This window comes from Lepus europaeus, chromosome 12 (genome assembly GCF_033115175.1).
Source record: "Lepus europaeus isolate LE1 chromosome 12, mLepTim1.pri, whole genome shotgun sequence".
Classification (NCBI taxonomy): Eukaryota; Metazoa; Chordata; class Mammalia; order Lagomorpha; family Leporidae; genus Lepus; species Lepus europaeus.
Window position 1 is genome coordinate 97,183,015 of NC_084838.1, and position 144,179 is coordinate 97,327,193.

General features: G+C 46.2%; 2 protein-coding genes across 2 annotated transcripts; one reads left to right on the forward strand and one right to left on the reverse strand.

Annotated features, from left to right (window-relative positions):
* Nucleotides 1-1,751: 1,751 nt before the first annotated feature.
* On the forward strand, nt 1,752-67,842 carry LOC133771077 (A disintegrin and metalloproteinase with thrombospondin motifs 16-like; the record flags this gene model as incomplete). Its single annotated transcript, XM_062206800.1, has 9 exons — nt 1,752-1,850; nt 2,736-2,832; nt 10,493-10,818; nt 42,680-42,763; nt 44,800-44,959; nt 46,519-46,624; nt 54,318-54,455; nt 65,925-66,078; nt 67,307-67,842. Coding segments are annotated over 9 exons (1,275 nt in total), but the record flags the coding sequence as incomplete, so codon positions are not given.
* A 13,851-nt stretch (nt 67,843-81,693) lies between these two features.
* LOC133771078 (spermatogenesis-associated protein 31E1-like) lies at nt 81,694-114,275 on the reverse strand. The gene is made up of 4 exons (XM_062206802.1): nt 114,176-114,275; nt 86,702-86,759; nt 82,516-85,806; nt 81,694-81,850 (listed from the first exon to the last, which is right to left on the reverse strand). Exons 1-4 carry the CDS (start codon nt 114,273-114,275, stop codon nt 81,694-81,696), a joined length of 3,606 nt encoding a protein of 1,201 aa, XP_062062786.1.
* Between the last annotated feature and the right edge of the window lie 29,904 nt (nt 114,276-144,179).

Consider the following 144,179-nt stretch of genomic DNA (forward strand, 5'->3'; position numbering starts at 1 on the left):
CATGCTTGTGCTGCCACTCAAGTGAAACTATTCCCAAGAACAACCTGCCGGGGGCAGCAGGACCCCAGCATCTTCTCTGCTCATCACCCAGGTCCTGAGCCAGAGCCACCTGCTCTGATCTGTCCCCTCGGCTCCACTTGCCTCAGCATCTTGGGGAATTGGGCCAGCAGCTTCCTCAAATCCCCAAGTCCAGGCTTCACCCCATAACCACGACCTGAGGGTTTTACGCTCTCTCGAACATCAGGATTTTACAGCTGCTGGAGAACTCCAGGACAGCCAGTGGGAGGATCAGAGCTCAAGAAGCCTCCCTGTGCAGGGGTCCCCTGGACCCTGCACGGAGGTGCCGCTAGTGGGGGAGGCCCTGTGGCAGCCAAGCAGCAGGCTCATGTTCTATCAGTGAGGGGGGAGGAGACTTCCCCTGGGGATGGCCTAAAACCGCGTGCCACTGGGCTCATAGTGGGCACAGGCCAGTGCGTGGATGGACCCCATACCTGCCCTTCCTGAAGGGCCCACGGGGTGGGTGGGAGGCCTCCAAGCTCCGCCAAGAGCCGGATTTGGTCGGTGTTGAGCCTTGGGGGACTGGGCCCCCCTTCCTGGTGGATGGAAGCCTTTCACCTCCACCGTCGCACGGGTCTGGAGGCTGCCATCCAGGGTCCAGGTGTGGGCAAGGCTGCTTCCCCCTGAGATGGGAGGCAGCCCTGGGGGTGTGCTCAAGCCTGCGTCACCACAAATCTCTGCCTCTGACTTCATCTGGACTTGCGTGTGTGTGTCTGCACCCAAGGTGCTGCTTTAATAAGAACGCTGACCTTGAACCTGATGGCCTCCATGAAGACCACTCTCCAAACGAGGCCAACTTTCTGAGGTGCTGGGAGTTAGGACTGCTACAAGGAATCCGGGCTGTGGCAGTTCAGCCTAAAACACGGATGGGCCACATCTCCAGGGAGCCGCACCCTTCTTAGCCACCCCAGCAGAGCACGTGTGGGGGTGGGCCGGAAGCCCCTGCAAGGGGAGCCCACCGCGTGCCTCGGTGCTCAGCCCAGCCCTGCCCTCGGAGCAGAGCGTCCGGACGGTGTAGCAGTGGCAAGCGCGGCCCCGGCTCCACGTCTCGGGCCTGGGTACCATGAGCAGCACCACCACGCTCCCCAAACAAAAACGTGCAGGACAAGAGGTGTGAAGCCCGGACCGAAGGCACGCACAGGCCTGTCTGTCCACCTGGGCCGCTTCTCCTGCGTCCGGGCTGCCCGCGGAACCGCTCGGCCAGCAGACCGGCGGGGGCGGCGGCGGCCACTGGTCCAGGGCTCTCTGCGCACTGTTCTCCTGTGCAGGGGGACCACAGCCGGCCGGCAGGAGGACGAGCGGCCACAGCTAACGGCCGGGGCAGCCCACGGGCCAGGAGCCGGAGAACCTGGCCCCTGGCCCCTGTGGGCTGCACACCCCCGGGGAGCCGGCCAGCAGGCGGGCCCACAGGCCGGAAGCCATGGCGCCCGCTGGAAGGCGCCGCGGTTGCTCACGTGAAGAAAAGCGGTTTACCTGGGCCTGGATCTTCGAGGCCGAAGGCAGGGTAGGCCAAAGTGAGCACGGGCAACATGGCGGCAGCAGAGCCAGGTGAACACGTGACCCCGACGCCAGGCCAGCCAGGAGCGGCGCCCGGAAGCCGCTTTATAAGCAGCCCGCTCTTCTCGCGAGATCTGCCTCCCGGGACACGCCCCCAGGCGCCCGAGCACCGCCCCCAGGCGCCATGATGGGTCACAGTTCCCGCCTCCTCGCGCGCCTCCCTCAGGGCTTTGGGGCTGAGGGTCCTGGGGAGGGGGAGCCGGGTCCTAGCCCCCTCGGCGCTGCGGGGACCGTGGGTGAGTGCGGAGCTGCGGTCCCCTAGGCGTCCGCGAGCAGCGGGGGGCCTCGCGGGGGGCAAGGCCATATGACAGGGCCCTGGGCGCTGCCCGGGGCGGTCAGTGCAGAGCGTGGACGAGGACAGCGCCAGAGACGGCGCTGAGGGAGGGCGGCCCCGCCCCGGCACCCGCCCCCGCCCCGCACCGCGCCCACCCCAGCCCACCCGCACCCTCCCCAGCCCCGCATCCGCCCCCCGCACCGCACCCGCCCCTCCCCCCGCGCCGCCCTGAGCCCGCCCTCGCCCCGCACCGCACCCACCCCGCGCCCGCCCCGCACCGCCCCGGCCCGGTACCCACGCCCGCACCCGCCCCGCCCCGAGCCCGCCCCGCACCCGGCCCCGCACCTGACCCGCACCTGACTCCGCACCTGACTCCGCGCCCGCACCCGCCCCACCCCGCCCCAGCCCGCACCCGCCCCCGCCCCGCTCCCGGGCTGCCCCCCCCAGCCCAGCATCCGCACCCGCCCCCGCCTCGCTCCCGGGCCGCCCCCCCCCTCCCCGCACCCGCACTCGCCCCGCCCCGCCTTGCACCCGCACCCGCTGCCTGCTCCTGCTCTTCACGCAGAGTCCACGTTGCAGACGCCCAGTGTCCTCGCCTCGCGTCCTCCGACGCCGTGGCTCGGTGCTCTCTGGGCTGTGGCCAGTGCAGGGCGGGGTGGAAGGAGGCCCGGCGCGGGTCGGCTCTGCCCCCGGAGTGCGGCCTTCTGCCCGGGGACTGCCCGCAGGGACAAGGCGAGGCCGCTGGACGCCAGGGTCTCCCTGGCCCTGGCTGGTGCTGTCGTGATTCGGTGCGGGGATGAGCAGCAGCGGCCCTCACCTTTCTCCCGCTGATTGCGTTCACCCACAGCGCCCCAGGACTGGGCCGCGAGGCAGGGAGGAGCTGCGGGCGGCGCGGACACGCCCGGTTCCCCGTCACCCGTGGGCGTGGAGCCCCAACACACGAGGTAAGGTGCCTGTTACACAGCAGCTGAGGATCCTCCTCTAACCATTTGGTTTCTGTTTTCAAAAGTTAACTTTATTCTAGAGACAGACACAGAGAGAGAGAGAAGCCCCAGCCTCTGGCTCGTTACCCCGGTGCCTGCAGTGACCAGAGCCAGGCGCCAGGAGCTCAGCCTAGGTCTCTGCGTGGCTGCGGGAACCATCACTGCTGCCTCCCAGGGGCTGGGTCAGCTGGAAGCTGGGGTCGCACCCAGGCACTGCAGGCCAGACCCTCAGCCCCAGACTGCCTGCCTGAGTAATGAGAACTGCCCGCAGGAGAGAGACAAGTGTGAGCTCCGGGTCAGCCAAGCCTCCCCTTAAAGGGCCAGAGGTAAAGAGGGGCTCTGCGGGCCACAGTCTCTGGTCCAAAGGCTCAGTTTCACCATGGTGATCGCTGTCATAGAGATTGTGTAAATAAAAGGGCCGTGTTCCAATAAAACTTTATTTACAAAAGTAGGCAGCAGCCCAGATTGGACCCAGGCTGTAGTTTCTGATTCCAGCTCTCAGCAATTTTGATAAAGTTACTCTCCTGTACTTTTATCTCCAAGTTTAGAGTGATGACTCCTCAAAAACCTTTAGATTTATGGACTTTGGTGCTGGCTGCTTGTTTTGAACTTTGCAGTATTTATCCTCAGTTATTTTGGTGAGACATTTTCTTTTTCTTTTTAAAAGATTTATATTTATCTGAGTGGGGGGGGAGGGAGGGAGGGAGGGAGGGAGGGACAAGAGAGAAAGGGAGGGAGGAATATCTTCCATCTGCTGGTTCATTCCCTAAATGGCCACAATACCCAGGGCTGGACCAGCCTGGAGCCAGGAGCCTGGAACCCCATCCAGGTCTCCCACATGGGTGCAGGGGCCCAAGCACTTGGCCATCTTCCACTGCTTCCCCAGCTGCATTAGCAGGGAGCTGGATTGGAAAAGTGGAGGAACCAGGACTTGAATCAGCGCTGCTCCATGGGGTGCTGGCATCACAGGCATCGGCTTAACCCACTGTATCACACCATCAACCCTGCAGTTTTCAATGGAAAGAATCCCACATACAAATCTGGATTTCCACCTGCTCCTTAAAAATCAGACGGATCTAGGCCTTGTTACTGTGCAGCAAAACCCCCGAGCAAGTGCCGGCCCCAGGTTGCCCCAGTCCCCGCTCCTCCCTGTGGCAACTCTGCTGAGACAGGGCGGCAGAGGTGAGCTACAGGGCTGTGTCCTGTGGCCTTCCTCACGCTCGGTCTCCCCACAGGCTGGAGTTTGTCCTTGCTCTGCCTATCTGGGGGTGCTCAGGGTGAGCCCCAAAGCTCCTGCAAACCTGAAGGGACCGCGGAGCGCTCAGCGTTGTAAGGGATATGGTCTGTCTGCATAGTGCAGCGGGAATCACCAGGCTTGACACTTTAAACAGAATCCTAAGAGTGAATTCTTTTACATCAGCCATTCCTTCATCCCATCTGTCTGAACCCAAAAAATCAGAGCGCCCTGCGTCTCTCTGTGTGATGGTGAGACTTGGGAAATCTGACTCCTCCTCATGGCGCGCTGGACACAGGCACAGGCAATCAGGCACAGGCTGCACCCTGGACACAGTCACAGGCGGTCAGGCACAGTTTGTACCCTGGACACAGGCACAGGTGATCAGGTGCAGGCTGTGTCCTGGACATAGTCACAGGCGATCAGGCACAGTCTGTACTCTGGGCACAGTCACAGGCGATGAGGCACAATCTGTACCCTCGATACAGTCACAGGCAATCAGGCACAGGCTGCACCCTGGACACAGGCACAGGCAGTCAGGCACAGGCTGTATCTGGACACAGGCACAGGCAGTCAGGCACAGGCTGTATCTGGACACGGTCACAGGCAGTCAGGTACAGGCTGCACCCTGGACACGGTCACAGGCAGTCAGGTACAGGCTGCACCCTGGACACGGTCACAGGCAGTCAGGCACAGGCTGTATCTGGACACAGGCACAGGCAGTCAGGCACAGGCTGTATCTGGACACGGTCACAGGCAGTCAGGCACAGGCTGTATCTGGACACAGGCACAGGCACTCAGGCACAGGCTGTATCTGGACACGGTCACAGGCAGTCAGGCACAGGCTGTGCTGCCTGGCAGAGGACAGAGAAGTCTGCTTGACACCTCCGGCCTGGCCCAGTCCCAGCCTCAGCCTCACCTCTCCCAGGTGAGTGCAGCCCAGGCAGAGCTTCGCCAGCCACGGGGGAGGCAGCATCACGGGTGTTTTAAGGCCACCCCCCAAAGTAGACGTTTCATAAAGATGGACATGCATGTGCACATGTGTGTGTGCCCGTGTGTGTTACGGACAGCGAATCTGCTGGTCCTGCCCAGGACTTGAGGCTTCCCTGTGATGAGGGCAGGAGGCCTTGCTGAGCTCCTGGGGCCACCTACAGGCTCAAGGCTGCTGGGCCAAACGAGGCCAGAGACCCCTGATGCCTTGCGTGCGTTGTAGCCGGCCTGAACCAGGCAAAACAGGCCAGGTCAGGCTGCAGTGAGCAGGGACAGAGGCAGGAGACCAGGCGGCCCCAGGCCACAGAAGAGAGTGGCCTGGCTGTGGAGAGCAGCAGGCTGTGCAGGGCACCATGGATGCACTCACACAGGAAGCGCACACGTGTGTATTCCCGCACACACCACGGGGCACGGATGCGGACCTCCCACGCAAAGACACGCAGTGATTAACTCACAGCACGAGCAGGACAGGTGGCCGTACAGGCCCGGGCTGTCACTTCGGCCCCTGGCTTCCAGCCAACAGCCAGACCCTAGCACTGGCGTCCAGGTCAGCAGAGGGCGGCCTGGACCGGGGCAGCGGAGAGGCAGGGCTGGAGGCCATGGCATCTGTTCCTTCACAGCCAGCTCTCTGTGAACCGCGGGGCCCTGGCGGCCTTTCACCAGACCCGCGCTTCTGCCCCAGGTGCGGGGACCGACCGCGGTGCGGTGCAAGCAGGGCGCCTGGACAGCAGTCCCCGCGCACCACCTTCTCAGGGTCCCGTGCCTTGGCTGTGCAGGTGCGGTTAGTGCGGTGTGCAGCTAGTGGCCGAGTCCCGCAGCCGAGGACAGGTCGCGGGTCAGGCGCTCCGCTCCCCCTCCCGGTCACTGGATCAGCGCGGGCTCCCCGGGTGGCCCGCGAGGCGCGGACTGCGGTCTCCCCAGCCCTCGCCCGCCCACCCTCTTTCTCCCGCCTCCTCCCCGCACTGCAGACTCCTCCTGGTCCTCCTGTCCATTTCCCCGCTCTCCTGCCCTCTCCGTCCTCTTGCCCCCTCCTGCGCACTCCCCTCTCCCCGCGCTGCTCTCCCAGGGCTCGGGCGGGTGCTGGGTCGCCGCCCCCGCCTCGGCTGCCACTCCGCCCCCCGCGCCGCGCGGAGCCGCGGTAATAAGCCGGGCGCGGGCGGCGGAGCCACTGCGGGGACGCCTGCGCTCCAGACTGGGTCCGGTGCCGCCCGCCCACCCGCACACTGCCCGACCGGGGACCGTCCCGGGGTCCCTGGGTCCTTCTGAGCGTCCCTGGATGAAACTCTGCCTGCCCCGCTCCGGGGCGCAACGCGGGCAGCCGGTGCGGGGCGCACAGGGCAGCTGGGCCATGCGGAGCCGGGGCTGTGCTGCGCTCTGGGTGCTGCTGCTGGCGCAGGTGGGTGTGCAGGTGAGTCCCGTGCGTCCTGTCCCTTCCCGTGGCTCCTCGCATTCTCACCGAAGTGTCGCCGCTGTTTTTCGGCAGGCACCTGCGTGCGCCCTGGGACCCGCAGCAGCAGCGCCTGGGAACCCGAGCGTCCCGCACCCTCCTCCTCCCTCGGAGCCCCGGGGCTGGGCGGAAGAGGGCGGTAAGTCCTTGCAGGTCAGCGGCCGGTAGACTTCCGCAGCCGCTGTGCGGGAGTCACCCGTGTGACCGCGCGGTCCCGGCCCTAGAGCCAGCACCTCCGGGCGCGATTCCCCAGGCGCTACCTGGACCTGTGCGAAGGGCTACAGAACATATTGTTGCTAGTATCACCTTGAAGGAGCTTGGGAGGGGTCAGACCACTCTAGGGAGCTTGTGACCCCTTCTCGGCTGCCCCCTGCCCCTGCTCCGTCCACCCTTGCCCGTCGCAGCCTGGGACAAAGGGTAGAGTTTCTCCTTCGTGACTGTCATCTTAGTATCAAAGATGAAGCTCTTTGAGAACTGGGAGACAGCGGAAAAGCCGTCCTGCCGAATGGCTGCCCGCGTGTTGTGGTGTCAGCGTGGCGGCACCTGCGGCCCGGCGCGCCTGGAAACCCGGCGGTGTCCCGCAGCGGCTCAGGTCAGCGAGCAAGCAGGTGCGCAGCTGCTGCGTGTCTTCAGTTAGTCGCAATCCGGTGGCCAAGTAGTTGCGTCATTTCAGCAATAAACTGCCACCTCAAATTTTAAGTGTCTACTTTTGGAGAAATCACTAGGTTTGACTGTCTCAACGCATGTTCAAAAAATCTAGAAAGAATTAATAACTTAAAATTCCTCAATGAAGTTTCATGCTGGTGAAATAGCGCAGAACTAGTGTTCCTCCCGGGTCCGCGTCCGTTAGGGAGCACTGTGCAGGGATCCGTGCTCAGCTGCGGGACCTGCCGGAAGACCACCAGAGGGCGCTAGGTGCAAGTGGTAGCAGACGTTGGCCGTGTTTTCCCCTTGTTAGGAGAAAGCGGATTTAAAGCTCCCTGCTTGGGGCTGTTGCCAATGTTCCCCGGTGCATCCTGCAGTGCAGTGCTTCATAGTGGAAGTTCATTGTCTCCCATTTAAAAAAAAAAAAATTTTTAATCCTGCTTCCATGAAATCAGGAAAATTCCAGAGGAACTTAGGCAATTATCAGAGTATGTTGTAACATTTAGGAAGTTTTATTCGAGATAAACATTACGTACAGGAAACCAGTCGGAAGAAACGCCGTGGTGTGCCGCCTCAGAATGCTTCCCTCCTGGACCATGGCTGGCTTCTAACTCCTATGAGCAAGCTGCTGAATCCCAGGTGCAGCGTTTCCATGACAACCAGGTGGGACCCATGGTCAGTGAAGTTCTAGCTTGGCCACACCTCCATCCCTCACCTGCCAGGTGTGTCAGCTCCTTCATCACAGAAGGGTGAAGGAGACAGGTGGCATCCATGGGAGGCCTTCCTCCCGGCCCCACAAAGCCCGTGTTCTCTGCAGAATGGCCTGTTTGGGTCTGAAATAGGACGGCAGCACACTTTGTGTGGCCCTGAGATCAGCTTACCGTTGGGTGTTCAGGTGTCCAGGAGACAGGTTGATTTGGAAATAACTATTTTGACCATAATTCTTGTTTAAAGTAACATATGGGTCAAGATGTGGGCTCACATTTTGCTGGGTGTCAGAAGCAATAGGAGAGAGAATTCTGTGCACTCCGAGGCAGTACCTCAGTGGAGACAAGTTCTACTTCAGACATGAAGGAAACTGGTCTTACTTTGGTCAGCACCGCTCCTCCTTCCTCTGTCGTGGGAGACTCGGGTGCTTCACCTACACATTCACCCGTGCAGAAGAGACTGTCTGCTGTGTGGACACTCACACCTCGGACCAGGAAATGGAGCTCTCAGTGTGATGGCACTGAGCGCAGCGCTGGGAAGCCATGTGCAGAGCCAGCTCCCTGAAGCTGGCTGGGGCCGCCCAGCACGTGCACAGCCGGGTCTACATTTCATGCCATCACTTCCACATCAGGCTTCTTCCCGGCCTTTGTGAAAACCCCCTGAGGTCAAGTAGCTCGGGGTAATGGCTTGAGCAGCCAGCTGAGTTTCTTCTCCTGAAAAAAAAAAAAAAATCCACATAGGACCAAGGTCTTATTGAAACATGTCTCAAAGATGGAGAACCACACTTTAAAAAAAACATAAGGCAATGGTTTGGGGAATCCTAGTCTTAGAACATTAGCTTGAAGTTAGCTTAACATTTTCAGCTCATGGCAGTTTTACTTGGACTTCTCTCCAAATGGTAGGTGTGTGGTGAGATGCTACGCGTATTTTGCTCATTCTTTGAATTCTTTAGTTAGGACTTTTTTTCACACCCATTTACACATAACTGCAAGTGCCTTTCTGATTCTCAGGACTGCTTTCCGGACTAAGTGAGCATTTTCCCACCTGGACAGCCCTGGCACTTTGGTTTGGGGGCCTCCTGTGCATTGCAGGAGGTTTACAGCAGCCGTGGGTTCCGCCCTCTGGCTTCCAGAAGCGCCAATCTCCTCTTCCTTTTCTGAGACCTACAATGTCTGCAGACATCGCCAGGAGAAGTTCACGGGCAGGACAGTGACACGGGAGGAGGGAGTTCTGAAGTCCCTCAGCACAGCGGGGAGACGGAGTTCACAGCCACTTATCTGTTTTATAAAGCACTGGGAGAGAGTTTGAACCTTTCCAACACAAAGAAACCATAAATAATTAAGGAGCTAGAACTACTGATTATGCTGATTCCATCATTACACAGTGTATGTCTGTCAAGTTACACCAGCTGTTGTGGGCATTTGCAGAGTTAACTGGGGATGGGAAATGGGGTCTCTCTCTCTCTGTCTCTCAAATCAATAAATATAAATTAAAATAAGCATACAGATAACTGTGGGTTAAGAACGTGGCAACGTAGCAAGCCAGTCTTCCTGTTCAAAGTCTGCGCTGCACACTGACGAACAACTCCTATGGAAATCTGGACAGCAGAGATGACGTTGTTAATGGTGAGGAGAGAGTGAGTGTCGGTTATGACTATGCAAATCAGTTACAGTTATCCGAAGCAGAGGAAGCCACCAAGGTGCACGGCAGAGAGAGCCATGACTCGGGATGAAGTGCTGCAGGCTGCCTGTGGTCACAGCCGGTGGACTTGAATGTGTCCCGAGAAGTCCAGTAGATCTGGGGGTTTTCTTCTATAAAAAAATAAAGCCAAGAATTAAAACACGGGTTAAGGCAATACACTTTAGACCAGCAGACTTTAAATTACAGTGGGAAGAAGAGCAGAACACATGTCTTTGAAAGGCTTTGGAGTGTGAACCTGATCCTGTCCCAGCAGCCGAGGCCGAGAGGAGAGTGGGGCCAGGCCCAGAGGGCGGGCAGGGGTGGCTGTGAGGGGGGCATCCTCAGTTAATGTCTCTGAAGCCGGGACTGTGAGCACAGTCAGCGTTTCTGCTGTATTTGCAGTTCCATGATTTAAACAGGCATCAAAGAATGCCCGTTGCATTTTTCTTTTTACCTGTCTCCTGAAAATGTACCGTATTTTAAAGCTCAACTTTCTTATCAATTCAGTGAAGATGTTTGTGGAAATCAGTATGACTACAGGCATGTTTGGGAACTATAAGCACAATTGCATGTGGTACTTACACTTTCAGTAACATTGTGCACTGTAATCCCCAAAGTCTGTTTTTGGTTTTATTTTGTCTGTCTTCCCCCCTACATTTCCCGACACAGAATTTGCTGAGTTGGTAGTAACGCATTACAGAAGCAGCAATGGCTTAGCTAAAGGCCACTTCCAGGTGTTTCCCTCTGTCCTCAGATGTTGTGTGTCACAGAGTGTGCATTTGAGAACGGCAGGTGTTGACTTTTCCTGCACCGTCACAGGTGACGATGCCATCCGGTAAGACAGGCTCACGCTATCAGATGTCCCGACTGTTGTCAGAACCCGAAATGACTCAGCCACCCTCTCCTCTTCATTCCAGAGTATGACCTGGTGTCTGCCTATGAGGTGGACCACACGGGAGACTACGTGTCTCATGAGGTCACACACGGCCAGCGGCGGCGGAGGGCGGTGCCTCCGGGAGGTGGCGACTCTCTGCACCTTCGGCTGAAAGGCTTTGGGCACGATTTCCACTTGGACTTGAGGGCGTCCAGCAATCTGGTGGCTCCTGGATTTATCGTGCAGACGTTCGGGAAGGGAGGCACCAAGTCAGTGCAGAGCTTCTCACCTGAAGACTTCTGCTTCTATCAAGGCTCCTTACGCTCCCACAGGAATTCCTCCGTGGCCCTGTCCACCTGCCATGGTTTGGTGAGTACAGCGCGCGGCGCTGTAGTGAGCTCGGTGGGCGATGTGTGAAGAGGGAGGTACGGGCAGGATTTCCCTGCAGACATCGCCGCGTGTCCTTCTGTTATAGCACAGGTTTCCTTGGTCCGTAAAAGCAGAAGGCAGGTTGCTACGGACACTTCCTAAAGTGTGCTGTGCGCCTTGCGTGTCGGCAGTGGTGTGTGTGCACGCTTTTCTCGCTGTTCTGGACTGACTGCGGAGAGTGCTTGGGTTTGGAACATGCCTGTGCATAACGATGGAGCCTGGACAGATGGCTTCATTTTGAATCGAGTGACGTACTCCATGGATTGGCTGTGTTGGCTATTTGATCGGATGTTTGCAAGACTTTAAGTACTTCACGTCTATCTTTCTGGTGATGGTAATGGGATTAGGGAGCTGGGTACCCATCCTCAGCGGGGCAGTGCTGGCCTCGTGAGACTCACGAATCCGTGGGTGCATGTGCCGTGTTTGGAGTACCATAACTGCACATTGCACATGGCTTGGTGGCTCCCTGTGCTCTGCTTTGCAGGGACTTTCAGTGAGGAGCACCTGGCCAACTTGGCAATCTACCTGCACCTCTCACGTTCACCAGGCTGCAACCTCCATGGCTTCTCTTTTTTTCTTAAAAGACCTCCATATTTAGGAAGAAGTGTTTAGGAGATGCATAGAGTCCTGGGCACAGATTCGTCACTCAGACACAGAGGAGTGGGAGGTGACTTGGTAATGTGTGGTTACAACCCTTTGAGGTCTTGACCAAGCTAAAGGCTTGGCAAGCAGGCTCTGGACATTTGTGCCTCAAGACAATGATTTCAGTCGTCTTAAACACCCTTCTCTCTTTGAAGAGAGCGAATTCAGTCCTGTCTTACAAGATTTTTCTGTATTTGTGTGCAAGAGTATTTATTGGATGCTGAAAAGGCACTCCTAACCAATGACCTAAAATACAAAATATATGCGAATGTGAAGTGTCATAAAATATTTTCTAAATATTGGAAGTTCTGCTTTTGGAGGGAATTTGATACGAACTGATCTCATCTCTCCTTTCATTTAGAAAAGCTCTGGTTTGAGAATGGATGTAGCAAGGCGTTGCTAGGGAGAGGGTGGTGGTGGTTTGGCATGCTTGTTAAGCATGAAGACAATGTGGCTGATTTCTTCACAGTCTCTCAAGAAAAATAGGTCTTTCTTAATTAATGGACAAGAACTCTTAATGTAATACACAAAACAAGGTATTTCTTCCTTGACTTCCTTCCACGAGGGCTTACCCAGGGAGGGAAGCCATCTATGTGGTGGGTGTGTCATGGCATGCCAAGCCCTGCAACCTTGGGTTTGTTTCCAGGATTGGATGGGGTGCTCCTGTTCACCCAGCAGGAGCACAGGCTAACTGATGACCCATTGGTCTGTGTGACCCAGGCTCTCCCAGGTTAGCTGAGTTCGGTCCTGTTGTTTGTCCCATGGATCAAGTTGACTATAGAAGGTTGGAATGTGTGGCTGTCTTTGAACTTGATGGAGTTATCAGTGAAAGTTTTAAGAGTACAATTATGTGAAAGATAAAGATAGAGAAAAGAACAGGAAGAAAGGCCCCTCTGGATAATAAATACTGGAATCTGATCCCAGAGTCGGTGGAATAGAAATGTGCATGCTTTCACCATTTATCTTCCAAATGCACACATTCCAGCTTCACTGATGTTTTATCTATCTGCTCATACAAAGTGACATCAGTTAGACTTCAGAATGTGAGGTGTAGGGACATTGGTCATAAGATAGGACAAATGAAGAGAGGAAAAAGGAACAGCAACAAAGTCTTCTGTCTTCAGCCAGATGAACAAAATGCTGAGTGGGATCCTCAAGGAGCTGCCGAGTCAGCTTCACTTCCTTCCTGACGATTACCCATGATGCATCCTTCAAAGTCTGTTCTTACACGCGGAGAAATAGTGTGTCTTCTACCTTAGATGGTGGGTCCCTGTCGCTGTTGTCCTTCTCTGGCTCTCCTAGATTCTGACTGAAGTCTCAGATAGCTGTCAGGAGTTCTCACAGGGTTTCCCCCTGAAGCTGATTGACCCAGCCCTCTGCTGGGAATGGAGTCAGTGGGATCCTTCGTCTGCCTGTTCTCAGCATACAGTTCTGCAGAGCCCAGGCGGACACCTGGGACACAGGACCCCTTCAGGTGGGAAATGCACCACGTCCTGTTCTCCCTGGCCAGTCTCATACAGCCAAGAGCTGTATGTCTGTGTTCACACATATATGCTTAATGAAGAGGAAGTGGTTTGCTGCCATGAGACAGTGCAGGTTCCAGCGTGGTCTACAGTGTTTTCTTGTGTTCCTCAGACTGCGTTTGGGGAGATTTTGCCAAAGTACTCTAAGAATCAGTTTGAGAAATCCTGTAAAAATTAATAGTTGGTGGTGTCCTAGCTATAATATGTGTTCTTGAAGAAGAAGGTTGAACGTGTAACAAGATGTTGTCTTAGAGCTAGTGCTCAAAATAAAAATGTGAATAATGATCACTAGGATTGTCTGTTTCTGGAGCCAGCAGGTTAGGGTTAAGGAGTTTATTAACAAATGAGAGAAGCAGGGAGCAGGCGGTGTCTACTGGGTGATGGAACAAGGACACCCAGAGATGGGATCCGGCTTCCTTGAGGGGAGCGGAGGGACATCAGGCTAGATTTCCTGAAGAAGTTCAGAACCCAAGTCTATGCCCAGTCTTCCTAACACTGTGGGAATGGAGGCCATAAATGGAAGAGTCACAAGCAGACACAGAGAGGTTGCTAATATCCAGCAAGTTCATGAAATTTGCAGTAAAACCTCAGATGGATATTATCAGAAGAATATTTGTATCTTAAACCCAAGCATAGTACACTAAATAGAATCATAAAAGTATTTCTATATTAGCCTGGCATTTCCACCAAATATCTTCACCCAATGTATTTCTTTAGTTAGAGGAGAATAGCTTTTGGGAAAACAGTATCTGTTATATCTGTACTAAACTGACCTACCAGATCCGTTGTGGTCACCAACCACAAGCACATAAATGTGTGTCATTCAGTAGGTGCTTTCTGATGTTTGGATGAATAATGGAAGGGTCTACTGGGCGAATTTTAATAGTGCAGAGACAGTGTTGATGATGATGATGATGCCAGGAGGAAAAACTCATCAAAAGTTATGTGCCGGCCAGCGCCGCGGCTCACTAGGCTAATCCTCCGCCTTGCGGCGCCGGCACACCGGGTTCTAGTCCCGGTCGGGGCACCGATCCTGTCCCGGTTGCCCCTCTTCCAGGCCAGCTCTCTGCTGTGGCCAGGGAGTGCAGTGGAGGATGGCCCAAGTGCTTGGGCCCTGCACCCCATGGGAGACCAGGAGAAGCACCTGGCTCCTGCCATCGGATCAGCGCGGTGCGCCGGCCGCAGCGCGCCTACCGCGGCGGCCATTGGAGGGTGAACCAACGGCAAAGGAAGACCTTTCTCTCTGTCTCTCTCTCTCTCACTGTCCACTCTGCCTGTCAAAAAACAAAAAACAAAAAACAAACAACAAAAAAAAGTTATGTGCCAAATACTTAACTAACAGCTTCATGTTTGTTATGTAACTTAGCTTCATGCTAAATCTGAAAGATGCCATTTCAGAAACTTTACTGAGATGTAATTCATGTCACAGAGTTTCTCCACTGTAAATGCATGTAGACTCACAGAGCTGTGCAGATATCCCCAGCATCTAGCCAGAGACACTGAACCAGTCTCAAACAGCAACTCCTTACAGCTGGTCCTCTTAGCCCTCAGCTCTCCCCACTCCTCGGCGTCCACCAAGGCACTTAGATCTGCTTTCTCTGTCCATTTATTGTAAGTAGAGGCATATAGTATGTAGTGCTCTGTAGCTAGCTTGTTTCAGTTAACATAATTTATTTAAGCCCCATCCATGTTGGAGCATATATGAGTCTTTTTTTTAAAAGATTTATTTATTTACTTGAAAATCAGAGTTACACAGAGAGAGAAGGAGAGGCAGCGGGGTGGGGAGGAGTGGTCTTCCATCTGCTGCTTCACTCCCCAGATGGCCGCAATGGCTGGAACTGTACCAGTCCAGAGCCAGGAGCCAGGTGCTTCTTCCAGGTCTCCCACGTGGATGCAGGGGCCCAAGGACTTGGGCCATCTTCTACTGCTTTCCCAGGCCATAGCAGAGAGCTGGATGGGGAGTGGAACAGCCGGATCTCAAACCAATGCCCATATAGGGTGATGGCACTTCAGGCCAGGGCATTAACCCGCTGCACCACAGCACCGGCCCCAGCATATATTAGTCTTTATTCCATTTTATTGCCGAAGGAAGTTCAGTTTATCTTTATATTACATGTTTTTGTTTCTCAACTTAGCAGTTAATGGAAGGTATTTGGACTTTTTGGCTATTGTGAATAATGCTACTATGAACATTTGTGCACACGTTTCTAGTAGACATGTGTTTTCAGTTCTTTTGGATATATACACGACAGTATAATTATCAGATCATATGAAGACTATACTTAATAATTTGTAGAACTGTAAACTTTTTCCAAAGTAACTGCATCATAGTATATCCCCCCAGCACTGCATGATGGTTCTTGTTTCTCCACATTTTTGCTGACACTTATTATTATCCATTTCTTTATTATACTGACCCTAGTGAGTATGAAGGGGCATCTCATTGTGATTTTGATTTGCTGGATGTAGATTATTGATTTATGATATAGATCATTGTGCATTGATGGCCAACTTATCTGAGAACATTCCTCACACACAGTTACATGAAATAACTTTATTACATACAGATAGGCAGAAAACTATATACTCACAGAAATACATGTTTTTTAAATAAGTTGCTTAATTATTAGAGTTTTCTAAAAAGCCGTTTTTAGAAATTCCTTTAGACACTGCTTTTAAATAAGTTGTGTTTAGAAATGTTTTCGCTTGCATATGAAACCAACAGTTTTTCTTAGAGGACGGCATGTAAGTTCTGTATTTGGGTTAACACTTTCAGTCAAAAGGAAAAAGAATATCACCTGACAGCTGTCTTTGTCATAAAGTCTGCATGAGCTATAGTTCATCTTGCATAAATTGTGATGTTTGTTAAGGCTTTAATGCATAGGGTTGTTATTGCTTCTTCTAAAATCTAATTATTATTCTGTTTTCAAAAATGGTGGAAAACCTTTAAATGCTACAATTCTCAGTTTTATTTAGGAATTCTCTCACTTGGTAGAGACTCACTCAGGGCCCTGGTTTGATTTGTACTGGGTTTTATTTCCAGCCACAAACTTCAGGGATCCCCTGGAAACTCTAGTCACTGAGAGATTTTTCTAAAGCACCCAATAAATCCTAGGAAGCATCTGAACTACTGCCAGATTTCCAATTGACTTTGAAAAAATGAACAATGTTCTTGCACAGGAAAATAAAATGGAAGGAAGAAAAAAAACACAGAGTCAACAAGGAGGTTGGCCAGAAGAGACAATGGGAATTTTTTTTTTTTTATTGCTGTGTGTTTGTGTATGAATGTGTAGGAGTTTGGATGTGTGTTTGTGTGTACATTTTTTTTATATTTTTATTAAACTTTTATTTAATGAATATAAATTTCCAAAGTATAGCTTATGGGTTACAATGGCTTCCCCCCTCCCATAACTTCCCTCCCGCCCGCAACCCTCCCCTCTCCCGCTCCCTCTCCCCTTCCAATCATGTAAAGATTCATTTTCAATTCTCTTTATATACAGAAGATCAGTTTAGTATATACTAGGTAAAGATTTCAACATTTTGCCCATATAGCAACATAAAGTGATAAAACTACCATTGGATTACTAATTATAGCATTAAATAGCAATGTACAGCACATTAAAGACAGAGATCCCACATAATTTTTTTTTCAAATTAATTAATTTTCTATGCCATTTCCATTTTAACACCAGGTTGTTTTTTTTCATTTCCAATTCTCTTTATATACAGAAGATCACTTCAGTATATAATTAGTAAAGACCTCATCAGTTTGTGCCCACACAGAAACACAAAGTATAAAAATACTGTTTCAGTACTAGTTATAGCATCACTTCGCTTTAGACGACATATTAGGGACAGATCCCACATGGGGTGTAAGTACACAGTGACTCCTGTTGCTGATTTAACAATTTGACACTCCTGTTCATGGCATCAGTAATCTCCCTAGGCTCTAGTCATGAGTTGCCAGGGCTATGGAAGCCTTTAGAGTTCGCTGAGTTTGATCTTATTCCGATAGGGTCATAGTCAAAGTGGAAGTTCTCTCCTCCCTTCGGAGAAGGGTACCTCCTTCTTTGATGGCCCCGTTCTTTCCACTGGGATCTCACTCACAGAGATCATTCATTTAGGTCTTTTTTTTTTTTCCATGATATCTTGGCTTTCCATGCCTGCTATACTCTCCTGGGCTCTTCCGCCAGATCCGAATGCCTTGAGGGCTGATTCTGAGGCCAGAGTGTTGTTTAGGACATCTGACAATGGGAATTTTGAAAGAAAAGTGTCACTCTCTGAGAAAAACGGTGTGGTCTACACAGATGAAAAGGTCAGTCTCGGGAGACATGAGAGAAAGCTGTAGTGAAAGTCAGGTCTTTGCATAGAGAATGCCTACATTGGTGATGATCAGGAAATGTAAAAGGTGGCTGTGGAGAACGAACTGAAAGTATTGTAGAATTTCACAAATGCCTACTATTTACTTTAGGGTAAATATAATAGTGAACTTCGACATCAATAGAAATGTATATACTTCATCAGCGGCAACATCAAAATAATGTTTTGTAAGATGATCTTTTTTATTTGAAATTGGTACAGATTTTTTTTTATTAGTTTCCATTAGCTGTAAATGAAAAATAGACTAGAAAAGCTTAGCTATAAACTATGAATTTGTCAGCTTCTCTCCATTTAGATGTCATGAAACTAAGCTCCACAGGGGCAGAGTGACTTGATCAGCGTCGCAGAGCTCGGCATTTGGACAGGTTCAGACTGCTTATCTTCAGACTTTGTCCAGCGACGTCCAGTGAAATGTACTGGATGATGACACTTTTTCATTTTAAGGAAGAACCAACGGAAGGAGTTTAAATGTTGGAATATGCACAGAGATTTAAAAAGTAATCCAGACTTGTCCTTGGTCTGGAGAGTGAGGCCAGGTGCCATGGGGAGTTCAGAGTGACAGGCTGTGTTGTCATCGCCTGTTCCTCCTGACAGTCCTTTCTCGGGAGGCACTGACTTCCACCGTCATCACCAAGGACAGGCTTCATTGGGGCTGTTGACATGGTCAGGCTCAGCTGAGCTATCAGGGTCATTTGGATGGCACTCATATCCAAAGCCAGTGTATAGAGGGTATCCTAATGGCAAAAATCAACCCTGAAAGAGCCAAGGGACTCCTGGGAGGTGCAGAATAAACTCCTTATGGTTATTGCCTCCGATGGATGACCCATGTCTGGGATGGCTGAAGGACAAGAGTGTCTAAAACCTCCTTTTGTAGAGAGTGGCTATTCAAGCAAAAATCCAGCCCAAAGAGATTAAAAGAGGCCAAATGAACCAGAATCCTACCTTGCCCAAGACTGAATCTGCTAGACCCCTAAATTACTATTTTGTCTAAATGCCAGCTTCACCGTGAGGGCTTCTCTGTACCAACCACCTAAATGCCCAGGGCACACATTCACATGTACTTCTCCTATTTAACATTTATTATGAACTGTATCAGAGTACGGTCAGGAGATAGAAGCTCACAAATTTTCTAAAAAGAGAGAATTAATATAGTGCTTTAAGTTGACAGTAAAGAACTGGACATGGAGAAGCAAATACTGAGGCACCACTGAACAGCAATGGCAAGAAGCAGCCACTGCCCCAGGGCTGAGGAACTGAGGAGAAAGGTTAAGATTCTTACAGTTGTAAAGCTGGGGGCTGGGCCTCAAACGTGTACGCAGGAGAAGCTGGCCAGCTGGTGCCGGGACTGTGAAGGCGGCATGCTGCAGCTGGTCCCTCAAGTAAACTGCAAACCAGAATCAGCTGCTGCCACTGTGACAAACTAAGGAATGGGAAGCACACATGATGTCCACAGGGATAGATAAGGAGTCCAAAGAAGATGGACGGAAGTGCACAGTAGACAGATAGTCCACAGGGGGAAGAAAGGAAGTAAGAGGGTAGGTAGAAAGTAAGGGGCAGCCGGCCCCGTGGCTCACTTGGCTAATCCTCCGCCTGCGGCGCTGGCATCCAGGTTCTAGTCCCGGTTGGGGCGCCGATTCTGTCCCGGTTGCTCCTCTTCCAGTCCAGTTCTCTGCTGTGGCCCAGGAAGGCAGTGGAGGATGGCCCAAGTGCTTGGGCCCTGCACCCGCATGGGAGACCAGGAGGAGGCACCTGGCTCCTGGCTTCGGATCAGTGCAGTGCACCGGCCGCAACGCACTGGCCGTGGCGACGACTTGGCGGGGTGAACCAACGGAAAAAGGAAGACCTTTCTCTCTGTCTCTCTCTCTCTCATAAAATAAATAAAAATAAATAAAAAATAAAAAAAGTAAGGGGCACATAGGAAGTCCACCAGGGGTAGAAAGGAAGACTACAAGGGGAAGACAGGAAGTGGAGGGAAAGACAGAAATCCAAAGGAGGAAGATAGGGAGTCAGAGATTTGATTGGAAGTGAGGGGGGAACACTGGTAGCCCCCTGACAGGAAGTCCACAGGGGAGAAACAGGAAATCTAGAAGAAATAGATAGTAAAAAGAGGAAGATGTGAAGTTAAGAAAAACAGGAAGTACAGAGGGGGATAGATAGGAAGTCACAGGGGTAAGACAAGAAATGAGGTGGTAGACAGGTAATCCAAAGGAGGAAGACATTAAGTGAGAGGGTAGTCAGGAAGTGAGATAGCCAACAGGAAGTCCACAGTGTGAATACAGAAATTAAGAGCATTGACAGGAAGTGAAGGGATACACAGGAAGTCCACAGGAGATAGGAAATTCAGAAGAGATATACATTAAGTCTACAGGAAGAATATGGACAGTAAAGGGAAAGACAAGATGTCCATAGAGGTTATATAGGAAGTCCACAGTGGAAGACAGGAAATGAGAGAAGGCAGACAGGAAGTGAGAGCAGACAGGGGAAGCCCACAGGATAAAGACAGAAATTCCAGAGGAGACAGGAAGTCCAAGGGAGGAAGACATTAAGTGAGAGAGTAGTCAGGAAGTGAGGTGATAGACAGGAAGTCCACAGGAAACAGGAAGTCAACTGTGGGAACACAGGAAGTGAGAGCACAGGAAACGAGGGGACACACAGGCAGACAAGGAGGTCAGTAGGAGACAGGAATTCCAGAGGAGACAGACAGGAAGCCCATGGGGGAGGACAGGAAATGAGAAAGGAAGTGAGAGGGCCGGCAGGATGTTCACGAGAGACAGGAATTCCAAAGCTGTTAAGACAGGAAGTCCACAGTGGAAAGACAGGAAGTGAAAAGGTAGACAAGAAACACAAGGGCACGTAGGAAGTGCACAGTGGACAGACAGGAAGTCCGTAGGAGATGAACAAGAAGTGAGGGGGCAGACAAGTCCACAGAGAATGGACATAAAGAAACAATTTCTTCTATCCTCCTATATCTTTGCTGCCCCCACTGTGTGTGCCAGTGGCAGAGGAGAGTAGGGATCAAGTGACAAAGCAGAAATGGGATTTGTAGAGTTCCAACCTAAACCTCACAAATCCAGGTGTAGAAGGGGAGTTTGGAGCTAGGGGATAATTTAATAATAATCAACCTACCTACCATGCTCAATATTGATTGGCAGGGATGTTTGTCTGACTTTTTCTTTTTTGACAGGCAGAGTGGATAGTGAGAGAGAGAGACAGAGAGAAAGGTTTTCCTTTTTGCCGCCTCCAATGGCCGCTGCGGCCAGCACATCTCGCTGATCCGAAGCCAGAAGCCAGATGCCTCCTCCTGGTCTCCCATGTGGGTGCAGGGCCCAAGGACTTGGGCCATCCTCCACTGCCTTCCCGGGCCATAGCAGAGAGCTGGCCTGGAAGAGGGGCAACCAGGATAGAATCCGGCGCCCCAACCGGAACTAGAACCCGGTGTGCCGGCGCCGCAAGGTGGAGGATTAGCCTATTAAGTCACGGTGCCAGCCAACTTTTTCTTTCTTTATCAGCTCTTAAAAGAGTACCTGATATATAGTAAAAGCCCTATGTAAAACTTCCTTAAGTGAATGACGGATTTTTGATAGAGACATAAGAATTCTGTTGCTTTACAAAAATTGTTTGCCCAGCCACTGGTTTGGAGGCCAGGAAGGAAGCTCCAGAAATAAAGGATGTTCTAGCTCTATCTAGGGAAAGGGGCCACCTCTCTCCAGGACTAGGTAGATGTCAGTAGGCTTGGTGACAGGCCCCCTGTGTAGCTTCTTGGGAAGGAGCAGAAGCAAAGTGTTTCCTCAGAAGGCTTGGAACTTGTAGTTCATGATGAATATAGGAGTACCTAGGCACTCAGGGGCTTGTGCTTGCTTGAGTGAGTTTGGCTACTCTAAGTTACTCCTGAAGTAGGTAGTGGGCTGTCTACAGACCAGTCGCTGTATCAGATTTACACTCTCAGGAGTCCTGTCCTTCCTCATTGTGGACAGTGAGCTATGCTCAGTAACCTCTCCTGACAACTCTCGAGTGCCCCGAGACTCAAAATGGAGCTGGAAGCGGTCCATTGCATTTGCTCTTCTGTTACTTCTCTGGTCTCCAGGTATCCAAGGCCTGTGTCTCTGTTACAGACTGATTCCTTTGTGTAATAGCAGCATCCATCCTTAGTTCATGCATGTCTTTTTCACTACTCAAGAGCTTATTTTAATTTAATTTAATTTAATTTGGGGTGGGGAGAAAGAACAGCATATATCCTAAAAGCATTAAGTCAGGTAAAGGCTTGCATTTTAAGTCAGCATCAAAATCAGGGCTAATTTTATATTCTCTTTATAGAAATTATAATAAAACTAAATAAAAATATCTGGTTTGAGAAACATGGCAATGTCAAGAAATGTAGACTTGATTCTTACTTTTCACCTTTTATTACTTGACTATAAGTGGATATAACCAGCAAGACATGTACTGTCATCATATAAAATCTTTAAGGTTTTATTTATTTATTTATTTGAGAGGTAAAGTTACAGAGAGAAGGTCTTCCATCCCCTGGTTTACGCCCCAGTGGTTACAACAGCTGGAGCTGAGCCAATATGAAGCCAGGAGCCAGGAGCTTCTTCTGGGTCTCCTATGTGGGTGCAGGGACCCAAGCACTCAGGCCATCTTCTACTGCTTTCCCAGGCCATAAGCAGAGAGCTGGATTGGAAGAGGAGCAGCCGGGACATGAACTGGCACCCATATGGGATGCCCAAACCGCAGGCTGAGGCTTAACCTGCTAAGCCACAGTGCTGGCCCCATCATATAAAATCTTAACAGTGTTGAACAAAAATCAATCTAAACTATGAAAATGCTATAAAAATTAACATGTGTATCACTCATCAGCTGTATGTAGATATTAAGATGTTTAGTTGCCTTCAGTTTTAAAATTATGTTAACTTGAAGCATAATAGTATGATATGAATGATTATCCTCATTTTTTATCACTGACAAAATGTATATCCATCCTTTAGGACATTAGAGATTTGGAACAAATAATACAAAGAAAAATGATGTTTAAGCAATTTATAAATACTTCCCATATGCAAAATCTGAAAGGAAAATATTTGCTCCAATAACCTTGGAGCCATTCATTTAACCATGCTTTAAAATTTCATGTGAGTATTTTTTTTCTGCTGAGACAAAAAAAAAAAAAAGCAATTCTTAGTCTTGGTCTGGTTTGTCTTCACAAAGTAAGTTTGAGTTGGGCCTCCTAGAACTGCAGAAACCTGTCCATTTTCTATCACCTAACACGTCTCTTCCCTTTCCACCCTAGCTCCCCTCACTTCAGCATAACAGCCAAACCCGCCCTCTGATGGTTTCTTTCAAGAGTAATTTCATTTCTTTTTTTTTTTTTTTTACAGGCAGAGTTAGTGAGAGAGAGAGACAGAGAGAAAGGTCTTCCTTCCGTTGGTTCACCCCCCAAATGGCTGCTATGGCCGGCACACTGTGCTGAAGCCAGGAGCCAGGTGCTTCCTCCTGGTCTCCCATGTGGGTGCAGGGCCCAAGCACTTGGGCCATCTCCACTGCCCTCCCGGGTCACAGCAGAGAGCTGGACTGGAAGAGGAGCAACTGGGACAGAATCTAGCACCCCAACTGGGACTAGAACCGGGGTGCCAGCAATGCAGGCAGAGGATTAGCCAAGTGAGCCATGGCACCAGCCAAGAATAATTTCATTCCTTTAGTAGTACTAGTTTTGGGTTGTTATAAAGGTAAAATTGGTCAAAGCTAAGGTGACCAGGAATCATCTGATGCAGTTTTTTTTCCTCTCTGAATTGGTTCGCTTTCTATTTATTATAGAATATACAAAGATTTGGCAGGACTTTAGCCCACAGAAATAAGAGACAAACAGAAGGCTGTTTGAGGGCTGTGCTACGCAAGCTGGTAGCCACCAGAAGTTGGGAAGGGGAGGTTTGGGTCCGAGCTCTGACAGGTGAAGCAGCTTGTCTGCATGCTATCCCTCTGTGCCTTCCCTCCAGGGAGCAGCCGCGGTGCTCTCCTGAGCTCATCACGTCCCTGTTCAGCACGTCTCATTGCTCGCTGGGTGGAAGCCACGTGCTCTGTATGGCCTATGATTCCCCAGGGCTTGACCTTGCCCGCGTCTCCAGCCCCTTGCTGGAGAACTCTCTGGGCTTGGGCCACACCAATCTTTTGTAAGCTTTAAAATAACACGGAGTTCTTCACACTCTCAGAACCGTAGCAGACACCATCCCCATCCAGCCCTCTGACTCACTGTCACTTTATTCTTTCTCAGCTTGAAAGCTGCTTGGTTTTGGTTTCTTTTTTTTTTTTTTTTTTTTTTTTTTTTGACAGGCAGAGTGGACAGTGAGAGAGAGAGAGAAAGGTCTTCCTTTGCCGTTGGTTCACCCTCCAATGGCCGCCACTGCTGGCCTGCTGCGGCCGGCGCACCGCGCTGATCCAAAGGCAGGAGCCAGGCACTTCTCCTGGTCTCCCATGGGGTGCAGGGCCCAAGCACTTGAGCCATCCTCCACTGCACTCCCGGGCCATAGCAGAGAGCTGGCCTGGAAGAGGGGCAACCAGGACAGAATTCGGCGCCCCGACTGGGACTAGAACCCGGTGTGCTGGCGCCACAGGCGGAGGATTAGCCTATAAAGCTGCTTGTTTTAACAATACTCCTCTTATGCCCATGCTACGACAAATTTTCTTCTAATTCTTCTAATTCTTTCTTCATAGCTCACCTTATTTTTTATTGTTAATAAACTTACCTGAAACATTTGCACATGTTTGTCTCCAGATGTGAAATACCTCAGGGAGAACAAAGCAATTTAAAAGTAAGAATATCTTGAGACCCTTTCCTTAACAATTACATTATTTAATTACAGCCCTCGGTTATGCACATCTAGTTTAATATATATATAAAATTATATATAGAATGTACACATAGCATTGTCTATGTAGCAATGTATCTCTACTGTTCTAAGATCAGGAGGGAGCATCCGTTCAACCCAGCTTTCCTAAGCGGGCCAAGCGTATTGATTATGCTTTGACATTGTATCCCTTTCCATGGTAGAATGTGCAAGTTAATCCTCTTACGTGGCTGTTATTCACAGCTTAGAGCTCGCCTTCATCTCATGTACTCTAAAATGGATTAGGCTTGGAGACTTCCAAGAGGTCAGTTTTGTTTGATCTTGGTTTCCCATTCAACCCCAACCAATTTCTCCTTTGCTTGGCTTTAGACTTTCATCTGCCCTTTGTCAAAGGCACAGCGCTTGCTGGACTCGGTCATGGGATAGAGTGGTCACAGCTGTGTTGATGCAGTCCATGTGTGTGAAAAAGTAAAGTCAATTCAATGGTGTAATGCATGATTTTTCACTTCATTTGACAAAATGTGGGTAGAGACGCATGTAGCAGAAGAGTCTGTGGATATTCCCGTAAGGCATAGTTGGATGGATTTACAAATTCCCAAAATGTTTCAGTTCACCTGCTATTCTCTTCTTCCCACAATAATGTTTTGCAATTCATGTTTCTAGTCCTACCCCAGGATCGTCTCAGATGCACACGATACATTTTCTCTGTCACAGAAGCAGACACTTTCTTGGACTCTGACCAGCTTCAGTTCTGACATTTCTTCAGGAGTAATCTCCTGCTCCCTGTGACCACATAGGGGGAGAACTGTGAAGATTTGATGCCAAGGGCATTTATATCATGTCCCTTCTCTTTCAACCTACCCATCCTTTTTCTCCAATTCCCAAGCCAGAGCATTGGGGGAACTTAAATGCACATGTCTTGTTATGCTCAGTGTGCCCAGGTACCAATGCGCCATCACTTTGAAAAGGCCAACTTGCAATATAATTCGCATGTTTGGTTGTTATGGCACCAATCTATGATGAATTCAGCTTCATTACCATAGGAGTGTACATGTTAAAGAACATCAGTAATATGGTTTGAAGAGTTGCAAATACATGAAAGTAGAGAAGAGAACAGATACTGAAACAGGCACCAGGGGCTGGCACTGTGGTGTAGTGGGTAAAGCCACTGTCTGCAGGGCCAGCATCCCATATGGGTGCCAGTTTGAGACCCAGCTGCTCTGCTTCTGATCCAGCTCTCTGCTATGGCCTGGGAAAGCTGTAGAATATGGCCCAAGTCCTTGGGCTCCCATGTCGGAGGGCCAGAAGAAGCTCCTGGCTCCTGGCATCAGATCGGCACAGCTCTGGCCACTGGGGCCAATTGGGGAGTGAACCAGCGAATGGAAGACCTCTCTTTCTGCCTCTCTTTTCTGTGTAACTCTGACTCTCAAGTAAAACATATAAATCTTAAAAACAAAACAAAAAAAAAAAGAAAGAAACAAGCACTGACTGCATGCCAGACATTTTTCTAGGCAGATTCACTTCATGAACTACTATTGCATCTACTTATATTAGCATTACAAGAAAAGTTCTTATTCCATCTCTGTATGAGTGGAATATGCATGTCAGGGAGATTATCTCCTCTGCCCAGAGCTGGCATCTAATGAAGGAGAGAACCTGGACTCCCAGCCGTGTCCCTGGGATCACAGAACACGCAATGGGCTTTCTACCTGCACCTTGTCCTCCCAGGGATGTTCTTCAGCAGTATTTTTGGAGATTGGTTGATTGGTTGAACAACACTGGATCTTATTAGGAAAAAAAAAATCTTTAAATATTCAAAACATGTGCTTTTAATCATTCTGGTGCATATGTGGGGACAATTCTGCATAACCATGCTCAAAACCAAGATTACTGGAGAGAATCCTAGAAGGGTCTGTGTGAGTTACAGCTCTGGTAGTTAAGAAACTCCATGATTATATGATTTAGCTGTACAGACAATCATTTTTTTAAAAATTCAAAAAGAATCAAGAAAGCTAGAGAAATTTCCAATTGTAAATAGTAGAAAGTCTCCTTAATTCCTGATTCACAGTGGGCTGGAACTTAACCTTCCTTACGGACTTGACCCCAGTGTTTCTAACAGCACTGTTTCCTTTTAAGATGGCTGAGCCAAAAATGCACACAGAAAATTGGCAGGAAGGCCACTTCTAGTAGCATCATGACTGCCACGGCTGGTTGTCCAAGAGAAATGAGTGCCTCACCTGAAAATGGCTGAGAGAGCTGGTCTTGGGGACTTTCTGTTTGCTCTGTGAAGAAAAATGTCTATATATAACTTATCAGGAATCATGACATGGCACATTTCAAACAGCTTTCCTTCCAGAAATTCCACATTATGTAGATTATTGGTTGAGTGATGGTGACATAAGCATGAATGGCTTCATTGGCCTAAGCATTGCCCTGTAAATACCAGCTCAAAGATTTGGCCCAGGACTGGAGCTCTTGTCTGCTGATCATCCACTGTGTTTTATCCTCTTGCTTATATGTTAACTGTAATTTTAATCATAAGACTTGAGAGCTACATTACACCTCGGCAGAATTGACAGAGATTTGGGATTGTCAGTGATCATGTGGGGACCACGTCCACAAACTTCAGCATGCTGGCAGCAACCTGTAGGACAGCAGACACACTCAGAGCTGTATCTCAGCTTCCACATTGTTCTGTGAGTTTGGATTATAGTCAAAGCACAGGAGTAAGTAGAGAGGTATCACTGGGCACTGGATAACAGCATATTTAGGGCAGCTGGACATCTCTGTTTAAATTCCATCCCTCCATGGCCGGTGCCGTGGCTCACTTGGCTAATCCTCCGCCTGCGGCGTCAGCACCCCAGGTTCTAGTCCCGGTTGCTCCTCTTCCAGTCAAGCTCTCTGCTGTGGCCCGGGAAGGCAGTGGAGAATGGCCCAAGTCCTTGGGCTGTGCACCCGCATGGGAGACCAGGAGGTAGCACCTGGCTCCTGGCTTCGGATCGGTGCAGCGCGCCAGCCGTAGCGGCCATTGGGGGAGTGAACCAACAGAAGAAAGACCTTTTTCTCTGTCTCTCTCTCACTGTCTATAATTCTCTCTCCCTCCCTCCCTCCCTCCCTCCCTCCCTCCCTCTCTCTCTCCCTCACTCTCTCTCCCTCTCTCACTGTCTAACTCTGCCTGGCAAAAAATCTATCCCTCCACTACCTAAAGGTTAAGGAGGATATAGTTAACTCTCATCTATTTTGGGAATATTTGGTGGTTGGTAGAATTCCAATTATTATAATTGACTCTGAGGCTACATTATCAGTAGCATTCAATTAATACAAAAAAATTCTGTGTGATTCACATTAGCTATTGTGCTGCATTTTGGGCCACACACTTACTTTGCCTTTGCCAGAGAGATGGTTTTCTGACCACAGGAATGAGGAGGAAGTCTTGCTGAGCTTTTAGGGAATTTCTCCCTCTGAGCCAGTGGTGGAAATCTTATACTAACCACACTGGCTAACAAAGGTAACCATGCACTGCTTCATGGTCGTTTACAGAAATGAGCAGTGAGTCACAGAAAGTGACCAAGCATGGCCTGGTTTCTTTTTCTTGTTTGTTGCAACCTCTGTTTGTTGTTTTCATTTTTTGTTTTATTTTGTGTTTGTTTTGTCTTTTCCTCTTCGTTCCTCTGTAAGTGAAGAGTCTTCCCAAGTGTGTAGTGAACTTTCTCCTGATGATGAAATTTGCAATACCTGTGCAACAATGGCCTTGATTCATGTGGACTGACTGGCTAACCTGTTGACAATGCTTAATTTTTCCAAAAACAGGATGATGTTTGCTTAGTAAATTCTCGATAATAGCTTCTTAGGATGATGCTCTGAATAAGACTGCACCAGATAGGTATTAACACATCATGTGGTGATTATCCGATTTGAGCTAGCAGCCTGGAAATGAGATCAGTCGTAACGTTTACAGTCCCCTTGGGATTTAATCATAGGAGTGCATGCAGTCATGTATATCACTGACTGTGGGTTTCTAAGTGGTCAGATTGGTATCCATAGTAACAGATGTTTAAAATAACTGTCTGGGATATTACTTGGTAATGGAAGTCATGAAGAACATATAGTGTTGGTACAAATGACCATCCTTCAGCCCTGTGGCACAAAAGCTGTCATTAGGCCATGTTTCAAGTCAATTCCAGCTAGTTTACTGGAGAATCCTGGTACTTGGTCTGCTTTTTGTATTTATCAAATTACTGTCAGAAAATATTGGTGTCTAAGGTCACCTTACTTGAAAATAAGGAAACTTCAGTTATAACAAAGTCCAAATAATGCCATATTGCATCCTATAAAGCCCTTAACATACAGTAGATGTCCAGTAAAACCGTATTTCCCACAGAAGGACTGTCTTCCCTGCTCCCTTATAGCAGATCTGGGAAGAATAGGATGGAAGGGAAGGGGAGGGAAGAGGATGGGGAAGGGGACAGGACAGATGTGCAGGGACTGGCCTTCTTGACACACGGTATGTCTGACATGCACATTATAGTACCACACCCAAGACCTGCTGAGTCAGAATATCTGGGAGGAAGAGGAGCTTCTTAGATGATTCTCAGACAGAAGTGTTCGTAAGGATCACTGGGTGTATGGAAGGTGCAGACTCTATGGATGATACCCTCAGCCTGTAGTCCCACCCTCCGGGAAAGTTCGTCAGGTTCCTACTGGGTGCCTGTAGCTAGGAACCCCCTCAGGAAAATGTCACCACCCTCCAGTTCAGCAGGCCCAGGTGGGTGACAGTGTGGAGAGATGAGGAAACAACTGCTTTCGAATCTCAGCTGGCTTTGAGTGTTGGAAAGGAAACCAGAGAGATTCTTGTACACATCCCTGCAGTATTCCACATGTCAGTAAAGAAGGGGTTTGGGCACAGGCCACACTCCTGGGGCTAGATGCAGGTTCTTGGCTTTGTTTGTCTCTGTGTCCTTTGTGATATGCCTGACCCATCCATTGTCCTTTCCAGTCTCCGTGCTCTGTAGTTAGCCTGGTCATCGTGCAAGAACATTCCAGAATGACTGTAGCACAGCCTCACTCTGTGCTCAGGAACAGAATGGCAGGAAGGAGTGGCTGCAGCAGGAGCTCACGTGGGCCCGCCACGTCCTGGTCACACTCTCAGAGCCTGAGTGCTTTATTTTCCAATCGCTTTTAAGAATAATTTACAAAAAAGAATTATCACCAGGTTAAGTATTTAATAATTTTACAATTTAATAATTTTACAATGAGTACAGAAAGTTAACCAACAGTCTCCACAATCCAGTTTGCAGACCATTGCCCTCACCCCAGTAGGAGCCGTTGTGCCCACCTGCAGTTCCACTCCCAGCAGAGCAGCCGTGAGTCTGCCTTCTGCTCTAGAACTCTGGTTTTTCTGGACATTTCACACAATATGGGCCTTTGATGTAGCTTCTTTCCTCCAGCACCCTGTTCTGGGGTTCATACATGTTGTAGTGTCCATCAGAACATCACTCCGTTCCATTGCCAGGAGGTATTCTGCTGTATAGATACACCATATTTTCTTGATCCATTCATCAGCTGATGGACGCTTGGCTTGTGCAAACCTCATTTTCTTCCTCTACCAACATGTAGCTGCTGACCTCTTCCTGAGAACCTGTTCCAGGGAAACGGGTAAAACGATGACATAAAGTACCTGGATAAGGGCCTCAACGTGGTAGGTGGTCCATAGATGACCACAGTCATTGTCACTGTGATCAACAGAAGTGTGCAACTGTCCTGCAGCTTGAGATGAAGGGACACCTCCTGTAAGAGACTGGATTTCAGTGCCCTGGTCCGTCAGAGAAACACCTCCCATGGCCAAAGAAATAGAGAAAACAGCTGATTCATGAGCTAAGTGTCAGCTGGGTGAGCTCATCACAGAATTTGCTGCAGGCCAGCAGCTGGCCTCAGCCAGAGGGAAGGGTGCCGTAGGCTCGCACACTGGGATGGGTTGAGTGTGTGTATAAAACCATGGATGATTTCAGCAATGGCATGTAGACCTAGGTAACAGCACCCTGGAGACCCGTGCCTCTGATGAGAAACACATGTGCTTGCCTGGCTTCCTCCTGGCCGTGCCTTGCCACTGTGGCCAACTGCTCTGCCAAGGCAGCCCAGGCAATAGCTGTCCTGGCTCAGCTCCCACACTTAGTTGCTTGGTCATTTCCCATCATGCACAGAGTCCTGCAAGGCTTTCTCTTCCGTCTCCTACAGGTTCCCGTGCACTGTCTTCATTCTTTAAAAACACGTGCTATGGTTTTGATGAATGGCCCTGAAATACTTTTCCACCTTTAGAGTGTGTCTAATTAATCTGCACAGTAACCCTGTGAAATAGCTCTGTTTGCAAACATGGAAACTAGATCTCGGGACACACGTGAGCACACGTGAGCACACACACACAGAACTTGCTTGTGAAGACAGTCAGGACTCAAACCAGGTAGCTGGCCTTGGAGGCCACATGTTTGACTACTAATGGCTCTCGTGTGTGCCACAAGGCCCAAGTCTCATGTCCATTTCACTGTGAAGAGCAACATGGTGGCAAATGTGTCTACACCACACCATTCCAAACTGAAGGATGAGAAAAACCAGGGCAAGCAGAGGTAGGCACGGGGGGTGCCAGGAAGAAAGGCGAGTACAAGGGAAGCTTTGAGGCCCAAAAGGAGGCTGGCTGCTCCTGGAGGGAAGTGTGGTTGGCATGGTTGGAACGCCACGAGCCCCCAGGGAGGTGGCATGAGAGGAGCCTGGGCAGAGCCCTCTCATGCCAGAGGGTGCAGGGAGGCCTTGCCCTGAGTGCTGGATCAAACTCTCCAGACAGGGAAACCACAGCAAGGCTTTAAGCAGTAATCTGATTGGTACTTTTCCTCTTCTAAAAAAAGTAGAGAAAAGAAATTGTACAAGGGAGTGGTGCTGCAGTAAGAGTGTCAGGATCCAGATGTGTGGTGCAGTGCTGAGAGATGGTGAAGGCAGGTGGTTCAAGCCGGAGGGAAACGTCCAAAAGCTTAAACTCTGCTTGGAAGAGAATGTCCAAGAAAATGAGCAAGGACCTGCTGACTTAGAATAAAAATGCCTGTTTATTGTTACTATTGGAGGCTGTATCGTGTGGATGCTTTACAGAGAACAGACATCAGCTGCCACCATAGTCAGGCCCTTGCTGGGGCTGCTCCCTCTGCCTGTGCTGCAGCCTTCCCTCCCGCAGCCTCACAGCTGCCTCCCCTCACTCAAGATGTTGCTGAAATGCCAGTCCACAAGGCCTGCCCGACTCCAGAGCAAGATCAAAACCGCCTTCCCTGCACTGCGGTGTCCTTTAGTACGGTCCAGCCCCCCACCACATGCTAGAATCTAAGCTCAACAAAAAAGGGGAATTTTGTCTGTTTTGTCCATTGTTGTGTCTGGACTGCCTAGCCCAGTGCTTGGATTCTAACGGACAATTAAGGAATAGTCACTGAACAAATGAAGGGCTGTGAATTTCTTCTGGAGTACGGGATTAAATCCATGTCTAAATATTACACAGTTCTGCAAAGGAATCTATCACAGTGTTCCCTCCTTGATATTTCGATTAGGTTATCTTTGGTAGCAGCAATGTTTTGACTAGGTGATCAGTCGCTTAAATATTTGTCTTTGGGTCTTGGGGATGTGTAAGTATAGGGCACAAGAATCAAAGCTTAGGTTGTTCTTGGTTTAGACATGTTTGTGTCAACCAAGAGCAGTGTTACTTAGTAATCAGTCTAGGGTAACACATTTTCAATATTTCAGCTGAAAAAACTTTGCAAGCATGCTAGTGGGTGTGGCTTATGAGATTGCTCCTAACTGTGTGATATACAGCACTTACCATCAGGAAAGACAGTTGCCCAGAGAATCAGTCTTAGCAATGAGCAGTGGAGGCTCTGGTAAGCAGCGGCTGTTTGGTCACCAGTAGAGCTTTGTGCCATGAAAGAGAATGCCTTTGTGTGCCTAGGGCTGCCACTAGCCGTAGGTGGCAACTGAGCAAGTGAAGAAGGGACTTTGCATTTTATTTTATTTACCTGCACTTAGTACCCACTTGTTGTTACTGAGCAATTCAGGACGGAGTTTTTAATTTTAATCATTTGATCAGATCTAAAGTTGTGGAGATAGGACAGGTCTAGTCAGTGTCTTTCAATAGAATTAAATTGCTATTATAATATGTTAGCACAACTAAGAGAGCTGGTTCACTAATGTCAAAGAACACAGTGTAGTGAAAGTGGATCTCCAAAAGAAGTTTGATCTCCCACTGTAAATCTGAGCCATCTCTAGCTTGGCTAATTCTCCTCTCTCTCTCTTACTTGAAAGACATAGTGACACACAGAGAGAGGTAGAGGGAGAGGTCTCCATCTACTGGTTTACTCCATATCTGGGCCAGATAGATGCCAGGAGCTAGGAACTCCATCCAGGTCTCCCATGTGGGTGTCAGGAACCCAAGTACATGGGGCATCATCTGCTGTGTCCCAGGCACATTAACAGGAGGATGGATAGGAAGCAGAGGTAGGACTTGTCCCAAGCACTCTGATATGAGATGTGGCCTCCCCACCTAGTGATTTAACCTACTGCACCCACAACATTTCCCCATTTTCTTGATTTTTTATATTCCTCTTTATTACAGTGTCATGAGATATGCCCCTTTTGGTCTAAAACCAGATCTTGGATTTACTAGGCTTCCTCAGTCTAATAATCAGATTGGTTTTGTTTTTACTGGTTCATTTATTCCAAAAATTTTAACAAATCTTTTCTGATTTATAAATGCTATTCATTACTTTTTTTTAAATACTCTGGACTAATGTTAGCTTGCTTCTTTTCTTCACTTTTAATCAGCTAAGTGTTCAAGATGTAGGAGTTCTCTAAGTGCAGTATGAACACATTTCACCCTTTTTATTAGATTTCTCATTTCATATTATAATTAGCTCATTATTTCATTTTCTCTTTGAACAAGTAATTGCTAATTAGCAAGGAGCACTGAATTTTCATCTCCCATGTTAGCAGTACCATTTGTGTCTGAACTGGACACACACTGGACAGTTCATGTATTGAGCCTTACTGCCTGACTTTTGTGACCCCTGTGCCTGTCTTTGTCTTTTGCTGCTGCCTGGTAGAGCTGTCATGACATTCTCTGCCCTCCCGTTCCCAGTGGATATTTCAGAGGGTAACTTATAAGTGTTCTCGCTGCGTGGTCATACATTACATATTTACTTTTTCCTCTTTTGGCTCTATTTTGAATGAAGACCACATAGTTCACCTCAGTGACTGTTGAGACAGGGTGCTTGCTGAGCCCTGTATCCCAACAGGTGTTCCTGTGACTTGGATATGTCTGTTCTCTGGAGAATTGTGTCATCACCCAAACTGGTTCTGCCGAACTATTGTGGAACCTTCTTCTGTGTCTGTAATTGACTCTGTGGACGTGTCAAAATCAGAGCGAGGGAGAGGTTCATAAAAACCCGCTCTACTCGCTGGTTATCCCTGCAAGAAGTTGCTGTCACACTTGCCTTCCTTTTACCTTTAAGCAATTATTCTACTAAGTAGTAATACGTAATACCCTCTCTTTCCACCTCTGTCATTGGCTGATTTCATCACATGAAATAGGATAAAAGGAGACTTTCTGATGGGTAGGAAGCCACCAGATCCACATGAGAGAATATTTCCTGTGTTGTAGCAAGTCTACATCCCTATGCTCTGGGCAGGTCTTAAACAAAGGGCAGGGTTGGCAGCTGAAGCAGTCTCTCCCGTCCCGGTATTTCTAGTTTCTCGTGCTGCTACATTCGGCTCTTCGTTGCCTTCCTCAGGAAAACCATCTTCCTCTTCAGGCAGAAGCTTTTCTAATCCACGGTGCCCAAAACTGAAGCCATTTCTTCTCCTTGTACATCTTCTGTTTGCACATTTTTATCAGTCAAGGAATGATTGAACACAATGGCCAACAAGTTGCTATGGTTTCCTAAATGTGGGAACTGAAACTTGGAAGACATAACCAACATAATGACCCACCTGCTGCCAAGTGATGACTGTAAGGAAAGTGGTTTAGTTTGTGGGATGTCAGCCCCTGAGCAGATCATGAAATCTCAGACCATGTCCCTTAATTCCTAGATTAATTCTTTCACGAACTATTGCATGTTTGCAAATTTCTGATAAAAAAAATAAAACCTTGAAAAACTAGATTTTGGACCTAGGGGAACCACCAAAGAGGGGTGGGGTTTATATTTATATTTTAAAAAGTTACAAAGAATGACAAAAAGATATTCGGCATAGAAGGAAGAGTTGAAGTAAGACATGAATAAATGTGTATACTAAAACGTGTTTCATAGGTCAGCAACTGGATTTGTCCTCTGTAGCACCAAGTTTAAGACAAGTGGGAAAGGAATTTCAACACATGTGAAAATAGGAGGGCACCTGTGTGCACTGGAGAGTCATTCAAGATGGTAGTGTTCTGAGAGACTCCAATCTTCCAGCAGAGTCTGGGAAACCTGGGTTCTGAGCATCCTTCACTCATTTCAACACAGGAGGCTGTATGAGGTCCTGAGCAGTAGCTCCTTCCAAGGCTACTCAGTGTAGCTTCAGCCTGGTTACCACCAGCGCATTAGAGTCAAATGGTTTTGGGGTTTTATTTATAGCACAGTCACTTCCTGCCTTGTGAACTGGGGTGGATTGTGTGACTCTAGCCATAAGTTCCTGAAACTTCTCATATGTCTGTAACAAGGACTGACACATCAGTACGTATGAAATATAATTTCTGGCAATGATTATAGTTTAATAAAAAGAAGCTGTATTAATAACTATATTGCTGCTGCAACATTGCTTGTTTCAGCATAGCAGACAACAGTGGTCTTGATAAAATATGCAAGTTGCACTGATTTCAGGGTTAGCCTCTCCAGTTTTGTAAAATGCCCAGAAGAAGGACCTAGAAGAAGCTCTGTAGTAATGTCTCTGCCCAGAACACCTGAGCTCTTTATATGCTGTCGATTCTAAACCAAGTGTAGGCAACTTCTTTAGAGAAGTTATGAGTGTGACACCATTTGATAATTCTTAGAGAAAACATATTTTTCAAAACTATTTTAATACATAATTTATCTGAATCAACTCCTGAGGGAGCGTGTGTCCCCACTCGCGGTTGTCTGCCTCCACCTGACCTTCCCTTGACCTCACAGGAGGCCAGTGGTGAGCACTTTGTCTCTCCCACTGCCACACTTCTGATATCCTGTTGGAATTCTGATTTCCTAGAATTCTGAGCTGAAGTTTTTACCTTTGCTTCCTCTGTTGCTTTGCTTCTCCATGTGCTTTGTCACTTCAGTCTGTCTTTTTCTGTCTCATTCCACTGTCAGTTCTGTCGTCTAAGCCTTCAGCACTGAGTTCTGTAGGTGCCACACTGGACCCCGGAAGAGTAACTCCAAAGATGGTGAGAAAGAGGCAGGATGAAGGGCATGACATTGGAGCCATCATCCTGAAATTTAATATTGGCTATTCCACTTTCTGTGTCTGCAATGTTGGGCACATTTCTGAATTTAGTATTACTTTCCTTTAAATGGGCACACTGTTTCTCACTTTATGGGTTTGTCATTAGGATACAGATAGTAAGTAGATGAAAACACTTAGCACATGGGTGGTGTCCCAGCCAGAGTAACCGCTATTTTTGCATGCATTTAGGTATTTAGAGTATTCATAAGTATACTATCAATAAACTACATTAGAGTGTATGTTGGGATTTGAAGAAGCCAAGGAATATTTCCTTTTTCCTTCTTGCATTCTGAATGAACTGAAAAGTATGAACTCAAAAAGAGTAACTCAAATGGTAGACCTGTTTATTCTGTACATTACCAATACAGTCATTTCCCCCCAAAAGTGAGGCATTTGCTCTGTCTGGTAAGTGGATTTCCTAAAATTCGGCCCCAAATTTAGACCTATGCACCTCTCACAGTGACTGTGCTGGGGCAGCTGCTCACTGGAAGCAGGGCACCTGGAGCTGCCCAGCTGGTGCTTGGTCAGTCTGCCAACATCCACTGAGGTTGCAGGCTGTCTTTGGGTGAAAATGGCTGTATTATGCATGTGCAGCTCTGATCCCAAACTCACAGATCAAACTCCCTGGAGAGAAATGGTTGATGGGCAGAGAATGCCATGCTCCTGGGTCCTGCCGCACTGAAGAAACGGTAAGAAGGGGTGAGAAGCATTTTCCCTACAGAGTTACCTTTTACCCTAGATTTCTCTTCAGCCAGGGATGATACTGGAGGTCACAAATGTCTGTTTCATCTTTCTCATCCTATGAGCTATCACGAATCTTAGATTTTACAGTAGTGCAAGGAATCGTGGTAATTTAATATCCAAGTGAATTAACTTAATATTAAATACTAAAAATATGGAAACTCCCCACATTTAAGCACAAGGCCTGAAAGGTAGATGTTCACACTTGGTTGTCCTTGAAGCTGCAGCGACGAGTCATTAAGAAAGTACAAAAAGAAGCGCAGCTTCTGACAGTGGACACGGACTGTGCACACTCAGGAGCGAGCTTGAATCGCATCAGTGACTGTCAGGAATGGCCAGGAAGAATCACGGTGCATTCCTACATTGTACCTTAAACCACGTGTCTGCTGCTGCCAGCCTTTCTACTGCATGATACTCATCACTCGGCAGATTAGCCAATGACTCCGGTGTGCACAGCTGTGCAGTCACAGGAAGAGACACACTGGCCATCCTTTGAGGGTAGGTGCCAGGAGAGCAAGTAGTTGGCTTGGCACCCAAGTCAGACACTGCCCAGCTTACAACTCCAGATAGAGTTCAACAAAGCGATTCAATTTGTTGGAGTTCGTCCACTGGGGAAGGGCCCAGTGAGTCTCCCTAGGAGACGTGCCCTTGTACATCTACAATGCCATCAGCCTACAGCTGACGCCTCCACAGTCCTGCCTCTGCCCAGCCCTGATTTGGCCTTTTCCTTTCTTCTTCCGATGTACCTGCAGCAGGTGTCTAGGTGCCATAGATGTGACCTTGAATCACTGCCGTAGGAACCGGGGTCTGTGACAGCGTCCTGGGTAGAGTATGATGACATGAATAATGTTATAACCAACAAGATCCAATGTCAACCAGAAACTTTGTCAAACTGTTAAGTGACCAAATGTTAGTCTTTTGAACCTACAGGTAAGCAATTGAAAAGTGCCAGGAACCACCTTTAACTCTGAACAAATGACTGAGTTAAGAAGCCTGGATTTAATGGGTTTAAAGGGATGAGGGATTCCTGTGACCATTGTCCTTGAAGGAAGAGGGCTGAGAAAGCCCTCAATCCTAGCCAGGGGTACTGAAGAGCAAAAGAATTAGTGACAGAATCCTGTGAATAAAGAGGGAGCCTTTTGGTTCATTTAGCTTCTTGGCAGACTTTAGCTGAATTTTGATTTTCAAAATATCACATATTCATATAATTATCCAGCAAGACTTGGTGTGTTTCCAGGTAGACATGGTACAGAATGAACTGACCCTTCCACCAGGTCCATGTTTGAGACTTGGGAAAATAGAAGCAGAGTCTAGTAAGAGAGTTTATCTTTGATAAAAGTTGAAATTGCCTTGTGTTTCTTAAATACAACTAAAAAGACCTAGAATTAGTAGCTTATTCACAAAACAAGTCACACTTTAGGAGAAAAGATAAAAGGCAATAGAAATGAAATCCTTTGGGAATTATAATGAGTGATAGAATAATGAGCCCAGTCCCTTCCTCATGGAGTTTGTGATGGCCAGGGTGCATGGTATCTGCACCAGAGACCAGCTTGGAGCTAGGTCACTAGAACGCTGTCATACCAAAGCAATGAGAGTTTCCTTATGCAAAGTGATGTGCAGAATCAGCCATGAGAAATGTGGTCCAAGAGAGCTCCATGTGGGGGCTGGAGGACGCTGGCTTGTCTTTTTTTTTTTTTTTTTTTTTAAGATTTATTTATTTATTTTGAAAGAGTTAGAAAGAGAAAGAGCACACTTCTAACTGCAGGTTCACACTGCAGATGGCTACAACAGCCAGTGCTGGTCCAGTGCGAAGCCAGCAGCCAGGAACTTCATCCCAGTTTTCTGGTGGCTGGCAGGAGCCCCCAGCACCTGGGCCGTCTTCCACTGCCTTCCCGGACCATCAGCAGAGAGCTGGGTCAGAAGTGGAGCAGCAGGGACAGGAACCAGCACTCCTCGTGATGCTGGCGCCACAATGCTGGGCCCACTTGCTGGCTTTCCTAACGCCTGACCAACAATCGATGCATTCTGAAATCACTGTGGGCTGTGGCAGGTGTGCTCTGGACGGTTCATGAGTTTACAACTACCTATTCTTGATTATGTAAAGAAACGCTTTGATAAGAAAATAGTAATCGTCTGTGATTCACCTAGTCTTTTAAATAAGTGGGCAAACATGCAACAAGTTAACAGTAACCTTGCTGCATTTTTAATCTTCTAGAAGTACTGCATTTTAATCATTTACTAGCATTGCTTACCGAAGGATATCAAAATACCAGTCTTATTCTAGATATCTAGGGAAATGTGGGATAATTTAAGTACAGAGTGTTATTACAACTCAGGCTAACTTATTAATGTAATAAAGAAAATGCCTGACATCTTTGTCAGTGAGATTCCAAAAATCTTGCAGCCCTGCCTTCTGAATGAGCCTCACGCCTCCCCAGAGTTCTGCCACCCGGAATGCAGCCTGAACCTGGGGAAAGCAGGAGTTGCTTTGAATCGGGAACAGCTGTCATAGAACACAAGTGTTTTAAGGGCTGAAGCCAGAAAAGTGAAGGAAAGCAGCAGGCCAGAATCAAAGCTGTGTTTGGAGCGGTGGTGGTGTGGGTGTGCCAGCGCCATGGCTGCGGGAGAGCCTGGATTATAAAGTGAAAAACTCCCAGGGACCCCATAAATCATCAGAAGGAAATCAGAGCATCAGGGGTGAAGAATCGTATTTCATATTCTTTGTTTCATCGACTTAGCATGTTCACTATACGTCACGTATGTTCACTATATGTCACGTGTTTTAAATATGTTACTGTTAAGTCTTACGAGCTGATGGCAAGCAGCTGTCCTTGTATCCACTTCTAGATGACCAAATGGAACAGTGGTCTTTCTGCTGTCTAGTGGTAGAACGCTTCATGTAGAGCAGCTTTGACCTGTGATTATGAAGTGGATTGAACGTATGTTGCAGAAAATTAAAAGAAAAGCAGGAAGTAGGAGCGAGAGCCAGGAGGGTATCGTTGTATTCTTGGAATCATATCTATGAAATACATGATATTTGTTCTGTTTATATTAATAAAGTTTTAAAATTTGAAAAAAAGAAAGGCTCAGCAAACCATCCCAAGTCCCACAGCTGGATGAAAAGTGCTGTGGAGGCTGAATCATTTGGCCTTCCCTGAGTCCACTGTGATGGCAGGAGCCATGCTGAAGACCATTTATTCCAGATTTTTAAGGGGCTGATGGTCTTTTAAGAGGTGCTTGGAAAAGCAAGGATTGTTTGCCTATCAGAAAAGTATTTTTAAAAAACAAAATGAATTTGTTTCATTTTCTACTTTAGTTTAATATGTAAAGTAGTTACCTTAAGTAGTCTGAAAAGAAGCTATTTGGCTAGTACACAAGGTTAAACACATTGACAATGGCTTATGCTGCTCTGGGTTAGTTAAGATGCTGGAAGGATTTAGCCATTATTCAATTCCCGACTGGCTGTTCCCTGGTGGAACTATAAACTGTGATGTATCCTTGCATCCTCCTGTAGTTGGTAGGTGTAGGAGGTCACGAAAGGCTCCTTCTATGCCCCCTCCACCTCCACCCAGCGCTTACATTCCAAGGTTCTGCCTTCTGCTTGCTGGTGGTGTTCCAGCCGCAGGAGGTCTACCCCCAACCGTGCTGATGGCTTCTCTGATAGTTTACCTTCTCCTGCCTCCTCCCCCAGGCAGGGAGAACCAGTGGCCAGTGCTTCCTCTGCAAATGGGTGACCAGCCTGCCTCCTTTCTTTTCTGATTACCTTCCCAACACTGCTTTCCCATGGAGTTGGGTTTGCTTTTTGCCCGGGTCTCAGACTTGCGTCTCTAGACGGATCCTCTCACAGTGGGCAAAGACCCAGGCTCACTCCTGACAGCCCAGGACTTCATCACACATACACGCATTGAATCCTGGGAAGTCTCCCCTTCAAGTCCCCACAGAGAATCAGACTCAGGTTTCCAAAATCAGAGGCAAATTGGGGCAAGCATCCTGTGTCAGCATCTCACAGGACTTAACAAGGCCCTAACTCAGTGTACCAAGTTAACACAATGGCTTTGAAGAAACTTGGCGCAATAATAGCAGTGATGGCTGGAGTCCTAGTGATCCTCGGGTATCCTTTCCCCATCTGTTATACCCGTAAGATATCATTGGGGCAACATTTAATAACATTCCTAGGTTTCTTTAAAAGTTCACCTTTAATCCTGCACCCCAGCAATGCCATTGACATTTGTTTTAAAGGATGGGTGCTTTGAAAACTTTTTTTAAAAGTTCTTTTTATAAGACTTGTAAAGCTTGAACCATGCAGAAAGCTATAAAACTGAAGTGGAATTCCCCTTTCACACCCCTCCTACTTGATGTTCTCACCCTGAAGAAAATCCAATAATTTCTTGTCAGTCCTCCTGGAAAATTCTTTAAGGGTTGATGTACAGTTTTTAGAATGAACATACTAGGGATCACACTGCACACTCTACTGTGGACTTAAAAAATCAGTACCTTCAGAAACCTTTATTAAACATCTTAAACTTAATAGGTATTATGGTTATTCTGATTTTGTTCAGTCTGTACACAATATTTCCTGGCCACGTGACCTTGAAAATCTGAGCTCATCAGCCTATGTCTCTATTTCTGAATCCTTCAAAAGGAGAATACCAGTGCTACTTCCAGGAATCACCGAGAGAGAAGTTTATTGTATATAGAAATGTGCGCTACAGCCTCAGGGACCAAATAATAATAATATAATCTTGACTGTGATTACCATGGATTCAAACTGGCCAACTTCTAATGATTTTCTGCTCTAATTATACAACTGTACTTGAAAAAAATTCCCCTGAGGCCATTATACATATTCAAATTGCTTCTTGTTTTGATTTTTTGTGTCGATTGTGTTTTTTTATTATAAGCAATGCTGTATTTGCTGTATATTATATATATTATTGGCTATATACATTATAAGCAATGCTATATTTGTGATTATGGAAGGTGTGCTGACAAGAAGTATTTAGCAAGGGTCCCAAAGGCTGAGTTCCTAGAACTGACTTGTGCTGTTAGAGTGGTGGTGCCTGTGGTGCAGTGCCATGCCTTGAGTGTGGGCCGTTTGCACTTCTGCCTGTTTGTCCTCGTATTTAGCAGCAGCCATGTTTCCAGCTTTAAAAAGCTTTTACTCTAAAAGGTAAAAGTGTAATCATTCAATTTTGCCCCTCAAGATATTTTTAATGTAGTTTTTTTTTTCTTAGTGTGTTACACTGCACAGACATTTTTGGTGGCTTTATAAAGCCATTGATTTCCTATTTTCTTCCATATCTTACTTAGAAAGACCTTCCTGGTTACTTATGTCAATTCACTCATGCTTTCTTCTGCTTTAATTTTGTAAAGTTATACTTTTCCAAAAAGTATCTCATTTTATTCATATTTTAAGATTCACTTAGGGGCCAGTGCCGTGGCTCACTTGGTTAATCCTCCGCCTGCAGTGCCAGCATCCCATATGGGTGCTGGGTTCTAGTCTGGTTGCTCCTCTTCCAGTCCAGCTCTCTGCTGTGGCCCAGGAGGGCAGTGGAGGATGGCCCAAGTCTCCCTGCACCCACTTGGGAGACCAGGAAGAAGCACCTGGTCCTGGCTTTGGATCGGCACAGCGCGCTGGCCATAGCAGGCATTTGGGGAGTGAACCAATGGAAGGAAGACCTTTCTCTCTCTCTCTCTCTCTCTCTCTCTCTCTCTCTCTCTCTACCTATAACTCTACCTCCCATTTTGAGTCTTTCTTCATCACCTTCTGACCACATTTTCCCCTTCTCCTTCTTGCATCCTCTCAGTCTTATCCCAAAAATTCCTCTTGCGCTTCTGGGATTCCTTGCCAGGGGGCTCGGGGCATGCTCAGTTTATGTAGTCATATCTAGGACTAAAAACCCACAGAATTCCCCATGTGTTCCAGCAAGGACACCTCTCAACCAGAGGTTGACTGTTTGAGGATGAGAGTGGATCCCATCAGCCTACAAAGGCAACATTTATTTCCCTGCCCCGGATACATGGGTTCTGCCTTGGTGGTTAGGCCTGTCTATACCTGTTCATGCAGCAATACAGGAAAACTCCACTCTGCATCACTGAAGAACAAGGGGTTCGGCCTTAGCAGTAGGACTCCGGGCCTCACCAGTGAGCAGGAAAATGTTGTCCTGTACCAGGCTGATGTGGGTATCCTGTCTTTTTCAGGTGTCGGCTTTATTCAAGGATGGTACAATAGGAGGAAACATCAACATTGCAATTGTAGGTCTGATTCTCCTAGAGGATGAACAGGTATTCCATCTTGGAAACCAGTAGTTTTATTTCCCCCAGAAAAATAAATGTACAGTTTTGCACTTTTCCCCTTTAATATGTTTGCTCTTGATTTTCTTTGGGGAGACAAAAATGACTCAATGTTTTGTGTCTCATGCTATGAGTTTCCTTTCAGTTTTTAAAAGTATTTTATGTTTTTACCAGGGATAGTAAGGAGTAGTCTTTTAATTGGGTTAGGAGGAAATCAGAACGGAAGAGCTGCCTTACCCCTGTGGGTGGGAAACACACTAGGAATCCTACATACAAAGTGTGTCTTCAGTCCACTGGGCGGAGGGTACCTGTTGCCGGAAGATGTGTCTGTGGCTGGAAGGCGTTTGTTGGCCTTGCATTGCTGTTCTGTCCCCTCCTGTTCTTCAGGCTGGTGGCACTGGCCCTCTCCACCTTCACTCTCAGGTTTTTATTTTTATGTAGATTCTGGAATGTTGGTCATACAACTCTCACTGCAGCCAAAGACCCAAACAGTGCCACAATGCTGGATCTTGGTAGCAGGGGGTGAAAACTCTCCTCTGCCTCCATGACAGACCTCCTGCAGGGGCGAAGTGGACCTCAGTGCACAGGGAGGATGAGTGTGGGCCGTTCATGGCAGGAGGACAGGAGCATCTCAGTTGTGAAAGGTGCTCCCTCCTGTGCTGTGCCAGGCTGACCACTAGCTTGGCTTGGAGAGTGGACAGCGGACTCTGGTTGGAAGCCAGTGTTCACTTTTACCCTTGCTGACTTCGTCTGAGCATCTTGTTAGCCACAGTTTCCTCAATTATAAAACAAACATTTGTAGACGACACGTGCCATCTCGCATGAGAACACAGACGTGACAGTTGTGGGATGCTGCTCTTTCTGCACGCAGGGGTGGTGTGTGTGGGCAGGGCCCTTTCTCGCCCCACTGGTCAAGGAAGCTACGCACTCAGCTGTCTTTTGTGTGAGTGTGTGGTTGGGGTGGGGGTGCCTCACGAGCAGGACATGTCAGGTGACAGGTTAATTATTCTTTGTATTAAAACGTTTTCACCTTGGAATTCATCCAAGCTGCAAAGAATAAGCGAGGTTACCGTTTGATCGTACACCTGTGTTAACTTTAATTAATGCAGTTTTCCTGGAGATCCCAGCTAAAGAATGTAAGGCATGCCTTCATGTTTAAGAGGAGCCTTTAGCTTAGGTATGTTTGACTCTCTGGAATAGCAGAGTAAACACTGAAGTAGAAATCTTGATCGGGGAGAGACAAAACATCTAACTAGACACACCGGCAGTGAGCGCTTTCAGTAAAATGAGGTCCTGAAAGGGAGCTATGATTTCACCTCGCTTTCTCTGACCAGCTGTAGACAAACTGAGCAGTCCTGTCAACAAGGCTCAGATACCACAGTGCGGCCCTTTCTGATGGACGTTCTGCCACACCCCCACGTCCTTCGGTTCCGCGGGGTTCTGATGTTCTGCACTCTGAACCTTCTTGTTGCTCAGGGTGAAGATCACCATTTCCATGTAGTCTCCTAGTTAGCATTTATTTTCTAGAAACAAAGATTTACAAATTGACTTGTAAACATGTCACCTTTGAAGGAAACTTACTTCATTTAACACTGAACAATAAATGTTGAGACAACCATTGATTGCAAAGTCCACATGTGCAATTTACTTCTGCAATGAACATGTCTAGGTGTGTTCTTGTGTGCAAAGCCACTTATAAACCATTCTGTTGCTTTATATAGTTTTGTTAAGTGTTTTTCAAAGACTTTGAATGAAAACACATCATGTACATGAGTTACCTTGAGTCACTAACCATTCAGTTGGGGTCAGCCAGGCACATCCAAAGTGTATATGTGTATAGCTAGAAAAGGTATGTCAGTGTCTACATGTACTCTGTAGAGGCTTTACGTAATACACCCTTATGTTAGCTTACGTGCTTTCAGATCCAGGTATATATTCGAAGTTCAAGTTAATGGCAGTTGCTTTTAGGACAATGCATCGTAACATGCTTTCATTCTGTTGCCGTGGGGGCGTGGTCTCGTGCATAGCCAGGACTGGTGATAAGTCATCATGCCGACCACACCTTAAGCAGCTTCTGCCAGTGGCAGTCTGGATTGATGGGGAGAGACGGGACCCGCCATGACCATGCCATCCTGCTGACTGGCTTGGACATATGTTCCTGGAAGAACGAGCCCTGCGACACTTTGGGTAGGAGCCTTTGGGGAGTTCTGAGGGCTGCGTGTGGGGTGTGACCTTGGGTGGGGGCATTTTATCTGTTGTTCTTAGTCACAAACAGTAGCTGATGTTGCAAAGTCATAAAGAATAGACTCATACCCCTGCGTGAACTGTAAACATGATAGTATACTTTTGTTCATCAACGGTGATATTGCACAAGGAAGAGTTTCAAACACATTCAAGAGTTCGTATCTCATCGAACATGGAAATAATTTATTTCCTCCATTTCTTCTATCATTTGTGAGAATGGATTAAACAGGTTTAAGTGTGTCTCTTTGGCAGAGATAGTACAAGCATGAATATGTGTAGAAATAGTATAACATTATATCCTATTTCCCATTTTCTCATCTCCCTGTAAATATCAATCCTAGCACTTTTTTAACATGTTGAAGAGCTGTGCATATCTGAGGGACAACAATGACTTTTTTTTCAGGTGGTCAATGGAGAACATTCTGGTACTAACCAGGACTCAACTGGACTTTTTTTCCCTAACTTTGTATTTCTTTGCAAGTTCTTATGGAGGGAGATTCTTATTATGAGAACTTTCAGATAGGACCCTGTTTAGTGGAGGTCAGTCCTACTGTCCAGAACAGAGTTAACATAGTAGCCTGGCTCCTTGTCTCTGGAAAGCCCTGAAGGCAAAGCTGGCCTCTGAGAATTTAGGTTCTCAGATGGTTCCTTCCACACAACCTGAGAAAAGTGGCTGATGTGCTAAACCATCTGTGCAAATAGTGAAGTTTTAGCTTATCACCTGTTTTCCTTCTGGGAGGCTGGAGTTTCGATATGTGTTGGGCAACAGGGGCCATGGTCATCCTCCAGTAAAAACCCTGGACACGGGGTCTCTAAGAGACCAACATTTTATCCTCATTGTCACAACTTAGAGCAGGGGAATTTGGCACATCTTGTGCTACGTCGCTGGAAGAAGGTTCCTAGAAGTTTGTGCCTAGTTCTGCCTGGATGTCTCCCTGTGTGCCTTTGCCCTTTGCTGAGTTTTCTCTGGGTCCCTTTTCTCTACTAAATCATGGCGGTGGGTCTGACAGATGATCATAGTGACAAATATGAGGCACTGAATCTGGTCATGATCTTGGGGGTCTCCCAACACAGCCATTAAGCAATGGCTGTGAACCTGGGAGTGACCTCGGGGGGGAGGGCTCTCCCAACACAGCCATTTCTACAGTACTTTTCATTTGGGTTTTGAGAACATAGACACATACAGGAAAAGGAGGGAATTCTCCTCCATCTGCAGTACTCCTGTCTTCTCTTTCACACCAGTCATGTCCTGTACCAGGAACATCACATAGAACCGTGCATTGCTTTCCCTGGGGCAGAATCGTTTGGTTCCTGGAAATAGATGCCCTCCTGTCACGTTATCAAGTATCCTTTATATGACTGTCCAAAAGATTACCCATTCATATTTCCCCAAATCAGGATGAAAACCAGATCTCGCTCTAGGAAAGAAACTAAGTGTGCAATTCCCTCTATTTCATTACATCAACACTGCTGTATGCCCTTTTGGTCTTTATGCCTAATAGGATTCGCACCCATAAGTGGAATGTGTAGTAAATATCGCAGCTGTACCATCAATGAAGATACAGGTCTTGGACTGGCTTTCACCATCGCCCACGAGTCTGGACACAAGTAAGTGCATCTTTGTAGAGGATGGGGCCCGGGGCCTTCTTGTGTGGGGCGACTGCCATAGAGATGTTGACTCACCCAGTCAAGTCTGTAGAGGGGGTTCATTTATATTGAACAAACTTGTCACCGAGAGTCATGAAATGCTGCCGTGTAGGCATTCCTCCTAGAAAAAGTACAATCAGGAATGATCATTTTTCTATGGCTTTTTACTTCCAACCTGATTTTTTTTTCCAAAGGGAAAAACAAAAGCAGTGATTGTGATTTGTGGTTTTCAAAACAGCTTCTCCATCTTTTATTGAAAAATGGGCTGAGGTCACAGACTCCTGTCATCTGCACCTGTGCAAAGAATGAGTGTGTGTGTGCGTCCATGTGTGTGTGCATCCACGTGTGTGCGTCCACGTGTGTGTGTGCGTCCACATGTGTGTGCGTCCACGTGTGTGTGCATCCACGTGTGTGTGCGTCCACATGTGTGTGTGCGTCCACGTGTGTGTGCATCCACATGTGGGTGCGTCCATGTTTGTGCACGTCCACGTGTGTGTGTCCACATGTGTGTGTCCATGTGTGTGTCCACATGTGTGTGCATCCACGTGTGTATGTGTGTTCATGTGTGTGTGTGCATCCACATGTGTGTGTGTGCGTCCACATGTGTGTGTGTGCGTCCACATGTGTGCCTGTGCTGAATGGAGTCCCACTGGGACTATGCAGGCTTTGGCTTTGTGAACTGATGACCTGAAAACGAATCTGTATATCCCATTCCTGATCCCTTTATCATTACAGGTAATGATTGACTATTTCATTACTTAGAAAATTACAACTGCACTTTATGAAGCTTTCAGTTAAAACATGATTGTGTTTTTAATAGTCTGCTAGAGTTAAAACTTCAAAAACTCTCATTATTCTAACGACATGGGGCTTTTCTGTCCTCTGAACCATACCTGAATTTAATTAAACAATCAAGGCAAGAAATATCTCAGTCACCAGGGGCTGAGCAAGTCAGCGTTTGATAAACAGTTGAGATACAGGCATTGGCAGCTCCAGTCGTTGCAGGTGGTGAGCTTAACTGAAGTCAACAAATGTGAGCGTTTACATTTATTTTTCTTAGAAGTCAATTATTAATGTTTTCTTCCCTCACTCAGACTGGGTCTAGATGGAAAAAGAATTTCCTCCAAATAAGAAAAAAAAAAAAGTGGTTTTACTTGAAAGAGGGAACGCAGGTGGGGGAAGGCAAGGAGCTGTGTGGAGGGATGAAAGCGGCCTCACTGCTCGTAGGCTTGGCCTCCAGGAGTGATCAAAGCCTGCCTGAGCTCTGGCCCTGTGCATGACACCGAGAACTGGGAGCCCCGATTTATCAGTGGTCGTGTGGGGGAAAGCGAGGAGTCAAGACCTGAACCACCAGATGACATTTCAGTTCACAGTGGGCTGCAAGGGTGACTGGGGTCCCCTCAGACTGTCCTCCTTGGCATCACAGGCCTTGGTGATGGCTGCCTGCTGACAGTATCTCCTGATGACCCCCGTCTCACACATCCCCGTGACTGTGCGTGCTTTTGCCATGCATAAAATGCCAGCATGTGTGATAACGACAGTGGTAGTAGTTCTCGCAATGGCAATGATGATAGCAATGCCTACTGTTTGTGGAGCCCTTTTTGCAAAATTTGCCAAGCTATCCTGCTTGTAGCTCCAACAGGAGACACCATCCAGGACAATTGCTTATGTTGGCTTCCCTGACTTAGGGAGACTGTGGTGAGTATTCAGCAAATGAGCTTGAATGGGATGCGAAGAGGGAGCGAGCCAGGGAGTGGGCAAGTGAACAACTGAAAAGTGAGTATTTCAAGCAGGTCGTTAGCGATGACAACTGCTTGGCATAGGAAAATCTGTGACACATAAGACTCAGAAATAAAACTCAAGAATTTAGGTGAATTGAAGACAAACACATTTATTCAGTTCATTCATTCAGTAAAGAGTATTTCTTACAGAAAGAGTTGTAGAATCAGCGGATGGGTCAGGTGTCAGCTCATAGACTGTGTGCCTTTACTTACCTTTGGCAATGAGTCCCAAGCAGAGTCAAGTGTTTGAGTTCTGTACTTTAAAAATGTAAAAGTAATTTTGCATCTTTAGGACTTTTATTTTGAAGACATGAAACTATTTCAAAGGTGAATTTATTTCTTCTGTTCTGTTTACATCAAGACCATGATTTGGGATGGAAGCTTTTCCATGTCTATACAGAACTCCACTGATGCTCATCCAGTTCCTTCTAAGTTTAATGGTTTTCATCTCAAAATGTCTTGTAACTTACGCTGAGGAATCTGACCTAAAAATAGAAATTGTGAAGAATGGTGTCTGGATTTGAGTAGGAAAAGAGAGGAGGAGAGGCTGGAACAGAACTGAAGTGTGTGTTCTCCTTTAGTGCATGGAGTTGAGTCTGGGTTGGCATGAAGTTGGTAGCATGGGGCTAGTCCCCTGGGTGTGTGACATCATGTGACACTTGGCATGCAGTCTGCCAGATGCAGGTGGTGAAGAGTTGGCACTGAAGCAGCTTTTGGAGAGCATATCCTCTGAGTATGAATCCTTTGAAAAGCCCCCGTTCTAGGGGAAGACTTGTCGCCTTATGGGGAGGGCCCTGAGTCCCAGATTCCAGAGGCAGTGTAGCAGTGTCAGCACGTGCCTCTGTGCAGGGGTTGTCATCTGACGAGCTCCTCTGTAGGTTTCACCTCTGTAATACCAGTAAAGCATTGTGAACATGGCGCATGAGATATTTGAGCCGAACATTCCTGTTATATAAAATAGGCTTAAATACTGAAGACCATCATGCCACTATTAACACATTGACCGTGCTTGGAAATATTCATGATCCATCAGTCTGTCTCTTGTCCTTCCCTAAATTTACCAACCCCTTTGCTGGGTAGAATTTGTATCCTGCCAGCAGGCACTGAGTAGGATGTATAAGGTGTACAGGGACCCATGGCCTTCACACGTCTAACAGGAAAAGTAGAACAGCCATGCTCTGTAAGAGATGGAGGAACGAGGCTGTCGGCACTACAGGGGACCACAAAGTGACCATCAGGGAGGTCTTCCTGAAAGAAGCAGAGTCTGTGTCACTACTGGTTAGTCCTATCACACCACTTGGCTGAACCATACTTCCCCGGGGATACTACGTGCCAGTTCCAGTGTTTGAGAGTGATGTCCGCCGCCCACCAACTCATGACTGAGCTGTCGTAAGCCTGGGCCCCCTTCCACTGAGTCAGAGAAGTAGTTGGTGATTGAAGGATCTGTGGAATATTGAAATGAGAGAGCCACTTAATCATAACATGATCTGATTGTCAGGCTGCCCCTGGGAGCCCCGCAGATCAGAGCACCAGTCCCTACAAATCTTCTTTATTGCCAGTCATCTTAAGATTTCTTATTTGTTTCTGTGTCCAAGAAGCATTTGAACGAACCTTTGGTCAAACCTCACACACCCCTTACACATTCATACCACACGCATGCCTGAGTGACGTCAGGTGTTGACTGGTTTGGCCAGAACCACATCAGAACCAGAGAAAGGGATACAAGTTTGAAATTTTCCTTTGTCGGGTGCATGGTGCCAGGTATTATCGGTTTATGAGGAATATTTTATTCCCGCACTTTATAGATGAGACAACCGAGGCGCAGGGCTTGAAGAAGTTGCCTAGTACAAGCAGCTTGTGAATGACAGAGCAAGATGCCACCTGAGCTCCTTCCTGCACTGCCCAGGCTCCCTGCGGTTGTCTGCTCTGCCCACATCTCCTGATCAGCACCTGACTGCGGTCTCCCTCAGCCCCGCCTCATGGGGACCAGTGCCCCTCAGGAGAAGCCTGCATCAGGGCTCCGTCCTCTCGATCCTGCCCAGGTCATCATCATCCCACCAAGGGTGGAATTTTCCAACCAAATGACATTGGCCCCTGAGTCCCTTCCTGGGTGTCTGTCTCCCTAACTGCTGTCTCTGTGCAGCCAGAGTTAACTTACACAACCTCTGAAATACTTGGACAGGCATCCCTCTGGGTATAGCGTTACCAGCGAATAAATATGAATCACTCAAGATAGTATTACAGAAGACGTTAAAATAAGCTGACAGCAAATGTAACCTCCAATCCAACTCAGTGTGAAGATGCACTTATATTTGGGTATTTGAGTTGGTATAGATGGAAAATTGTCCTTTACTCATTTAACCAACAAGTGGAGGGGCTAACATTGTGGTGCAGTGGGTTAAGCTTCCATTGCAAAACTTTCATTCCACATTAGGGTGCTGGTTTGAGTCCCAGCTGCTCTGCTTCAGATCCAAATCCCTGTTAATGCACCTGCGATGGCCAAGTGCTTGGGCTCCTACAACCGTGTGGGAACCCCAGAATGAGTTCTGAGCTCCTGGCTTTGAACTGGCCCAGCTCCCGCCATTTGGCCATTTTGGGGGTGAACCAGTGGGATGGATCTATCTCTCTCTGTCTCCCTCCCCCTCTCTCTCTCCCTGTCCCTCTCTGTCACTCTGCTTTTCTAATAAAATGTAAATCTTTAAACAAAACAAGCACAAGTGGAGACTCAATTCTCAGTTGTTGATTTCCCTGGGTGGTGGGGCTATGAGCCCTGAGGAGGACAGTAGCTGTCCTTCAGAAACTTATAAACTAGTAAGGGATAAAGAGAGGAAGAAAGGTCTGTTATTATATATATATATATATATATATATATATATATATATATACTCTGATATATATATATGTACTCTGTTACTATAACAGAGTATATTTGAATTGAATTTGTTATCTACTATAACAGAGTATGTATATAGAGTATTACATAGAGTAATAATCACTTTAAATAAAGTGCTATGGTACATAGGGACAAAAATGTCTGGCATGTGTCATCTGAACAGCAGTTAGGCTTCCTAGCTGCCTGCCGAATGCCAGCCTTGTCTTTCAGATGTATTCTGTTCTCTCTGTTGCTCTTGCCTGTGATCCCCTCGTAGTGCTTCTGAGCTGAAGGGTGGGCATTCACTACCTCGCAGTACGCGACCCAGGAAACGGGGGCTGGGACAGTGCATGAGAATCCTCCAGGGCTGTCTGAATACCCCAACGGCCCGGTCCGCCCTTTAGCCTACGTCCAGGATGCACTCTGGAGGCTTCGCTGAGTTTCGCAGCTGGGCCACTGCATCAGCAGAACTTGACACTTGAGGCTTGAAAGAACCACTGAAATCACCTTAGATGGAGAAGTTGGAGGCCAAGATATTAAGGCTCTGAATTCCTTAGAAATGCAGGCAGAAGTGGAAGCAAATGTATCCAGGACTGTTGCTGGGCCCTAGTACATCGTCCCCATAAGTAGGTTAAGGGCAGGCCAGGCAAGGGTGGGTTAGTGTTTCCGTTTCCATTGCTTGCTTCCCACAGCGGCCTGCCCTCTGGGACCTCAGCCTGAATTCTTTTCACAGCCATGACAGGTTTCCTCTGCCATGTGGTTGCCCCTGCTTAAATGCCTTTAATGGAACTTGGGAGAGTGGGTGGAGGCTAACATGACGCACCTGCAGCACCCTTGGTACGGTCAGGAATGGTGTGGAAATCCAACAGTGCCTGCAGCCACATTTTCTCGCCCCACCCTTCCATCATGCTCGGTTACACTGTCAGATGGGTCCCGCCCGGGCCTTCACACAGGCTGTCGCCTTGACTGAAGCCCTGGACAAGGCCTCTCCCCATGCTCACGGTGTTATACCTGTCTCCTCTAGGGTTGCAGTCAGGATTTGTCAGAAGATGGGGGCCACATGCTAAAACCACCCGTAGTGTGTGATTATAAATGATGTTTTTAAAGAGATTTGCTTATTATTTATTTGAAAGGGCTACAGAGAGAGAGGGAGAGAGAGAAGAAGAGAGATCTTCCATCTGCTGGTTCACTCCCCAGATGGCTGCAATGGCCAGTGCTGGGCTAAGGTGAAACCAGGAGATTCATCTGGGACTCCCCTGTGGGTGCAGGGGCCCAAACCCGTTCTCTGCTGGCTTTCCAGGGCCATTAGAGGGAGCTGGGTCAAAAGCAGGGCAGCCGGAACACGAACAGGTACCCATATGGGATGCCAGTGCCATAGGCCTCAGCTTTACCTGCTACACTACAAGGCCGGCCTGTAAATGGGAGATTTTTAAAAACTTAGGTTAAACAGCTTCACATAGGAGGAAGAATGTGTGTTTAGTGTCGACAGCAAGTACTGATTCTCTTGTCCCCTTCTGGAGCCCACTGCCCTGTGTGGGTGCTTTCTGTCCTACTCATGGTCAGTTGTTGACAGCACAAGGTCCCCTGGATGCAGTAACCACCGTAAGCGTCTCTGCTCCTCTCTCTCTTGCCTTCCCGTTTTCCTGTGGGTATCACTCATTAGGACCGTTAATGGCCAGTTAGGTCTTGCATCTCTGAGACCATATGGTCCTTAACAAGAGGTTGCAGGGCCGTAGTGAGCTTCCGGTTCCTGTAGGCTTTCCTCCCCGGGGCATGTGCTGTGCTCCTCTGGGCTAGCTGACGGTGCCAGTCCGAGGCTGTCCCACAGGCACAGCTTTGGGAGCTGAGGAAGTAGGCATCCTGGTGGAGGGAGGCAGCAACACAGGTCAGTGTGAGTTGCACAAGAACAAGGCTGCACTTTTCCCAAGTGACTGGGAGGCGACACTGACTGACACTGTGGAGGTGGAGCCCCTCGAACAGATTGTATCTTTGGGTCCTGTAGCACTGGAGATGTCTTATAAGCCAAAGCTAGAGTCCTACAGTGTTTTTCACCCAAGAATAACAGGTTCTGTTTCAAACAATGCCCGAAGGGTTGTGGGGATTCAGGCCAGGTGCTGCCCCAACAGGGCAGAGATAGCCTGGGACAGCAGCCCCAACAGAGCACAGGGACCGAATGGTATCGTATCATGAGTCACAGGTGATATTTTTATTCTTTCTGAATCATGGTAAGCATCCAGCAGCCCCGGACAAGGTCTGGGAAACGAGTTTGAAAACTTCACGTGTCATGATCTCTTTAAAAAATTATTTATTTATTTGAAAGAGTTATAGAAAAAGAGGGAGAGACAGAGGCCAGGATCCTGGAGCTTTATCCAGGTCTCTCACATGAATGGCAGGGGCCCAAACACTTTGACCATCTTCTGGTGCTTTTTCTGGGTCGTTAGCAGGGAGCTGGATTTGAAGTGGAACAGCTAGGACATGAATCAGCACCATGTAGGATGCCAGCCTGGCAGGTGGTAGCTTTACCCTCTGTGCTACAGTGTCGGCCCCCTGAGCTCTCTCCTTGTTGAGTCATCAGTTACCACCTGGGAACCTGGCACCGTAGTTCCAACAGACACCCTTGGGAATTCCGACAGCCCTGCGGAGCAGCAGGAGACACATAAAGCAGTGCTATCCTTATCAAGAAGATGTCAGCGAGCTCTCCTCGCCACCCCTTTGGAATGCCTTGGTGTCTAAGTACTTAAAGCATCTGCCCTCAGCGGGCCTCTGACATTCACCTGGGTTTGATGCTGGTGCGCACTTGCAGCTTGCTGAACGGCCTGTTCTCTAGAGCAGTCTGTAAACACCCATTCTCAGCAACGCTGGGAGGGCTTTGACTTCCGCCTCCCAGACGGCAGAGGGAGGGGAGTCTTCACAGCCTCGACTTGGATTTGTTGGAGTGTGTTGGATTGTTTACGCTGTCCTTCACTCAGAAAGCACCCCCCCCTCTTTCTCTCTCTCCTAGCTTTGGCATGGTCCATGATGGAGAAGGGAACGTGTGCAAAAAGTCTGAGGGCAACATCATGTCCCCTACATTGGCAGGACGCAACGGGGTCTTCTCCTGGTCACCCTGCAGCCGCCAGTACCTGCACAAATTTTTAAGGTATGCATTCCTTGGGCTGGTGGTGTGATTCCCCAGGGCACTGGGCACTCTCTGCCCAGGGTGGCTTCCTCAGATGGGGCCCCTCGGAAGAGGCCTCAAAGCAAACCGGAGACCAAATTGTTACTGAAATGATAATATAATTAGCAAATACGAGAGTCAAATGAAAATTAAATAAAGTAAACCAAAGAAAAGGACACAAATCAGTATGTGCACTAGAGTGCTCAAGTCTGCCCGCTTAACCAGATATTCACCCTCAGACTCAGGATACACATACCAAACCACGGTGTGTGTAGCACAAGGACAAACCATAATCAACTCTTTTTTCCCTTTTCTTCTTCTTTTAAAAATAAATTTCTCATTAGGTAGAAAACCTTGTACATATAAGCTTTAACACAGTTCTAAAGCTTAAAATTTTGAGGTTTATTTTTAGAAAAGTTTATTACAGCTTAATACATTTAGGTTACAGAACATTGGGTGGTAGGGTTTGGCCGTTGAAAAAGAGGTAGTCTCAGCCGGCGCCGCGGCTCACTAGGCTAATCCTCCGCCTTGCGGCGCCGGCACACCGGGTTCTAGTCCCGGTCGGGGCACCGATCCTGTCCCGGTTGCCCCTCTTCCAGGCCAGCTCTCTGCTGTGGCCAGGGAGTGCAGTGGAGGATGGCCCAAGTCCTTGGGCCCTGCACCCCATGGGAGACCAGGATAGGCACCTGGCTCCTGCCATCGGATCAGCGCGGTGCGCCGGCTGCAGCGCGCTACCGCGGCGGCCATTGGAGGGTGAACCAACAGCAAAAGGAAGACCTTTCTCTCTGTCTCTCTCTCACTGTCCACTCTGCCTGTCAAAAAAAAAAAAAAAAAAAAAAAGAAAGAAAGAAAGAAAAAGAGGTAGTCTGTTGATTTGTGAATTTCGGAGAATTCAGGTAGACTCCGCACCACATCTCAGGGGCTTTAATTTAGAGTCTGGTTAAATCGTCAACCAGATCTGCATTTCTGACCCACGTCACGCCTCATGCAGATCGCAGAGAAAGTCTGCTGTGTGCCGTCATTCACAGGCCAGGTTTCCTCTATCCTGGGAGTGTGCGGGGCAGTGCGGTGCTCTGCAGGGAGGACTCCCACGATGGCCCCGAGAGCAGGGTGCCGAGACATGCTGTCTTACAAGGACTTGATCAGAGAGACAGCCATCAGTGTGTTATCATTCACCAACCCCAAACCACTCATGGGCAAAACACAGACACCTGGAGGGACCAGCTCGTTGGTGGCAACATTGAGAGTAGAATGCAGGGCCCTGGAACTGACTGCTGTGCACTGATCCCAGGGACACCAAGGTAAACCACTCTCATACAGTGACAGCCTTGGCTTTGTTCTTACTTATATGTGCTAGCAGTTTTCAGAAAGGACAAAGTACGTCTTTGGGAAGCAGCATTTCTCTCTCAGAGACACTGATCTGTAAGGTACAGCACAGGGAGGGTGTAAGTTAGATGTCATTCATGGCTCCAGAATGAATGCCGCGGGCTGGGTCCCCCTCAGTGCCCCAGCATTCCTCCCCCTCCTTCCTGAACATGCTCTCCCAAGCCCGAGGGGCAGCATCTGATGCAGACTGGCTTTGTAGCTTTTGTTCCTCACGCTCCTGCCTTTGCTGTTTAGGAACTGCGATTGGATCATTGGCCATCAGAGCAAGATCTACTGTTTTTTAAAAAGATTCACTTATTTTTTTGAAAATCAGAGTGACAGGACTGGGCTAGGGGAGATGAGAGAGGAGGAGGGAGGGAGGGAGGGAGGGAGGGGGAGAGAGAGAGAGAGAGAGAGAGAGAGAGAGAGAGAAAAGAAGAAGAAGGAGGAGGAGGAGGAGGAGGGGGAGGAAGAGGAGGAGGGGGAGGGAGGGAGGGAGGGAGGGAGAAAGAGAGGAGAAAGAGGTCTTCCATTTACTGGTTCACTCCTTCAGTGCCTGCAACAGCTGCAGCTAGGTCAAGCCAAAGTTAGGAGCCAGGAACTCCACCCCAGTCTCTACATGAGTGGGAGGGGGGAACTCCACCCCAGTCTCTACATGAGTGGGGGGGGACTCCATGCCAGTCTCTACATGAGTGGGAGGGGGGACTCCATGCCAGTCTCTACATGAGTGGGGGGGGACTCCATGCCAGTCTCTACATGAGTGGTAGGGGGGGACTCCATGCCAGTCTCTACATGAGTGGGAGGGGGGAACTCCACGCCAGTCTCTACATGAGTGGGAGGGGGGAACTCCACCCCAGTCTCTACATGAGTGGGAGGGGGGGACTCCATGCCAGTCTCTACATGAGTGGGAGGGGGGGACTCCATGCCAGTCTCTACATGAGTGGAAGGGAGGGACTCCATGCCAGTCTCTACATGAGTGGGGGCGGGGGGGGGTCCAAGCACTTGCGCCTTATCCCCTGCCTTCCCAGATGCACTGTAGGAAGCGGCATCGGAGGTTCTGAGCAGCTGGGGCTACGCCAGCGCTCGGAACGGGATGTGGGCAGCCCAGGCAGCAGCTTCTTCCACTGCACCATGACGACGTCCTCACGGGCCCTGCTCTTACTCAGGATGAGGGACACGGGTACTCATCAGACAGGAGTCTGTGTTACCAGTCACAGGGTACTAACAAGTGCACCCACGCACCGTCGTCTCCAGATTCCCCTGCAGTGGACACAGCACCGTGCTGCTGTGTTTTCAGAACACAACAGTGCTGCCAATCACAAGACAACAGCTGCTGTGATTGGTTCTCAGTGGAGTTAGCTCCGTGTGTTTGAGAAATCATATTTCTGACATTTATTAAAGAAAGCAGGGAAATTATCCCTCCTATTTCAATAACATATTCTGGAAAAAAGCTGACAAAACAACCACCTTACCTCAAACATTGGTACAGATTTAAAAAGAAATGATAATATAAGTAGCAAATACGAGAGTTAAATGAAAATTAAATAAAGTAAACCAAAGAAAAGGACACACATCAGTATGTGCACTGAAGAGCTAGCTAGCTATGATAGAGAAGCCGGCAGTTTAACAAAATACATAGGATCTGTTCCTGTTATTGGGAAGTAGAGTAAATGCCAGGAATTCAGGGAAAGCAGAAAATGTCTAAAGACGGCGTCTTCATTGGTGTAAAATTAATGTCCACGAATCTGCACATTTAATGTAGCAATGCAGTGAGCTTAGACAGAATGCACATGCCAGTGAAGCCACCTCCACCCAGCAGACCTGGGGGAGAGCAGTAGGCTGGCTGCACCCCAGAAGTGTCTAGTCTGAGAGGCCAGCTGTCCACCTTCTGAGTCTTTGCAACTTACGTGCTCTGGCAGTGAAACTGAGAACCAGCCATTGCAGGAGGCACCGAGAGCAAAGCTGCATCTGTGCCCGTTCTGCGGTGCTGCTCCGTGTTCAGCCGGTGTGTCTGGTTTGTGTCACTGAGCCCCTTCCTTTGGGTTCTACTTCTTTGTCCTTGTTTTCTGTTTCTCTTGTATTTTTTAAGTACAGATTTGCCCCACCCCCTTCTGTTGCAAAAAATAGGTTGTCTTGTTTCTGGAGCAAATTTAACCAGGGCCACTGTTCCTTGTGCTGGTTCTGCCACTGTTTGCTTCACATGAGCTCCCCTCAAAGAGCCCCACGCCCACCTGCAGCAGCGACCCATGAGTGCTGGGTTACCTCCCTCTCAGCCTCTTCCTTCATTTCTCCAGAAGATCTCGTAGCCTCTCTGCTGAGCCAGCATCTGGTTCAGCAGCCTTTAGAGTCGCCATTTACCTTGGTCCTGCCCCTGAAGCCTGAGTCAAGATGTTTTGCCACTTCGCAGGAGTGGGGAACGTCTGGCCCCCAGCCCATATACAGCCTGTGAAATCATTTGGTCTGGCCCTGCCAAGGCAACCATGGGTGGGACTCAAAATTCAGCCAATCAATAACAATCAGATTTTTTAAAAGATTTATTTATTTATTTGAGAGGCTATGGTACAGAGAGAGGGAGAGACAGAGAGAAAAGTCTTCCATCTGCTGGTTCACTCCCCAGATGACCACACTGGCAGGAGCGGAGCTGATCCAAAGGCAGAAGCCAGGAGCGTCCTCCAGGTCTGCCACGTGGGTGCAGGCCCAAGCCCTTGGCCGTCCTCCACTGCTTTCTTGGCCCATCATGTAGAGCTGAATTGCAAGAGGAGCAGACAGGACTAGAACCGGCACCCATGTGGGACACCAGCATCTCAGGCAGAACCCTAGGCCACTACACCACAGTGCTGGCCCCACAAGCTAATTTTTAAGTTGATAATTTTGTATGGCCCAGGAATGATGTTGTGAATATCCAAATGGCTGTTGGCAGAAAAAACGGTTTCCACCCCTGAAATGATGACTGTTTTCTGTATTTAATACTGCTAGGGTGAGTGAAAATTTTGTGAATAACATCTATATCCTGCTAATACATACTCGATCCTGTTTTCTAAGGACAATAGTGATATTATTCAAAAACTGCCCCAACACATGTTCAACCCTGTGAGTCCCTATCCAGCATTCTCAAGGAGTCGAGCTGGGATTGCTGGCATTGTTCTGGCTGTTCCTGACAGCTGTTCACATTGTGCTGTGTGTGAGTGTGTGTGAGTGTGTGTGAGTGTGTGTGAGTGTGTGTGTGTGTGTAATTACACTTTCAGTAATAAAGAAAAGCACTTCCTTTATATGTACCACATTCTTATTTTTATCAGCAAAGAAAATTTGGAGTTTTCTAAATCCTAAACCCTTTCTCTGTTTTTCCAGATTTTTTTTTCAGAATTTTTAAAATCTTTTTTTGTTGTAATGACAAAGGGGAAGGTGTATAAGCATTTTTAAGTTTTTAAAATTTGCTCTGACAATTTGGAAAATGAGAGGCTGCAAATGTAGGTGTGTAGTGAGAGTGGCCATTATGAGAATCCAAAAATTCTGACACTGCCAAGAAATATGGGGAGACTGTGGAAAGAAAATAGATCCATGCTAAGAGCAGAATTACTGGGAGGACATGGAAAATGGGTTGTAATCTTCAAGTCAGAATAGGATCCTAGGAATGATTACTAAATTTCTGAAATTGAAAGCAACTTTTCATTCTGTGATCCTAGGCTGGCGAAATACATACTGAAATATGCTAATTTGGGGGGGCTCTAATCAGTAAAACACCTCTATGACATTTCAATAGTAAACCTTTATTTTCAGAATTCTTGGGATTTCCTTTTACCACGTGATTGTAAATGGATATGTAAGATTTTATTTACCCACAAATTTGCTTTATTGAAAAATTAATTTTCCGTGAAAACCACTCATTGTCAAGTTCGCTCTGTTTACTTGCGAGTCAGTTACAGTTGGACGCTTGTCCAGTGTGTTGCACCTTGCCTCTCACTGGCTTGATGAATCTGATGCTGTCTTCTCGGACTGTTCGCTGGCTTCCTGATATCCAAGTAATCAAAATCCTGTTATATTCTCCATCAATTAGGTGACTTTTGGATATGTTCCCAACAATGAGTAAGGGTATATGGCTGACATTTAAGGTGATTCTCCTCTCCTGTATTAGCGGTCTAGCATTTGGTACGTGGAATTACATGTAGATTTCAGCTCAGCCGGCCTGGAGTTGTCAGCACAGCTCTCCATTCTCGGTAGTCATGAAGGACAGACACTCGTCCACAGTGACGCATCAGCCTAGCCAATGAGGGCTAGTGTCATTTCCTACCAACAGACACAGACCGCACTGCCTACCAACAGACACAGACCACACTGCCAAGTCACTCACGTCTGCGTCCAGGAGGCCCGCGGCTTGGGGAAGCTGTAGCTCATGATTTTAAATTTAATGAGCACATGGACTCATCTTCAGTTTACTTTATGGAAATTTGAGTCCTGTCCTGCAGAACAGTTGCTGCGCCTCCCTTCTGAACACACGCGCTCACATGCATCCATGCGCAAGGGAAGGGACCAGCACAGCGAACTGCTCGCTGGAGCCTAGGGGCGCGTGGATCCCCACCATCCCCACACCACCAGTGTCAGGGAGGAAGTATCATGTGACGTCCGGGCCCCCAAAGTGTGTTTGCACAATAGGAGGTGAATGCATTCCAGGTCTCATCCTGCTCTGCAGTGTCATACTTTATAATTCATTCATTATAATAATTCGTACATTATAACTCATTCATTATAATAATTCATACATTATAATTCATTCATTGGAGTGGGAAGAGGCTTTTGAAATATGGTACTTCCAACCTTGCCTTATTGATTTCATTAACTTTTTTTATGGTACAATAGATAAACAGAAAAGTACAAAATTCTAAGCATACAGTTCAATTTTTTTTTAAGATTTATTTATTTATTTAAAAGTCAGAGTTACACAGACAGAGATGGAGAGGCAGAGAGAGAGAGAGGTCTTCCATTCGCTGGTTCACTCCCCAACTGGCCACAACGGCTGGAGCTGTGCCAATCCAAAGCCAGGAGCCAGGATGTTCTTCCAGGTTTCCTACATGGGTGCAGAGGCCCAACGACTGAGCCACCCTCCACCACTTTTCCAGGCCACAGCAGAGAGCCAAATCAGAAGTGGAGCAGCCGGGACTTGAACCGGCACCCGTATGGGATGCTTTACCGGCTGCACCACAGCACCGGCCCCTCAATGGGTTTTCATACAGTGAACAGGCATTGTGACTTCTTCCCAGATCAGGATAAACAGAAAACCTCGTCGCTCTGCTCCAGTCTTAGTTCCCTCTTCCCATGAGTAATCACTTTCCTCTCATGGAACACTGGAGATTCGCCTGCCTGGCCATGAGTCGTCTACGAACAGAATGATCTAGTATATACTGCTCTCTTTTTTTAGGACTTGTTTGTTTGAGAGGTAGAGTTACAAATTGAGAGAGGAAGAGACAGAGAGAAAGGTCTTCCATCTGCTGGTTCACTCCCCAAATGGCCACAATGGCTGGAGCTGGGCTGATCTGAAGCCAGGAGCCAGGAGCTACATCTGGGTCTCCAATGCAGGTGCACAGGCCCAAGCACTTGGGCCATCTTCTGCTGCTTTCCCAGACCTTAGCAGAGAGCTGGATTGGAAGTGGAGCAGCCAGGACATGAACTGGTGCCCTTATGGGATGCCAATGCTGCAGGCTGGGGCTTAGCCCATTGCGCCACAGCACCTGCCCCATATACTTCTCTTTGAGTATGAGATTCATCCTTGTTACTGTGTATAAGTACAAGGGGACTTCAAAATGTTCACAGAAAAATGAGTGTTTATTTTGTTGAAAAACTTGAAATCCAATACATAGTTTTTTCACAATAAGCAATTTCCATAAAGCTTTGAAGGCCCTTCATATGCATGGATTTCATTTTTTTCCTTCTAGGATGACCTTATCTCTTCATTTGACCTTCCATGAGCTTTTTGAAGTATGCTCATATAGCGTTAGTTTACTTATTTTTTCTTATGTGGATATGTTCTAATTTGTTAATGCATTCTGTTGGTATCGGACATTTGAGTTTCCAGTTTGGGCTATTATAAGGTATGTTACTGTTCATATGCTTTTGGTGTACATGTATGTTTCTGAGGATACATAGGAAAGGAATTTCAGGTCACAAATATATATGTACGATTTCAGTACACACCACCAAAGAGTTTTTTTGTTTGTTTGTTTGTTTATGAAAGGCAGAGTTAGACGGTGAGAGAGAGAAATAGAGAGAAAGGTCTTCCTTCCATTTTCTCACCCCCCAAATGGCCGGCTGTGCCGATCCGAAGCCAGGAGCCAGGTGCTTCCTCCTGCTCTCCCATGCGGGCGCAGGGCCCAAGCACCTAGGCCATCCTCCAGTGCACTCCCGGGCCACAGCAGAGAGCTGGACTGGAAGAGGAGCGACCCGGACAGAACCGGCGCCCCAACCGGGACTAGAATCCAGAGTGCCAGCGCCACAGACGGAGGATTAGCCTAGTGAGCAGCGGTGCCAGCACCAAAGAGCTTTTGTAAGTGGTCATGCAGAGTTACACGAGGGGCAGTCGGGGAGTCCAATGGCTCCACATCCTTGCCAGCACACAGTCTCATCTTCGTGCTTTCCGTGCCAGCCCTTCCAGTGGGTGTACAGCAGCATATCAGTGTGGCGACTAATGGGGCTCAACACCTTCTTACAAGTTTAAAAGCCACTTGAACAACATTCTTAGTCAAGTTCCTGTTCAGATACCCTGTGCCCTTTTAAAAAACTAGGCATCCTGTCTTCTTATCTCTGGAGGGGAGTACTTTATACATTCAGAGTATAAACATTTTTTCCCACTCTGGAATAAACTTCGGTGTGTTGTAAACATCTTTGCTTACTCCTTGACGCACTAGTTATGCTTTTAATGATGTCTTCTGATAAACACAAGTTTCATTCGCTAATGGGGTCAGAATTATCCATATTTTTCCATTATGATGGGTGCTTTTGTATACTGGTGAAAAAAAATGCTGCTAATTCCAAACTCATGGGAACATCCATCCACGTGATCCTTTATGCTTATTGCGTATAGACCGCTAGATTGCTGTGCGGACTATGACAGTCTAAATTGACTTCTCCCATGTGGATATTACGGCAGGTTGTTTGTAGAATGGTTGCAATGATTTCCTTTCTCAAACCCACAGCTTTGATGGCTGAACCATTTTGCTTTCTCTGTGAGTGAGACTTCCTACTGTGCCACGTAATCATCAGCACTTGATTTTGTCACTGTTCTGACTTCATCCCCTTCTAATAGACCTGTGGTGGCACTTCATCAGTGTTTGAATTTGTAATTTCCTAATGACATATGATGTTGGGCCTTGTCTCATTTGCATATTTGTCATCTGTATATGTTATTTGATAAGGTGTCTGTACAGATATTTTGCCTATTTTTTGGTCAACTTGTTTTCTTATGGTTGAGCTTCAAGTGTTACCTATATATTTTGTATCATATTCCTTTGTCAGCTGTGTCTTTTTACAAAGATTGTCCCTCAGTCTGCAGCTTTTCTATTCATTTTCTTAATGATGTATTTCACAGAGTGGAAGATTTTAATTTTAAGGAAGTTCAGCTCATCAATTACTTCTTTAATTGATAGTGCCTTTAATGTTTTGTCTAAAAAGTCATTGCCATACTGGTGGTCATTGAGATTTTTTCCTATGTTATTTTCTAGAAGTTGTATAGTTTCACATTTTACATATGATTCCTTTTGAGTTAATTTTTAATGTTATAAAGTCTGTGTCAGCATTCATGTTCTTTCGCATATCGATGTTCAGTTATTCCGGCATTATTAGTTGGAAGAACTTTCATTTATGCATGCTCTCGCCTTTGTACCTTTGTCAGAGATTAGCTGACTGTGTTTGCAGGCCTGTTTGGGGCTCTTAAATCTGTTCTGTTGGTCTGTTTCTCCGTTCTTTGGCTAGTTTATCCTGTCTTGATCACTGAGCTTTACACTTAATCTTACAGTTGAGTAGCATCAGCCTTTTACCTGTGCTGTCTTTCTTCAATACGTCCTTGATTATTCTGTATCTTTTGTTTTCCATATAAACTTTAGAGTCAGTTTGCCTACATTCAAAAAATAGCTTGCTTCAATTTTGATGGACATTGCCTTAAAGCTGTGGATCAGGATGGGAAAAAATGGCTTTTTGACAACACTGAGTCTTCCTGTCTTTGAATGTGGGCTATCTCTTCATTTATTTAGTTTTTATTTTATGTCCTTCAAATTTTTATAGTTTTCCTCCAACTTTTGTATGTATTTTACTATATTTAGACCTAAAAGTGTCTCTTTTTCTGGGTGCTAATATGAATGATTTTTGTGAGATTTTTAAATAAATTCCACTAGTTCATTGCTGGTTTATAAAAAAATCATTGGCATTTGCATGGTAACCTTTCATCCTGAAACCATGCTCTAATTATTTATTAGTTCTAGGAGTTTCTTTCTGTATTGTTTTGAACATTCTACATACACAATCACAATCATGTCACCTGCAGACACAGTTTTATTTCTTCTTAGTGTGTACATTTTATTTCCCTCACTTGGATTGTTAGACCATCTAAGCCTGCCAGCACAGAGTTGAAAAGAAGTGGTAAGAGGAGGTGGCCTTGCCTTGTTTGTGATCTCTGTGGAAACTTTCTGGGTTCTTCCCTTTACGTATGAGATCAGCTGTGGGTTTTTGCAGATGTTCTTTATCAAGTTGAAGGGGTTCCTTCCCTTCCTATGGGAGTTTTTATCAAATAAGTGTTGGATTTTGTTAAATATTTTTCCGCATCTTTTGATGTGACCATGTGATTTTGCTTCTCTAGCTGGTTGTTGTAAATTGATTAATTCATTTTTGAATGTTGGAGCAGCCTTGCATACTCTGGGATTAGTCTCTCTTGGCTGTGGTGTGTAAGACTTTCTGTGTGTAGTTGGATTCAGTTTGCAAATACTTCATGGAAGAGTTCTGCCACTGCGTTTCGGAGAGACACTGGTCTGGCATTTTCTTAGAGTGTCCTTGGTTTTGGTGCCAGGATAATGCTGGCCTCGTGGAATGAATTAGGAAGCAGCCCTCGACTTTGTCTGCTGGAAGAGACCTAGAATGGGTACTTCTTCCCTCAAGTCAGCAGAGTTCACAGGGAGCCCGTCAGGGTTCTGTTTGCTTCCTGCACAACCCTGAGCTCCAGCGCAGTAGGATCTGGAGCTGGGGTCCTGGAAACAGCAGCCAAGCTCTTCCCCAAGGAGAAACTCCATTCAAAGCGAAGTGTGGAGGATTCTTAACCATTGCTCAATTTATTGTGATTATGGTTTTTGTTTTCAGAAGTTTGGGGGACCCTACTGAAATCTATAGGAAGGGTTTAGTTACAATTTATAAACCCAAACATTTAAAAATACTCCTTTCCAAATGCTTAAATTATCGCAGAGAACATCATGAGAAGTAAATCATCAGCTGGTGCCTACCCATCTACTAGGAAGCTTGAGCACAGGTAGTTTCCTTCTTTGTGGTGATCTAGGCAGAAATTAGCCCAAGCATAGACCATTGCTGGTGGAAAACCAGTGTTGCATGAAGAACTCCTAGAAGGTGTGGGGTACTGTACAGATGTCCCCCAGGCTAGCAAAAACTAAAGGGGAGGAAGGAGAGGGCGTAGAAGAGAAGGTGAAAGGGAGGGAATGAGGGTGGGAGGAAGGAAATCCCAGTGTTTGAGATGGGCTGATTTTATTTTGACTTTACACTGCACATTTCCATCTTTTGATTGTTTCTGGCAAGAAGTGGACAAAAAAGGCTGTGGAATAAGGGTTTCTCACATTGAACATCTGGTTATAATTGTTCAGTTTCACTTTTCCCCATGATAAGTTTGAGGAATCTAATGAAGAGCAAATTGTGTTCCTGGAAAAAGTGAAATATAAAATGGACAATTCCAGAAAACGCGACCCCTGTATTTAAATGTAACGAAGATACCTGTCGCATTGGACCTCAGGAGAAAGTCTCCCTTCTCTCTGTGCATGTGAAGTTGCATGAATGAAAAGGCATAATTAAGTGTACATCCTGGTCGCCCAAACTCCTGTGTTTCAGCACGGCTCAAGCTGTGTGTCTTGCTGACCAGCCAAAGCCCGTGAAGGAGTACAAGTACCCTGAGAAGCTGCCGGGGGAGTTATACGATGCAAACACACAGTGCAAGTGGCAGTTCGGAGAGAAAGCCAAGCTCTGCATGCTGGATTTTAAAAAGGCAAGTGATTATTGGCAAATGCTCAGTGCAACATGATTCATAAAATTGTTTTATTTAGTGTAACCGACATTGATGTATTCTGCATTTATTGGGTACCTACCAAATGTCAGATCCTGTATGTTGGAGCCGGTCACATATAACAGGAAACACATGTTTCACTGTGTGCAGAGAAGATGATAGTGGTGCTGTTGTGGATATCAGTTTCCATTTGCGAACTGACTTGGCCTGTGAGGTCAGATCTTTCTTTCTGATTTATCATGTGGGAGCTCAGCTTAAGTCAGTATTAGTTGGCAAATTAATACTGTACATTTTTTTCCCAAATAGCATTAGTAAAACAATGTGCTCTCTCTGTCCTCCTGGTGTAATTTATTATAAAGCAGCAGCCTGTCTAGGGCTTCTGAATATTAAATTCCCCAAATAAAGTATTTATAGTCTCTCATAGAAGGCGATATCTACTCCATCAACCCCAGGGACATCACCCAAGAGATTTCCTACATAAATTCCTCATATAACACAGAGAAATATGCTCTTGCTAGACGAGGCAAATCAAGATTTAGGAACTTGCTCTGCTGAACCACAAGAAAAGCTGCACATAAATTAAATGAAAGTAACTATTTTTGAGGTTTCTTTGATTCTAGCTTATCATGAAATCAAGAGGAAAATAGACCCTCTATGCTATGGGGTATATACTAGACCATTTCTGAAAGCCCTGAGAATTCTCCCAGCTTCAGTCTAACCTGATAATCTTCTTTCTTCCAAATTAATGGAAAGCTCTCCCAAAGATCAGTTACAGCTGTGTGCCACAGCTGGCCTCTCATCTCCTCAGTGGGTAATCTCAGCTTGGAACAAGAGCCATGAATCAGTGCCCATCTGCTAGTCACAATGTCACCTTTGCACGGGCAGACGAGGTGAATCAACTGAGAGAGAGAGAGAGAGAGAGGGAGAGAGAGAGAGAGAGAGATGATTGTGAAGGAAAAGGGGCACAAAAGTAAAGTTTTCTTTCCCTGATGGGAACTTCCGGATAGTGTTTCTGGCTTCCCCATTATTTTGCTTGTGGCCATGCCTGTGTTGTTCATGATCAGCTAATGTCACTTGGGAAATACAGACAAAATAGTGAGTTAAGGGCAGAAAGTCTCGCTGACCTTGAGGACGTACCTACATGCGGTGAGGGGCATTCACTTTAAGGGTACAATTTACATTTTAGCAGATGTATTCCCTGTGTTTCCAGCATCCTAATCAGGACATGGCTCCTTCCATAAAGCCAGGAAGCACCCACTTCCATGCCAGCGCTTGCCCACCACAGACAGAAGCCACCATTTCAGCATTCCTGTCATCCTAGGGCCACTTTGCCTCGTCTTGAACTCCATGATTACCTGGTTTCGTGTATTAGAGGTGAAGTGTATAGTATTTCACGATTAAGTTTGATAGTAGCTCTTGGTTTACACAGATACCCTTTGCCAAACTTAGGAAGTTCCTTTCTAATACTAGTTTTCTGAAGTATTTTGTGGCAAAACACTGTTGACTTTTGTCAATTTTTTGGATATAGTTTTATTGTTTTCTCCTTTATTATGTCAGTGTGATGAACCATGTTGATTGGCTTTTATCTTGTTTTTCATTGGTTTTTTAATGTTAAGCCTGTATCTCTGGGATAACTCCACTGGGCCATGAACTCTTTCTTATTGTCGTATTTTGCTCATTTGATGTATAAATATTTGTTCTGGATGTGAGCATCTGTGTTCTTGAGTCATAATCATTTAGAAATCTTGTTCTCTTGTAATTTCTTTTCAAGACTTGCTATCAGCATTCTGTTGACCTCATGAATGTTCTCTGCTGTTTTGCCTTTTTTTTTTTTTAAAGATTTATTTATTTGTTTGAAAGTCAGAGTTACACAGAGAGAGGAGAGGCAAAGAGAGAGGGAGAGAGGGAAAAAGGTCTTCCATCTGCTGGTTCACTCCCCAGTTGACTACAACAGCCAGAGCTGCACCCATCCAAAGCCAGGAACCAAGGAGCTTCTAACAGGTCTCCCACATGAGTGCAGGGGCCCAAGGACTTGGGCCATCTTCTACTGATCTCCCAGGCCACAGCAGAGAGCGGTTCAAATGTGGAGCAGCCAGGACTCAAACCAGTGCCCATATGGGATGCTGGCACTGCAGGCAGTGGCTTTAATGCTACGCCACAGCACTGGCCCCTGTGCCTTTTTGAAGAGGTGACAGACAATTGGGGTTGTATCTGCATGAAATGTTTGTTAGCGTTCACAAATGGCTGCTGTCTGCAGGAAGTTTGTTGTTTTTTCAAAGAAATGTATATCCTAGATTTATTCTTCCCCAAAGAAACCATTGATTTAATGAGTACAAATTTCATAAGTACAACTTTAGAAATATAGTGATTCATAGCTGCCCTCCTGCTCTCACTCCCACCCCACCACCTCCTCCCTCTCCCATTCCCACTCCCATTCTCCATTAATTAAAAAAAAAAACTGTTCCTCAACAGTCAAGAGTTGTTCAAGTCATTGCTTCTAAAAGTGTCAATTTCACTTCTACAGATTTCCTTTTAGGTGCTCTATTATCTCAGATCAAGGAGAACATATAGTATTCATCCCTTTGGGACTGGCTTATTTCAATAAGTATGACGTTTTCTGGATGCATCCATTTTGTAGCAAATGACTGGATTTCTTTTTTTTGTTTGTTTGTTTTTGTTTTTACTGTTGTGTAGTATTCCATAGAGTACATATCCCATAATTTCTATATCCAGTCTTCAGTTGATGGGCATTTAGGTTGATTCCATCTCTTAGCTATTGTAAATTGAGCTGCAATAAACATGGAGGTGCAGATAACTCTTTTACTTGCTGATTTCATTTCCCTTGGGTAAATTCCCATGAGTGGGATGGCTGGGTCAAATGGTTGGTCTATATTCAGATATCTGATATATCTCTAAACTGATTTCCATAGTCATTTACCAGTTTACCTTCCAACCAACAGTGGATTAGGGTACCTTTTTCCCCACATCCTCGCCAGCATTTGTTGTTTATTGGTTTCTGTATGAAAGCCATTCTAACTGGGGTGAGGTGAAACCTCATTTTGGTTTGATTTGCATTTCCCAGATGGCTAGTGATTTTGAGCATTTTTTCATGTGTCTGTTGGCCATTTGGATTTCCTCTTTTGAAAAATGTCTGTTTAAGTCCTTGGCCCATTTCTTAACTGGGTTGTTTGCTTTGTTCTTGTGTAGTTTATTGATCTCTTTATATATTCTGGTTATTAATCCTTTACCAGTTGAATTGTTTGCAAATAATTTTTCCCATTCTGTCAGTTGCCTCTTCACTTTCCTGAGTGTTTCTTTTACAGAACAGAAGCTTCTCAATATGATGTAATCCCACCTGTTGATTTTTTTTTTAACTGCCTGGGCCTCTGGGGTCTTTTCTAAGAACTCTTTGCCTTTGTCAATGTCTTGCAGGGTTTCCCCAGTATTCTCTAGTAATTTGATGGTATCAGGTCCTAGGTTTAGGTCTTTAATACATTTTGAATGGATTTTTGTGTAAGGTGTAAGATATGGGTCCTGCTTCAAACAGGTGCATGCAGAGATAGTTTTCCCAGAATCATTTGTTGAAGAGACTGTCTTTGCTCCATGGATTGGTTTTAACCCCTTGGTCAAATATAAGTTGGTTGTAGATGCTTGGATTGATATCTGGCATTTCTATTCTGTTCCAGTGGTCTATCCATCTGCTTTTTGTACCAGCACCAGGCTGTTTTGATTGTAACTGCCTTGTAGTATGTCTTGAAATCTGGTATTGTGATGCCTACAACTTTGTTTTTGTTATATAAGATTGCTTTAGTTATTCGAGGTCTCCTGTGTTTCTATATGACTTTCAGCATCATTTTTTCTAGATCTGAGAAGAATGTCTTTGGTATTTGGATTGGTATCATATTGAATCTGTAGATTGCTTTTAGAAGAATGGACATTTTGATGATATTGATTCTTCCAATCCATGAACATGGAATATTTTTCCAGCTTTTTGTACCTTCTATTTATTTCTTGAATGTTTTGTAACGATCATTGTAGAGATCTTTGACATCCTTGGTTAAATTTATTCCAAGGTATTTGAAATTTTTTGTAGCTATTGTGAATGGGATTGATCTTAGAAGGTCTTTTTCAGCCATGGCATTGTCTGTGTATACAAAGGCGGTAGATTTTTGTGTGTTGATTTTATGTCCTGCTACTTTAACAAACTCTTCTATGAGTTTCAGTAATCTCTTGGTGGAGTGTTTTGGATCCCCTATATTTATATTTGTCATCTGCAAATAGGGATAGTTTGACTTCATTCCCAATTTGAATCCCTTTAATTTTTATTTATTTTTATTTTTATTTTTTGTCTAATGGCCCTGGCTAAAACTTCCAGGACTATCTTGAATAGCAATGGTGAGAGTGGGCATCCTTGTCTGGTTCCAGATCTCAGTGGGAATGCTTCCAGCTTTTCCCCATTCAATAGGAAGCTGGTCATGAGTTTGTCATAAATTGCCTTGATTGTGTTGAGTAATGTTCCTTCTATACCCAGTTTGCTTAGAGTTTTCATCAAGAAAGGGTGTTGTATTCTATCAAATTCTTTCTCTGAGTCTATTGAGATAATCATATGGTTTTTGTTCTTCAATTTGTTAATGTGATACATTTGTGAATGTTGAACCATCCTTACATACCAAGGATAAATGCCACTTGATCCGGGTGAATGATCTTTCTGATGTGTTGTTGGATTCGATTGACCCAAATTTTGCTGAGGACTTTTGTATCTATGTTCATCAGGGAAATTGGTTTGTAGTTCTCTTTCTCTGTTGTATATTTTTCAGGTTTAGGAATTAAGGTAATCTGGCTTCATAGAATCTGGGAGGATTCCCTCCCTTTCAATTGTTTTGAATAGTTTGAAAAGAATTGGAGTTAATTCTTTAAGCATCTGGTAGAATTCAGCAGTGAAGCCATCTGATCCTGGGCATTTCTTTGTCAGGAGGGTCTTTATTACTGATTCAATTTCCATCTTGGTAGTGGGTCTGTTTAGGTTTTTTCTGTCTTCATGGTTGTATGTATCTAGGAATCTATCCATTTCTTCTAGGTTTCCCAGTTTGTTGGCATACAAGTTACTTTATAGTAATTTCTGATTATTGTTTTTATTTCCATGGTATCTGTTGTTACATTTCCTTTTTTATCTCTAATGTTATTGATTTGGGTCTTCTCCTTTTTTTGGTTAGTTGGGACAATAGTGTGTCAATTTTTTTTTTTTTTTCAAAAAACAGCTCTTCATTTTGCTGATCTTTTGTATAGTGTTTTTGGTTTCTGTTTTGCTCACTTCTCTAATTTTAATTATTTCTTTTCTCTTACTAGTTCGGGTTTGGTTTGCTGTAGTTTTTCTAGATCCTTGAGATGCATTGATATCTTATTTATTTGGTGTCTTTCCAATTTCTTGATGTAGTCACCAGCTGCTATAAACTTTCTTCGTAACACTGCTTTTGCTGTATCCCATAAGTTTTGATATGTTGTGTTGTCATCTTCATTTGTTTTCAAAAATTTTTTGATTTCTCTTTTGATTTCTTCTATAACCCACTGATCATTCAGGAGCATGTTGTTCAGTCTCCATGTGTTTGCATATGCTCTAGGGATTCCTGAGTTGCAACTTCATTGCACTGTGGTCCAAGAAGATGCATGGTATGATTTTGATTTGTTTTTAATTTGCTGAAACTTGTTTTATGGCCTAGCATGTGGTCAATCCTAGAGAAGATTCCATGCACAGGTGAGAAGAATGTGTGTTCTTCGACTGTAGAATGAAAAGTTCTATAGATATCTGTTCTGTCCATTTGGTCTGTAGTGTAGATTAACTCTGCTGTTTCCTTCCTGATTTTCCATCTGATTGATCTGTCCATTGCTGAAAGTGATGTATTGAAATCCCCCGTTACTATTGTATTTGATTCTATGTCTCTTTTTAGATCCCTTAACATTTGTTTTAAATAGACAGGTGCCCTGTAATTAGGTGCATATACATTTATAATAGTCACCTCTTCCTGTTGAATTGCTCCCTTAATCATTACATAATGACTTTATTATTATTATTATTATTATTATTATTTGACAGATAGAGTTAGTGAGAGAGAAAGACAGAGTGAAAGGTCTTCCTTCCGTTGGTTCACCCTCCAAATGGCCATCATGGCCGGCACTGCACTGATCTAAAGCCAAGAGCCAGGTGCCTCTTCCTGGTCTCCCGTGTGGGTGCAGAGACCAAAGCACTTGGGCCATCCTCCACTGGCCTCCCAGGCCACAGCAGAGAACTGGATCGGAAGAGGAGCAGCCAGGACTAGAACCCAGCACCCATATGGGATGCCGGCACCACAGGCAGAGGATTAACCAAGTGAGCCATGGCACCACCCCATAATGACCTTCTTTATCTCTTTTAACAGTTTTTGTGTTAAGTCTTTTTTGTCTGATATTAGTATGGCTACACTGGCTCTTTTTTGGTTTCTGTTGGCATGGAATATCATTTTCCATCCTTTCACTTTCCATCTGCATGCATCTTTGTTGGTGAGATGTGTTTCTTGTAGGCAGCAAATAGATGGGTTTTGTTTTTCAATCCATTCAGCCAGTCTGTGTCTTTTAAGTGGAGTGTTAAGGCCATTTATATTCAAGGTGACTATTGATAAGTAACAACATTGCCCATAAATATTCCTATTTCTTACTTTGGATTTCCTTTGTACTTCTACTGGGAGCTTTTCTTCCTTTACCTTCTTCCGTAGTGATGACCGTGTTTCTGTGTTTCTGTGTGCAGCACATCCTTAAGCATCTTCTGCAGGGCTGGACAGGTGGTGACAAATTCTTTCAGTTTCTGTTTGTCATGGAAGGTCTTTATTCCACCTCCATTCATAAATGGGAGCTTTGAAGTATATAGCATTCTGGGTTGACAGTTTTTTCGCTTAAGTTTTGGACTATATCTCTCCATTCTTTCCTACCCTGTAGGGTTTCTGATGAGAAATCCACTGTGAGTCTAATTGGAGATGCTCTGAAAGTAATCTGGCTTTTCTCTCGTGCACATTTTAGAATCTTTCTGTGTTACTGTGGAGTTTGGCTGCAGTGTGTCGTGGTGAAGATCTTTTCTGGTCGTGTCTGTTAGGAGTTCTCTCTGCTTCCTGTGCTCGGATGCCCCTTTCTTTCTCCAAATTGGGGAAATTTTCTGTTATTATTTCACTAAAGAGGCCTTCTAATCCTGTCTCTCTTTCTAGCCCCTCAGGACCTCCTAGAGCCTGAATTTTGGGTCGTTTAATGGTATCCTGTAGATTCCCAACAGTGTTTTTCAGTTTTCTAATTTCTTCTTCTTGTGTTTGGTCTGGCTGTATAATTTTCTGTGCTTTGTCTTCTAAATCAGATATTCTTTCTTGTGCTTCACCAACTCTGTTGTTAAGGCTCTCCACTGTATTTTATTTGTTCTATTTAATTCTTCATTTACAAGATTTCATTTTGATTTATCTTTAAGATCTCAATTTCATGGTAGAAATTTTCTTTCATGTCACATAGGGATTTCATTAGCTCATGCATTTGCTTCTGATTACTTCTAAGTAATCCTATGATCAATTTTTGAATATCTCCCCTTATTTCTAATAATGGCAATTTGTGTTTTTTTTTCCTTCTTTGATCAGTCCAGCTAGGAGTTTACCAGATTAATTAAGCCTTTTAAAAACATCAATGTTTGATAGTGTTAGTGCTATTTTTTAAAATTCTTTTCTATCATTGAATTTTATTTTTTTCTTTATTATGCCTCAACACTTACTGCACCTTTCTTTTTATTGCTTTATAAGGAAAAAAACATGGGTCACTTATCTGAAATCTCCCTTCTTTTCCTAATATAACTAAACTATACTCAAAGCTGTTAACTTCTTTCTAAATATTATATTAGCTGTAGCCTGAAAATTTTTACATACTAAGTTTTTTTTTTTTTTTGACAGGCAGAGTGGATAGTGAGAGAGAGAAACAGAGAGAAAGGTCTTCCTTTTCTGTTGGTTCATCCTCCAATGGCCGCTGCGGCCGGCGCATCTCGCTGATCTGAAACCAGGAGCCAGGTGCTTCTCCTGGTCTCCCATGCGGGTGCAGGGCCCAAGCACTTGGGCCATCCTCCACTGCCTTCCCGGGCCATAGCAGAGAGCTGGCCTGGAAGAGGGGCAACCGGGATAGAATCCGGTGTCCCGACTGGGACTAGAACCCGGTGTGCCGGCGCTGCAAGGTGGAGGATTAGCCTGTTAAGCCATGGCGCCGGCCACTAAGTTTTTAATATTGTCAATTATGAAATAATTTCCAAAGTAACTGGTGATTTCTTCTTTAATTCATGTGTTATTTAAAAGTATATTAAATCAAAACAATTAGTGAATTTTGATATTTAGATAGTTTAATTTTGATTTCTAGTATGTTTCAAGCTTGTTCAGAGATTATAGTCTGTGTAGGCTTTTGAAATGTTCTGAGACATGTGAGCAGTCTTCAAAAAGTTCACCAAAACTGTATGCTGCAAAAAAGCTATGTGTGGATTTCAATGTTTTTACACGGAGATAAACTTTTTAATTTAATTCCATTTTATGTTAACTTTTTGAAATACCTTCCTACTTCATGGCCTGGCATATGGTCTAGCTTGGTAAACATTCACACATGAAATGAATGTCAATTCTGCAGTGGTTGGGCACTGTGTTTAAGAATCTTTATTTTTGATTTGATAATATCACTTGTGTCTTCTGTTTTGTCCTTGACATTTGCTGCCTGTTCCACTGATTTCATGGAGATAAGGGTGAATATCTCCAGACTCGCTTGTGTCTGCTTCTCCCTCTGCTTCTGTTAGTGTTCGCATTGTTGATTTTGAAGGCTCATTATTAAGTGCATCTTAAATCTTCCTGACTCTGTCATTTTTCTTAAATTCTTTTTTCTGATATTAATATAACTATATCAGCCGATTTAAGAATGCTTTTTGTATGATATCTTCATCCATTTTTTATTTCCAATTTGTAAACTTATTTCTATCTTTGTTTGAAATTTAACTTGTAACTGTTCAATTTATTGTGTTTTGTTATAAAGTTCCTTTTATTTGGTTTTGCTTTCCTGTCCAGTTGAACAACTGTGAACTTTCACCCAGATTGTTTAAGCCATAATATTTAATTGTTGATATTACAGATTTTAATTTACCACTTTGCTATTTAATTTCTATTAGTTCCATTATTTTCCTTTTTATTACTGATAAAAGCTTCCTGTTGCTTGAAAAATGAGTGATTGTGAAGTATTCATACCCCGGCACTGCAGCATCTGTAGCTGCAGTCTTCGTCTGTGTTTCTGGAGAGCCACGTATGACCGCTTTGCACCTAGTGCAGTCCCAGTCATGATACCGGCACGCTCAGGGAGAGTGCAAGCCAGCCACTTGAAATGCTGGTGTCCTTGCAGGCATTGTTAGGCAATGGAAACATAACCAAGTCTGTGTTCCTGAACTTGGCCTTAGTGAGCAGAGCTCTTCAGCTGTGTGGTGGAGCAGTAGGTGACAGCGTCGAAGCCATGGCAGCCCCTGACTGCGCAGATCAAAGCATGGCTGAACTGTCTGCCCGGGCCCTGAGTCTTCTCTGCCCAAGTGTGACATTAGTTATTGCAAATACATCGTCTTTATCAAGCACCTCGTCTGCTTGGTGACCTGACTCTTCAGTCCGCAGTATCAACGGCCAGAATTACTGTGAAATTTGATCATCTCAGTACCCTGGGCACTTTACTAAATTGGGAGCTGTCCCCCACACCCCACAAGGTCTGCAATCCCAACCCTGCACTCCAGAACCATGATTTAATAGGATCTTTGTTCCAAGAGGACTCTGAAGTTTCAATAAGGATATAATGACATCCAACAGGAATGCTTTAATATAGCCATTGTTCGGTATTCCAGGAGTTAGTGAAGTCAGGGTATGATCAAAGTGAGCAGACCAATTGGACTTGAATTGTTCTGTTGTGATTTAGCTTGCATTTATCATCTAACTCTTTTAGGCACCAGAGTTTTTGCATGTCCAGGATTGAGCACCAAGGTCTCCGATATGGCAGTTCAGGGTTCTTCTAACTCTGTGCTTTACGCCCACCTGGAGGCCTGGACTGCAGAATGAGCAGGGCGCAGGAGGAGGCTGCCTTACACAAACGGCACGGACCAGGGCACAGGCCGAGCTAGTGAGTTCCATGCTGCAGTGGTGAGCTAGCAACAGCATCCCGTATTTCCAGGAGCTTTGTACTTGGAAAAATTGAAAGCGTTGCTTCGAATTATTTTAATCCTGCAAACGTTCCCCAAACCTGGTGTAGAAGATTCTGAAATTGCTCTGGATGGTAGCCTGAAACTCTGTAATTAACACACATTTATTCTTAGGTGTTGAAATTTAACTGAAAAGTGATCCCTGTTAAATATAAGAGTGGGAATAACAGAGGAAGGAGATGTACAATTTGGGACATGCTCAATCAGACTTGCCCCAAATGGTGGAGTTAGAAATGTGCCAGGGGATTCCAATACAATCCCATCAAGGTTGCATGTACCAATGCCATCTCACTAGTCCAAGTGATCAATTTCTGTTCACAATTGATCACACTGATAGGTCTAAGAGTCAAAGGGATCACATAAACAAGACTAGTGTCTGCTAATACTAACTGATAGAATTAAAAAGGGAGAGAACTATCCAACATGGAAAGCAGGATGCACAGCAGACTCACAGCACTCTGGCCTCAGAATCAGCCCTTAAGGCGTTCAGATCCGGCTGAAGAGCCCATGAGAGTATTTTAGGCATGGAAAGCCAAGACACTCTGGCAAAAAAAGCCTAAATGAAAGATCCCTGTGAGTGAGATCCCAGTAGAAAGAACGGGCCATCAAAGAAGGAGGTACCTTTCTCTGAAGGGAGGAGAGAACTTCCACTTTGACTATGACCTTGCCTAAATAAGATCAAAGGCAGCAAACTCAAGAGGCTTCCATAGCCTTGGAAACTCATGACTAGAGCCTAGGGAGATTTCTGACACCATAAACAAGAGTGTCAAATTGTTAAGTCAACAACAGGAGTCATGTGTACTTACTTCTCAGGTGGGATCTCTGTCCTTAATGTGTTGTCCAATGTGAATTAATGCTATAACTAGTACTGAATCAGTATTTTATGCTTTATGTTCTGTGTGGGTGCAAACTGATGAAATCTTTGCTTAATATATACTAAATCGATCTTCTGTATATAAAGATAATTGAAAATGAATCTTGATGTGAATGGAATGGGAGAGGGAGTGGGAGACGGGAGGGATGCAGGTGGGAGGGAAGTTATGGGGGGGAAAAAGCCATTGTAATCCATAAACTGGACTTTGGAAAATTATATTTACTAAATAAAAGTTTTTAAAAAAACTATATAATATTTTATGGAGTTTTATTTTTTTCCATACAAAAACATATAATTCCTTCTTTCCTACTTTGATGCTCTGCCAACCATTGTGGGAGACGCAGAAGAAGCTCCTGGCTCCTGATTCAGCCCTGGTTGTTGCAGCCATGTGGGGAGTGAACCAGCAGATGAAAGACCACTCTCTCTCTCTGTCTCTCTCTCCCTCTCTCCCTCCCCCCTTCTCTGTAACTATGACTTTCAAAATAAGTAAGTTAAAAAAAAAAACTGGCAATCACAGATTTAGAAAATTTCTCCGGGCTAGGAAACCCAGCCAAAGAACATTTGGATTTTTTTTTTTTTTAAGATGACCACAATGTCCAGAGCTGGGCCAATTCAAAGCCGGGAGCCAGGAGTTTCTCCCGATCTCCCACATGGGTGCAGGGGCTCAAGGACGTGGGCCATCTTCCACTGCTTTCCCAGGCCATAGCAGAGAGCTGGATTGGAAGTGGAGGAGCTGCGACGCAAACCAGCACCCATATGGGAACTTCACCCTCTATGCCACAGTGCAGGCCCCCACATTGGATTCTATCAGTAGTACTTATTCTCTCAATGTTCCTGGAAATACAAATAAGTGAAATACAAAGAAATGAACATTTAATTCACTCCTTGTAAAATTGGGATTCTTGAAGCCAGGCATTCTGTATGTATTTTCAGTTATGCAAACATTTGCAATGGTGGACTGTTATAAAACAGATATATGTGGAACTTATGCAAACAAAAGCACTACCATAAAAATAATAACTCTCATGAATATTTTTTGAATTTTGGATGAATCAAGAGTGGGGAAGATGTAAATGCTTCATCCTTTATTTAAAATGTGTATTTTATCTACCGTAAACATTTGAGTTTAAAACCAACAATGCAGGGCCAGCGCTGTGGCGCACTGGGTTAATGCCCTGGCCTGAAGCACCAGCATCCCATATGGGCACCGGTTTGAGACCTGCTGCTCCACTTCCTTTCCATCTCTGTGCCGTGGCCCAGATAGCAGTAGAAAATGGCCCAAATCCTTGGGCCCCTGCACTAGCATGGGGGACTGGAAAGAGGCTCCTGGCTCCTGGCTTCAGATTGGTGCAGCTCTGGCTGTTGCAGCCAACTGGGGAGTGCACCAGCAGATGGAAGACCTCACTCTCTCTCTCTCTCTCTCTCTCTCTCTCTCTCTCTGCCTCTCCTCTCTCTCTGTGTAACTCTGACTTTCAAATAAATAAATAAATAAATGTTTTTTTTTAAATAAAGTGTTAGAACACTTCATCAAAATAGGATCACAGATTCTTGGAAAATAATTGTCACTTCACTGAAGCAGAGTGATTTAGCCAGAACTATAAAGTGATTACTTTTATAAGTATGAAAATGATTAAAAAATTTGAAAGAAAATAAATGAAAAATCCTTGCACAATTCACAATAGCTAAGATATGGAATCAACCCAGATGTCCATCAGCTGTTGACTAGATAAGGAAATTTTGGTATATATACACTATGGAGTGCTACTCAGCTTTTAAAAAAAATGAAATCCTATCTTTTGCAACAAGATGGACACAAGTGGAAACCATTATATGTAGTGAAATTAGCCAGTCCCCAAAAGACAGATATCATATGTTTTCCCCAATCTGTAGTAACTAGTAATAGAGTACCTGAAATGTAATGTATTGGAGTGAAATAGGTGTTTTGCGATTTGATGATTGTTTACAGCCCTTGTTTCTTCCATTGAAGAACAGTGTTTTGTTTTATTAATTTTCTCTTCATACTATTTGTTGAACTCTTTTGCTTAGTGTAGGATTAACTACATGATCATTAAGTAAACTGAAAATAGATCTTTGTAAAAATTAAGAGTGGGAATAGGAGAAGTAGGAGGAAGGGTTGGAGCATGGGTAGGAGGGAGGTTGGGGGAGAGTGTCACTATGTTCCTAAATCTGTATATTTGAAATGCATGAAACTTATATAACTTAAATAAAAAAAAATCTGTGCAAGTTCATCCTTATCAGATTGGTTTATGTTTCCTTCTGTCCTGGGATAGTTTTTTTGTAAAATGTGATAATCCTCTTCATATAATTGAAATTAGTTCAGCTTTCCCCAACACATACATGGTAGGAGCACTTTTCACCCCACAGCAGGGTTCCCTCTCCCAGGGCTGCTTGTCTGAACCTCCCACTTTGAGGGTCTTTCTTGTCCTCCTACTCAGTTGAGAATGCAGACATCTCTTATTTACAACGTTTTGATCTAACAAGGGTATGAAAACAAACCCATACAACCATTCTGCATGTCACTTCTAGTCCCGTAGTCAAGAACTAACATGAGGCAGTCAACACTTTATCATAAAATAGTCTTTGTGTTAGATGATTTTGCCCGACTGTAGACTGATATAAGTTTCTGACCATGTTGCAGTTGGGCGTGGGTAAGCTATGATGTTGGTAGGTTAGTTGTATTAAATTCATCTTCATCAAATATTAGGATAATTCAAAAATTTCATGAAAAAATGAAATTAAAATTTGGGTGCCAAAAACTTTGGATATCTATGCATAGTTTTTCTTAATATACATTTGCACGAACTTTTTGAATACCTCTTCTGTGTATGAATTTCAAAATACTTTAAGCCAAAGTAGAATTCTTTTTCAATTGCACTTTCCATGAAGTAGCCTCGTATTTTCAACTTCACATAGTTTTATTGTGATGAGGCCATTGTAAGTCAGGAGCACCTGCACTTAGCTCAAGCATTGAAAGAAAATCATTTGCAAGGAAATTATAGAGCCAGAGACCACACCCTCTGCTGTCACATCTCAACTGACAGGGACTTGCACATTGTGTCCCCTGCACCTTAATCACCTCTGCCTGCTTTATTTTACTGACATTCTTGACATGCCAATTATTCACTAAAATCACAGTATTTTCTGTCTTTTTGACATAAAAAATCAAACTTAAAAGCCACTTCCCACTTGCCAACATGTCTCAGTATCAAGGAATGGCATGGATGGGCGTTCACTACACTGGGTCACTCTGAAAACCGCAGGCTTAACTGGACCGGACAGGGATTGCTGAGTGAATCCCCTGGCTCTGTGGGGATCTCTGGCACAGGTCCTGGGGTGGTCTCTGTAGATGACTCGGGTGGGGGGGGTCCTCTGAGGAGATGTCTCTGGAGTTCTCTGTTAGAAGCCCTGATGGGGTCTGTGAATCTCTTCGAGAGATGATCCCTCTCTGTCTCTCTCCCTCTGTGGTCTCTCACAGAGGTCCCAGTCTCGGTGGGCTTTTGTCACAAGTCTCGGGAAGACCTCTGGAGGTCTCTGAGGGGTCTCTCGGTAGAGGTCTTTGTGGAGGGTCTTTGTCAGAAGTCTCCATGGGGCCTCTCTCAAGGCTCTCGGCGAGTATCTGCCTCCCTGTCCCTGCCCTTGCTGCATGTCATGGGGGTCAGGGACTCGCTGCCTCTTGTTTCTTACAGGCCCCTCCATTTCCTATGTTTTTGCTGAACAAGTCCTGGGATCCTCATCCAGTTCCAGCACATCCCAGAACATACCTCTTTGGTCTTGAGAAGCCAGCAGACTCGGGGCCCCAATCCCATGCATCCCCCTCCTGAGGGACAGATTAGCCCTGTTCCAGTTCCCAGCCCCTCTTGGGTCATCCACTGTGACTGCTGGGCACACCCTGGAGGCTGCCACCCCAATCATGGGACCCAGGCAGGACCTGGCCCAGGAGTGACCTGTGGGGCATGTGCCTGCTCCCCCTCCTTTCAGAGGAGCAGGAGCTGTTCTGTTACCATCTGTCCCACCGACCCCTCCTGCTTCAAGACCTTCCAACAAGGATTAGCCTTTTGGATTTACGCCAGGGCTCATTCCATGTGTGGCACGGCATGGAAAAGTGGAGAAATGGTACCTCCTCTCCCCATTTTGGGGCCTTCCCACTTTCCCATGTGGTTGGGCCCTGGGCAGAGGAAACCTGTGTAAGGAGCAGAGTGAGGACCAAGCTGATTCTACTCCTGGGCTGTCCCTATAGCCAGGCTCTACATTTTGGACAAGTCACCCAACCCCCTGTTTGTAACTGGGAGCCAGGTAAGACTTTCTTTGTGACCTCAGGCTGGCCCTGGGCACTTCTATGTCCCCACCTCTGCTCCAGGAGAAGTCCTGGTGCCACATGTACCTGCAAAGGTGGATGTACTCATCCTGACAAGTACTGAAGGCTTTCTTTTGCTTGTTTCTGCAATTGTCAATGAAAACCTAGGAGACAGTCCTGTGGCATCTGGAGTGAGGGTGGCACTGCGGTGACACTGTCACCCTGTCCCTTCTGGAAGCCGCATTCAGAAACACAGACACTGACCCTTTTCCCACACCCCAGAGCACAGCACAGACTGACGCCACTAAATCTGATGAGGAAATACACGTTTAATAGAGAAGAGTAAGTATATTCGTAGGTGGAAGCCATTAGCACATAAAGGATGTACCGACATAAGACTGAATAGGTTTCTGTAGCAGAAATTGATGTTGTTCTGGGAGAAAACTTTTCCCAGTGGAAAATATATGAGGAACCTGATATGTTGGACCAGATGAAACACTTCTCTGAAGAAGGCAGTTCCTGGGGCAAGAGATAGAGTGGCCCAAGGTACATGCCACTCCTGACCTGTGTTGGCTTTGGGTAGCTCGGGACACAGGCTCCCTGGGTGGGGAGAACTGGTGACTGTCCCTGTCCCTGATCCACATGCTATTGATAGGATGGCTGAAACTCTGGGGGGTTGCTTGGTGACAAAATACTGTATCCATCCCTACTCTCCTTGGCTCTGGGTAGGAGGGAGCCCTGTGGTAGCAGGGACACTCACCCAGTGGGACCTGGGTTTCCTCTGTGTACCAATTGAACTCTGAGGGAACATGTGCATATGGAAGCCCCAGTTGGTCCACCACAATCTTTCCCACAACTGTGGTGAGGGCCTGTGCCTGAGCCTCTCTCTTTTCTGTGAACAACCTGCCTAAGTGTGATCCTTGGCCCCCAGCAGTTGCTGATACAGGCCTGTCTCTGGGCAGGGAATCTTCCCACCGTGAGCCTCTTTGGGTAGGGGTAGAATGCTGCATAAAGGGCCTTATTATTTTTTTGTTGTGGCTTTCTAGTGGTTCTTGTCTCCTCTTTGGCAGGAATGGTGAAGACTTTTTAACCAGGGTGTCTCCTGTTTCCCTGTTCCAGGCAGGGTGGCTCATCCCACAGGCATGCGTGGCCCTTTGTCCTGCAGCTCTTTCTTCATGATCTCCTGGTCTGAGTCTCCTGCAGTCCTCCCTCTTGTCAGAAGGACTGAACATGTTGTTCTCACTCTTCCATGGGGATCTCACTTTTGGGCTCCTGGGCTCCTGCTGCCTCTGGCTCCACCCTGCCTTCAATAGGTGGTCGTGAAGCCCCTGGGAAGCTGATATGTTGCTACTGGACATGCTCTTTGGAGTGTCTGAAGAGGCCTGAGAAGCCAAGATGTCTGTGACGGGGTGCACCTCAACAGTGTAGTCTTGATAGACGATATCAGTGTCCTGGCCTTGAGGCTGATTCTCTGACTCCACCTCCACTTGGACTTCCACTTCATTGACAACCTCTCTTTCCAGGCCTGGCTGTCCTGTGCGGTAGCCAATAGGCATTCGTGAGGTTTGGGGGCATTGACCGTCCCCCAAAGGTTCTAAACTCAGATTCACGTTGATGGTTTGGGAGATCATCATGTTGGCTTCCCTGGTGGCTTCCCACGTGAGGGGCTTCTCCTCAGCCTCCAATGCACCCCTGATTTCTTTTGCCCCTGTAGCCTGGGATACTCTACTGATCTGCGTTTCGGGTTTGTAATGGTCTGGGGGGGCCAGGTGCCCAATCTCTTGAGGTTCATTCTTGGCTGTTGTCGTACTTTTCCTCCATGCTAGGCTGCCTCTCCTAGCTCCCTGAGCAGTCTTGCTCTGCTGGAATCTGTCCAGAAGGCTATTCTTGAGAGACTCACTAGGAAGTTTGGCCTCTTGTCTGGTTCCAGGGGCCTCCGAGAGCCTACGGGTGCCACCGGATGGGGTCACTGTCAGGGTCTTCTTGGCTTCCTTATACACAGAGGAGGGGGCGATGACAGGTCTCTCTGGGGGTGGAACTGACTTTTTTGCCATCATCTTCTCTCCTAGACCTTTGTGAGGGTCTCCTAGGGCATTGGCAGCCTTGACTTTCACGTTGGCCCCTGACTCCCGGGAAGCTGAAGAGGGAAATTTGGGCTGCGGGTGCTGTGAAACTTGAACTGCACCTGAGTTGAGATTTGTGTGCTTGAGGGTCTGGTAGTATAGATTCCACCCTCGCCTCACTGGAAACCTTCCAATGTGTGTTTCTAGCAAGTTTCGAGTGAAAGGATTGACAAAGTAGGTCTTCTGGGAGGTGTTCACCGAGGAGTTGTGACCTTTCAGGTCTGCTGGATTTCTGGGTTTCATGTGGGTGTTGTCATTGGGAAATGCAAAGTTAGCAGTAAGCCAGGATCGACGCACCCTCACAGGGATTCGACCCTTCTTGATCTGCCCCGACTTCTTTTCCAAATGGACTTTCAGGTCTTTTTTGAGATCTTCCTTTTCTGGGACCCTGGGTTTATAGCTCCTATCCTCATGCTTCCTGGGCTTGAAAAAGTTACGTTCTGCTTCCTCCTTGTCATCTTCCAGAACCTTCACTGAGGTGCTCTCTGGAATCCAGGGTAGGTCTTTGTTGTCATCTTCATCTTGCCCTAGAGCCTTGCTTTGTTTGTCTAGTTTGAGCCCTACTGCATCCTTTCTGTGGAGTCTTCTGCATTGCATGGGCTCCACTGTCTTCACATCCTTGATGCTTTTACCTGCAGAGGGCAGGGACGGCTGTGAGCAGCCTTGTTTTTCCATTCCCTGGAATGGGCAGGTCCTTGAGAATTTGCCCCGAGGGTGCAACAGTTTCTGATGTGGTTGGATTCTGTAAAGGAAGCCATCCTGGGGTTTATCTTTGAGAAGCCTTGCTTGACTTTGTTGTTCAGACTGCCTGTGGAGCTCAGGGCTGATAGTTTCCCCAGGAAAGGCAGAGGTGGACTTCCTGGTTTGGGAGGCCCAGCTGCCCTGGGGGAGGCTGGGTGTGGGTTGGCCAGCACCTTCTTGAGGGTTTTGGAGAAAAGAGTGAGCAGCCCACTTCCGCTGTAGTGGCATCTGCAAAGGCCAATCCATTTCTTGATTGTCAGTTGGGATGATAGAGCGAGCCTTATCCTGGGAGGTAGGGCAGGACGATCTACAGGTCCTACCCTTGTGTAGGGAGGGGCTTGGTAGGCTTGGGAAAGAGCAAGGGAGCTGGACTGGGGTCGGCACCTGACGCAGATGTATTGGCAACTTTTCAGTCAGAGGTTGGGGTTGATTCAAATGGTTAGGAGGCAAGGGTTGGGACTGGGAAAGCAGTGGAGGATCTGAGGGCTGAGTTTGAACTGGAGAGGAACGAGAGTTGACATTGAACCTAACCGTGGGAGCTCTTGAAAGGGAAGGCCCCTTAGAGACCCAGGCCGTGGCCACTAGTGACTCGCTGTGCAGAGAGGGGAGGCCCCAGAAGAGCTGGCTGCATTTCTTCTCTAAGTGATCCCCAAAGACCGGGGGGGCAGAGAGCCGCTGAGGCCCCTGCAGCTGTGTGCATTTGTGCCTTGGTCTCCAGAAGAGCTGTGGGGTGGTGCTGGGCTGCTTGTGACTCAGTGACCTCAAGAGAGCTCCCAGAGAACTCAGAAGGGAGCCCGGGCGCATCTGGCCCAGCAGGGACCCCGTCTTCTCTTCTGCTTTCAGCATCAGCTCTGCTCTCCTGGAGATGAGGATTTCTAGCAGCCTCTGGACATCCGGGTTGATGAAAGGAGGGCCGCCAGCCTCTGCCTGCCCGCGTGCGGCGTCTCCCCAGGGCGAGGCCTCTGGTGGGTGCTGGGAAAGAGGCTCTTGCCGGCATCTGCCATGTGGTGAGGTGAACAGGAGCAAGGCCTTGGCGGTCGGCCACCACCAGGAGAAGAATGCAATGGAGCCGCTTACGCGGTCCAAGCCCTTTGTGGCCGTGCCGAGAGAGGCCAAGCAGGAGTTACCTGGAGGGGCGCTGTCTGGGGCAGGGCCTGCTGGGGTGCTCTTCATGTCAGACTGGACTTGTTGAGGTCTTTCTGATGGGCGGGAGGCCGGGGGAGGAGGGTGCTGGGTTAGCAGAGCCGGGGAAGGCAGTGGGGACGAGGTGACAGGAGAAGCATCTTCCTTGGGCTCCCCATGATGCTGGTGGCCCCCAGCAGGGGCTGGATTGTGTTCATCTCCCTGGAGGTCCCGACACAGAAGATGAGAAGCGCTGTCATCAGGGAGCTTTCCCAGGTGGCTGCAGGAGACAGGAGGCACACGATGCAGCTGGGAGCAGATGGGACCGGAAGCCCTGACCTGCCCGGGGGGGATGGATGCCCGCAGCCCGGGGCCCCTCCACTGCCCCATGCCCTGACTTCATGGAGCTCTGGCTCTCCCTCACTCCCGGGGTACACTCACATCCCATGTCTGTCTGTGGTCTCCCCCTCCCTGGGTGGGACGCTCCAGGCCCTGGACTCATGTAATGGGTTCTGGCAGGATAAGGACATGGACCACAGCAGAAAGCTCCTCACCTTTGCAGAAGGGAAATGAGCCCTCGAGCCTCCTTCAGTTTCTCCAAGCAGTCTCTGCAGGCTGGAAACCAGGAGACTGGGTTAGGGTGCAGAAGGGAGGGGCCTGGGATTCTTCCAGGAGGCCGAGTGGAATGTCCCTTTTTAGGGGGACCCTGGGAGATCAGACTCTGGAGCCCAAGTGTCAGTGTCCAACCCCCAGGTCCCTGGCAGTGCGAGCAGTGCACACCAATGGCAGTGCTCTAGCATTTAGAAAGTGCTTCCACATCCATCATCCCCTGGAATCCTCACCACTGCACTGTGGGGGAGAAGGGAGGGGCTCCTCTCAAAGAGGGATTAGCCTTATGGGAATGATGCACTGGTCCACTGCTCCACTCCAGATGCAGGCAGTGTTGGTCCACTGCAGCCCACAGTGCCCCCTACTGGGCAACACTCATTTTCTGGCTCACCATGGCTTCCTTAGCAGCAGAAGCCTGAGGATTCCTGGTGCTGATTTCCTTCCCAGGACCCTCCCTCCCCCGTGGGCCCCTGCCACTGACATCCATAAGATGTGGTGCTGGTCCCTCAAGGACTGGCACGGTCTGGTCACCTGTGGGGGCTTCAGGTGGACGGTCAGGGCCTTACCTTTCAGAGCTCTGCTCTTCTTCCTGCTCTTGATTCTCCTCCTTGTGTGCCCTTGACACTGAGAAACAAGGAAGAAAGAGGGGGCTGGGACCCAGTCCTCTCTCCTTCCCTTAGACAAGCTGCAGACGTTCAGTGCTCATGAATATCATGTCTTGGCCCTTTTCGCTAAAGGATCTCCATGTTCTTTCCTTTTACTCATTGTAGAGAAGATTAATTTGAGAGAAATAGACAGAGCCCCCAATCACTTGTTCACTCCCCAAGTAATTGTAGTGAGCCAGTCTGGGACAAAGCTGGCAGCCAGGAACTGACTCTAGTGCTCCTGTGTGGACTGCAGGGTCCCAACTACTTGAGCTCTGACTGGTGCCTTCCTATGATACACATGGGTAGGAATCAGAAATGGAGCTCGGGCTTGAACCCAGGCACTTTGGTGTGAGATGATGTTGTCCCAGCTAGAGGCTTAACCACTATGCCAAGTGCTCTTCCCGTACTCATCTTTAAAACAGAGGAAATATTTCCTGGTTTTCTTCTTTGAAAAGCACAGAGGAGTGTTCTCTGTGAGATCTGCTAGGAGGACCTTGGTTCGCTGTTCCTCTGCTTGAGGGAACCAATTTGTCCGTGCAGTGCGTGTGAGCTGCCAGGGAGGAGCCTGCTGCCCGAGGCCAGCTGTGACTCCAGGCTCTGAACTGAGGTCCTCACTTCCCAGCACTGCCCTCGGGTCTGCCAACACCGAACAAAGGCTCGGCTTCAGGACACCTGACCCAGGAGGCCCCTGAGGAGAGAGTGCTCAGGGCTGTCGTCCCCCAGACATCACACTGTAGGCAGCAGGCCTTGCCTGTTCCAGGGCTCAGTGTTTGACTTTTGCCCCAGTGCCCTCCAGCACACCCACAGGGATGGCCCGGGAGCGTCACACAGAAACCCCAGAAGCACCTGATGCCATGAAGGGTGATGTTCCGTCCCGACGTTTCCCATCTCAGAAGTCTCTAGATGCTTTTAAAACGTGAAAATAAGAGTAAAAGCAAGAAAAAGCCCTTGTCTGTTGGGTTCTGGCCAAGGGCTCCTTACCTTCCTGATGGTCCCCTTTCTCTTAGGAGGTGGTGAGGGTGGAGTGCTGTGGATGAATGACAGGAGGAAGAGGCCCAGGCCGCACAGGAAGACAAGGATGATGTTTGTTCCCCAGGAGGTGCAGCTGAGGCTCTGCCACATTGCACCAATGCTTTTCTGATTTTCCATCCTCTGAATCACTCAGGCAACTGAGTCCTTGGAGTTCCGCTTGGCAGAAGGGAGCAGGCCCAGGTCTGCATCACAGAACTGTGGCTTCCTCATCACAAAGGACTCCTGCGAGTGGGGGAGGGGTGACAAGAGGCTGGTGGCAGCCCCTCCCCCACCAGCTGGGCCTTCTAGGAACCTCTGTCCAATTCCGCCTCCTTAACTTATGGAGACCTTAGTCAATTTTCTATTCTTTTCACCTTGAACCCAGATACTATATGGTTCCCTTTATCTAGAAAATTTTGGCTTGAACTCCCCAAAGTTTTTTACAGCTTAAACGTCATTGGGCTCCTCTGAGAACACATTTTAATGGTGTTTTATCAGACAACATGGTGTACATTTCCATATTTCTTCTTCAGCATATATCAGTTGCATTAGGCCATTGAATTTTTTTTTTTTTACAGATAGTTCCTTAAATCTAAATCTACAGCATGTGTTATGTCACGCTAACCAGGTATCTCTCACCTGTTGCAATCCTTACACCCTTCCAGTCCTGATTGCATTTTTGTCTTAGAACCTGGGATGCGTGGTCATTCCTAAAATTTTTATTTTTTCCTTGCTGTTGATATTTACCATTATCCCTCAGCCTGAGCTCTAGGAGACATTACATTAACTCTCTCTTTGCTTAAAAGTGTGCTGTGTTTTGTGGAAGTAACGTGAGTGTTCCATTTTTGGAAAACTTACTGTGTTCGACAACTGAGGACAAGGCATGGGGTGAACTTGTTTCTGTAAAGCAAAAACCAAACCAAACCAAAACAAAACAAAACAAAAAAAAACCCATACCAAACATTATTGAGAAGGTGGTCCTTGTGTGTAACATTGTTCTGTCACATGAAAGTGGTGCAAAGCAATAGAATGGAAGCAACGCCCGGAAATTGTTGATTTTTAGTTTCTTTAATGACACCAGTGTGGCTCAAAAGACATCAAAGTAGGTAGAACCAATGAATCAGACATTCTGTAGTAATTAAATGTCTATTATTCTTATATGATCTCTTGGATCATTTTTGCCATGAGTTTTTCTGAGATTTTCAATGGATACATGGGAAAGTGCTTCTGATGGATAATAATGGATAATAAAAATCAAGTTTGACACTTGATTTCAGAGATGTAGAATGTTGGAAAAAACTTTTCTGGAATTGAATGACTTTTCTGTAACACACCAGGCAAATGAAGCCTCAGGACAACCAGCCAATGTGGAATAGAGAGAGTGAAAGGCAACTACAGGGAAAACAGGACCTCAGCATTTTTCACTTAGGACACATGTGAACTGAATAACTTATAGTCCAAACAAATATTAATCTAGAAAGTTTTAACAAAGTGAACAACAAAATAAGCCACCTGGTAGTGGATTATAACATAAAAAACCAAATAAATGTCCTTGAGTACAAACTAATATAAATAAATCATCGGCAATAAAAATAAATTATAGAAATAACAACAAATAGTAAATATGAGTATTTCTGCTGTTTTTTCAAAATTATTACAAAAATAGAAAAATATAAACTGAAAAATGGCAATGATAACTTACAGGGGAAAATAACTCCTCCATTTTACAGTGATATATTTTTATCAAAAATATTTTATTTTCCCTCAATTGTCTTTATGTTCTATACTTTCATGTTTTAATTTTGTGCCTCTTAGAATGTTTACATGAGCTCATATTTCTTTATCACAGTCAGCTTGTTGAATATGATTGCTTGTGTTTTTCTACTTTTTGAATAATTGAAAAAAGATCATAGACTTTGAGAAAAAGGCAGAAAGAATGAGTTATCAGATTTATCTTTTTTCTTGACAAACTGATAAACCATTATTTAGCATTGTGGGAAATTAGTTTATCTGTAAAATGGGAATTGTTACAACATGGACCATGGATTACTGAGAACATGAGGATACCTCAGAAACTCAGTGGAACATTGGAATTAAACAGTAAGTTTATTTTAGTTCCAAACATTTTTGGAATCCATACATTAATGTTTTCATACTATACATTTTCAATGAACTTTCTGAAGTATCTTCATATTAAGATAACAGTAGAATGATCTGTAATTATAAATCCCTACATAAAGAAAAACCTTCTACTGATATTATTATTAAGTACAACTCAAGATGAAAACAATATGATTATAAAATTCTGTTTACCACCCTCATTTAAAATTCCCTGAATTTTACAGGTGATTAAAAATAATGTGTCCTGTTTGCCCAGAATAATTTCTCTAAAATGACATTCAGGGAGATTTATTTTATGGACTATGAGGTTTTCAACAAGTGGTTGCTATAGCTGCTAATTAATAAGAATAGTTCAGGGGCCGGTTCTGTGGCACAGCAGATGAAGCCGCCACCTGCAGCGTGGGCATCCCGTATGGGCACTGGTTTGAGTCCCGGCTGCTTCACTTCCGATCCAGCTCTCTGCTATGGCCTGGGAAAGCAGTAGAAGATGGCCCAAGCCCTTGGGCCCCTGCACCCGCGTTTGGAGACCCCGAGGAAGCTCCTGACTCCTGGTTTCGGATCCGCACAGCTCCGGCCATTGTGGCCAATTGGGGAGTGAATCAGCGGATGGAAGACCTCTCTGTCTCTCTGCTTCTCCTTCTCTCTGTGTAACACTGACTTTCAAATAAAATAAATAAATCTTTTTTAAAAAATAGTTCAGACTGTTGATTGATTACTGCCTACTTCATGCGTTTAGTTTGGAAATAAAATTCTCATAAATGAGAACAAGCCTCACCTGAGTTGTTTATTACTAGACTATTGTCGCATGGCCAGCAAGAATGGTGTGGTTGAGATTAAGTCCTGATGTGTGTGTCTGGGCTCTCATAGCTGTTGTCCATTTGGGCTAATGATTTTAGTGATCCCCAGTCTTATCTAATTTCAAATTCCTTTCTCAGCACCAACTTGGAAGCAGAGACTGGGCCCTCAGCAGACACTGAACCTACTGATGCCTTCATCTTCGCTTTGCAGCCTCCAGAACTGTGGTAGAATAAGCTAGGTTTTTTATTTTGATTTTTTAAGAAAGGCTTAGGGAGAGAGAGAAAGAGGGAGAGGGAGACAGATCTTCCTTCTGCTGTTCCACTCCCCAAATGGCCACAACAATGGCCAGAGCTGAGCCAGGCTGAAGCCAGGAGCCTGGAACTCCATCTGGGTCTCCTACATGGGTGTCAGGGGCCCAAGCACTTGGGCCTCCTCCTGCTGCTTTCCCAGGCACATCATCAGGGACACAAACTGGTGTTCGTGTAGGATGCCAGCATTGAAGGTGGCAGTGTAAACTGCTGTTCCACAAGGCTGACCCCCAAAGTTTGTGCTGTTTGTAAAATTACCCACTCTCAAGTCTCCGTTACAACAGAACAAAATCACGTACGACACTTCGCTTGCCCTTTTTTTTTTTTCACTTTTTGACAGGCAGAGTGGACAGTGAGAGAGAGAGACAGAGAGAAAGGTCTTCCCTTTGCCGTTGGTTCACCCTCCAATGGCCGCCGCAGCTGGCGCACCACGCTGTTCCCAAGCGCTTGCCCTTTCTTTAAATCTGCTCCTGCCTGCTTTTGAGTCTCTGCCAAAATCAGGGGGCGGCAGCTGCCTCCATTCCTTGGCAGGCTCTGAATAAGCAGCTTCCGCTTGCCCGCATTGCGTGGACTTCCTCTGAGTGTGCAGTACCAACGACCCATAGAGAACTAGAACCCCTTTCTCCGACAAAGCCCAGTTCCAGATTACATAAGCCATTGTTTGTTTTTGCTGTAGGGTGAGCGTATAGGGAATATGAATTTCTTTCACACTTTCTCCTGTTCCTTTTCTTTTGGGGTTAGATTTGGGACTAATCTATCATGTTAGGCTCACTCAGCTCAGGAACCTCAGAAAGCCTCATGACTATGATCCGTCTTATTGTTCAAAGGAGAAATTTCCTTGTTCTTCTATTATAGATACCAGTGATACTATAATTCTATTTACCTGTAATACTATAACCCTACTATATATATATATATATATATATATATATATATATATATTAATAACTACACCAGAAATAGATAAAGAAATACACACTATAATCAACCCCACCCTCTTTTTCGCACCTCAGGATAAGTTAGGCTTGTAAACCCTGGCCTGGTTGTTTGATAGTTCACTTGTGCATTCATTGGTTTATCTGCTCACTCCAGCTAATGAGGGTTATTTTATTCTGAGTGCTCTGCATGGCCCTAGAAATACGAAGACAAGCACAATCATGGGCCTTGCATGCAAGGAGATCAACCCAAAGTTATGCACTGGAAAAGGAGGGAGCCTTCCCCTGCCTCCTACCCCTCCATGCTGAGTGTTGTGTCTTCAACTTGGTCACCCATTCTCTTCTTTTTGATTCCTTAGGAGTGAGCTGAATCACAGAATTGTGCTTTCATTGCATGTGTGTGCATGCACATATACCCATGAACAATATATTGTCACGTTTCTGGAAAAAGCCAGTCGTTAGCATTCAAGTAGCCTATTAAGTTAATGTAATATTATTTTGAGTTAAATTGTAAGAGTAGGGGCTGGTGCTGTGGCTCAGCTTGCTAATGCCCCAGCCTACAGTGCAGGCATTACATATGGGCGCCAGTTCCAGTCCCAGCTGCCCCACTTCCGATCCAGCCCCCTGCCAATGTGCCTGGGAAAGCAGCAGAGGGTGGCCCAAATACTTGGGCCCCTGCACCCACATGGGAGACCCAGAGGAAGCTCCTGGCTCCTGGCTTCGGATCAGTCTAGTTCCTGCCATTACAGCCATTTGGGGCCTAGAACCAGTGGATGGAAGATCTCTCTCTCTCTCTCTCTCTCTCTCTCTCTCTCTCTACCTCTTTCTGTAGCTCTGTCTTTCAAATAAATAAAAAATAAATAAATTAGAACAGTAAGGTACTGGAGCTTTTTTTAAGGTACTTCATCAAATAACCAAAGGCAGTTGCAAAGAGGAGTTCCTGAGAAAATAAGGCAGGAAGGGGTTAAAACGGAGCTGCTTGAGCTAACTGCATATTGTTCTGCTTTTGTATAAAATAGCTGGGCTTGCAAAATGCTTTCATGAGCTAGTTGAACTTTAGCTGGACTTGTAGCATGTGATGTATGCCTTTATGAGATAATTGAGCATGTGACAATTATTTTAGGAGCTATGTTAAGTTTTTGGTCATGATGACCCCGTGTTTGTGCTTGCTCAAGGTTTTTTGTCCCCTTACCCTGGAAAAACCCTTTATCTCATGATAATTCGTCATGCTGTGGTTTATCTTGTGATCTTTTGTAATGTGTGGAGATATGCTAATGTTGTGGTTTTAAGCCTTAAATACTCTGTGCAGTTGATGATCGGGGCCTCTCTTCTTGCACAGAGACGGCCCATCTGCGCAGATGTAATAAACTTCCTCATGCACTTGCAGCGATTGGACTGGAATTCGTGTTTCTGGGGTCGGTAGAAGTGTGAGATACCTTTCGGGGGTCTTACATTCTTGGGGGCTCGTCCGGGATTAGAGACCCCAGACCCACGCTCCATTTTCCAATCGGAGGTAAGTTTTTGCTGTTTTAAGTGTTTTTGTGTGTTTTGTTATTTTTTTGTTATTTTATTTTTTCCCGGGGCGCTTGACGTACCGGAGGTTTATGTTTTAGCTGTTTTCCCGGGGCGCTTGACGTACCGGAGGTTTAAAAATTTTCTGTAGGCGCCCTTTTTGAATTGTGCCTGTACGGGACCTGTATCTGAAAAGAGCCAGTAGTAGGCAAGACAGACGTGTCAAGACCCCTGGCTCAGGCCCTGGAGGACGCTCCAGTGGTGGTATTCTGGGGGAGCCTAGCGGGTGGCAGCCGCTCCGCTCCCATTGCTCTCACCACTTGGTGGGGAAAAGCTTCCCTGGGGAGCCTGGCGGGTGGCAGCCGCTCCGCTCCCATCGGAAGTTCTGGTTAGGGAAAGGTTTTCTTCCCCGGGAGAAGGGCTGGTGGCAGCAGCCACTCCCATTGGAAGTTGTGGTTTCAGTTTTGTCTCGGTCTTCTTCCCCGGGAGAAGGGCTGGCGGCAGCAGCCACTCCCGTCGGAAGTTTTGGTTTCAGTTTGTTGGACCTCTCAGTTGTAGAGATGCCCACTTGCTCGAGAGGACGCCCAAAAATCCAGACTCCAGACCAGTTGATGCAAAAAGCATGAGGTATTTATTGTACGTTTGCGCAAACGGGCCCCCACCTAAGGCGGTGAGGAGCCCTGAGCGGCAGTTTCACACAGGTTATATAGTCAACAAATTAGCATATGGGATTGGCCGGTTCGGAGGGACAATTAGCATACCGGAGAATGCTGAGGAGAGTGCTGAGGGAACCAGCTGAAGAGAATGCTGAGGAGAGTGCTGAGGGAACCAGCTGAGGAGAATGCTGAGGAGAGTACTGAGACTCTTCGAAGGGGGAGTGGCAGCTCTGCTCTGGGCATGCCTAGAGGTTCTCTAAAGGGGATAGACTTTTCCTTCTCAGAGAACGTGCCCGCTGGACCCTGGGGAACATCTAACCTCTTAAGAAGCCCCCCGATATCTGCCCAGGCCTAGTTTCTTGTCCCTCTCCCCCATAAGGGTCCTTCAAGTTTTGTCTCGGTCTTCTTCCCCGGGAGAAGGGCTGGTGGCAGCAGCCACTCCCGTCGGAAGTTGTGGTTTCGGTTTTGTCTTGGTTTTGCGCGCAGTGTCTTTGTGAGTCTTATGATTTGTGAGTCTTGTGGTTGTTTTCTGTGTTCTAATATATCTTCCTTATTTGCCTTTCCCCTCCAACATGGGACAGGAATTAACTACACCTTTGAGTCTTACTCTAGGTCATTGGAGAGAGGTCCGGGAGCGGGCCCAAAACTTGTCTATAAGACTGCAGAAGAAGAACTGGACAAGTTTCTGTACGTCCGAGTGGCCAGCCTTAACCATCGGGTGGCCACGGGATGGGACTTTTAACTCTCAAATTATCTTACAGGTGAAGAGCCAGGTCTTCAGGGGAGGTAAAGAAGGGCGCCCGAATCAAGTGCCCTACATCTTTGTGTGGGAGGACCTGGCAAAAGAAAAAAAAAACCCAGACTGGGTAAAACCTTTCCTCCTTTCCAACAGGGCGGTGGCAGAGCTCGATCCTACTATACCCACCACCGCCCTGAGGATGAAGCCCAGTTCTGAGTTGTCAGCAGTTGCCCTGGGGGTGGCGTCGAGCCCCAAACCCCCTCCGATCCTACCTGCAACACCCCTAGTATCGGAAATTGCAGACCAGGGCAAATACCCTACAGGAATTGGACACCCTCAAACCTGAAAAACCCTTAGCTCCTCCAGGCGAGCAGGAAGATATTCCACCACCTTATTCCCCCCCCCCCCCCCGCCTCCTTAGGAGGGCACCTTATATCCCCCACTTCCCAAAAAGGCCCGCGGTGCCCTTTTAGGAGACCAGAAGAGGAACGGAGGAGGAAGAATTCGATAAAATAGAGGAGGAAGGACCCCCGGCCCGTTCTAGCTGGCCGTCCTCCTCCTCCATATAACTGGGATCACAAGCCCTGACTGGACTTGCAGGGCCTGTTTTACTAACATTAATTTTACTACACTTAAATGGAACTTTGTAAAAGACTCAGTCTCTACTGCCAGACTCCCCTGAGGAGTTTAGCTGAAGGGGTTAAAGTTATTTAGTTAAAAAAAAAAGGGGGAAGTTTAAGATGGGCTAAGAAAGAGGAACTAACTAGGATCCTGGCCACCACAGTTAACAGGAAGCAGAGTAAGGGAGAATCAGGGTAAGCAGGGACCCCCGGAGACTGGCAAAAGCACAGAGAAGTGCCCAAAAGGACAAGTCTGCCTAAGGTCCGACTAACAACGAGAGTCAAGTGGTGTACGACTGCCACACGAGACTGAACTGACCGAAACGACCCCTGCAAGACGACAAGAGAAAAGATGACAGCAGCGGAGTGGTGAGACTGGGCGACAGCGGCCCCTCGGCCCCTCCCTCATTGGGACACGTCTGGGTTTCCACCTTCAACCCCCCGAGGACTCTGCTCGGCAGGCAGGGCTGATCACTATGGACCATGCACTCCGTGCAGCTAAGAAAAAGGAGCAGGTGGCAATGCACAAGAACAGCAGGTACGCTCTCGCCACTACCCACGGGGAACTTAAAATGGACAGAGGCTTCATCAACCAGGAAGAAGAATTGCGCCAATGTTTCCCTGATTTGGACTACCAAAGGTACTGGGGTCAGACACCGGGCCGGCTTTCGTCTCCAGGGTAAGTCAGATGGTGGCACAGGTGTTGAAAATAGAAAGTTATAGGGTAAGTCAGATGGTGGTAGCGGTAGCCAAGGTACTGGGGATATAGTTAGGTAAAATGTATGATTAATGGTGGAGACTGGCACTAGAGACTGGGTCAAATTGCTGCTGCACATTTTTATAATGCTACATGTCCTTTATATGCTGCTACTCTTTTGCAACTTCTCTATCCTGCCAGGCTCTGCTTAGAAGCAGTTCCTGGCTCTGCTCTCCGAGCAGCAGAAGATGAGTGACTGCGAGTTTGCCTATGTACACATGCTGGCTTAGGACTATTTGCTGTATATCCTGAAGACGCCGCAGCCTGGACTGGAATTGAGCAAGACGTCCAGGGTGCTGCAGAACGTCACCTTTTCCATCCAGCAAGAAGTGGAAGAGGCTCTGCTTTATACATAATTCTGGTTAAAAGATTTTTCTGGAAGTTACCAAATAGATCTGTGTGATACTGTCATTGCTAAAGAAGAAGTATTGCTGACCCTGCATAATGAATAGGCTTCTTTAGTTCATTAAAAGTAGAAGTGTCTAATAGCTCTGGCCAAAACTTCCAGAACTATATTGAATAGCAGTGGTGAGAGAGGGCATCCCTGTCTGGTACCAGATCTCAGTGGAAATGCTTCCAACTTTTCCCCATTCAATAGGATGTTGGCCGTGGGTTTTTCATATATTGCTTTGATTGTATTAAGGAATGTTCCTTCCATACCCTGTTTGCTTAGAGTTTTCATCATGAAAGGGTGTTGTATTTTATCAAATGCTTTCTCTGCGTCTATTGAGAGAATCATATGGTTTTTCTTCTGCAGTCTGTTAATGTAGTGTATTACGTTGATTGTTTTGCGAATGTTGAACCATCCCTGCATACCGGGGATGAATCCCACTTGGTCTGGGTGGATGATCTTTCTGATGTGTTGTTGCATTCTATTGGCCAGAATTTTATTGAGGATTTTTGCATCTATGTTCATCAGGGATATTGGTCTGTAATTCTCTTTCAATGTTGCGTCTCTTTCTGGCTTAGGAATTAAGGTGATGGTGGCTTCATAGAAGGAATTTGGGAAGGACGAACTCAAACTATCCCTCTTTGCAGATGATATGATTCTTTATTTAGGGGACCCAAAGAACTCTACTAAGAGACTGCTGGAACTCATCGAAGAGTTTGGCAAAGTAGCAGGATATAAAATCAATGCACAAAAATCAATAGCCTTTGTATACACAGGCAATGCCATGGCTGAGGAAGAACTTCTAAAATCAATCCCATTCACAATAGCTTCAAAAACAATCAAATACCTTGGAATAAACTTAACCAAAGACGTTAAAGATCTCTACGATGAAAACTACAAAACCTTAAAGAAAGAAATAGAAGAGGATACCAAAAAATGGAGAAATCTTCCATGCTCATGGATTGGAAGAATCAATATCATCAAAATGTCTATCCTCCCAAAAGCAATTTATACATTCAATGCAATACCCATCAAGATCCCGAAGACCTTCTTCTCAGATATAGAAAAAATGATGCTGAAATTCATATGGAGACACAAAAGACCTCGAATAGCCAAAGCAATCCTGTACAACAAAAACAAAGCCGGAGGAATCACAATACCTGACTTTAGGACATACTACAGGGCAGTTGTTATCAAAACAGCATGGTACTGGTACAGAAACAGATGGATAGACCAATGGAACAGAATAGAAACACCAGAAATCAATCCAAACACCTACAGCCAACTTATATTTGACCAAAGATCCAAATCTAATCCCTGGAATAAGGACAGTCTATTCAATAAATGGTGCTGGGAAAATTGGATTTCCACATGCAGAAGCTTGAAGCAAGACCCATACCTATCACCTTGCACAAAAATTCACTCAACATGGATTAAAGACTTAAATCTACGACCCGAAACCATCAAATTATTAGAGAGCATTGGAGAAACCCTGCAAGATATAGGCACAGGCAAAGACTTCTTGGAAAAGACCCCAGCAGCACAGGCAGTCAAAGCCAAAATTAACATTTGGGATTGCATCAAATTGAGAAGTTTCTGTACTTCAAAAGAAACAGTCAGGAAAGTGAAGAGGCAACCAACAGAATGGGAAAAAATATTCGCAAACTATACTACAGATAAAGGATTGATAACCAGAATCTACAAAGAAATCAAGAAAATCCACAACAACAAAACAAACAACCCACTTAAGAAATGGGCCAAGGACCTCAATAGACATTTTTCGAAAGAGGAAACCCAAATGGCCAACAGACACATGAAAAAATGTTCAAGATCACTAGCAATCAGAGAAATGCAAATCAAAACCACAATGAGGTTCCATCTCACCCCGGTGAGAATAGCTCACATTCAGAAATCTACCAACAACAGATGCTGGAGAGGATGTGGGGAAAAAGGGACACTAACCCACTGTTGGTGGGAATGCAAACTGGTTAAGCCACTATGGAAGTCTGTCTGGAGATTCCTCAGAAACCTGAACATAACCCTACCATACAACCCAGCCATCCCACTCCTTGGAATTTACCCAAAGGAATTTAATTTGACAAATAAAAAAGCCATCTGCACATTAATGTTTATTGCAGCTCAATTCACAATAGCTAAGACCTGGAACCAACCCAAATGCCCATCAACAGTAGACTGGATAAAGAAATTATGGGACATGTACTCCATAGAATACTATACAGCAGTAAGAAACAACGAAACCCAGTCATTTGCAACAAGATGGAGCAATCTGGAAAACATCATGCTGAGTGAATTAAGCCAGTCCCAAAGAGAAAAATATCATTTGTTTTCCCTGATCGATGACAACTGAGCACCAAAGAGGAAACCTGTTAAGTGAAATGGACACTATAAGCAACAATGAACTGATCAGCTCCTGTCCTGACTTTAGATGTACAATGTAATACTTTATCCTTTTTAGTATTTGTTGTTGTTGTTGTTGTTCTAGTACTATTGGTTGAACTCAGTAATTAACACACAATTATTCTCAGGTGTTTAAATTTTAACTGAAAAGTGATCCCGGTTAAATCTAAGAGTGGAAAAAGAGAGGGAGGAGATGAACAATTTGGAACATGCTCAATCGGACTGGCCGCAAATGGTGGAGTTAGAAATGTGCAGGGGATTCCAACACAATTCCATCAAGATGGCATGTACCAATGCCATCGCACTAGTCCAAGTGATCAATTTCAGCTCACAATTGATAGCTCTGATAGGTCTAAGAGTCAAAGAGATCACACAAACAAGACAAGTATCTGCTAATACTAACTGATAGAATCAACAAGGGAGAGAAAGATCCAACATGGGAAGTGGGATACACAGCAGACTCATAGGATGGCAGATGTCCTAAACAACACTCCGGCCTCAGAATCAGCCCTCAAGGCATTCAGATCTGGCTGAAGAGCCCATGAGAGTCTAGCAGGCATGGAAAGCCAAGATATCATGGGAAAAAAAAAAAAAAGACCTAAATGAATGATCTCTGTGAGTGAGATCCCAGTGGAAAGAACGGGGCCATCAAAGAAGGAGATACCCTTCTCCGAAGGGAGGAGAGAACCTCCACTTTGACTATGACCCTATCGGAATAAGACCAAAGTCAGCAAACTCTAAAGGCTTCCATAGCCCTGGCAACTCATGACTAGAGCCTAGGGAGATTACTGACGCCATGAACAGGAGTGTCAAATTGTTAAGTCAGCAACAGGAGTCACTGTGTACTTACACCCCATGCGGGATCTGTCCCTAATGTGTCGTCTAAAGCCAAGTGATGCTATGACTGGTACTGAAACAGTATTTTTATACTTTGCATTTCTGTGTGGGCGCAGACTGATGAGGTCTTTGCTAATTATATACTGAAGTGATCTTCTGTATATAAAGAGAATTGGAAATGAAAAAAAAAAACAACCTGGTGTTAAAATGGAAATGGCATAGAAAATTAATTATTTTGAAAAAAAAAATTATATAGGATCTCTGTCTTTAATGTGCTGTACATTGCTATTTAATGCTATAATTAGTAATCCAATGGTAGTTTTTTCACTCGATGTTGCTATATGGGCAAAATGTTGAAACCTTTACCTAATATATACTAAATTGATCTTCTGTATACAAAGAGAATTGAAAATGAATCTTTACATGAATGGAAGGGGAAAGGGAGCGGGAGGGGGGAGGGTTGCGGGCGGGAGGGAAGTTATGGGAGGGGGGAAGCCATTGTAACCCACAAGCTATACTTTGGAAATTTATATTCATTAAATAAAAGTTTAATAAAAAAAAAAAGTAGAAGTGTTTATCACCCATACCTTGGTCCTGACCCAGCAGTGCCAAAGTTTAAAAATGAAGGACATAAAAGAAAAGAGTGTTGTTGGTAAGAAGGGCTAAAGAAAAAAGAGCTTTTTATATAAGGAAAGGACATGGTTTGTAAGAATGACTTTATCCGGATGGCTAGTTTACTCTAGACTGAAATGGAAATGGTAAAATGTTTAAAGTAAGTCGAAGAGGGTGTGTGAAAGTCACGAAAAGTATTTGGGTCAATTCAGCTGAACAGGCACCAGGTATCAACCCAAATTTGTATGACTTCTTCAGGGATGTGTTTTCTGTTTTTGTCTCTGTTGTATTTTCTGTTTTTAAATTCTAATGCCTTTTTGTAACTTTTTATTCTGCGGGGCATACTTCCCCTACCCTGCAGACTTGCTTCTGTGCTCATAAGATTGGCTGTAAGACACAGAGATGTGCTTGCAATACTTTTATTTTGTCTTATCCCGGTGATGGGCAGCCCACATATCCCAATGAAGATCACGTGGGAGGCAAGATCTGGTACCGCTGAGGTTGTGTGGTCCGTTACCCGCGTGGCCCCTTGGTGGCCCTCCTTGCACCCCGATGTCTGTTAATTGGTTGTAAAAAGACACCTGGGACATCTCCGGCCTGTTTCATGATCAGACTCCCCTACGAAACAAAGGACCGGGCGGAAGCGTATACTTAATTACCTCTTAATTCTAATTGCTATCATTATGGGATTTTTAATTTCTTTCCAAAAGAATCTTAGCCATTGCAGGACCCTTAGTAAGATAGGGCCTGCTCCTCGGGGTATGCAACTGATATTTTGAACACCCTGCTCCCTTTCTTTATTTCAGGCCTTTACAAAATTTAAAAGGTAATTCCTAAAATTTTAAGATTAAAATTTGACAAAAAAGAAAAGGGGGGAATGAGAAAATAAGGCAGGAAGGGGTTAAAACGGAGCTGCTTGAGCTAACTGCATATTGTTCTGCTTTTGTATAAAATAGCTGGGCTTGCAAAATGCTTTCATGAGCTAGTTGAACTTTAGCTGGACTTGTAGCATGTGATGTATGCCTTTATGAGATAATTGAGCATGTGACAATTATTTTAGTGAAGGACCCTTATGGGGGAGAGGGACAAGAAACTAGGCCTGGGCAGATATCAGGGGCTTCTTAAGAGGTTAGATGTTCCCCAGGGTCCAGCGGGCACGTTCTCTGGGAAGGAAAAGTCTATCCCCTTTAGAGAACCTCTAGGCATGCCCAGAGCAGAGCTGCCACTCCCCTTCGGAGAGTCTCAGTACTCTCCTCAGCATTCTCCTCAGCTGGTTCCCTCAGCACTCTCCTCAGCATTCTCTTCAGCTGGTTCCCTCAGCACTCTCCTCAGCATTCTCCTCAGCTGGTTCCCTCAGCACTCTCCTCAGCATTCTCCGGTATGCTAATTGTCCCTCCGAACCGGCCAATCCCATATGCTAATTTGTTGACTATATAACCTGTGTAAAACTGCCGCTCAGGGCTCCTCACCGCCTTAGGTGGGGGCCCATTTGTGCAAACGTACAATAAATACCTCATGCTTTTTGCATCAACTGGTCTGGAGTCTGGATTTTTGGGCGTCCTCTCGAGCAAGTGGGCATCTCTACAACTGAGAGGTCCAACATTAGGAGCTATGTTAAGTTTTTGGTCATGATGACCCCGTGTTTGTGCTTGCTCAAGGTTTTTTGTCCCCTTACCCTGGAAAAACCCTTTATCTCATGATAATTCGTCATGCTGTGGTTTATCTTGTGATCTTTTGTAATGTGTGGAGATATGCTAATGTTGTGGTTTTAAGCCTTAAATACTCTGTGCAGTTGATGATCGGGGCCTCTCTTCTTGCACAGAGACGGCCCATCTGCGCAGATGTAATAAACTTCCTCATGCACTTGCAGCGATTGGACTGGAATTCGTGTTTCTGGGGTCGGTAGAAGTGTGAGATACCTTTCGGGGGTCTTACATTCCAAAGTGATTTTAGAAAGACAACTTTATGGGGGCGGAGCCAAGATGGCGGATAGTGAGGACGTGTGCCTTAGTTTGGGAAAATAAACTTTCATAAAAGTGGAATTACTGTAGCCTCAGGAAAAGACTCAAGAAAAAAAAACTGCAGAGGAAACGCTTCCGGGTCTTGTGGATGAGACACAGAGGACTTACAGGGAACCCACCGCGTGGAAAACCAACCGAGACGAGCCGAGCGGCAGCGGCGGGAGAGGAGCCACAGAATCTCGCCAGCGCGGGAACCCAGGAGGGTAAGACAAAGACCTGAGAAGTCCGAGACATTGGGGGGAGGGAGAACAGAGGCCTCTCCCTTCACTCACCAAGCAAAACAAAGAGCACCGCGATTTTACATATGTAAAGCTCAGCCAAACTCAGTATCTTTAGCGAAACTGGAGAACACATTGAGGGCTGCATAAACTCTGTGTATGGTCCCAGGGGTAGATCAAACGAATACTCACAGAGGCCAGATTTCAACTACCCTCAACTCCACTCCCAACTGAGTCAAAAAAAAAAGAGAGAGAGAGAGAGAGAGAGAGCCAGCAAGGAGAAAGTAATCTGGGAGAGTCGCTCTTTACACAGCCTTAAACCTCAAGAAATAAGCATAGCTCTCTGGCCACACCCAGAGCCACAGAATCTCGCCAGCGCGGGAACCCAGTAGGGTAAGACAAAGACCTGAGAAGTCCGAGACATTGGGGGGAGGGGGAACAGAGGCCTCTCCCTTCACTCACCAAGCAAAACAAAGAGCACCGCGATTTTACATATGTAAAGCTCAGCCAAACACAGTATCTTTAGCGAAACTGGAGAACACATTGAGGGCTGCATAAACTCTGTGTATGGTCCCAGTGGTAGATCAAACGAATACTCACAGAGGCCAGATTTCAACTACCCTCAACTCCACTCCCAACTGAGTCAAAAAAAAAAAAAGAGAGAGAGAGAGAGAGAGAGAGCCAGCAAGGAGCAAGTAATCTGGGAGAGTCGCTCTTTACACAGCCTTAAACCTAAAGAAATAAGCATAGCTCTCTGGCCACACCCAACACAGCCCCTAAGGCTCCAACAAAGCAGACAGCTCACTTAGAGGCATAGTATAACGAGAGAAAAAAACAAAAACACCACAAATTATCTCTAACATGCCAAGCAAGAAACATAGAAGCGGAGGTACCAAGAACAATGAAGGCACTATGACGCCCCCAAGTGAACAAGACACGCCAATGCAAGATTATGAAGATGAAGAGATAGAGCAAATGCAAGAAGCAGATTTCAAGAAATTCATAAGAACAATAAGAAGTTCTCAAAAACAAATTCTTGAACTACAGAAATCCTTAATGGACAAGATAGAAAATCTCTCCCGTGAAAATGAAATATTAAGGAGGAATCAAAATGAAATGAAACAACTAGTGGAACAGGAATTTGCGATAATGACAAAAAAACACAATGAAATGAAGAACTCAATAGATCAAATGGCAAACACATTAGAGAGCCTTAAAAACAGAATGGGTGAAGCAGAAGAGAGAATATCGGAATTAGAAGACAGAGAACAGGAAAGGAAACAGTCAAATCAAAGAAAAGAAGAAGAAATCAGAAATTTAAAAAACACTGTCAGGAATCTACAGGATACTATTAAAAAACCCAACATTCGGGTTCTAGGAGTTCCTGAAGGCATGGAAAGGGAGAAAGGATTAGAAGGCCTTTTTAGTGAGATACTAGCAGAAAATTTCCCAAGTTTGGAGAAGGACAGAGACATCCTAGTACAGGAAGCTCAGAGAACCCCTAATAAACATGATCAAAAGAGATCCTCACCACGACACGTCGTAATCAAACTCACCACAGTGAAACACAAAGAAAAGATCCTAAAATGTGCAAGAGAGAAACGCCAGATTACTCTCAGAGGATCTCCAATTAGACTTACAGCTGATTTCTCATCAGAAACCCTACAAGCCAGGAGAGAATGGCGAGATATAGCCCAGGTACTAAGAGAGAAAAACTGCCAGCCCAGAATATTATATCCTGCAAAGCTCTCATTTGTGAATGAAGGTGAAATTAAGACCTTTCACAGCAAACAGAAATTGAAAGAATTTGTCGCCACTCGTCCAGCCCTGCAAAAGATGCTTAAAGATGTGTTACATACAGAAACACAGAAAAACGGTCACCAATATGAAAGAAGGTAAAGGAAGGAAAACTCACAGCAAAAGATCACAGGAATCTCAAACCAGATATTAGAAAATATCTTTGGCAAATGGCAGGGCAAAGTTACTCCTTCTCAATAGTCACATTGAATGTTAATGGCTTGAACTGTCCAGTTAAAAGACACCGATTGGCTGATTGGGTTAAGGAACAAAACCCATCCTTTTGCTGCTTACAAGAAACCCATCTATCCAACAATGATCCATACAAGCTGAGAGTGAAAGGCTGGAAAAAGATATACCACGCCAACAGAAATGAAAAGAGAGCGGGCGTAGCCATCTTAATATCAGACAACATAAACTTTACCACAAAAACTGTTAGGAGAGACAAAGAGGGGCACTATATAATGATTAAGGGAACCATTCAACAGGAAGATATAACGATTATCAACGTATATGCACCTAATTACAGGGCACCAGCTTATTTAAAAGACTTGTTAAGGGACTTAAAGGGAGACTTAGACCCCAATACAATAGTACTGGGGGACTTCAATACTCCACTCTCAGAGATAGACAGATCAACAGGACAGAAGATCAACAAGGAGACAGTAGATTTAAATGACACTATAGCCCAAATGGATCTAACAGATATCTACAGAACATTTCATCCTACATCTAAGGACTTTACATTCTTCTCAGCAGTACATGGAACCCTCTCTAGGATTGACCACATACTAGGCCATAAAGCAAGTCTCAGCAAATTCAAAAGAATTAGAATCATACCATGCAGCTTCTCAGACCACAAAGGAATGAAATTGGAAATTGGCAACTCAGGAATCCCTAGAGCACGTGCAAACACATGGAGATTGAACAACATGCTCCTGAATGAACAATGGGTCATAGAAGAAATTAAAAGAGAAATCAAAAATTTTCTGGAAGTAAATGAGGATAACACCACAACATACCAAAACCTATGGGATACAACAAAAGCAGTGTTAAGAGGAAAGTTTATATCAATAGGAGCCTACATCAAGAAATTGGAAAGGCACCAAATAGATGAGCTTTCAAGTCATCTCAAGGATCTAGAAAATCTGCAGCAAGCCAAACCCAAACCCAGTAGGAGAAGAGAAATAATTAAAATCAGAGAAGAAATCAACAGGATTGAATCCAAAAAAACATTACAAAAAATCAGCCAAACGAGGAGCTGGTTTTTTGAAAAAATAAACAAAATTGACACCCCATTGACCCAACTAACTAAAAAAAGAAGAGAAAAGACCCAAATCAATAGGATCAGAGATGAAATGGGAAACGTAACAACAGACGCCACAGAAATAAAAAGAATCATCAGAAATTACTACAAGGACTTGTATGCCAGCAAACAGGGAAATCTATCAGAAATGGACAGATTCTTGGACACATACAACCTCCCTAAATTGAGCCAGGAAGACATAGAAAACCTAAACAGACCAATAACTGACACAGAAATTGAAACAGTAATAAAGGCCCTCCCAACAAAGAAAAGCCCAGGGCCAGATGGATTCACTGCTGAGTTCTACCAGATATTTAGAGAAGAACTAACTCCAATTCTTCTCAAACTATTCAGAGCAATCGAAAAAGAGGGAATCCTCCCAAATTCTTTCTATGAAGCCACCATCACCTTAATTCCTAAGCCAGAAAGAGATGCAACAGTGAAAGAGAATTACAGACCAATATCCCTGATGAACATAGATGCAAAAATCCTCAATAAAATTCTGGCCAATAGAATGCAACAACACATCAGAAAGATCATCCACCCAGACCAAGTGGGATTCATCCCCGGTATGCAGGGATGGTTCAACATTCGCAAAACAATCAACGTAATACACTACATTAACAGACTGCAGAAGAAAAACCATATGATCCTCTCAATAGACGCAGAGAAAGCATTTGATAAAATACAACACCCTTTCATGATGAAAACTCTAAGCAAACTGGGTATGGAAGGAACATTCCTTAATACAATCAAAGCAATATATGAAAAACCCACGGCCAACATCCTATTGAATGGGGAAAAGTTGGAAGCATTTCCACTGAAATCTGGTACCAGACAGGGATGCCCTCTCTCACCACTGCTATTCAATATAGTTCTGGAAGTTTTGGCCAGAGCTATTAGGCAAGAAAAAGAAATTAAAGGGATACAAATTGGGAAGGACGAACTCAAACTATCCCTCTTTGCAGATGATATGATTCTTTATTTAGGGGACCCAAAGAACTCTACTAAGAGACTACTGGAACTCATAGAAGAGTTTGGCAAAGTAGCAGGATATAAAATCAATGCACAAAAATCAACAGCCTTTGTATACACAGGCAATGCCACGGCTGAGGAAGAACTTCTAAAATCAATCCCATTCACAATAGCCACAAAAACAATCAAATACCTTGGAATAAACTTAACCAAAGACGTTAAAGATCTCTACGATGAAAACTACAAAACCTTACAGAAACAAATAGAAGAGGATACCAAAAAATGGAGAAATCTTCCATGCTCATGGCTTGGAAGAATCAATATCATCAAAATGTCTATTCTCCCAAAAGCAATTTATACATTCAATGCAATACCCATCAAGATCCCGAAGACCTTCTTCTCAGATATAGAAAAAATGATGCTGAAATTCATATGGAGACACAGAAGACCTCGAATAGCCAAAGCAATCCTGTACAACAAAAACAAAGCCGGAGGAATCACAATACCTGATTTTAGGACATACTACAGGGCAGTTGTTATCAAAACAGCATGGTACTGGTACAGAAACAGATGGATAGACCAATGGAACAGAATAGAAACACCAGAAATCAATCCAAACATCTACAGCCAACTTATATTTGACCAAAGATCCAAATCTAATCCCTGGAATAAGGACAGTCTATTCAATAAATGGTGCTGGGAAAATTGGATTTCCACATGCAGAAGCTTGAAGCAAGACCCATACCTATCACCTTACACAAAAATTCACTCAACATGGATTAAAGACTTAAATTTACGAACTGAAACCATCAAATTATTAGAGAGCATTGGAGAAACCCTGCAAGATATAGGCACAGGCAAAGACTTCCTGGAAAATACTCCAACAGCACAGGCAGTCAAAACCAAAATTAACATTTGGGATTGCATCAAATTGAGAAGTTTCTGCACTTCAAAAGAAACAGTCAGGAAAGTGAAGAGGCAACCAACAGAATGGGAAAAAATATTCGCAAACTATACTACAGATAAAGGATTGATAACCAGAATCTACAAAGAAATCAAGAAAATCCACAACAACAAAACAAACAACCCACTTAAGAGATGGGCCAAGGACCTCAATAGACATTTTTCGAAAGAGGAAATCCAAATGGCCAACAGACACATGAAAAAATGTTCAAGATCACTAGCAATCAGAGAAATGCAAATTAAAACCACAATGAGGTTCCATCTCACCCCGGTGAGAATGGCTCACATCCAGAAATCTACCAACAACAGATGCTGGAGAGGATGTGGGGAAAAAGGGACACTAACCCACTGTTGGTGGGAATGCAAACTGGTTAAGCCACTATGGAAGTCTGTCTGGAGATTCCTCAGAAACCTGAACATAACCCTACCATACAACCCAGCCATCCCACTCCTTGGAATTTACCCAGAGGAAATTAATTTGGCAAATAAAAAAGCCATCTGCACATTAATGTTTATTGCAGCTCAATTCACAATAGCTAAGACCTGGAACCAACCCAAATGCCCATCAACAGTAGACTGGATAAAGAAATTATGGGACATGTACTCCATAGAATACTATACAGCAGTAAGAAACAACGAAACCCAGTCATTTGCAACAAGATGGAGCAATCTGGAAAACATCATGCTGAGTGAATTAAGCCAGTCCCAAAGAGAAAAATATCATTTGTTTTCCCTGATCGATGACAACTGAGCGCCAAAGGGGAAACCTGCTAAGTGAAATGGACACTATAAGCAACAATGAACTGATCAGCTCCTATCCTGACTTTAGATGTACAATGTAATACTTTATCCTTTTTAGTATTTGTTGTTGTTGTTGTTGTTCTAGTACTATTGGTTGAACTCAGTAATTAACACACAATTATTCTTAGGTGTTTAAATTTTAACTGAAAAGTGATCCCGGTTAAATCTAAGAGTGGAAAAAGAGAGGGAGGAGATGAACAATTTGGAACATGCTCAATCGGTCTGGCCGCAAAGGGTGGAGTTAGAAATGTGCCAGGGGATTCCAACACAATTCCATCAAGATGGCATGTAACAATGCCATCGCACTAGTCCAAGTGATCAATTTCAGCTCACAATTGATAGCTCTGATAGGTCTAAGAGTCAAAGAGATCACACAAACAAGACAAGTATCTGCTAATACTAACTGATAGAATCAAAAAGGGAGAGAAAGATCCAACATGGGAAGTGGGATACACAACAGACTCATAGGATGGCAGATGCCCTAAACAACACTCTGGCCTCAGAATCAGCCCTCAAGGCATTCAGATCTGGCTGAAGAGCCCATGAGACTATAGCAGGCATGGAAAGCCAAGATATCATGGAAAAAAAAAAAAGACCTAAATGAATGATCTCTGTGAGTGAGATCCCAGTGGAAAGAGCGGGGCCGTCAAAGAAGGAGGTACCCTTCTCCGAAGGGGGGAGAGAACCTCCACTTTGAGTATGACCCTATCGGAATAAGATCAAAGTCAGCAAACTCTAAAGGCTTCCATAGCCCTGGCAACTCATGACTAGAGTCTAGGGAGATTACTGACGCCATGAACAGGAGTGTCAAATTGTTAAGTCAGCAACAGGAGTCACTGTGTACTTACACCCCATGCGGGATCTGTCCCTAATGTGTCGTCTAAAGCCAAGTGATGCTAGGACTGGTACTGAAACAGTATTTTTATACTTTGCATTTCTGTGTGGGCGCAGACTGATGAGGTCTTTGCTAATTATATACTGAAGTGATCTTCTGTATATAAAGAGAATTGGAAATGAAAAAAAAAAAAAAACCTGGTGTTAAAATGGAAATGGCATAGAAAATTAATTAGTTTGAAAAAAAAATTATGTAGGATCTCTGTCTTTAATGTGCTGTACATTGCTATTTAATGCTATAATTAGTAATCCAATGGTAGTTTTTTCACTTGATGTTGCTATATGGGCAAAATGTTGAAATCTTTACCTAATATATACTAAACTGATCTTCTGTATACAAAGAGAATTGAAAATGAATCTTTACACGAATGGAAGGGAAAAGGGAGCGGGAGGGGGGAGGGTTGCGGGCGGGAGGGAAGTTATGGGAGGGGGGGAAGCCATTGTAACCCATAAGCTATACTTTGGAAATTTATATTCATTAAATAAAAGATTTAAAAAAAAAGAAAGACAACTTTATTAGAATAAATTTAATGGCACTACTCACATGAAATGATAAGGAATAAATTGTTCAGATGTGTGCATTCTGATCATGCTTTCCAAACACTCCTTAACATCATAGGCCCCTTACTTATTTCCTGGGGTGGCTGGGAATTTTTTTTCAGAAATTTTTTTTCTCCCACAGATGAATGTATCCAAGATTGACATTTGACCTGAGATAAGTCCTCTTGTTGGTAGATTATTTTTAAATTGTTTCATTTATTTTTTTTAAGATTTATTTTTTTTTACTTGAAAGTCACAGTTATACAGATAGAGGAGAGGCAGAGAGAGAGAGAGAGCAAGAGCAAGAGAGAGAGAGAAAGAGAGAGAGAGAGAAAGAGAGAGATTGAGAGCTTTCATCTATTGGTTCAGTCCTCAGGTGGCTGCAATGGCCAGTGCTGGGCCAGGCCAAATTCAGGAGCCTGGAGCTTCTTCAGGGTCTCTCAGGTGGATGGCAGGGGCCTACACACTTGGGCCATCTTTGCTGCTTTTCCCAGGCCACTAAAAGGGAGCTGAATCCAAAGTGGAGCAGCCAGGACTCGGAGCAGTGCCTATGTGGGGTGCCGGGGCCACAGGCAGGGCCCTTACCTGCTGGGCCACAATGCCAGCCACTGCTGGTGACTTTTGTTTACTTGTATGTGAGGTGTGCATGTATGTGTATCTTCCAAGTTTTCTTCCAAGTGTACTTTCGCGATTAGGAAAAAGTAGAAATAATAACAGCAAGATTTCCCTCCTGGGAAAATAGGTTAGAGATACTACCCATGAAGAATTATGAAAACTGGATATTCAAGTTAGCTTTGGGAGGATGGTTTTGCACTTCCTGTGTAGAGTTTTTGTTTAAGAGGACCCAGTAGACCGTACAGTTGCACGTATTTGCTTCTCTTGCTTGGGGCAGAATTTTACTTGTCGCCTTGCAGAGAGTATTGTGGTCCCTTGGAAGAGAAGCAGTAAGAGGCAGCCTGGACTTAGCCGCACTACCCTTCCTCTCGTGTACAATCAGTGATGTCCCCATTCTTCTGTCAGCCTGTGATCTGGAGAAAAGACGAGAGAGCAGAGCCACGGTTGTCTTCTGAAGGCCTTTGTTTTCATAAACTGAGGTCTGGGGGCTGCTTGTGATCACAGCGTAACCTAGCCTACCCCTGACTGATACGGGGAACATGAAATACGCGACATTTCTATGAACATCTTGAGACGCATGCTTGGGATTGCACAGTGAGTCAGGATAGACAATTTGGGGGTGGGTTTGGGAACTTTCTCTCTTTCTTTTTAAAATTTATTAGAGAAGTAGAGTTACAGAGAGAGAGAGAGAGAGAGAGAGAGAGAGAGAGAGAGAAAGGTCTTTCATCTGCTGGTTCACTCCCCAGATGGCCGCAATAGCTGGAGCTGAGCCAATCCGAAGCCAGGAGCTTCTTCCGGGTCTCCCATGTGAATGCAGGGGCCCAAGGACTTGGACCATCTTCTACTGCTTTCCCAGGCTACAGCAGAGAGCTGGATCAGAAAAGGAGCAGCCGAGACTAGAACTGGTGCCTGCACTGCAGTGCCCGCACTAGAACTGGGATGCCAGCACTGCAGGCGGAGGCTTAGCCCACTGTGCCATAGCGCCAGGCCCGAATGGACACATTTTTTAAGGAGAACAGTGTAGTGGGAAAAGAAGAGGCGTGGCCTAGGGGAAAAGTCACTGCCAAGGTCACGGTACAAGAGGGAAGAGCTACAAAAAAACAGAAGAAAATATTCAACCAAGATGTGGCAGACAGGCGTGGTACTAGCAGAAGCAGCCAGTGGGGAAGCTACAGGGGTCAGATGCCGTATTATGAGAGAAAAGAGCCTTAGGATCTCCCTTGAAAATGCGTCCTGAGAATTTCTGCTGCAGTGGTTTTGGTGGAGTTGTGGGGAAGGAAGTCGGTTTTCCTGGGGTGACAGAGGGAGTCCACGCAGGGGAGGCAGGAAGCTGATGGAGACCATTCCTTTAAGAGAAGAGAAATGGGACAGCAGTAACCAGTGGCTCTTCATGGTTGTGATTTTTCCACTGATTTGGCATACAATGTTGCTCTTAGACAGGAAGGGTGAGTTTTCTTCCCACACAATTTCTCTTACGTGCATTTAAAGTTGTTTGGGATACGTGATGCTGTGTAATGTATAACAAAGTTTGTAATGTTTTGTGCTAGCATTGAGACTTCTGACAACTGGAGCGAATGCTTGATGTAGTGGTTAGGACTCTCTCTGCAACACCCTGCCTGATATCCAGAGTGCCTGGGTTTGAGACCTGCCACCGCTCCCTGATTACAGCTTCCTGATGATGTACACCTTGGTAGGCAGCAGAGAGTGGCTCAACTAGTAAGAGTCTCTGCCACCCATGTGGGACACCCAGATTGAATTCCTGGCTCCTGGCTTTTGCCTGGCCCAGCTCTGGCTGTTGTGGGCATTTGGGGACAGAACCAGCAAAGATATCTGTCTGTCTGTTTGTGTCTCTGCCTTTCAATAAATAACATTTTAAAAACTTTGAATAATGATAAAGATTGTATTTAAATAACATCTTCATAGGAGATTTTTTTCTTTTTAAACAATTATTTGAAAAGCAGAGTGACCAAGAGAGGGGAAGAGACAGACTTTTATACCTATTAATTCACATCCCAAATACCATACCTACCAGGGCTGGGCCAGGCTGAAGAGCCGGGAACTTGGGTGGCAGGAACCCAAGCACTTGAACCATCACTCCATGCCTCCCAGGTGCATTAGCAGGAAGCTGTAACAGAAGTGCAGAGTAGCTGGTACTGGAACTGGTGTTCCAATATGGGACACAGGCATCCCAAGCAGTGGTTTAACTAGCTGTATACAGTGCCTGTGAAACCCTCACTCACATGGTCATGTGTTATCTTTAAGTACATGCTAATCCTTTTAATTTATTATCTTTTAAAAAGTGTAATTTTAGGCCGGCACCATGGCTCAATAGGCTAATCCTTTATCTGCGGCGCTGGCACCCCGGATTCTAGTCCAGGTTGGGGCGCCGATTCTGTCCGGGTTGCTCCTTTTCCTGTCCAGCTCTCTGTTGTGGCCTGGGAGTGCAGTGGAGGATGGCCCAAGCTTGGGCCCTGCACCACATGGGAGACCAGGAGAAGCACCTGGCTCCTGGCTTCGGATCAGCATGATGCGCCGGCCACAGCACGCCGGCCTCAGTGGCCATTAGGGGGTGAACGGCAAAAGGAAGACCTTTCTGTCTGTCTCTCTCTCACTGTCCACTCTGCCTGTCAAAAAAAAAGTGTAATTTTAATCTTTTTTTTAAAGATTTATTTACTTATTTGAAAGTCAGAGTTACACAGAGAGAGAAGGAAGGGCAGAGAGAGACATCTTCCATTCGATGGTTCACTCCCCAATTGGCTGCAACGGCTGGAGCTGTGCAGATCCGAAGCCAGGATCCAGGAGCTTCTTCTGGGTCTCCTACAAGGGTGCAAGGGGCCCAAGGACTTGGGCCATCTTCTACTGCTTCCCCAGGCCATAGCAGAGAGCAGGATCGGAAGTGGAGCAGCCGGGACTCGAATGGCACCTATATGGGATGCTGGCACTGCAGGTGGCAGCTTTACCCACTATACCACAGCACCAGCCCCTTAATTTATTATCTTTAAATTTATCTTCTTATATTTGAAGCAGAGAAATTATAGGAAAGAGTACTCTTAACACATGTCATTTGTTTATTTTCTTTATTTGAAAGAAGAGAAAGAGAAAAGTAGAGAGTGACACAGAAAGCTCTCGCATCCCCTGGTTCACTCCCCAAATGCCCAGGACAGGCAGGGCTGGTCCAGGAGTCAGAAACTCAGTGTGGCTCTCCCATGAGTACTTGCAGGGCCCCAAGCACTTGAGTCATCATGTGCTGCCTCCCAGGATGTCTATTAGCAGGAAACTGGAATCGGGCGCAGAGCTGGAACTCAAACCCAAGCACTCCAATTCGGGATGCAGATATTCCATGAAGCTAGTTCATTACAGTGCCAAATGCCCACCTTGGGAGCCAGCACCAAACCTGCTTCTCCTCATGGTTCTACCACCTTGAGACTTTCAGGTTATTCTGGTGTCATCCAGCCAAACGGTGGCCAGAAAGAAAAAAGAGTGAGGGACCGTGCAGCCAGTTCCTAAACTCCTCAACTCACATGTAGTGCACATGGCTTTTCACTCACTTTCCACTGGTGGGGACGACCCACAGGATCCATGATGAGCAAGGAGGGCCGGAGGTGTACAGTTCTTATCTGGAGCCACTCTCCAGCCGTGATGCTTCATGGTGACAAGGGAACAGTCAACTAGCTGTCTGGGTCAGGAGGCCAGTCACCTTTTGTTGCTGGCCACCAACAGAATTGCTGCATTCCTAAGTATGTATAGGCGTGGTTTGACTTGCTGTTGGTCCGAGTCACCAGGTATGGGCGTAGGAGCTGTGAGGGAAGCAGAAGGTAAGTCTAGCCACAGCACCTGAGATTTTAGGTACAGTAGGAATGCAAGTGCACTCCAAAAAGTTTGTGGAAAGATGGAATTAAAAGGTAACTTTTGTAGCAAATGCATCTTGAAATCCATGCATTGTTTTTTCCTAATATATGTTATCCATGAACTTTTTGAAGACCCCTTGTACAAGTTATAATTGAAATATAAGAAAGGAAAGCAGGTGGTAGGAGAAAAAAAAACATTTAAAATCCTGTTGCAGTTAAGGATACCAGAAGTATCATGTGCAATTGAACTTTTTCTGGAAATTCTATAAATTGATAAGGAACAAGATTGCTTGACCATTTTTAAATTAAAACGACCGATGTAACATATTTTAGGAAAAGCTAGAAGACTGAGATATTTTTAAACAGCTTCTTTTGATTAGTTCAGAATCAGTTTTGTATGTGAGAGGAAACAAGAGCTTTGTGCTCCAAGAAACAGCAGCATTCTCAAATGTTCACTCCCGCCTGGGGCAGGGGGGTAACTGTGTCCAGTCCAAGCTGTCTGTGAGAGGGCAATTTGGACAAGAAACAGTCACTGGCTCACTTTGGGTTTGTTGATGCCTCTTGATTTATTTGCCTTTTAATCATTTGCTAATCTGTGAAATCACTCTTCCTTACTGATGGTTGCAGGTACAGTAATAATAATGACCACTCACAGAGGCCTCCCTGTAGAGAGCCGTGCAGACCCTTGAGTCAGTTTTGGGTGGCACACAAGTCAGATTCCATCCTTGGTGGGAGGATCTGTCATGAGTTCTTTAATGTTCTTGAGCCTTGGTTTTCTCATCTGGAAAATACAAATATTGGCAACACAAAGTCAGAAGATCCATGAATTAATAAATATGAAAGTGCTGCACAAGACAGAGACTACTAAACACAAACTGATGAAACAGCTGTAAAATGCAGAAAAATATCAGGGTTCTGTGAGTGAAAGCAACATGTAGTACACCTGTCATGGGGTCCCACACTTGGAAGGTGCCAAAAAAGAAAAATAAAATAAATTGAACATGAGAGATGGAGAAATGTTAGAACGACAGACAGCAGAACAACATGAAGTAGTGTTCTAACTCATTTACAATGATAAGGCTTATATTCAAAATTGTCAAAAGCCTGTACCTGTAACACACACAGAGCACACACTTAATGCTAAGCTTGTAAGCAAAGAGATTTAAAGGTGAAAGGGAACTTTGGATCTTAAGTTTCACCAGGACCTCACCTTTTCTGAGTACTGGAAGAGATGATAGGTGTGACACTATTGCCTTTTCCAAAAGCTAGCTTTTATGGGAAATCCTAACAGATATGAAAGATGACAAAGAAAATTTGATAAAGCCACGTAAGTAATGCCCATGAAGTGATCATCACAAGTGTTTAAATGGGATGAAAGATGGGGGGAAAAAACCCTAAGAACCATTGAAAAGCAGCAATTGATCCTAAAGAACAGAACTGAGGGATGGGTGTTGGCCTAGCTGTTAAGACTTGGGTTAGGAATCTGTGTCTCACATAGGAGTGCCTGGTTTAATACCCAGCTCTGGCTACTGACTTGAGCTTTCTGCTGATGCGGATCCTGGGAAGCAGTGTGGTGGCTCAAGTACTTGAGTTTCTGCCATCCATGTACAAGACTTGGATTACGTTCCCAGCTCTTGACTTCACCCAGCTTTAGCTCCTTGCCATTATGGATATTTGCAGAACAAACCAATGGAGCTCTCTGTATCTCTCAAATAAGCAACACAATTTTTAGAAGAATAGCACTGTGGCCGGCGCCGAGGCTCGCTAGGCTAATCCTCCGCCTTGCGGCACCGGCACACCAGGTTCTAGTCCCGGTCGGGGCGCCGGATTCTGTCCCGGTTGCCCCTCTTCCAGGCCAGCTCTCTGCTGTGGCCCGGGAGTGCAGTAGAGGATGGCCCAAGTGCTTGGGTCCTGCACCGGCATGGGAGACCAGGAGAAGCACCTGGCTCCTGGCTTCGGATCAGCGCGGTGCGCCGGCCGCAGTGGCCATTGGAGGGTGAACCAACGGCAAAGGAAGACCTTTCTCTCTGTCTCTCTCTCTCACTGTCCACTCTGCCTGTCCAAAAAAAAAAAAAAAGAATAGCACTGTAATTATAGATTGGAGACCTACATTTTCCCTATTTTCAAACATGAACAATGGCTTCTTATTATAAAAGGTATTTATGTTCATTATAGAAAAAGCCACCATGTAGATAAGCAAAAATTTTAACATTAAAAATTATTTTTAATTCTTCAACCTAAAGTTAATGACTCTTAACAGCTTTGTATATATTTTGTCAGATGCACATATGTATGTGTATTCTGTAAAAATTTGAATCTTGCATACAAATAGTTTTATAATATGTTTTTTCTTTGAAATATATCATGAACAACTTTTCACGTCATTAAATAGCTTCGTGTTACATTTCTAATGAACACATGGCACTGCATTGCATAGGGCATAATTTAACTAGTTCTCTGCTGAATTAAATTGATTTCCAGTTATTTCCCACTAGAGACAGAGCCACACTGGATAAATTTAGGAACACATCTCTGTTTGCATCTTTCATGATTCCTCAAAGTCAGGGCTGGAAATGGAACCCCAGGCTCAGAAGTCTCCATTGACGTATATGGCTCCCTAGTTGTCCTATGGAAAGTTTTGGGTAGTATCTGTGTTAAAATGAAGTTTAAAGAAGTGTTGGATATTAGAGAATCCCTCAACTTTGCCTCAGTTCTTGGGGAAAGTTATTGAAAGGTAGTTTGTGTTCAAATAAGTGCAAACTGGTAAGCTCCGTCTTTATTGGTGCCTTTGAGAACAAGTCAATCTCAAAAGATGGAACTGAAATCATTATTATAATTGAGTCAGGGAGCCCAAAGGTATATTTAATTTAGAAAAATATTATTAATTACCGAGTTCCCAGGTGGCCAAGTGAATGTTTTCCTGGGTAATCTTGATCCTGTTTGAGGCCACCTTCATGTGAATTACCACCATTTCCATCTGTAAACAAGAACCTATAAAAGAGTCCTCATTAGGCAATTAAATGTGTATTTTCTTAAAGACAGTAAATTAGGTAAGTGAATCTGTAAGGAAGTACAGATAGTGTACCTAAACGAAACTATTAATTTATTCTTCACAATTTTGTTTTTATTGCCAGTCACGTACTACTTTCATTGAAGTTTATATTAAATTCCCTTATTAATTATGTTATTGATCCATTATAAAACACTTATGAGCACTTACTATGTGACAGGACTTGGGGATACAGAGAGAACTTACTGTCTTGGCCAGTGTTGTGGTACAGTAGGTTCTACCTCCACTTACAATGCTGGCATCCCATAGTGGGGTGATGGTTCAAATCCCAGCTGCTCTGCTTCTAATACAGCTTTCTGCTAATGTACCTAGGAAGGTAATAAATGACTACTTGGGCCCTTGCCACCCATGTGGGAGACTGAGATGGATTTCCTGGCTCCTGGTTTTGGCTTGGCCCAGCCCTGGTTGTTGTGGCCATTTGAGGAGTGAACCAGTAGATGAAAGAGCTCTCTCTCTCTCTCTCTCTCTCTCTCTCTCTCTCTCTTTGTATGTATTATATGCGTCTCCCTTTTCCTATCAGTCTGGCTTTCAAATAAATAAATAACTTTTCTGATATGGAACTTAAATTTTTTTTAAAAAGATTTATTTATTTATTTGAAAGGCAGAGTTACAGAGAGGCAGAGGCAGAGAGAGTTGGACTGATCCAGAGCCAGGAGCCAGGAGCTTCTTCTGGATCTCCCACGCCGGTGCAGGGGCCCAAGCACTTGGGCCATCTTCTACTGCTTTCCCAGGTCATAGCAGAGAGCTGGATTGGAAGTAGTGAATGAACAAATGGATTATAATATCAAATAATGCCTTAAAAAATTCCTTATCTTCAATATGAAGATAATATTGCAGTCCATTGGGTTATTATGAGAACTGAAAGTCTATGTGGAAATTATTTACCATATATGTGTGTGTTAACTGTTCTTTCTCTTTTTTCTTAGCTTTTGGAAATGAGTGACTTAATACAAATCATTGAATTTTCAGTTTAAGAAATTAGCAAATTCTGTATTGCACAAAAGAAGAAGATATAGATTTAGATAAACATTTGTAAAGTGTTTTGCTTTGTTTTTTTGAGCCAAATTACATAGCAGCCGCTCCCTGGCAGAGAAAGTCAACTTGAGCCTTCACATGAGGTTGTTCTGTTGAATCAGGTTTTCAGGTGCATCTCTTGCCACAGCTGTCTTGCATTGCTACGCACAAGAGGCAGGACCTCAGGAGAATTGTACCTTTCATATCCCTGGCTCTGCTTCCTCCAGAGGCAGTCCTACCAGATGATTCTTAAAGTTCCTTTCAGGACTGAAACACGTTATCCACTTTTGAATGAGTTCTTCCCCTGTAGATGCACCTGAAAAGGTGACTGCCCTGCCCCAGATTGTCCTTGAAAAGAAATTTAGACCTAAACCTCCCCAGAATGATAGAAACTGGACTAATGACTTTTTTCAAAATTCTGTTTGACTAAAAAAGTGAGGGAAAAAAATCAACTGTAGAAAGTTCCAGTTGTAAGTTTTTAAAGATTGTTTGTTTATTTGAAAGGCGGAGTTACAGAGAGAGGAGGAGGGGGAGAAGAGAGAGAGAGAGAGGGAGAGAGAGAGAGGGAGAGAGGGAGAGAGGTCTTCCATCCACTGGTTTATTCCCCAGTTGGCAGCAATGATGGCCCAGGTTGGGTGAGGCCAAAGACAGGAGCCAGGAGCTTCTTCTGGGTCTACTACCTGGGTGTAGGGGGCCCAAGGACTAATGCATCTTTTGTAGGTTCATTACTGGGGAACTGTCTTGGAAATGCAAGCTGCTGGATCTTGAACCAGTGCCCATATGGGATGCCAGCAGGCTGCCAGCATCACAGGTACTGTGCCACAACACTGGCCTCTCCAATTACAATTCAGGGAAGACACCTGTAAACTAGGAGAAACTGAAAAGCCATAGATACACATCTTATCACATCAAAAATAAAGAGATAATGTGGGGGCTGGTGTTGTGGCGCAGTGGGTTAATGCCCTGGCCTGAAGCGCCAGCATCCCATATGGGCGCCGGTTCGAGTCCCGGGTGCTCTTCTAATCCAGCTCTCTGCTATGGCCTGGGAAAGCAGTAGAAGATGGCCCAAACCCTTGGGCCCCTGCACCTGTGCAGGAGACCCAGAGGAAGCTCCTGGATCCTGGCTTTGGATCAGCGCAGCTCCAGCCATTGCAGCCAACTGGGGAGTAAACCATCGGATGGAAGACCTCTCTCTCTTTCTCTGCATCTCCTCTGTGTAACTCTGACTTTCAAATAAATAAATAAATCTTTAAAAAAAGAGATAATGTGATTATTGATATTTATTTAAAAATTAACCGCATTTATTGAGTGCTTACTATGTCCCTCATGTGCTTTACCTTGTGTAATTGTCCTAACAGCCCAAAACGTTAAGGGTGTTTTCTTTCAAGGACACAGATATGAAAACCAAGTGAGGTTATGCAGCTGATCATGGATGTGAACGGCAACACTGTGGGAAACATTCAGGTCTAGCTGATACCAAGCCCCATGCATGTAACTACTTGCTGCTTTTTTTCCTTCCTTCCTTTCTTCCTTCCTTCCTTCCTTCCTTCCTCCCTTCCTTCTTCCTCCCTCCCTCCCTCCCTCCCTTCTTTCTCTCTCTCTCTCTCTCTCTCTATCTCTCTCTCTCTCTTTCTCTCTTTCTTTCATTGAGAGAAATAGAAAGGAACGCAGAGAACACACTCCCATCTACTTGTTCACTCCACCATCGCCTACAATGACAGAAGTTGGGAACTCAGTCGGGTCTTCCACAAGGTTGGCAGGAGCTCAGTTACTTGAACCATCACTGCTGCCTTCCAGGGTGTGTGTGAGCGGGAAGCTGGAGTCAGAAACCGGGGCAGGGAGTTGAACCCAGTACTCTCATGTGGGATGAAGCTGTCTTAAGTGGTGTAATAACCACTAGGCCAAATGTCTGCCTCAGTTGCTTACTTTTGTTGCCAGCCATTGTCACCAACAAGCCAACTTTCTCGCTGAAGTCTTCATCATAGCTTTCCATGAAGTCTGTTGAACTTGTTTTTTCCATCTGCAATAATGCATTTAGTTTTACCTCAGAGGGGCCAGTGGACTCGCTTTAAAGAAAAGTGGACCCCGTCAACTTTAAACAGAGCCGGAGGTCACCTTATAGCATCTGAAACTCCAATGGTGGCATCTTTTCATCGGAGCTTGGGGTATGATTTTAAGGATTTTTTTCTTCTCTTTCCAGTGAAAAGACCAATACCAGCTTGATTCTTCCCTGAAACTAATAATGAATAAAGATGTATTTTCAAACTAAAGCTTCAAACTTTTTCCCCTATAACATCATGAAAACTAGAAATAATCTACTAAAAACACTGGCCAGCCTCTGAGGGTTAAACAACCCAGTGGCATAACACATGAGGCTTGATTTTGAGGTGGAGGAGAGAATCTTTGGGATATTGGGAGATGACATTTCCGTGTTTCTGCAAATACATTTGCATTCCCCAGCCTTTGGGGGTTTAATCAACCCAGTGGCATAATGCGTAGAATTTGAGTTTGAGATGGGGGAGAGCATATCTGGGATATTTGGCTCCTGGCCATTTGGGGGAGTGAACGCAGATGGAAGACCTATTTCTCTTTCTCTCCCTTTCTCTCTTCCTCTTTCTCTGTGACCCTGCCTTCCAGATAAGTAAATGGTCCTAAAATACTAATGAGTCCTCAAACTGACAGAATTTAAGTTGAATGTAGTGTTTAAAAGCAGTCAATTGATGAAATGCACAGAAAATTGCTTACATTTTTATATAAATGTATAGTTGCCAGAGTGTGGGTAGGGAAAACTTCTGGGGGAATCAGTGCTTGCTGTATTGAGTACAATTGCAGTTAGAAGTAGATGGTTTTGTGTTTGCAGAGGGTACTTGTGGTTTAGGAGAGATTGAAAATATGTCATTATGCATTCTCTGATGCAGTTAGCTACCTCCACCACACGGGCACACATATGCACACCTCTCAGATGTGGAAACGAGGTGCCTCCTGGAGTCTGGTTCTTAGCCCAGCTTTTGCAAGGTCCACGTTGTGTAATTTTTAAAAACACAGTGGTGGATATGAAGGAATAGGCACTGGGCTTTGATTGAAAGACAAGTAGGTATAATGGGATCCTAACTATTCCTCCCACCTTCCATGCTTCCTCTCGCTTCCTCTATGCTTAATTTTAGTTCCTTCCACACTGGTGCTGGCATCAGAGAAAAGGCGTACAAGAAAAAAATTTTTATAAAACTCAGATCTTGAGGGAGACATAAGGGATTTGGAGGGCAGCAGGGAGTGTGGAATGTGGCAGCAGATATATAAGAATCTAGTTTGAACATGATCCTGAAGCCTGGGCTTCAGCCGTGGAAGCCGCTGTGCATTCTTTGTTGTTGTTTGTCAGGTCATCTCCTCTGGCTTGATTGGTTTTCGACAAACCAGCTTTGAGTGTTGTTTCAGATGGAATTCTTTAGTTGTTAGCAACAGAAATTGTGGTTAAATTAAGTGCTAATAATAATAGCACCAGACCAATAGAAACCACTGTGGTTGCTTTTGCTGCTGTAACTACGAGAAATAACCAAGCTTCAGAAAGTACAGGAATCAAGGCGGCTTCAATCCAGGTAGCCCTAAAATGGACAATATAATGGACGTCCCATCACTGATCCGAATCTACTCCAGCCCCGACTGATTTGTGAAGGTGTCAACTCCCGTGTGGAAAGTCCTCAGGGCCAGCATTGTGGCGTACCAGATAAAGCTCTGCCTGCAGTGCTGGCATCCCATGCAGGAGCCAGTCCTGTCCCAGCTGCTCCACTTCCTTCATCTGTGATGGACTTCCTTTGCAGAATTAGGTGAATGTGTATATATTAGAGCACTCCCCAAACGTTCATGGAGAATGGAATTAAAATATAAGTTTAGGGGTGGGCATTTGGCCTAGTGGCTAAAATACCTGTATCCCTCATTGGAATGCCTGGGTTTGATTCCTGGCTCCAGCTCCTGGTTCCAGCTTCCTGCTAAAGCAGACCCTGGGAGGCAACAGTGATGCCTCAAATATTTGGGTGTCTGCCACTCGTGTGAGAGACCTGGATTCAGTTCCCAGCTCCTGACTTTGGGCCCAGTCGGGAGCTATCGTGGGCATTTGGAGAATGAAACAGCAGATGGGAGATGTCTCTTTCTCCCTGTCAAATTTAAAAGAAAATATATATTTATTTTGGTGTGAAAAAATTTTAAATCTATGCATTATTATTATTATTATTTTTTTGACAAGCAGAGTAGATAGAGAGAGAGAGAGACAGAGAGAAAGGTCTTCCTTTTGCAGTTGGTTCACTCTCCAATGGCCGCTGCGGCCGGCGCATCTCGCTGATCCGAAGCCAGGAGCAGGTGCTTCTCCTGGTCTCCCATGGGGTGCAGGGCCCAAGCACTTGGGCCATCCTCCACTGCTTTCCCGGGCCATTGCAGAGAGCTGGCCTGGAAGAGGGGCAACCGGGATAGAATCCAGCGCCCCAACCAGGACTAGAACCCGGGGTGCTGGTGCTGCAAGGCGGAGGATTAGCCTGTTAAGCCACGGCACCGGCCGCATTATTTTTTCATAACATGAATATTCCATGAACTTTCTGAGACCATATCATATACATGTATGTGTGTATATGCATATATACATTATATGAATACTCATCATATTAATAATGGACTTTCCGTGTGATAGATCATGCCTGTATGTTCTACAGAGATCATAGAAGAGAAAAATGAAAGGTGATAGAATCAATCCACTCCCTTCTGCAGAGTCCTTGGCACAGGTCAAGGGAGGCAGGTGGAAAGGCACAGAAGGGAGAAAGGGAACTTCTTTTGCAACTAACCTGGTACCACAAGTTCATGGCCCCAGATCTGAAATTTTCCTAAGGAATATCTATAAGATCCAAAAGTGCATTTATTTTAGAAATTAACATGCACTTTACCTCCAAGGTAAAGTTCGTATTTATTTTTTTTTCAGATTAAAAGAGGTGCTGCAAATGATTATGAAAGTAAAACATATCAAGTATAACAACAAATGCAGGAAAATGTCTAAATTTAAATGGTTAAAAAATACAAGTAATGCAATCATCCCAGACCATCATTGTTCAAATTTGGTGTATATACTTCTAGATATTTTTAGTAACTATAGCAACCGCATTTCTGCATTACGGCAGAAAATTGCTACTACCTCTGCAAACGTCACACGCCTGGGAAGGCACTGTAAAGGGAAAGGTGCCACTTGGGGCACTTTATCTGAGTGCTTTTTCAAACCCCCACGACAAGAAACTGAAACTTAATCCAAGTCTCCCATGGGGATGGTAGAGACCCGCTGACTCCCAGAGTGCACACTGGATAGGAAGTGGAGTGGGGATTCAAATGCAGGTACTCCACTATGTGATGCAGGTGTCCAAGTGGCAGCTTAACCCACTGCGCCAAATGTGTATCTTCTTACGGCTACATGATATCTTATTAAAAATAGCAGCTAATTTTTTTTATTATTTCCATATCCTGTAACAGACAACAATAGGATGACATACATAATCTCATTAAATCTCTACCCAAATCCTACAAGCTCAGGTTTTATGGTCTCTGCTTTAAAGGGGAAGAAACTGAAGTTCAGGAAGATGAGGTTGTTCAGGTGACAAAGCTGACAAGCCACTATGTACTGATGTGTTTATGCACCTCTTCCATTAAAAAATTCTGATTTTATTTAAGGTATACACGTTTCATGTATTTCATATATAGAGATTCAGGCACATAGTGATACTTCCCACTCTACCCTCCCTCCCGCCCACACTCCCACCCTCTTTCCTCCTCCCTCTCCTATTCCCGCTCTTATTTTTTACAAAGATCTATTTTCAGTTAACTTTATACTCACAAGTTTAACCTTACACTGAGTAAAGAGTTCAACAAATAGTATGAAAAAAATAAAACGCTGTTCTGAGATGCGGTGATCTTTACCAGCCCTTGTCTCGCTGGCTGGGCAACAGTGTAAAAGTCCTGAGGTTGCTTGGCTGTGGTGACGGAGGGGAGGCGTGATGGATGAGGGCAATGCACTGAGTTGATTGTCCTTCACATCTCTCATCATGAGCTGGCTAGAAGCTGGTAAAGGAGGAGGGGGATTTATCGGTGAGCCCACGTGGGAGTGTGTCTGGGGTTGCAGTCTTTTGGGACAGACACTAGACGGCAAAACCAAGCAAAATCAGACAGGAGCTCCCAGCCCAGACAAGTGTTGCTGGTTGCTTCAGAGATACATCATTTCTGTCCTTAGAACAGGGTGAGGCTGCCCCAGGTCTCCACTCCTTTTTGACAAGTGAGACCTCAAGACAGGTGATGTACCTGGACCACTCGTTTCCTGTTGCCTCCTTCTCTCTGCTTGGCTGTCTTGCCTCCTTCTGATACCTTCTTTCTCCTCGAGCTTCAGCCTCCTTTACTCCATACTCTTTGACATTACACTAATCCCCCACACACACACGCCCCTTCCTGGCGCTCGAAAGTCCTAGCTTACCTCTGGGCCAATCTATCCACTCTCCAAGTCTTCTCGGTTTGAGGGTGAAGGAGAGTGAAGTCTGTGGAAGTTAAGTGAATCCTCTAAGATTTTCCACTACTGGTTCAACAAATATGCATTGAGTTGCAAAGGAAGTGACTATGTGAAGCAGGTGGTGTATCCAGGATTCAGGAGTCAACAGCCAGGTATAACAATTTCAGCTGGAACCCAGAATGCAAACACCCTCATAAGGGGTATTCCTTATCCCTTATTTTCAGGTCCCATGAAAAATTCAATCTGTCATTTGTTCCAAGTGTGTTGTGCCTGCTGGTTTCCCCTTCCTCCCCCGTACAAATGGTCTGACCCACTGGGGTCTCGGCCAGGGAAGCTGACTTTGTTACCATTCATGCATGCACTAAACCAGTCTTTGCCGAGCACCAGCTGTGTGCCAGGCACTCTCTTAAGCACAAAAAAGAATATTAAGGGAAGAAAAAAAAAAGGCAGCTGCAGCCGTGTGCTCCTGGAATTTACGGTCTAGGGAGAGATTCGGATGTGCTCCAGGCACAAGATGACATATGGCAATTTTGGAAGGGCTCTGGGAGCAAGGGATATGGTGCTGAGAGCTTGTCACGGGCCTGCTGCTGGTTTGGAGGACACTGGTGTGGACAGATGGAGGGAGAATGTGGCTCCACCGTGGGTTAGGTGTTTCCAAGCCACTGCTGAGTTCCTTATTACTGACCATGAAGAGGGCAGTAACCCCTCTGCCTTTTCATCACCAACTTCACTTACCTGTACCCTCCCAAGTTCCTCTCCTCTGGCCTCCCTGCCTTTTTTTGACTCCTTCTGTACGTTTCCCACGTTACAACCAGAGAATGTGAACTCGATGGTGGCATATCCCAGCTTAAAAGCTTCGGCAGCTTCCCAGTGCCCTTGAGATTCAGACCAACACGCTGAATGCCTCCTCCTATGCCCTTGGCCAACCGGCCCCTCCCTCCCAGTTGGCTCAGTCACTTCCCACCGTTCACTGCTGCTGCCATGCTGGCTCCTCCCACCTCCCTCAGGCACCCGGGGGCCCCTGCGCATGCTTCCTTCCCCCTGAAGCACAGCTGCACCCCGCGTGCGCCCATCCATCTTCCACACACCATCCCCAGGGGTCTCCTCTCAGGAAGAAATAGACTTCAGGCTGTAAGCACCCATGGGCCCCTGTACTTTCCTTGACAGCACTTGTTCCCAATTGTAATTCTATTCATATGGGATTACCGGGATAATGCGTTTTGCACTCCATGAAGCTGAATCTGGGTGTTTCTCACCATTGTACCCTTGGATCCTAGCAGCGTCTTCCACCTGGTAAGCATGCATAAGTTCATGGAGAAGAGGGTAACATTGCAGCTGGAAGGGCCACTCCCAAAATCTTCTAGTTCACTTCCCTCATACAGAGAGTGGATAATCAGAGAGGGAAGGTGACTTACCCAAGGTCACACAGCAAGTTTGTGGCCGAGTCAGCCTAGGGTAATGGTTGGGAAATCCTACCATGATGCTACCTTCTGTCTCCAGACACTTTCTCAATCTGCTTCCAAACCTTGGTTTTCTCTGGGGTTTAGACCTTGGTTTTCTCTGGGGTTTAGACCTGTAGCCTGGACTAATATGGGTTAGAGGGAGAAACAACCTACATTAAGCTTTATAGCTCTTCAGGTGAATTCTTTAGCTTATTAAAACTCATAAAGCTGAGGATTCATTTCATACATTTCAAACTTAAACTGATTTTCGAATGAACACCATGGTCTCAACACAGTGCCAGTTCCCAGGCATAGGAAAGTGTGTGAAGCAAGCCCTCTGCTCAGCTTTTCAGATGAGCTCCTTAACAGTAAATGAAGGCCAAATCCATTTATTTATTTATTTATTTATTTATTTATTGGCAGGCAGAGTGGACAGTGAGAGAGAGAGACAGAGAGAAAGGTCTTCCTTCCATTGGTTCACCCCGACCCCCTCTCCCCGCCAAATGGCTGCTAAGGCGGCTGCGCTGTGCCGATCTGAAGCCAGGTGCCAGGTGCTTTGTTCTGGTCTCCCATGCAGGTGCAGGGCACAAGCACTTGGGCCATCCTCCACTGCCTTCCCGGGCCACAGCAGAGAGCTGGACTCGAAGAGGAGCAACTGGGACAGAATCCAGCGCCCCGACCGGGACTAGAACCCGGGGTGCAAGCGCCACAGGCTGAGGATTAGCCTAGAGAGCCATGGCACCAGCCTAAATCCTTTTATTTTTAAAATATTTATTTATTTGAAAGGCAGAGTTGGAGAGAAGGGGGGATGCATCTTCCATTCACTGGTTCACTCCCCAAATGGCCGTGATGGCCAGGGCAGGGGGGATTTCCCAAATGGATGACAGGGGGGTCCAAGCACTTGAACCATCCTCCTCCACCTTCCAAGTCATTAGCAGAATGCTGGATTGGAAGGAGATCAGCTAGAACATGAACCGGCACGCATAAGGGATGCCAGTATCATAGGCAGCGGCTCAACACACCGCACCACGATGCCAGCCCGAGGCTAACTCTTAAACATCTCTGCACCCCTTGGGAGGCCTAGTGCTGAAACCTGAGGCAACATGATGGCCACCAGGACAACCAAGCCCGGCCATCTCGTGTCCAACAAGGACATCTCCTGAAGTCTGCCAAGGGGATGAACACTGCCCTGCATTCCACCCCAGGACCACGTATCTTTTGTACGCTTCCAAACGGGGGGCAGTGGGGCAACAGTGAAGCGTTCTGAATAGATGCTGTGGTCGCCCAGGAAGCACCAGGGAAGCAACCATGTTCTCCTCTGGGCAGAAGAGCCCCAGAGGGAAGAAGGAACCACGGTGCGGTGTGGACCTTGCGTTTGTTGTCAGACCCGTGACGTTGCCAAGGGCAAGCCCATTCCCTTCTCTGGCATCTTGGTTTTTCTGTTTAAAAAGCACACTGAGTATAACACGAGTATAACTGTTAATTCACTTGCAGAGTGCCAGGTGCTATACTCAGGACAAAGATACTGTGGGGAGCAAGGACACGGTCCTTTCCCATGGGAGTTTACCCTTGATGGAAAAAAACAGATAATTAACCACCATTTTACCTAATGACTCCTTATGGAGCCTGATGAATTCTAATCATGATGAGAATTGTCGAGGGCGATTCACTGAGATGCAAATAGAGGTTAAGGCTTTGGTGCTCCGTCGCAGATGTCAGGGCAGGTATTTTACAAGTAACAACAACAGCATGGTCTTCCACGTAAGTCAGGCACCTCTTTCAGTGGTTTTCACATACTAACTCCTAGCACCTGTGATACAGGGACTATTATGATCCCCATTTTAGAGACCAGAACACTGAGGCACACTGAGAATGACATGCCAGGAGCCACACAGCCATCAAGTGGCAGAGAAGGAACGCAGGCATTTTGAGCACAGGGTCCGTGTGCTCTATCCTGCCTCTTATAATTCTGTTCTCTGTGTGAGCCTTGCAGCGACCCAGCAAGTACAATTGTCCTCTCTCATCCCTGATTTTACTTCTCACTGTTGCAATTGCAGTCTGAAAATATTATGTGGAAAGTTCTAGAACTAAACATGTAAATTTTAAGTAACTTTGATTACAGTATATTGTTATAATTGTTCTATGTTATTATTGGTTGTTGTTGTCCATCTTTGTGCCTAATTAGCTAAAGCTTCTCATAGGTGAGCATGGAGAGGAGACAACAGAATACATATACATATGGCTCAGTACAACCTATAGCTATAGCTTCAGGCATCCACTGGGCGTAGTAGGAGATACTCACCATAGACTGGGGCACCGCACCATGGTTATTCTCACTTTCCAGATTTGTACATAGAAACAAAACATGGAAGTGACTGACTTGAGTTCTTGAGTTCATATAGCAGGAGCTGGTGCAATGGAATGTGATCCGCACTGGTGCCTGCTGTGATCACACAAGATCTTTGCCGAGTGCTGAGCCCCAGAGAAGGACCCGTGGTCCTTCCATGGCTGACTGTCTTCTCTTTGCACAGAAGAGGGAAATCTCTAAGCCAAGTGCCCTTGGCAGCAGGAGGCACCTGGTGTCCTTGCATGCCAGGTGAGCCTTGAAGAGGTCCCCAGCTCCCGCAGGCTGGGAAGCGAGGGTGGTGACTATGGAATAACTCTTGGTCCTCGAAAGTCGCATGTTCTGGGGATGCCTGATCCTGTCTGATGGGTGTCTAACTCTTGTAGGATGCCTGGAGCCAGGATAAAGATCTTTCTGGAAGCAAGAGTAGGGTCATGACTCTTCCCTTCACTGCAGGTCAGAGGGCACCCCACCGTGGGAAGGTTGTCTCCTGTGGGGTTCTGCCTGGGTTTGCAGTTCCTCCTTCTGACTTCACTGCGAGGCCTCAGGTTCCTGCCTTCCCGAGAGTCTCCTCTAGAATTTTTCCAGGGGCTTCCAGGAGCTCATGGGCTTGAGGAGCCCACAGCTCACAAAGAGAGCTCTTTCAAGAGAAATTCCTACTATTTCCCTTGGAACTGATGCGCTGAAAAAATTGCCTCAGGGGCCGCCATTGTGATACAGTGGGCAAAGCCACCACCTTCAGCACTGGCATCCCATAGGGGCATTGGTTTGAGTCCCAGCTGCTCCACTTCTGATCCAGCTCCCTGTTAATGTACCTGGGAAAGCAGTAGAAGATGGTCTGAACCCTTAGGCCCCTGCACCCACATGGGAGACCTGGAAGGAGTTCCTGGCTCCTGGCTTCAAACTGGCCCACTCCCAGTAATTGTGGCCATTTGTGAACCAGTGGATGCAAGATCTCTCTCTCTCTCTCTCTAAAAAATAACATAAAATTCTTTTAAAAATTGCTTCATCTGTTTTCTGAAGTAACTTTCAGGAGGACATGGTTAGAAAGAGTGGCAGGGTTGCAGAAGTCCCTTTTGACTTCCTGTTCTATGCAGGGTCGCTCCTCCGGATGGCTCTGGATGTCCCGGATCCTGAGTCCTTGCATCCACACTCTCGTGCTGTGGGTCCCAGAGGATTCACTCTCCCCTCAGCTGGGTGGGGGGAGTTCTTAGGCTGACACTCCTAGAGGATGTGATTATGGTCTGGAGCCCCCGCCGCTGCTTCTGAGTGAGCTCTGCCATCCCTCCCCATGGGTGTGCAGCACCTGGGAAGCTGCCACATCCCCTCTGGAGACCTTGAGGGAGTTGGACCATGAGGAGTCAGGATCAGGGTGTCTGAAGTAAGGGATTGGATGTGCGTGTGGACAGCCTTGACTCTGGAAAGGATCCCCACTCCCCAGTTTAAGCCGTAACTCCCTAAGATGTTCTGATGTAGAGGCTGATGTGGTGAGTGGTTCCTAGAGGACAGAGGGAGCTAGGAGGATGATGAGAGAGGGTGGCTCTCATCAGGACTAGTGCTTGCTTGTCTCCTAACAGAGACATTTCAAGGAAGGTTACTCTGAGGTTGGGGCCTGGAAGGAACCCTACTCTTAACAGGAAGAAAGAAGGGAGGGATACAGTGTTTGGAAGGCTCTGATGCGAAGTTCCCATCTCGTGGTTCCCAGTTCCTCTGTTCACAATGACTCAAACACATCTGCGGAGGGAATGGAGCTGGACTCAGACTGAGAAGTGCAGAAAGTTTAAAACGTATTGGAGCAGCATGGGAAAGACAATAGACTAAGGAATGTAATGTATTTTGTTCACTGTGGGAAAGCGTAGGGTAGCTACTCGTTTGTGGCATGTGTGAGTTATTTTCACATAGTCGTGGAGCCCACCATGAATTTACTGCGGTACCAGTACCCTTGATTGTGAGATTTCATCCAGCAGTGATTTCTGACGTATAGGAAGGCTCTTCTTTTAAAGACAGAGATAAGATGTTTGGCCAGACAGGAGAAAGAAAGGGGCTTGGCTGAGCCCCATTTCAAATGAAACTTCTTAAATATTGGTTACCCGAGATACGATGATGTCTTCCTGGAAGTGGAGAAAATGAATACCAGAGCTCGGTGAACAGACAACAACTGAAAAACTACTGACCCAGGGTAAAGAAATTAATACAGTGAGAGCACATGCTGGAAGGATGGGAGCGAGGTCAAAGTGTGGGATACTGGGCTGTGCTGTTCCGATGGCAGAGGTGGGAAGTTCAAGGTCACGGCAGTAACCCACCTGCAGTAGAAGTACAGCACCTTAGGATGGGACAGGGGAGGACCTGGGAGACAGGGTTACTGACTGCACTTTCCACTTGGACCCAGGGGTCCTCCACTCATTCCCCACCATTTGATCACCCCACAACCTCTATAGAAACTGTGTTATTTCTGCACTGCAAGATCAAAGGTGCAACTGTGGACAGGATGGCAGAAGCATGATAGAGTGAGGGGGTTGGAGTGGACATTTTCTGTGTTTCTTGTGACAGAGTGTGTGTATTTTCCTGGGAAAAACATTGTCCCAGCATCTCAACTGCTAGATAAAGAGACTCACCCCATTTTTAGTCCCAATAGTACAAGCATAGTGACTGTCACTCGTGGTCTCTATTTTCACAGTGATTATGCCCACAGTTTTGGCCAGAAATGACCTCTGTGAAGGCCCATTGTGAACTCCCAAAGGTCTGTAACCCTGGCACGCAGTCCCGAACTCACCTCTGGATCCTGAGCTGCAGGTGTTCTGGGGAAGATCTGCCAAGGCTCCCGCAAGCCCATGAAGATCTAAGGTGTCAGCTGTACCCTAACAGATGAGCTGGATGTATTCAGGGTGAAATCTTGCCATCTAGCCTCAATGGAAGGATGAAACCCAGATCACCTTCCTTTGAAAAGCCATGCCTGACAACAGCCCTGCAGATAGTTTTAGTGACTAAATAACAGCGTCATGTACAATTCTACTGTTTTGGCCTTGGTAAGCTCTGTAGTGCCCAGCTCAGCATCAAGGAAATGGTGTCTGAGTCAAATTGAAAATGGGAGAGTGGGGTAGGAAAGATCAGGATGTGGAGGTGGAGGAGCATAAACTTTAGTTCCTCCAGCAGGCTCGTCCTTTACCTTCCTTGTTTTTGGATTATTTGCCCCTTGTTCGACTCATCTCTTCCTTATACTCGGCTTCGTCTTGGGAGGTAGGTGTCCACCTGATCCACATTCCTAACACTGATAGCCGATGACCCTTTTATAATGAGACAAATCCCGTTCATCCTAGCAGCATGAAGAAAGAAGCCAAGGGTAGGGAATCACATCCCAAATATAATTTGCCTAACCTCAATGATAAGGTCAAAGTATGCTTCCCAAACACATTATCATACCCTGTATTACAGAAGCGTAAGGATCATCTCCTCTGATCCTGGACCCCATCCACAAGTAGCCCTGTGTTCAGTGCAGCAATACCCCACCCCCCCACCCCCGATACTCCCAACTGGAGGTTCACTCACTGGCATGACCTCTGGTGACAAGTCTCTCAAATATTACTGAACCACTGTGTTCTGGAAAAATACATCTGCCATTGACTCTCTTTGGATATGGAAGACCTATCTTGTTTATTATGCTAAACGAGAAAAACAGCCAGTGAGGACAGAGATGCAGGCAGCCGTATAATGTGTATTAAAGAGCTAGAAGTTGAGGAAAAAGGTCATCTCCAATTTCATCAGTGAGGAAAGAGGCTTTTTTTAAACACATCCTTGGTAGAGCACCAAGGTACTTGGTCACTTTCAGACACTACCAGAGGTGAACAGTAAGGGCTTAGTTGACTTTTTCCTTTCCCTAAGCAGAAGCCCTGTGATCCCGAAAGTCCACACCCCCAACAGAAGTACACAGAAAAAATATCACTCTCACTTGAGAATATTTATTGGGAAGAATCAATATTTTCAACAAGGAATTAAAGATTTTAGGGAGGCAGATTTCCTCCTTGAAAACACTGGAGATGAATTTTTCTGTTTAAAAGGTAGAGACAAATCTCTCAATACCTTTTGCAGTGGCAGGGGCAACCCAAGGCACCTGGCCAACCTGACACCTCTAGGTGGGGCTTGGGTGTGGCACAGGCTTCCTCTGGGACACAGCCAAGGGAAGCCTCTGATACCATGGCACAGATTTCTGGGGCTCTGTGTGTTTCATGTGTGCATTCCTTGCAGGACAACTCTGGCCAGCAAACGCAGCTTCTTGGCTGCAGGACTTGATACTTGTCCCTCTACAAGATGTTGTCCTCTGGTTGGACTGACGGTCCTGGACAGGCACTGCCCCAGTCTGCAATTTTGCCTGGTGCTGAGTTTTGCCAAACTTCACCTGGGTGGATAGGGGGTCTTGGTGGTTGGTCTTACCTGTTCTGGGATCAAGCCCCGGCTTCTCCCCTGGGACATTCCCACTGGATGTCTTGACTTGCTGAGGCTCAGAATTCCAAGTGAAGGCAGCTAGATTTTTAGCTAGGCCCATCCTCTGCACAGATGATAGGGTACTGCCCTTTTCCAGAAAACTCTCTGGCTCTTCACACTTTCTGCTAGGCCAAATCCATTGTAGAAAGTGCTTTATTTGTTTTCTGAAATGGCTTTCAGTAGGAGGTTGCCCCTTCACCGACAGGGTTGGGGAAGATTTACTCCCAAGATTTGCCTTTAAGGTACCATCTGGAGCGCCATGGATCCTCCTTCTGGGTTGGGATGACCCTGGTCCTGCATCTCCTCCACCAAGCTCTTCTGTTCGGGGTTCTGGAAGGCTTACTGTCTTGGAACCTGGTGTGAGATTCTTATCCTGGTCCTTCCATAAGGCACACACAGGGACACAGGGCTCCTGCATCTGCTCCCTGTGGATCGCTGCATCGTCAACATGAACATGCAACACCTGGGAAGGTGCCATGTGCCAAGTGCAGATGCCCTGGGCGTGAGTCAGGACAGGCTTCGATTTCAGGTTCTCTGATGCAACGGACGGGTCAGTGGGATGGCTGCGAGCCTGGCGATGCTCCCTGCTGTCTAAGTCACAGAGCAGCTGATTATTAAGGCCTGAGAGTTTAGGATCTAGGGATTCTGATATTATTGGTGGGGAATGTTCAGTGGGCAGGGTAGCTCCTACTTTACCCAAAGTCATCCCTGTCATTGGGGAGATTTCTGACTTGTTGCTGGTCAAGATGTAACTACATGGAGATGGGAGAACACAGAGCTCCCTTGATATGAATATTCCCCTGGATTTCTTACGCATGGGAAAATGTTCCAAATTCATCTTTTTGCCCTGAAGCCTTTTTATTCTTTTTCTAGAGTTCCATTGCTTATAGCTTGGTTTAGATCCAACTCTATCTTCCCTTGTGAACACCACTGGGCTGCATCTATTGCCTAGTGCAGCCTGTTTCTGTCTTGCTTTGTCTGGGATGTTATCCACACAAGGCTGTCTACAATCCTCGAATCTCTGAATGTTACCTATTCGCCCATGGGGGCTATCACAGGGGGCTTGCCTCAGTGTCCCCCGTCTTTCTCTGCACACAGGCGAGGTGGAAGGGAAATGCTGACCCAGACTAGGGACAGAGATTCTTGCTCTCACCTTGTCTCCTTGCAAAGCTATAGGGCTTCCTCCACAAGGCCTGCACACAGGTGAGCTGGTAGGGGACTGCTGTTCCAGACAGGGGACAGAGATTCTTGCTCTCGCATTGTCTCCATGCAAAGCTATAGGGCTTCCTCCACAGGGCCTGCACACAGGTGAGCTGGCAGGGGACTGCTGTTCCAGACAGGGGAAAGAGATTCTTGCTCTCACCTTGTCTCCATGAAAAACTGTGGCGCCTCCTCCACTGGGCCTGCACACAGGTGAGCTGGCAGGGGGTTGCCTTTCCAGACAGGGGAAAGAGATTCTTGCTCTCACCTTGTCTCCATGAAAAACTGTGGCACCTCCTCCACTGGGCCTGCACACAGGTGAGCTGGCAGGGGGTTGCCTTTCCAGACAGGGGAAAGAGATTCTTGTTCTCACCTTGTCTCCATGCAAAGCTAGAGCACCTCTTCTATGGAGCTTGCACACAGGCGAGGTGGCAGGAAAATGATGATCTCGACTGGGGACAGATGTTTTTCTTCTCACTTTGTCTCCACGCAAAAACATGGAGCTTCTTGTAACGGGTCTGGAGACACCCACTTGGGAATTAGCCTTGGAAGTAAAGCTGGTTGAGGAGGGAAGGTTGGGTGGGCAAACGCTCTGGGATGGCTCCTCTTTCATTTTGAAGAATTCTATGGTTTCAAGGACTTTTTCGGGAAGGCCCCACATTATCCTCTCATGATAATTTTGTATGTGGTCTTCCAGCATCTTCTGCTGGCTGGAACCAAGGAAGGAAAGCTCACAGGAGGTGTTGATGTTGCTGTCTACACTCGCCACTGGGGCCAAATCTTTGCTAACCACTTGACTACAGGATTTCTCAGGAAGAGGCCGTGTAGAACACAATGAGTTATATACAGTCCTAGGAATGTGACGCTCATGGATTTCCAAAACTTTCTTGTTTAAATGGGCTTCCAGGGCATTGGTAAGTTTTTTCTGCTTTCGGCTTATTCCGGAGGCCCTTGAATTATCCCCCGACAGACGCATGAGGTGGCCTGCTGGGTCTTCCTCAGAATCATACCATAGACCCTTTCCTGAGCACCTCTCTGAGTCACTCATCCGATGACTGCGGGAACCGCTGTCCAGAAAACGTCCCTGGGACTTCCTTATGTCATTTCCCAGAGGAAGCATTTCCAAGGTCTTGCTGAAGCTTCCAGGTTGGCTCAGTCTCAAATCCTTTGCGTCTCTGATGCTGTGATCCTTAAACAAATAGGCCCCTGAGGGTCCCCGATGGCTCTTTGACTTGGGTGTCCTCGAAATGTCACTCAGAATGTTAACGCGTGACAGAGACTCGCAGACCCTGCGGGGCAGGCCACACTGGTTTTGCATGATCCTGTTTTGAAGGTGGTGTTCTAGCTTCTCCTGAACCTCACTGCTCAGGCAAAAATCCCCAGGAAGGATGGAGATTGGAACATGGGCCTTGAAGCGCTGGCTCGCCAAGGCCAGGTTTGGAGCCGGAGGACAAAAAGCTCCCTGAGACATAAGGACCACGGAGGGTATACCCCACAAATTTTCCTGCTTTTTCTTCAACAAGTGATGTTCCAGGTATTGAGTTTCAGATGGTGTGAGAGACTCTGCCTCATTCTGCAGTCCAAGGAAATGCACTCCACAGGTATTTTTCTGAGGTGGAGGAGAAGGCAGCCGGATTGGGAGAAAGGATTGAGGTTGGTCCTCCCTGAGAAGTTGGGATCGAGGTTGGGGCACAGCTTGAGACAGCAGTTGAGTTAGGATCTCATGCTCCAACAGAGGTTGGGGTTTGGGAAATGCTGGGGATTCCTGGGTTTGGGGAGCAGGAAATACTAGCAATTCCTGGGCTTGGGGAGCAGGAAGTGCTGGGGGTTCCAGAGCTTGGGACACAAGAAGTGCTGGGGCTTCCAGAGCTTGGGGCACAGGAAGTGCTGGGGGTTCCTGAGCTTGGGGAATAGGAAGTGCTGAGGATTCCTGGGCTTGGGGAACAGGAAGAGCTAGGGACTCATTAGCTTGGGGAACAGGAAGTGCTGGAAATTCCTGAGCTTGGATAGCAGGAAGTGCTGTGGACTCCTGAGCCTGGGGAACAGGAAGTGCTGGAGATTCTTGAGCTTGGGGAACAGGAAGTGCTGGGGATTCCAGAGCTTGAGGAATAGGAAGAGCTAGGGATTCCTGAGCCTCGGGAACAGGAAGTGCTGGAAACTCCTGAGCTTGGATAGCAGGAAGTGCTGTGGACTCCTGAGCCTGGGGAACAGGAAGTGCTGGGGATTCCTGAGCTTGGGGAACAGGAAGTGCTAGGGACTCCTTAGCTTGGGGAACAGGAAGTTCTGTGGATTCCTGAGCCTGGGGAACAGGAAGTGCTGGGGATTCCTGAGCTTGGGGAACAGGAAGTGCTAGAGACTCCTTAGCTTGGGGCACAGGAAGTGCTAGGGACTCCTTAGCTTGGGGAACAAGAAGTGCTGGGGACTCCTTAGCTTGGGGAACAGGAAGTGCTGTGGACTCCTGAGCCTGGGGAACAGGAAGTTCTGTGGATTCCTGAGCCTGGGGAACAGGAAGTGCTGTGGACTCCTGAGCCTGGGGCACAGGAAGTGCTGTGGACTCCTGAGCTTGAGGAGTAGGAAGTGCTGGGGATTCCTTAGCTTGGGGCACGGGAAGTTCTAGGGATTCCTGAGCCTGGGGCACAGGAAGAGCTGTGGACTCCTGAGCTTGGGGAACAGGAAGTGCTGGGGATTCCTGGGCCTGGGAATCTGGAATTGCTGAGGATCCCTGGGCTGTGGTGGTATCATACACACTACTGAAGATGATGAAGGTTGATGAACAACCATCTGAGATAAGGCCAGCAGGGAACAGGAAGTTACGTTGCAAAGCTGGGTGATCCCAGGAGAGCTGGATACGTTTTTCCTGTAGATGGTCCTCAAAAGTCTTAGGATGTGGAGGCTGCCAGTGCATGTGCAGCTCCCGTGGTTTATCTTTTCTGCCCCCAAAAGGAAGAGGGATTGCTGAGTCATTTTTATCAGGAATAGACTGTAACATTTTCGCTGAGGAATGAAGTAGGAAGTCTGGCCTTGCTTGTTCTGGAAAAGATCCTGTTTTGTTTTCCTGGTTGCTGTGTATCAGGGAATCACCCCTCTTTTTGACTTGTCTCTCTAGGAGTGCCAGGGCATCTGGGCTGATAAATAATAAATTACCAGTACCTAAAATGTTGGCTGCAGAGTCAACCCCAGTGGATTCCTTGGATGAATGGAGGGCAAGAATACTTTGCTTGGCATCCCCTTGTGCCAAGTTTGGGGTGGACAAGTCCTTGGTATGAGCCTGATGCCAGATTTCCAATGCTGCCAGGTTAGGAGAGTGAGTGTCTTTGTTTTTTGGCACATGAGTGGACGGTCCACTAAGGCTATCCCCCTGTGTCACTGTTCCCGAGCTATGAGGTGGTGGAGAAGAGGGAATGCCAAGTGGTTGCAAAGGGAAATACCCCTCTGGGAATGAGAAATCTGGGTGTAGAGTAGGCTCTGGGGGTAGGAATTCACCCAGCTTTGAGGGGGAAATTAAGTCTTCAAAGAAGGTGGCCTCATTAGATGAGACAGCTGAACACGGAGGTGGCGAGGACTCAGACACAGGTGATGGTACTGGGTCTCCCAGAGCAATTGCAGAGAGGTTAGAGGAGAGACTCACTGAGGACTCGATCATAGAATCAGAGGATGGTGAAAAACACTCAGAGGAAGCAGCATCTTGCAGGGACCCCTGGAGCAGCAGCTGCTGGATCTCGGCTGTTGTTCTGTTACACACCTCACAGGAGAGGTCTGGACACAACATGTGACGGAAAGGTGTGCTGCCATGGTGGTGGCCCAGGAAGCTGCAGGAGACAGGAAATACAAAGCTGTAGCCCAGACCACAAAGAGGAAGGAGGGCCTGCTGGGGGTTGAGGAGATCCAGAACCTGCTAGCCCTCACACTGTCCCACTTCCTTGACTTCGGAACACACTTGATAACCTCTCCCCAAACCTTAGTCACATACCCCTCCATACAACTGGGGAAGACTTTGCACTGATACCCTGGAACGCATTGAATAAGCTATGAAAGGAACCAGGAAAGAGAAAGGCTCATCACCTTTTCAGAATGTAAGACAGCTTCCTTCTCTCCTCTGCTTCTCTCCTGTGAGATCTCCAACCTGGGAAGCCAGGAGAGTGGGTTATATGTAGTATGCATGTGCACAGAGTTCCTATAGATAGATGTTCCTTTATGGGAGCCCTGTGAGTCACAAATCTCTGAAATTCCCAAAGTAGGTAGGCAAGATCAAGTGGTCAGAAATAATACTGACAAAAGTCACATGTGTATGTGGACCCATTAACAAAAGTCTTTCCACCTATTTTATCCTTTGTGATGGTGAAAACCACCATACACGGGGCCAGCTCCATGGCACAGAGGGTTAATCCTCTGCCTGTGGCGCCGGCATTCCTTATGGATGCCGGTTCTAGTCCAGGCTGCCCCTCTTCCAATCCAGCTCTGCTGTGGCCTGGGAAAGCAGAAGATGACCCAAATGCTTGAGCCCCTGCGCCCACATGGGAAACCGGGAAGAAGCTCCTGGCTCCTGGCTTCAGTTAGGCGCAGCTCTGACCATTACAGCCATCTGGGGAGTGAACCAATGGAGGGAAGACCTTTCTGTCTCTCCCTCTCACTTTTTGTAACTCTACCTCTCAAATAAATAAATAAAACTCTTTAAAAAAAAAACCCCACCATTCTGTGTGGGCACTGTGCAGTGGTTTAAGCTGTTGCTTAGAATGGCCACATCTCATTATCAGAATGCCAGTTCAAATATTGGCTACTATTCTTCCAAACCACCTTCCTGCTAATGTTCCCAGGAGGCAGCAGATAATGGCTCAAGTACTTGATTCCCTCCTGCTCACGTGGGAGACCTGGAGGAAGTTCCTGGACCCTAGTCTCAGCTTTGGACAGCCTCGTCTCTTGCAACGATTAGGGAAACGAAACACCAGATGGATGACCTTTCTCTCTCTGTCCTCCTATCTCTGCCACTCCACCTTTCCAATAAGTGAGTAAAGAAATCTTGAAAGTGCTACACAAAGTGCAGGTGCAGATGTCACTGGTGACCTCAAAGTGGAATGTGACCACTCAGGATGTAAAAGTAGGTATAAGTTCTGACTCCAAGCAACCAGTAGTTCTTCCTCAACTCCTCATATCAAAGTGCACTGGGTAGCACTCATTGCCCGGTCCATCTCCACCTCGTGCCCATGCATGCATGGGGCAGGGACTCTGAGAGCAGTCTCAGTTCTGAGTGCCTTCCCTTGTGCCCCTGAGATGTCTTGTTTGCTGAGGCACAGTGTTTAGTGTCTGATGTGACATCTCAGAGATCAGGATCAGAGATCATGGACCTGGCCTTCATGGACAGGCCAGGAAGGGTCAACCTCAGAGAGCTCAGGTTGAACGGGGAGAACCATACCTCTAAACGTTCCACCTTTCCTCCTCCTCGTGGCTCCGCCCCGATGCTGAGAACAAAGGAAACAGTGGGAGGCTGGGACTGGCTTCTCTCACTTCTCCCTCTAGGGCTGATCCGACATTATTTAGCAATCCTACAAGCTCTACTTTACCAAACGAATATTTATTCCTTTGTTTTTTTTTTTTAATTGTTCAAGGTGATCAAATATTTTCAACTACTCTTTCTTTGTAAAACTGAAAGAAGGATGGTGTCTCTGGGGTCCACCTCGGGTGTCCTCACAGTCTGACAACCCCTGGTCAAGGAGGGCACAGGATCTGTGGCCAGCAGTCCCCTCTGTGCTCCTCAGAGGTCGCTGTGTCTTGGGGACAGAGCTCAGGCTCCAGCCCCTGCTCGGAGGCTCTGACAGGCTCAGCCCAACAGGAAGAAGGCTTGATGGAGGGACCCCTGACATGGCAATGGGACTCCCAGAATAGGATGGAGACAGAGACTCTGCTCCTCCAGAGAACCCAGCTCCCAAATGAAGCCAAGCCAGGACCACAGCGTCACCGTGTGTGGGATTGTGTCCTGGGCAGCCTCCACCTGGCTCTCTGAGAGCTTCATGTGGAAAGCGCAGTCCTTCCTAGACCCCTGTCCCTGCACAGTCTCTTCCCCTACAATAGTGAGGTCCCATCCTCTCCTCACTTCCCTCTGAGCCATCTCTGACCCAACCACAGTCCTGTAGACACGTGGGACTAGAAGCAGGAAGCAATGACAAGCCATCTCTCCTGGGGGTTCCCCCATGGTTCCCTACCTTGGTTGGTAACTGCAGGTGGCAAAGGTAGAAAAGCAGTAGCCCCACCACAATCAGAAAGATGCAACTTGGGACAGTATCTAAGTACACAGAGCTGAAGCTTAGCCAGGGCTCAGCGTGGCTCTTCAGAAACCAGAGAACCTTCTCCATTGCCGGAACCGCATGGCCGCCTATAGCAACTGAGTTCTGAGAGTGCGCAGGCTCCACCTGAGTCCCAGGCCTGCATCACAGAGCGTGGGAGAGTCACAAAGGGCTGTGAAAGGTGGGGAGGGGGACAGCACGAGGAGGCCCTGCCACGGCCCCTCCCCCACCCACAGGCCTCAGATCTCTCTGCCCAGCCCTGCCACTCTATTGCCCAACTGCATGCTTGCTTCACACCATACGCCCACTTCAGGGAAATTTTTCGTCTGTTCCTTCTGCAACCCAGATGTGAACTGAGACCCCCTTCCCGGCTTGCAGCCCTTGACTTGGGCTCCACCAATGCCATGACCTTGAACGTCTGAGACACTGCCAGGGGTTTTTGCCAGCAGCCACACATCTACACTCAGAGGATCACATACATCCTCAAGTCCATCTGACCTACACAGTGTGTGTGCCTTACACTAACCCAGACATAAACCTAACACTCTTTTCTGTGTATATATTTTTAAAGGTATTGAACAGTGAGTTTCTTTTCAGTCAGCATTTGCTGTGTTCAGTCAGAGGTGCTGATTCAAAACATTGAAACTATTCATTCCTATTCAACACTTACCCAACTAAAATGAGAATAAGATAAATATATGTGAATAAAACTTCAAGGAATCTTAGGGAAAGTTTTTTTAAAATATTTATTTTATTTATTTGAAAGGCAGAATTTCAGAGAAGCAGAGAGAGAGAGAGAGAGGTCTTCCATCCACTGGTTCACTCCCCAGATGGCTGCAATGGCTGATCCAAAGCCAGGAGCCAGGAGCTTCTTCTGGTCTCTTATATGGGTACAGGGGCCCAAGCACCTAGGCATCCTCCACTGCTTTCCCAGACCATAACAGAGAGCTGAATCGGAAATGGAGCATCCAGGACTTGAACCAGCACCCGTAAGGGATGCCGGCACTGCAGGTGGCAGCTTTACCCTCTACACCACAGTGCTAGCCCCAGGGAAAGGTTTATGGCACTTATTTTTCTGAAGCTAGTGAACCTCAACCTTTACAAACATTTTAATAGAAAGTTTGATATGCATCAAAATGTAATTGTACAGAATACACTGTTTCTTTTCCATATTCTGATGAACAAAACCTCATTACGGAGCTAGTGACTAACCAGAATGTTTGTGCAATTCGACAGATCAGTAATGCCTGCTGGTGACCTGGAGAAAGCCAGTTGAAGTTGCAAAGTCATGTGACCCTCCCCTGTCAGCATGACCAGATGGCTGTGTTTATTGTAACAGAATACAAAGGGGTTTGGAAAACTAGGGAAAATGAACCCGGGTTCTAGGCTGAGCAGGCTTCATCTTGATTAATGAAACACTAGGATCTCTTAAAACAATACTTTGCCTTTTTCAGACCTCACTCAAGTAATGTTTTGTAGCTACTCGGTTGTGTGCAGAACATCCTGGTAGCCACTCCCCATGATTAGATCAAGGGGTCAAGCAGGTTTCCCAAGGAACTGCACCCACGACCTCTGAGACATCTGTGGTCAGACCTGCACCAGCTTCAGCTCTTGGCTGTGTCCTCCTCGTGTGTCACTCGTCACATCCTCAGCAGCCCACCCTCCCTTTCCCACTCTTAAAAGCCTCCCAGGGCTCTCGCTGCGCAGGACAAAAGCCGCGGAGATCCTCAGTCTGCTGTCGTCCCCTTCTGCCAGTGGACTGGACTTTCCTTTACCCTCAGAGCTTGGGCTTGTTATTCTGACTTGTCACTGTTGACGGTGCTGTGACAGCTGTCCTCTGCACTGCCGCCTGTTTTCCCACTACTTTCTTTTTTTTTTTTTTTTTTTTTTTTTTTTTTTTTTTTTTTTGACAGGCAGAGTGGACAGTGAGAGAGAGACAGAGAGAAAGGTCTTCCTTTTGCCATTGGTTCGCCCTCCAATGGCCGCCGCGGTAGGTGCGCTGCGGCCCACTACTTTCTTGAACTGTGGAGCCTTTGTGTGTTGCCTGCAATGCAGCACTATTATCTGAGCTCCTTAGAGGGCTCCAGCAGCCTCCCTGGCTGGCAGTCTCCTTTCAGTTATGCAGGAACAGGTCACTTCCCCCAGGAAGAGAGGGGGAGCCCAAGAGGTGTCACCTCCTTTCTTGGATATGTATCCTCAGCTAAGTTTGTGTTTATACAGTTACTGCTGGCAACTAGGTGAGGCATGGATCTCTAAGTCAGTGGCCCTTTGGGTCAAATGGGGTGGTCATAGATGGAAATCCCACACAACTTAAGAGCTATATGAAATAAATGTAGAGAGCTCCCTGCCCCTCAGCTTTGTTAATTGCCAGTCATCTCTGGACTAGATCAGAGACTGTAGTTTTTGTTTTTTTTTTTTTAATTTTTTTTTTTTTATTTTTGACAGGCAGAGTGGATAGTGACAGAGAGACAGAGAGAAAGGTCTTCCTTTTGCCGTTGGTTCACCCTCCAATGGCCGCCGCGGCTGGCGTACTGCGCTGATCCAATGGCAGGAGCCAAGTGCTTCTCCTGGTCTCCCATGGGGTGCAGGGCCCAAGGACTTGGGCCATCCTCCACTGCACTCCCTGGCTACAGCAGAGAGCTGGCCTGGAAGAGGGGCAACCGGGACAGGATCGGTGCCCCGACCGGGACTAGAACCCGGTGTGCCGGCGCCGCAAGGCGGAGGATTAGCCTAGTGAGCCACGGTGCCGGCCAGACTGTAGGTTTTAAGGGCCGCAACACAACCTGCTCCTGAGCTGGGCATCCTGGCTTGTCTGCCCTCCTAGATTTTCTTTTACTAATGAAGGATTCTCTGACAGTCAAAGAACAGCTATTCTCTTTGTAAATGACAATCTGACTAGACATCCTTGCATAGATAGGTGTGCCTAGAGTTACAGCCCATAAGACATTTCAGTAAAAAGGGCTTTTCCCCAAATACTAGTAAGATTTCATTTCCTAATCCTGTAAGAGTTCTTCAAAATTTCAAAGGACAAGAGGCTAAAAGGACAACTCTTTTTTGAACCAGTAGCAGTAACCACTGATACTAAGTGGCACTGTTTACATATTATTATCAGCACTGCATAATACATCTATATGTCCTGGGCTAAAAACGTACAGCACTTGTGCGTTGGGGCCAGCATTGTGGTGCAGTAGGTTAAGCCTCTGTCTGCTGTGCCAACATCCTATATCGCAGTGGTAGGTTCAGACTTCTGATCCAACTTCTGATCCAGCTTCTGGCCAATCAGCCTGGGCAGCCGCTAAAATGATGGCCTAAATACTTGGGCCCTCACGACTCAGTTGGCGACCAGGATGGAGT

Excerpts from the sequence above, each read along its gene's own strand:
- LOC133771078 (XM_062206802.1), bottom strand. The coding sequence starts at position 114,275 with ATGAAGCATCACGGCTGGAGAGTGGCTCCAGATAAGAACTGTACACCT. Across the intron at positions 85,807-86,701 it reads GAAGAGCAGAGCTCTGAAAG|CCACCTGGGAAAGCTCCCTG; the intron begins GTAAGGCCCTGA and ends TGTCTCCTGCAG. Across the intron at positions 81,851-82,515 it reads CCTACCCAAAGAGGCTCACG|ATTTAGTGGCGTCAGTCTGT; the intron begins GTGGGAAGATTC and ends TTTCCTCATCAG.